Consider the following 144,179-nt stretch of genomic DNA (forward strand, 5'->3'; position numbering starts at 1 on the left):
GCTGAACCTTTTAGAGCATCATATGCCCTCGGTGGTGGCCATATGCTCTTGCTTTCATACTTTGTGTGAGAGTAAGAGTAAAGCATGTGGATGGAAAAATGAGACACAGTGCCTGGATGCACAGTTTGAACAGTCAGACATCTGTGCTGTCAGAGGAGCCCGTAAGGTGGCCATCAATACCAGGGAGGTTCCGAGGAACCACCTTAACAAGGAGGAGCACTAATATTTCGGGGGGGAGGGGGGTTTGCTTCCCTGCCTCATCCACTGCTCATCCTGAGCAAGGCATTCCCATAAAACCCAAAGGGTATTTCAGGCTTCCACAGGGATCAGAGCAATTAGTGTGTGTTGTGTCACAGAAAATAAACTCATCGAAATCTGCATGACATTGATGTATTTCAATCAGGATGCTCTATGGTAAGGGATTGTAACAGTTACTGGGAAACCCCACGTGGTGTTAATACTTAAAAAAACAACAAATTGTCCTGCAGCACTTTAGAGACTAACAAAAATGTAGATGGTATCATGAACATTCATGGGCACAACCCATTATGAAGAAGTGGGCTGTGCCCATGAAAGCTCATGATACCATCTACATTTTTGTTAGTCTCTAAGGTGCTGCAAAACTGTTTGTTGTTTTTTAAGTTTTTTTCAGTTACAGACTAACACAGCTACCCCTCTTAAACGTTTGAATGGTGTTAATGTTTAGCTGTCAAAGTCACAGCTGCTTTCATGGGGAATGGAGTTTTCTGGGGAAAAAATACTTGATTGTGAAAATCGGTGTATGGCTATAGAGGGAAGGTTGCTGGATAAATAATTTTGCATGTGTGGCCATGGAGGCTGATGTGTCAGTGTGAAAATAATTCTGCATGTATTGACAGTGAGGCCTTTGGTTTTATTCACTCTGCATCTTGATAAGACACTTCAGCATCTCATTTTGGTTTTCCATGAGCTTTAGCATGCACTCAGTGGTTTGTGTTCTCACTTGCATCTCCATAGCTCTTCTTTGCTCTCTTTTTCTCTGTTTGAAGTATTGAATAAAACAACACATCCTTCACCAGATCCTCCCTCACCCTCTGTGGAGGGTTTTCCTTCATTGACAGACTCTGTCTGATGATGAACATGCCTGACTTCTCAAGGTCTGGTCTAGAAAACACCAATTAACAACAGAGAATGACTGCACTTTTCATGATGAAGATTGTAATATTTCACTAACATGCACATCTCTGAACAAAATTTGCCACTTTTGTTGTTACCCTTGAGGCAAACACAGATTTTTCCAGTTTTTCTGATCATGGTGGCTATGTCTACACTGTGCCCATTTTGCACAAGAAATATGCAAATGAGGTGAAGCGTGGACTATCGCCGCACCTCATTTGCATAATTAACGAAGCTCCATTTTTATGCAAAACCTCCCTCTTGCTCAAGAGCCATTCTTCCTGAAAAAAATGCGGAAGAATTTTTCCGCATTTTTTTCAGGAAGAACAGCTCTTGCGCAAGAGGGGTTTTTTTGCGCAAAAAGATGACGTGTAGACACAAAAGCCTCTTGTGCAAAAACAGAGCCTCATTAATTATGCAAATGAGACATGGCAATATTCCATGCTTTGCCACATTTGCATATTTTTTGCACAAAACGGGCACATTGTAGACATAGCCGGTAAGTTTTAAAGTTGGGGCAAAGGGGAGGGTTGGCCATGGGTCCCCTAGAAAGTACAGTCCACACTTCTGCAGCAGGTGCACATAGAAACAATTTGTAATAATCCTACACTTGTCCACAGACTACCACTCCTAATGCAGCCCCAACTCCTTATGCAGCCAAACTCTGGGCCACCTTGGTTCTGTCAGCACAGTATGAGGACTGGTTAGGGAGAGTGTCATACCATGGCAGTGGGGAAATGGCAGCCCTGCTATGGAATCTCCATGAGAAAACTGATAAGTACATCAGGCAAAGCTTCATCACCTTCTCCCAACAAGATTCTATTGATATTTGTATGTTGTTGCTCTGTTTGGAGTAACAGACCCAGGAAGGACTTAGTCAGCTCACACAAATGCAACCTCCAGTCACCCCACGGCACTGCCCTCAGTCCCCCAGCTGCAAGAGCCACTTCCCAAGTCACTACCCATCCCTCCTATACCCCACTGCAAAACACAGAAATACACAGCAACCTACTGCCTTGCCTGGTTTCCATCCTCTTCCCCCAGCTGCATGGGCATTGGGTATGTAAGGCGAGGGAAGGCTCAGCCTTCCCAAACCACCAGGCATAGTTTTGCTCACACTCCACTCCACTCCCGAGCGCCTACTGTAGGCGTGATTGCACTGATTACAGGCAGTCCCCGGGTTACGTACAAGATAGGGACTGTAGGTTTGTACTTAAGTCGAATTTGTACTTAAGTCGGAACTGGCGTCCAGATTCAGCCGCTGCTGAAACTGACCAGCGGCTGACTACAGTTTCTCTGCCCTGGGCTTCCTGGAATCAGCCGCTGATCAGTTTCAACAGCAGCTGAATCTGGACGCCTGGGACAGAGCAGCTGGGGCGCTGCCGGGTAGGTCTCCACAGCGCCGCACCTCAGCGCTGTGGGGACCAACCCGGCAGCACCCCAGGTGCTCTACCCCAAGGAGACCAGGGAGACGTGGAGCAAAGCCGCAGAGGACCCGGGCGGCGGGATCACGGTGCGTCTGGGCACTCCCACCGCCCGCGTCCTCTGCAGCTTTGCTCTGAGTCTCCCTGGTCTGCTGGGGTGCCCAGCAGACCAGGGAGACGTTGAGCAGCTTTTCTCGCCCCAGAGGACGCGGGCGGTGGGACCTCGGCACGTCTGGGCGGTCCCGCTGCCTGCGTCCTCCGGGACGAGAAAAGCCCCGTTCGTAAGTATGGATCCGACGTAAGTCAGATCCGCGTAACTCGGGGACTGCCTGTATTCACCTAGGGCACTGATAAGATCCAAAAGCCCTGCGATGCTCCAAACACTCCAGCTTCCCTGAGAAGACACCATGAGGATCACTATACAATGAGCCAGATACCAGGAAATGGATTTTAAAGTTTCTGGGTTTGCAGGTGGGAAGGGCGCATCTGTTTATATAGCTGCAGAGCAGTAGAGTTCAAAGCACTGCCTAGAGTGGTTAACTGGGCATTATGGGAAGGAAAAATGCTGGAGGTCAATAAACTCAACCAAAAATCTTACTGTAGTACACACTACATGATTGTCGACAATAAAGGCAGGGAGAGAAACAAAAATCTCGTGCGGAATTGAAAGCTTTATGTTATCAAAACTGGTTGTTTGTTGTGACTTCTCTTGTCACAATGTGGATACTCTCCAGATAAGGCCTAATTGTAGTAGCTGGATAACAGTTTTCCATGCAGATGTTACCCATTTTTTTGCTTGTGTATTGAATGAACAAAGAGATTATATCGATGCAGGTTCTTTCACAGCTCTCATTTTTCCGCTATACTTGTTTTGTCAGATGCTTGACAATGTAAATGGAATTATTAAGACTTCTCTATATTTCTATTTAGTGGAAACTTTCCCTAAAAATTTGTTCTCTTATACTTTATTGAGATGGGCAAATACAAATACAATATATTCTGTATTAAAGCATGATTCTGTATAATAGTATGTTAATTATAAGCACCTAAAACACCTTTTCATGAAAATAATTTATTTTTGATGTTGTGTGTCTAGCTTAAATTGTTAATTTTAAAATCAGCCCTGTACCTGACTATACTGTTGTTATTCAATGCTTGCTGATTAAGTGACTCAGAACATAAACAGTCATTCTAGACTCCATTTTCATTCCAGCGTCAAGACAAATAATAGACAGATCTCATTACATTTAGGAAGTGAACATCATAGAAGATGTTTGCCATTCTTAATGTATAATCCTTGAATTCATTGTTGCAACTAGCAAATCAGTTACCAAATTGCCATTAAATGACCTTTTTAAATGGCTTTTTTTCCCCTATGGAATTGCATTTTGTACTACCTAATAATTGTTAATGTTTACACAGAGACAAGGTAGGTGAGGTAATATCTTTTTCAAGAAGCAGAAACAACACCATGTGATCACACCACAAACTGTGAATGCAGAATAGCTGTAGTTAGCAATTCATCCACTATTCAGTAACTGAAAAGTCTTATCCAAACTGTTTAGTAAATAACAAATACAGTTCTGAGAAATTCTGAATGGTTCACACACATCCCATGAAAAGCCTACATTCAGCTGACATTGGTTCAGAAAACATTATTCAAACAGCTTTCCTTTAAAAACCCCACACCATCTTCTGAATTTCGAGGGGACAGGTTTTCTCCTATTTTAGATAACTTCATGTGATCTCTAGGCAGGAGGGCCTATCTGAAATGTACAGAGTAGAGGATAGATGTGTGACAACTCAAAAAGGGAAGATGAAATCCTAATCCCATTGAAATCAATGACAAGACTCCAATAGAGCCAGCTAGAAACTCCAGGGCTACATCTACACTGGCATGAATTTCTGAAAATGCTTTTAATGGAAAAGTTTTCGGAAAAGTGCGTCTAGAAAAGCACTTTTTTGCGGAAAAGCGTCTGTGGCCAATCTAGACGTGGTTTTCCGCAAAAAAGCCCTGATCGCCTTTTTCACGATTGGGGCTTTTTTGCGGAAAACAGTACTATGCTGTCTACACTGGCCCTTTTGCACAAAAGTCTTTCGGAAAAAGACTTTTGCCCAAACAGGAGCAGCATAGTTTTTCCGGAAGAGCACTGATGATTTTACATCAGATCGTCAGTGCTTTTCCGGAAATTCAAGCGGCCAGTGTAGACAGCTGGCAAATTTTTCCGGAAAAGCAGATGATTTTCCGGAAAAACTTGCCAGTCTAGACACAGCCCAGTAGCTTAACTAAAACAAACCTTTTTAAAAAAATGTAAACCATTTATATGGACTAACTTTTTGGGGAAAAATAAAAGCTCCCTCCCCTCTGAATTTTTACTTATTTTTAGAACCACAACAATTTGACCTAGATTCACCTGTGTCCTCTAGTTGCTTTGTGCTGCTCCAATGAGGCTAAGCAACTGCCAACCCAACTTAACCCGAACCAGTGTCAGTGACTGATCCTGTCCTTTTGCAGAGGTTCTAAAATGTTTAGAGTTTTTTTTTTTCATTTGTAATTTGTTCTCGTAGTGTGTCTTGCTTAATGGAGTCAAAGCACCAGAGACCAATTCTCAATCATGCCCCTGTGTGCTCCTGGCACTGACCTGCTGTATGACTCTGGACAAATCACTTCAGTTCTGTGTTTCTGATTTTGTTACCCCTCTGTCTGTTTAATTTGTAAGCTCTCTGGGGGAGGGACTTCCTCTTGCCTTGTGCTTGTAAAGTGTATGCCACAATGGAGGTCTCTAGGTCCTATTGGAATATAAATCCTAAATATTACCAAAACGATATCTTCAAGATTTTCAGGACAACTGTGAAGACTCAGGAGGCTTGGATAAACCTTCTGATGTTTATGTGAACTGAACCCAAACTCTGAAATGGTGCTTACTTGGGGGACAATGGAGTGGTACATTCAAACCCTTGCAGTGCACATTTACCAAAAAAAGCCCCTCCTCCCAGAAATTCCAGTGTACGGCCCTGAACACTATCCTGCTGCCCCACTGGATCTATAATTCAGGTACTTCATGTCCACACTCCTCTGTTGGCTGGGATCCCTGACTTGATTGTATGTCCCATGATCTCCCTCTCTTGTTGGACTCATCAGAAGGATTCTTGGTCATGGTGCATTGTGGGAAATATAGTTCAATTCAGTTGGTGGGTATTTAGCTTTTCAATGAGATGCTGACATTTTCTGCAGAAAGAAGATTTTTGTGAAAAGTCTTAGTCAAAATATGAATTTTCCATCCAAAAACTGTTTTGATGGAATATTTTTGACCAGCATCATAGTTGGCAGGTGAAGCTTCCCCTTGGGGAGGCCAGTCCCCTGCCTGACTCTTCTGAATAAGGCTGCCTCTTCAACCTAAGGCCTCACCCCCAATCATTGCTCTCAGCCCCTCCATGGCCCTGACTAGGGTGCAGGGGGTGAGAGCTTGCCACTCCCCCATACTCCGTGGCCCCAGGTGGGTCAGGGTGAGAGCTTGGTTGAGGCCACTGGGAGGGAGGAGCTGAAAGCTCGGACCCAGCAGCTGTTGAGCCCTCAGCCTCAGTTGGGACTGTGGTGGAGTTCTCTGCCATGACTGGAGCTCCAAGCCTGAAGCCCCTCCCCCATTCAGCCCGTTCCTTCATGGCACCACCCCTGTTCCATCCATAGACCTGACCTCATTTCACCCCTGTTCTGCTTCTTCCACCACTTCCTTCTTTGCCTACCCCCATCCCGAAAAACTCTGTGCCCCTCCCCAGGTCCAGGGCACAGTGGGGATCTAAAGCTCCTTCAGCCCTTCAGTGTGTGTGTGTGTGTGTGTGTGTGTGTGTAGGGAGGGCAAGACTTTTCAGGAGGCCTCAAATCTGCTACTGTCCTCCACCTGTTGTGCAAGAGTTGGGGAGGCTTAGCCTTCCTTGGCCTCCATTATTCACCACCTATAAACAGCATTATAATCATATTGTTCCAATATTCAGGAGGCCAAGAAGGATTTGGACTCCTGAAGGGGTTACAACAGACATTGACCTATAATAATCATTACTAATCTATTTGTGTTGTTACATACATAGGCTCTGAACAGGGAGGAACATGCAACAGAAGCTCTCTCTTCGTTGACTTGGCACCATTCTCAGCACTCCAGCAAAAACAAATGTGGTGTCTTCTGTTGCCCAACTGTACATTCTGGGCCAGGTCCTCAGCTGGTGTAAGTTGCCGTCAGTCCACTGACTGAGGGTATGTCTACACTACCCCGCTAGTTCGAACTAGCGGGGTAATGTATGCATACCGCACTTGCTAATGAAGCCCGGGATTTGAATTTCCCGGGCTTCATTAGCATAAGCGGGGAGCCGCCATTTTTAAATCCCCGCTGCTTCGAACCCCGTGCAGCGCGGCTACACGGGGCTCGAACTAGGTAGTTCGGACTAGGGTGCCTATTCCGAACTACCGGTACACCTCGTTTCACGAGGAGTAACGGTAGTTCGAACTAGGAAGCCTAGTTCGAACAACCTAGTTCGAGCCCCGTGTAGCCGCGCTGCACGGGGTTCGAAGCAGCGGGGATTTAAAAATGGCGGCTCCCCGCTTATGCTAATGAAGCCCGGGAAATTCAAATCCCGGGCTTCATTAGCAAGTGCGGTATGCATACATTACCCCGCTAGTTCGAACTAGCGGGGTAGTGTAGACATACCCTGAGAGACTTCAACACAGCTGCATTATTTTCGTGGTCTGAGAATCTGGCAATCTTCTCTGTCCAAATGGTCCAGGACACTAATTCCAGTCCTATTGCTCACATTCAGAGCTGCGTGGAAGGCAGCCCAAATTGGTGTCCTTGGTGCCTTCGGGCCTGCGATGCGTGGGGAAAGCACTCATTTACTTACACACAGCCACTTACAGACCTCTACTTAAAACTCCTTATGTGCCACTTGTGAATCTGGCCTGGTGTGGCTTGCGGCCTCGCAGATATTTGAAATACCAAAATGACTTTGTTAGAGCATATTCCTCAGCTGTGTTGTGCCATTCAGGCCAAGCCTTGTGTGGGAGTGAGCAGTGTCAGTGCCAGCTGCGTGGGGGCCCAGCAGGAATAGCTCCCATACTAAACCAGGCATTTTCTTACAATGAAAAGCAAATAGGATTCCCCTTGAGCTGCTCAGGGCCCTAGGCAATTGCTTAATCTGTGTGGGTATGTCTACACTACCCCGCTAGTTCGAACTAGAGGGGTAATGTATGCATACCGAACTTGCTAATGAAGCCCGGGATTTGAATTTCCCGGGCTTCATTAGCATAAAGCCGGCACCGCCATTTTTAAAAGCCGGCTAGTGCGAACCCCGTGCCGCGCCGCTACACGCAGCACGGGCTAGATAGTTCGAACTAGCTAGCTATTCCGTACAGATAGTTCGGAATAGCTAGCTAGTTCGAACTATCTAGCCCATGCCGCGTGTAGCCGCGCGGCACGGGGTTCGCACTAGCCGGCTTTTAAAAATGGCGGCGCCGGCTTTATGCTAATGAAGCCCGGGAAATTCAAATCCCGGGCTTCATTAGCAAGTTCGATATGCATACATTACCCCGCTAGTTCGAACTAGTGGGGTAATGTAGACATACCCTGTATGGCTAGCATCAGCACTGGAAGCAGGTAAGTACACTCATCACCCCTCCCCCCCCCCCGCCCACCCCTCCCAGCCAGAAAAGTCTAGGGGGAATTTGTTTCAGGGAGGCAGAAATCCTCCTGGTGCTTCATGGCAGGGAAGGGGTTGTGCCCAATGCTGCATCCCTTTGTAGGATGGGGAGGCATGTTTCCACCTGGTCTATTGGCTGATGCACGAGAGAGATCACTTTTCTTCATCCCTTTGGGGTATTTTGTTCCCCAGGAGCTGCACAAAGAGAGTAATCCCTGTTGTCCTTGCAAAGCATTGCTGATGAGTGAGAGAATGAGGAGAGGGGAGACCACCAGGGAAAAGTGTATTGCAAACCAACAGGGAACAAAAAAAGGACAAAACAAAAAAGGAGGAAGAAAGTAAAGAAAAGAATTGCAGGGAGAGAGAGCTAGAATATGGACAGAAAAAAAAGTCAAGAAATTGGCAATTGTGCTGAAATATGACAGCTATGAACTAGTGATAATGGCATAATTTTTGGCCATTCTCAGGATATTTCACCCACATCCTGAGCAACATTTAGGTTCCTTCTGGTTTGGGATCAGATCAGGAATTAAAACCATATGGCTGGATATGGATCCAGAGCTTCACATTTGAAAACCCTTGAAAGACCAGACCAGACTGTGTAGGGTTGGGGGGAGAGGAGAGAAGGTAGCCGAGAGGTGGGAAGGGGGAGGGAAGGGGAAAGGGCTGTAAAGGGGGCAACTGCCTTGGGGCCCAGTGATTCTAAAGCGCCTAGGGCTCCCAGCTTCCAGTGCAGCTATAGTGGCACCAGCAGCGGCCAGAGCCCCGAACCCTTTAAATAGCCACCAGATCCTTAGTGTGCAGTGAGGGTTGCCTGGGGTGACTAGCCTCTGCCCCACCCCATCTGCCCAAGGCCCCACCCCTCCCAGAGATACTGAGCCCAGGGGCCAGATAAGTCTGTCAGCCCCAATGATCCAGACCCATTTTTGGCTCATTGCTAGTAGCACCAGCACAACTGCATTCAGTGGCCTCTCACAACACATAGAAAATGTCAGATTGTTAGAGGCAGATCTCTTAAGTTGGTACTGTAATGGGGTAGACTAACTTATCTGCACTTGTGACCTAAAGACATTATATAAAAAGGTTCCATACTAAATTCTGTTCCTGACTTTCAGGTACTAGACAGGCCAAAACACTATAATATGCATAATCAATATTTTAATTAGCATTGAAAAATTATTTTAGGGAGCTTTTTTATTTTAGAAAACATATTTCTAAAGTATTTGAAAAAAGTAACATTATTTTTATTTTTAGGAATGCATATTATATATATGGTAAACTCATTTGTTCCTAAGCTTAGACTTTGTATTCCAATGTCAGCTGAAAAGGAATTTTTACACTCAGGTTATAATTCCAGAAATTAAGGGTTCATAATATGGAAATGCAGAGAAACCCTTATTTATAGCAGTGCTACCAGATGCTGCAATAATGAACACTAGCCTTTAAGCTGTCCTCATTTTGGTATTCAAATCATTCATACCGATTTTAATTATGAGCCATGTAATGCAGTGTAATGTGCAGCTTCTCTGTCACACAAACGTAATATGCATTTTTCATATACATATGTCTTTTCTTGTGACTAGGGCTCTGTAATTGAAAACACTTTATCAGCTTGAGAGTTAATGACATTAGTGGGGGGGATTTAGGTGCACAACTCTCAGTGATAATGGGAGTTTCACTGTGCTGAAAATGTATTACTAAATGTTTACTGAAGATAAGAACAAAATATATTTGTGGCATGAACTTCAGATAATATTTTACCTGTTCTTTGAGAAGGTAAGCAAAACAAACACTTCGCTCTGACATTTGCTATAGCCAAGTCAGCAGTAATTTACAAAGGCAGGAGGGGGGGGGGGAGAACAACCTTGACTTACTTTGCTTACACTGATAGAGCTAAAGGGTATTAGAGACACAAGGTGGATGAGGTAATAATTTTTATTGGACCACCTTGTTTTTGTAATATCCTGAGATTGACATATCTGCAAGAACCCTGCATAGAGGCTACATTGTGTTATCTAGACACATCCCAGAGCAGAGGATGAGACATGGAAATATCTTCCAGGAGAACAATTATATGCAAGGGGGTTTAAGATAGTACAGTTTCCTCTTTCATACTTCTCAGTCTGCTGTCAGCTAATGTGGAGGAAGTGATATAATGATCTTTGCTCCTCCCTGTCCTTAACGGTAATGTATATAGAGGTACATAGAGGGAGCAGTGTCTGCAACTCTGAAAAACATTTTCCACCATTCCCCTGCCTCTGTGCACTCAGACAAGAACTCATCTTAATCTGCCCTTTAAGTGTTTTCCCTGGTCCATATTTCTTGTAATGGGCATATTCCATCTAGGTGGCCTCCTAGATCATAGTATCAGAGCAACCTTGTTTGAAGTCTACTAACACAGAAAATGGCACAGAGTAACTAGCACAGGACCATGAAACATATCTATTAATATAAGCCCTCCTCTGAAATAAGGTTCTCTCAAACCCACAGAAAGTACCTGATATGTTTTCTCAGGGATTATAAAATTGTCAAAAGGATCCCAATAATTTAAGGATGGTTAGGTTTAAGGTGATGTTTGTTTCTAAGTCCTTCTATAGAGCTGTGAGACAATGGACCGCTGTTGTAGATACAATGTACATGCTTAATAGGTAGACAAAAGAGAAAATGGATCTGTGGAGCATTCCAATATTGCACAAATGCATCTGTGGAGCATTCTAAAAAGGAACGTGGTTCTAAATTAACCCTCATACAAACCCTTAATCAAGTTAAATTCCATTGGTGGCTATGCTGCCTGGGTTCCTGTTAGCCTTACATCTGAGTACACTGAACAAGAGAGGTGATAAGATTTATTACTGATCTTTGACTGATGGAGACATTAGGCCTGATTTATCATTCCCTGAGGCTCCTTTATGCCACCTAAACTAGTGCAAAGGGTCAACATGGTAGGCACGAGCCCATCCCAAGGAATACCGCTGCTAAAGGGACTCCTATTCTCAGTCCCAGAACTGTCTCTAGGAACTCAATGCCACCCCCAAAAAACTGGCTGCAGAGGTATGGTGGATAGACCACATGCAAGACAAGTCAAGGATGGAGGAGGCATGGTCAGTACACAGCTGCACCCTAACAATTCTCTGCCCTGCTATGCTTCATAGGAGCTAATGAAGCAGGAATGAGAATTTGGGAAGTGAAGCAGTGAGGCTGATCTGGCCTGGAGTGGGAAATAAAATGCCTCTGCAGTTCCTGAACAAGTAATATAAACTGTCTTCCATCTCACCCTGTACTGGCATTTGCCAATGTCTCTGCTAGCTAGGTCTCCTACTGTCACTTCCCCTGTAAAGGGCCCTCACCGGCATCCAATTTAGTCAACCTCCAGGGCATGGTGTAAATGAAACATGGCTACTCAGACACCTACCTGAGTACTCACATGGTGAGGATAAGAGGTGAATTTGTGAGCAGACAGGTATGGATCATCAGGTTATGTGCTTCAATGTTAAATGGTCAGATGATGCAGCAATGGATGCACCACCACTTCAATCCTAAACACCCCGCCTTCTGTTGGTGGGTTTGCCTAGAAGCCTTCAGGAAAATTTCCCTGAGAAGGCCATACTGATCCTGCAAGGACACAGTAAACTCTGGTGTGCTGGTGGACAGAGTAGATTTGGCAAAATCCAAGGTGAGCTGTTAAATGGGAGGTACTGGAGTTAGGTAATTAGGGAGCTATTTCAAAAATACCTGAGGACTGGTAGCCAGTAACCCAACCTCTTCATATGCAGTCAAGCTATTTGGCTCTGAGACTCTTGTTTATACAGATGGGATTGCCCTTCAGGTATTACATGCCCAGGCAGCAGGGGGTGCCTGTCAGTAACCTGAGAATTGTGACAGAAGCTAAGCCCAGTTGTGGCTTTTCAGGTTTACAGGGCCATCAGAACATTAACATACGTTTAAATCTCACCTGTGTATAATCCCCAACTGAAAGCTAGAAGTTTAATACTTTATTTGTCCACCTGCTCTTCTTGCTTTGCATGGAGACTTGGGTTTCATATTGCAGGGTTGTCATGAATATAATGATCTACTGGCTTTTTATATATATAAAAGATCTTAAAAGCTTTTAAAAAACAACAAACAAGCCTTTGTATGGAGTTTGCAGTGACATGGAAAAAGAGCAGTAAGTCAATTTTGGGGCCTATCTTCATATTTACTTTCTCTATAGCTAGTGATAGGTCAGCTGTTAAAGTGGGGATGAAAACGAGACCCTATCACATTATGTAAATACCTTGGAAGAAAGGACATCAATAGGGGAAGTTATTTACTGATACATAATGGTTTTACTATTTGACTTTAAAGGGCAAATAATGATATTTTTTCTACCAATCCAAAAAAAAATTGTTTTAATATACATAATATACTGAGCCTCCATGGAACAAAGACCATTTCAGAGAGATGAAAAGACTTGTTCACTAACCATCCATCCAACTAGGACGAATCAAAAATATGAGCATGAGAGATCTTTGAGAGAGACATTTAAACAGTCCTGTCTGGATTACTTAAATATGAAGGTGGTTATCCCCCTCCCTCAGTGATGTGTTCTGTTACATTTGGCTAAATAGACAGAAGGCTTTGTTGAGACAGAGTTTTCTATGAAAAAAAGTTTTTCTTGGTTTTCCTTTGTGGATGATTTTCCATCAAGCTCTTAAACAGACACTTAAGAAATCTACTCAAAAACTCTCTGTAGAGAGACAGAGAAAGAAAGAGAGAATCAATAAATGATCCCATTTGGTTTTATTTCTTCAGGAAAATTATTGTCCTTTTCTTACTTCTGAAGCCCCATCAGTGTGAATGGACTGATCAGAGCTGCAGTAAGCAGTTCACCACTGATTCAAGCTGTTGTGAGCCAGCCCCTGTACGCTCCCCATTGGGAAAGGTCACCAACTCAGTGCTATTTGATCACTTAGTCAGGGGAGGAAAACCTAGCCTGAGAGCCGCCAGCATTGATATATATGTTTGACACAGTTGTTTGAACTGAGTGAGACCAGTGGCCAAGGAAAGAAAAAGGCTGTGGGCTCAGAACATAATTAGTGTATTTGAGAGTTTAATCTTCTCTTTATGACAATTTTGCCATCAGTGTTTTTTTGTAATGCTTTTTAAGCTGGCGGCCTTGCAAGGTTCCTTTTTTTAAATATAATCTCTCACACAAGAAAACAAAATAAATTCTGGCCAGGTGGATTTTTTTTAAAGCTCTTTCAGTTCTACTGATTACCTGAATTTAAATGATTGACGCTATCCTTTTAATGTAAAAAAAGCTATTGCATACATTAAGCAAAAGCAATTAGCATACTTCTGTAACCACTTGCCTTTTCATTGCTCAGTCCTTGCATATGCATGTTTGTGAGCCTTGAGGCAACAGAAGGTTTGTCAAGAAGAGTAATGATGAGGAAAGGAAATTGAAAGCAAATGACAAAACTGAGGGCAAAGGGAAGGACTGAGCAGAGGGATAAAAATCAGAAAAGGGTTACAGCGAGGATATGCAGAGGGAATGTCATTAGAACAACAGCATGTAAGCTATTTTGGTTTGTTGTGGTTTCTCTCAGCCTCTTGCCCGAGGTAGATTTAATGGAGTAACATCAACACCCTTTATTTCAAACAAACCAGTCCCTGAAGTGCAGTTCAAATTCTTCTAACTTCCCTACTCTGATGTTTAGTAGAAAATAGACTAAGTTTAGTCTGGACATTCTTGTTGCGAACACCAGAATCAACACAAGTCTTTTATAAGGGGTGTTGTAAGTGCATGGGGCCCTAAACAAGGTTGAGGTATTTCCATCGTAAAGTTTAGTCAAGTTCATGACACTAAACAGTACCACAACTAAGAAGAAACCCTTATCAGAATGTCTCTGCACAAACACAAAAGCATTTGCTCTCAAGGGTCACTCATGATTTTCAGTCAATTGTGTGTATGAGGCATGTGTTATCGTTTTCTCTGTTTAGCAAATATAATAGCTGAAGTAGACTGGTTTGTTTATCATGTGCAGGGATTAAACTTTTCTTCCTCTTGGGACCTAATTTAAAGGTCTGTTTTTCATTCAGTTCTCCATTTACTCATGTTTTGAATAGTAAATTGAAGAAATTCATGAATTCTCTGATTGTGAATTAAAATCCTCCCGTTGTCACTGCACTGCTCTTGCAATGACTAATAGGAAACGAAGTTTGGGGACAAATTCAGGGGTTTTGCTCTGCTATTGTGGAGGTGGAAAACATCACAGGGATAATTCACTCAGTCCCACCTTGCTAATGTAGCACTCTTGCAGCTGATCACTCTCAGAGGAGGCTATTTACTTGCTCTTGTGTGGGAGAAAGGAGACAAAAGCAAGACAAAATGCAAATCACAGTTACTACTCCTTCAGCTCTCCCCTTCTCTTTCCACCTCCCCCAAAATAAAGGTTCTTCAGTGACTCCTTTTTAGTTTCATTGATGGATTTTATGTCAATGTAACACAGTGAGAATGGAGTACCGCATAGGCCAGGTATTGGCTTTCTGCAGTGGGCCCTCAATCCTTATTCTCTCAGCAAGGGGGTAAGTTAGTGCCATTTGGGGGGATGGTTTTTGTGAAGTGGTGTCACAACCCAGAAACTGTGTCCTCAGTTCAGGTTTCTTAAATCTGCAAAGTTAAGGAAAGAGGCTAAAATGATTGGCAGGACAATTTGTTCTTATGAATGGGCACTGAAATGATTACTAAAATTACAGCCTCTGGAGAAGAGAGGCTGACTTAGATTTATTTACAAATTCAGTGCTGGTTCATGTCTGCATTCTCAGAGCAAAATAAAACTTTGGCAAGCTACATGCTGAGTGTGTGATGATAGAAATCTCTATTATGACGTGTGAAAATTCAGTATGGGGTGTAGAATGCCTTACTTGAGGTGCCCTTCAATAAATTCTTAGGAAAAATCAGGGGGTCAATACCATTGCCTACACTAATTGTTGTTAATTATAATTGAATTCTGATTTCTTTAAAAATGTTTCTTCAAGAAGAGTTGTTCCATTGTGTCTGATTTTACTGTACCTTAGTCCTCTGACATTGTGATTGTTGTATAAGCACTTGAGACAAAATGGGAATAAAAGGGAGATGCTTTGATGTATAGGTTAGACCTCCCTGGTCTGTACCCTCGGGACCTGTGTGGTCCAGGATGCGGGATTTTTCTTGACCAGGGGAGGTCATTTCTTGCACCCCTGCTGCCAATCCCCCCGCAGGGCTTCCTGGCTCCCACCCACAGCTCAGCTGAGCCAAGCACCCCCAACCCGCAGCCCAATTGAGCTGCATGCCAGCTTCCCAGCTCCCCAGCTCCACCAACCAGCTGGGCTGCATGCCATCCCCTGCATCACACCGGGCTCCCAGCCCTTCCACCCGTCCCCTGTAGCATGCTGAGACTCTGATCCTGGAACACCCGTGGTCCTTCTGGACCATGGATGTTTCTGGAGCAGAGAGTACTGGTTTATGAAGGTGCAAAAAAAAAGGGGGGGGGGGTGGAGAGATAAGGCTGGCAAATACCTACCAAATATTAAACCTTTGTACTATGATTGCACCTTTCAACTGATGACTTCAAGATATCTTGTAAACATGAATGAAGTGCTGAAATATTCCTTGTGAGGCAAGTTATATGGACAGCACTTCACCCCGAACTGCAATGCCACCATCCCTGGGATGGGAACTTGCTTCTGTACAAGAGTACACAGAGTGCAGCATGGTATTTTAATGAGGGAAGAAGAACAGTATGAAATTGAAACATCAGAGGAATTTAGGTAAATGGAATATAAATTACATAAATGTGGCATTAACATTCTCTTATTAGATGCCAGGAAGTCTGCAATGACAAGTGGCAAGCCCCAGGGAATTGCGTAGGACCTTTCTGTTATGTTTCATTACAATAAAGTATAAAAACAGAAATAAAAGTCTAGATTAAAAAACTCTATTTAATAAAGTGTGATAATACGTGAAACTCAGTGCCACTGTCTCAGTGCTTGTCTATTTGGGGAAATTTACTGGAAGCAGGCCCAAATTTACTGGAAGCAGGGGGGTGGGTGGAGGGACAAAGGAGGCAACTACCTTAAGACGAAAGAGCTCGGGGCTTCAAGACCCTGCTGCTCCCACTCCTGGGTCCTTTAAATTGCCTCAGACCTACTCCTTCTACCCAAAGCTCTGCCTCTTCCAAGAGTGTGGAGCCAGCCTGTGCTCCCACCTTGCCCAGAGGCCCAACCAGTGTGTTGATCCCCCTGACTGGAAGATTTCCCCACATGGACACTATCTTAGAATGAAAGTCACGTTATTCCAGAATAACATGTTCATGTGGGGAGCTATTCTGCAATGTTCGGAGCATCCCAATGGTGGGTGAGAGGATGGTGTTGAGAGGAGGGATTTAGGGGTATGTCTACACTACAGCGCTAATTCGAATTAACTTAGTTCGAATTAGTTAATTCGAACTAAGCTAATTCGAACTAACGCATCTAGACTAAAAAACTAGTTCGAATTAGCGTTTTGCTAATTCGAACTAGCATGCCCACACAGAGTGGACCCTGAACCGGGGTTAAGGATGGCCGGAAGCAGTGCCGGCAGGGCATCAGATGAGGACTTAGAGCGTGGAGCTGCTGTCTCAGGCTAGCCAATGGCCATGCTTAAAGGGACCTGACCCCCACACCGGACAGACAGTTCTCAAGGGTGCCCCACTTGCAAAGCAGTCTTGGCTTGGATTGCCCGGAGTACCCACACTGGGCACATCACAGCATTCGGCCATCAGACCGGCTGCACTTGCCGCAGGCTGCCATCTGGGCAGAGAGGGCAATTGGGGGGGCTGCAGGAGAGGTTCCACCCCCAGAAGCCCGCAGAGCCAGCCCAGTCCTCTCCATTGGGGGCTCGTACCCCATTCCTCCCTCACCTCCTTCCACTTACCCTTCCCTAGCCCCCCTTCCTGATGTACAAAATAAAGGACAATTGTGTTCAAAAATAGAATTTCTCTTTATTGAACAAAACTGGGGGAGACTGGGAAAAGGAGGTGGGAGAGGGGAAGAGAGAGGGTGGGAGAGGGGAGGGCAACTACAATGAGGAGGGGTTTGGAACAGGTCCCATATGAAGAGAGGCTAAAGAGACTGGGACTTTTCAGCTTAGAAAAGAGGAGATGGAGGGGGGATATGATAGAGGTCTATAAAAGCACGAGTGGGGTGGAGAGGGTGCATACAGAAAAGTTCTTCATTAGTTCCCATAATAGAAGGACTAGAGGACACCAAAGGAAAGGAATGGGTAGCAGGCTTCAAACTAACAACAGAAAGTTGTTCTTCACAAAGCAAATAGTCAACCTGTGGAACTCCTTGCTGCAGGAGGCTGTGAAGGCTACAACTAGAACAGAGTTTAAAGAGAAGTGAGATCGATTCATGGAGGTTGGGTCTATGGAGTGGCATTAGCCAGGGGGTAGGAGTGGTGTCCCTGCCCGAAGTTTGTGGAAGGCTGGAGAGGGATGGCACGAGACAAATGGCTTGGTCACTGTCTTTGGTCCATCCCCTCCAGGGTCCCTAGGGTTGGCCGCTGTTGGCAGACAGGCTACTGGGCTAGATGGACCTTTGGTCTGACCCAGTACGGCCATTCTAAACTCAGGGCTCAGGGTCGGGGGTCTCAGTGGACCACCTTGATTTTCATGCAGACCTGCTCCTGGGTGGCCAGGCTGGCAGCTCTCCTGCCCTAGACGGCCGCTTTCCTGTGCCTAGTGCGGAGGTCGTGGACGAGGTCCACGATGTTTGCACTGGACCAGGCAGGTGCCCGCCTCTTGCTGTCCTGGGCAAGCTCCCGGGAGCCGCCAGCCTGGTCTCGGGAAGAGGGGGAGGTCTGGGGGGCATCGGGTGGCTGGCTCGATCCGTGCCAGGTGCAGGGTCTGCTGGCTGGGTGCTGGCAGGCTTGCACCTGGCACGGGCATCGTAGCCAGCCCGTGCCCCTCTAAGGAGTCTGGGGCTGGGAGGGGGGCAATAGAGTTTCCCTGGTGTTGGCCAGAGTGGCCACCAGGGAAGGCTGGGGAGGGCTAGCCTCCCACTAGTTTGAATTAAGGGGCTACACACCCCTTAATTCGAACTAGTAAGTTCGAACTAGGGTTAGTCCTCGTGGAATGATGTTTACCTAGTTCGAACTAAGTGCTCCGCTAGTTCGAATTAGGTTCAAACTAGTGGAGCGCTAGTGTAGCGCCTATCAAAGTTAATTCGAACTAACATCCGTTAGTTCGAATTAACTTTGTAGTGTAGACATACCCTAGGTTTATTAGGATCTGGGGAACCTTCTGGAAAAGGAGGAGCCTGAACTGACACATTGGGCTCCTGCTTGGTGATATGTAAATTTAAAAAGTTCCATATAGGTGTTTTTAAACTAATGTGCAAGCCAACAGCAGCACATGGTTTGTACAGAGACATCCCTTAGCAGAGGATGTCTTAAAAGGGATCCTCTATTCTAGTAAAGAGGAGATGATAGAAGCCATCAAATGAAAAAAGAGTCCTATACTGTAAGGCCCTCCAAATTACATCACACAAAGGCAAGCATCTAAATATTGACAACTTTTAATAAGTACTGTTATACAAATTCAATGAATCTAAATAGCAATATGGGTGAAGTTGGGTACCTGGTATTAAATGAGATTATGGATATAACATTAGTCATAGACACTTGATGGAATGATGATAATCAATGGGACACAGTAAATCAAGGGTACAAAATATACCCTGGAGAAGGTGTGGCACTGTATGTGAAAGTAAGTGTGGAGTTACATGAAGTAAAAATCTCAGACAAATCAAACTGTAACATAGAATCTCTAGGGATAGAAATCCATTCTGGGAAAATAAGAAAGTGTCAGAGATGAGCCCCCTGGTAAAATCAGGGCTCCAGTGCTAAAACTATGGCCCCATACTCCTCTTCACTGGACTCTGCCTCCTGGCCAGGCAGGAAGTCAAGAGTTAGGCCATGGTAAAAGCCCCCCAGGGAGCCCAAGCATCTATAGACAGTGTTGGACCATCCATCTGCTTTGTCAGGCTGGGGAGCCCAAGAAAAGCTCCTGGTTTGAGTTCTCATTCCCCAGAGTGCGCTATTCAGAGCAAGTTGAGGGTCCAGGTCTCCCCACAGAGTCCCAGGCTTCTTGGGTGGCTTCTGGCTTGGCCAGGGGACTAGGCATCAGAGATGAAAGGATGAGCTGGGAGCATGGCCTTGTGGTGGGGAGGCTCCAAAATTTCTTTGTGACCAAGGACCCAATCAATTTTAATTCACTTCTGCATTTGGGGAGGGACCCTCTTTTACTATGTTTTGCACAGGACCTAACACAACAGGGCTTCTGTGGGAGCTTGTCATACAAATTTTAAAAGATAACATTTGAACCTAATACAGTTTCAAAGGCAATAGATAATTAGTTTACCCATTACTAAAATGTACCTGTGCCTGTGATGTAATGTGGCAACCATTTAACATTTTCAGCCAGCAATGTCTTTTTCTCAAAGGTTAGTGTTTATAATAAGGAAACATATGACAAATGTCAGAAATAGGAAAATAGGAAAGACTCACGTATTTTGGCTTCAGTATCAACTGACAAGCCCTAGTCTGAGAGCTCCCCTTCCTGAAAGCATCCTTGCCAAGTAGCTGCTGTTATAGGCCTTCACTATAGCATAACTTCTGTATCAGGAAACATAATGGAGCAAATAATTAAGGAATCAATTTGCAAACATCTAGAAGATAATAAGGTGATAAGTAACAGTCAGAATTAATTTGTAAAGAACAAATCATGTCAAACCAATGTGACAGCTGTATTGGACAGGGTAAGAAGCCTTGTGGATAAGTGGAAAGTGGCAAATGTGATATGCCTAAATTGTAGTAAAGTATTTGATACAGTCATGTGTGACCTTCTCATTAATAAATTAGGGAAATTCAGCCTAAATGGGGCTACTATACGGTAGATACATAACTGGATAGATAACTATTCTCAGAGAATAGTTATTGATAGCTCACAGTCATGCAGGAGGGCATAACAAGGGGGGTCTGCAAGAATCAGTGTTGGGTATGGTTCTGTTCAATATCTTCATCAATGATTTAGACAATGGCACAGAGAATACACTAGAGGCTACGTCTACACAGCCATTATTGTTCAAAAACTTGTGGAGTGTCTACACTGCATGTGCATTCTTGTGCAAGTAAATTTGCTGTAAGGCGATGGAACAGAGGGCTTCTTGTGCAAGAGTTATTCCTCTCCCCATGAGGAATAAGTCCTCTTGTGCAAAAGCTGTACACAAGAAGGCAGTATGGACGGGCAACGGGGATTTCTTTGCACAAGAATGCTTGTGCAAAACAGTTCTTGCACAAAAAGCCTGCAGTGTAGATGTAGCCGTAAAGTTTGTGGATGACACCAAGCTGGAGGGAAGTTTCAAGTGCTTTGAAGAATAGGATTATATTTCAAAATGGACAAACTGGAAAAATGGTCTGAGATAAATAGGATGAAATTCAATAAGAACAAATGCAGAGTACTCCACTTAGAAAGAAACAATCAGTTTCACACATACAAAATGGGAAATGACTGGATTGGGGAATGAGTACTGCAGAAAGTGATCTGGGGGTCATTGTAGACCACAAGCTAAAGGAGTCAACACTCAACAGTGGGAAAAAAAAAGCAAACAGGAGTGTTGTAAGCAAGACATGAAAGCTATGTCTACACTGCAGGCTTCTTGCGCAAGAACTGTTTTGTGCAAGAGTTTCTGCACAAAAATTTGTGTGCAAGAGCACGTCCACACTAACATGTGCTTTTCTGCAAGAGATGTGCTTTTGCGCAAGAGTGTCCATGGCAGTGTGGATGCTCTCTTGCTCAAGAAAGCTCTGATGGCCATTTTAGCCATAGGGGTTTTGTGCGCAAGAAACCCCTGTTGCCCGTCCACACTGCCTTCTTACACAGAGCTCTTGCGCAAGAGAGCTTATTCCTCATGGGGAGAGGAATAACTCCACAATAAGCCCTCTGTTCCAATGCTTTACTGTAAATTTACTTGCACAATAACATGCGTGCAGTGCAGTCACTCCACAAGTTTTTGTGCAAGAACGTCTATTCTTGCGCAAAAAGCCTGCAGTGTAGATGTAGCTGAGAAGTAATTCTTCCACTCTGTGCTGATTAGGCCTGTGTCCAGTTCTGGGTGCCACATTTCAGGACAGATGTGGACAAATTGGAGACAGTTTAGAGAAGAACAATGAAATGATAAAGGTCTATGTGACAGGGCATTTGCCCTGCACTGGCCTTTTAAGGGCAAAACTCCAGCCCTGAGTAAGGACTGAGAGCAAAGCCCCACCTGAGGCAGTTCTGGCTAATGAGGGTCGAGCTGGGGGCTATATAAAGAAGGACTCCTGGCAGGAGAGGAAGAACTGACTGCTGCTCTGGAGAGACAGCAGCAGGGACCTGACTGTCAGGGAAGCAGGAGGCTTCCTGGAGAAAGAGCAGTGCTGAGGAAGGAAGGACTGGGAAAGCTCTGTAGGGTCTGAAGCAAGGTCCGAGGCTACTAGGGCTGTAGAGAGGCAGCCATGGTAGGCAGAGGCAGTAGTCCCACACCCCTTTCCAATGATGAATGGCCATACAAACTGCAGTTTGCCCCTGAAACGGGCTAGATGAAGACAGCAAGGTGGGTATAGGGGATCTGGGTGTTCCCTGGGAGGAACACAGGGTGCCCTGGGGAAGGGAGGATCCTGGAACGAAAGCAGGAGACACACTAACCCCCAAAAGGGGAGCTCAGACACTGGAGTGGGCACTGCCGGAGGGCAGTGTCCTGAAGAGGATGCCGTGATCAAAGAGCAACATGGGGGCTGCGTCTAGACTGGCATGATTTTGCACAAAATCTTGCCACCTGTCTACACTGTCTGTGAGTATTTGCGCAAGAACACTGACTTTGTAATGTACAAAATCAGTGGTTCTTACGCAAATACTCCAATGCTCCCGCTCAGGGATAAGCCCTCTTGTGCAAGTATTCTTGCTCAAGAGGGCCAGTGTAGACAGCCATGTTAATTTCTTGTGCAAGAAAGCCCGATGGCTAAAATGGCCATTGGAGCTTTCTTGTACAAGAGAGAGTCTACACTGGCACAGATGCTTTTGCGCAAAAGCAAGTCTTTTGTGCAAAGGCACATGCCAGTATAGATGCTCTCTTGTGCAAATACTTTTAACGCAAAAAATTTTCCATTAAAAGTACTTGCTCAAAATCATGCCAGTCTAGACGCAGCCAGGGAGACACCAGCTAGAGGGAGGCATCCAGCGAGGCAAACAAGCTAATATCCAGGACTGCCGGCTGGAGGTGCTATGGTGGTGTGTCTGCTCCATGATAGTCTAGAAAACATGACCTTATGAGGGAAGATTAAAAGATCTGGATTTATTTAGCCTGGAAAAGAGAAAACAGAGGAGGCATGATAACAGCTTTCAAACACCTAGGGCTTGTCTACATTGGCCCCTTTTCCGGAAGGGGCATGGTAATTTTTGAGATCGTAATAGGGAAATCCGCGGGGGATTTAAATATCCCCCGCAGCATTTAAATAAAAATGTCTGCCGCTTTTTTCCGGCTTTTAGAAAAGCCGGAAAAGAGTGTCTACACTGGCCCCGATCCTCCGGAAAAAGCACCCTTTTCCGGAGGATCTTATTCCTACTTTGAAGTGGGAGTGGGAGCATGAAAGTATTTGCGCAAGAAGCACTGATTTTGTACATTACAAAGTCAGTGCTCTTGTTCAAATTCAAGCGGCTAGTGTAGACAGCTGGCAAGTTTTTGCGCAAAAGCAATTGCTTTTGTGCAAAATCTTGCCAGTCTAGATGCACCCCTAGAGTTTATTACAAAGAGGAGGAAGAAAAAATATTCTCCTTAATCTTTGATAGTACAATTTAAGCCCATTGCTTTTTATCCTAAGGGAGGTTTAGGTTGCACATTAGGAAAATCTTCCTAACTGTCATGGTAATTAAGCACTGGAATAAATTGTCTAGGGAGGTTGTGGAAAATCTATCATGGGAGGTTTTTAAGAGCAGGTAGGACAAATACCTGTCAGGGATAGTCTAATGGTGCTTGATTGCCATGAGTGCGGGGGACTAGACTTAATAATCTCTCGAGGTTCTTTCCAGTTTCTATGATCTGTCTAAGGCAAGGAGAAAGCTGAATGTAAATTAATGCTTTGTTTGAGGACCTGAAAAGGCTTCATGCATCCTGGCATACGATGTATATTAAGTGAATTTTCACTTGAAACTACAGAGGAATTTGAGTGAAATAGAGACTTTGAGCCTGTAAATTTTCACAGAGATCATCAGAGAATAGAAGTGAGAGCTATGTGTACATGCAAGTAAGGATTTTCACTAGGAGCCATATTTTTAAAAGCAATTCAAGCCCTTGAAGATGAGAACAGGTACTAAAGGGATTTTCAAGAACATATAGGAGCTTAACATGTTAGGCCCTTTCCCTCACCCTGTGTCAGCTAGGGTACGTCTACACTACAGCGCTAGTTCGAACTAACTTAGTTCGAATTAGTTAATTCGAACTAAGCTAGTTCGAACTAACGCATCTAGAACTAAAAACTAGTTCGAACTAGCGTTTTGCTAGTTCGAACTAGTAAGTCCACATTGAGTGGACTCTGAACAGGGCTTAAGGATGGCTGGAAGCAGTGCCGGCAGGGCATAAAAGGAGGACTTAGAGCATGGAGATGCTGTCTCAGGCTAGCCGAGGGCTGCGCTTAAAGGGTCCTGACCCCTACCCCGGACACACAGTTCTAAGGGGTGCCCCGCTTGCAAAGAAGTTCTGGCTTGGAGTGCCCTGAGTGCCCACACTGGGCACATCACAGCACTCGGCCATCAGCCCGGCTGCACTTGCCGCAGGCTGCCATCTGGGGAGAGAGAGTAATTGGGGGGCTGCAGGAGAGCTTCCACCCCCAGAAGCCCGCAGAGCCAGCCCAGTCCTCCCCATCGGGGGCTCGTACCCCATTCCTCCCTCACCTCCTTCCACTTACCCTTCCCTAGCCCCCCTTCTTATTGATGTACAAAATAAAGATAACGTTTCTTCCAACATTGACTCTGTCTTTATTGAAAAAAACTGGGGGAGACTGGGAAAAGGAGGTGGGAGAGGGGAAGAGAAAGGCTGGGAGAGGGGAGGGCAACTAACATGATCAGGGGTTGGGAACAGGTCCCAGATGAAGAAAGGCTACAGAGACTGGGACTGTTCAGCTTAGAAAAGAGGAGATGGAGAGGGGACAGGATAGAGGTCTCTAAAAGCAGGGGTTGGGTGGAGAGGGTGCATTCAGAAAAGTTCTTCCTGAGTTCCCATAAAGAAGGACTAGAGGACACCAAAGGAAAGGAATGGGTAGCAGGCTTGAAACTAGTAAGAGAAAGTTGTTCTTCTTGACAAAGCAAATAGTTAACCTGTGGAACTCCTTGCTGCAGGAGGCTGTGAAGGCTAGAACTAGAACAGAGTTTAAAGGGAAGTGAGATAAAGTCATGGAGGTTGGGTCCATGGAGTCCTATTAGCCAGAGGGTAGGAGTGGTGTCCCTGCCCAAAGTTTGTGGAAGGCTGGAGAGGGATGGCACGAGACAAAAGGCTTGGTCACTGTCTTCGGTCCATCCCCTCCAGGGTCCCTAGGGTTGGCTGCTGTTGGCAGACAGGCTACTGGGCTAGATGGACCTTTGGTCTGACCCAGGACGGCCATTGTAAGCTCAGGGCTCAGTGTCGGGGGTCTCAGTGGACCACCTTGATTTTCATGCACACCTGGTCCTGGGTGGCCAGGCTGGCAGCTCTCCTGCCCTAGACGGCCACTTTCCTGTGCCTAGTGCAGAGATCGTGGACGAGGTCCACGATGTCCGCACTAGCCCAGGAAGGTGCCCGCCTCTTGCGGTCCAGGGCAAGCTCCCGGGAGCCGCCAGCCTGGTCCCGGGAAGAGGGGGTGGGCTGGGGGGCATCGGGTGGGTGGCTCTGTGCCGTGCCAGGTGCAGGGTCTGCTAGCTGGGTGCTGGCAGGCTTGCACCTGGCACGGGCACCGTAGCCAGCCCGTGCCCCTTTAAGGGGTCCGGGGCCGGGAGGGGGGCAGACGAGTTTCCCTGGTGTTGGCCAGAGTGGCCACCAGGGAAACCTGGGGAGGGCTAGCCTCCCACTAGTTCGAACTAAAGGGCTACACAGCCCTTAGTTCGAACTAGCTAGTTCGAACTAGGCGTTAGTCCTCGTAAAATGAGGTTTTCCTAGTTCGAACTAAGCGCTCCGCTAGTTCGATTCAAATTCGAACTAGCGGAGCGCTAGTGTAGCACCTATTAAAGTTAGTTCGAACTAACGTCCGTTAGTTCGAACTAACTTTGTAGTGTAGACATACCCCTAGAGTGCATCTACACTGCACCCTTAGCTTGAAATAAGCTACACAATTTGAGTAACACAAATTGCACAGCTTATTTTGAATTAATTTTGAAATAGCTTATTGCATAATTTGGCACTGTCTACACAGCACCAAATTTTGAAGTAAACTGCTATTCTGAAACGTCCCTTAATCCTCATGAAATGAGGTTTACAGGGATGTTGGAACAGCATGCCTGTTATTTCGAAAGATATTTCGAAATAATGGGTGCACTGTCAAGATGTGGAATAGCTGTTTTGGGATACCGGAAGTATGCCAAAAATAGCACCACAGTGTAAACATATTCCTAGATTACAAGCTCTTTGGGGTAGCTCTGTGTCTGTATAATGCTTACACAATGGGACCCCATTCTTGGTTGGCCTGTAAGCACTATCCATAGGAAATGTGATTAATAATAACTCTGAAATAAATGGAAATTGGGCACCTAAGTGCTTCTGAAATCCCTTTAGATACCTCACAGTATATTTAGGCACTTCCCTTTTATGAATGTGTCCCTAGCTCAATGGGACAGAATGGCACCTGAGTCAAGTCAAGGCCATTCTTTGCTCCAGCTGCTCCCATTGAAAGTACAAGGTAAAGAGGAATAAGTGCAGACCTGGGAGGTGCTCAACCTCCTGCTGGGCCTGGGGTGGCTGCCCCAAATCATCCAATAGATGGGACAGCTCTGTCTGCTCCTCCATCTTCCTCCCAGAGCCTCTTGCATGCTGGGAAATAGCTAATTGTGTGGGGAGGAGGGGCAAGCAGGGTGCTAGTGGATGATAAGCACTCATTTTTACCTGAGCACCCACAGAGTTGGTGCCTATGGAAAAAGGAATGTGTATGAAGACATCATGCTGCATATATGTCTGAGTGGAGATGGACTCAAGTAAATCTTCAGCATTCAGATGAGGCACTGAGCTACATGTTTCAGCTTCGGCCTTATTCCTGCTTCTGGGAGATATAACTAGGCAGCCATGCTTATTAATGCAGCATCATGTTCCCTTGCATTGCCTGTCTTGCTGATCACTTTACACACTTCACACCTATGCTCCGCAGGACCTGCCTAGTATGTAATTACCTTAGTTGGAAACTAGAGCTAGCTCCTTCACTATATGGAAGATTGCCATGGGATCTTTAAAACACACACACACACCAGAAGCCAGGATCTCCATTTTATGACTCATCCAAAACTAAATAAAGCAGTAGTGCCAGCAGCAGATTGCCTCTTATTATCATTCAGGCAGATTAACTCAAAAGGTCTGATTCTCGTTTACCTAAAGTGAGCCGCTCCGAGTCCCTTTTTTTCCACCTCAGAGCAGTGTCAAGGGGTTCTCATGTATATAAACATCAGGGCCAAACAAAAGAACATCCAAATTACAACGGCTGCCTCCTCTCAATGTAGTAGTTCTCCTGGTTCACAAATATTTGGAGGATTTAAACACCAAGGAGAGAGGAATTGGTTTGGGTAGGCCAAGGGAATATTGCTAGCAGTAAAGACAGATGGCACAGCCAGGCCAAATTTCAGTAAGTGGCACTGCAACCTGGAGCACAGGGTTACAACAGCACTCCTATGTGGTCCAGTTTAGGAATGCGAATAGGTAACCAGTTAACTGGTTACCCAGTAGGCATCATCCTTAGTGGGTGATGCTTATTGGTAACAGGCGCCCAGCTTGAACTGGAGCAACTTCCCACCCATGACACAGTGCAGTGGGCCCAGCTCAGCATAGCTGGAGCAGCCTCTGCCCATGGCATGCTGTGGTGGGCCCAGTCTGGCCTGGCTGGAGCAGCCCTCCACCTGCAGCATACTTTAACCTGGCCAGGCCATGGCACTGTGGGCTGTCTCTATATGGAGGAGTCAGATGAAAATCAATTCCTGGTGGCACCAGCTCATCCACACTGTGAGTAAGAGAGAGGGGAGATTTTCTGGCTGAGAAGATCCAGGGTCCTTGTGTGTAGTAGGGGAAGAGTATTGAGAGGAGAGGAGAGGAGAGGAAAGAGAAGAGAAGAGAAGAGCTCAGACAAGAAGAGAGTCCCTTCTGGGAAAGGGCAGTGTCCAGAATCCCTGTTACCCCCAAGAAATATCTGAATTGGTGTCACTGAACCCCGGGGAGGGAGGAGTATTTTGCACTGCAGAATCAGCATGTTCAAACTGTATACTGAGGAGTTTCAGGAGTTCTTCATAGGGCTGTCTAATGGCTCCATCCTGAAAGGTTAAACAGCACAATTGATTCCTGGTGTGCGCTGCTTGCTCCCAAAAATGCAAATGTAATATGCACAAAAGAGGTACTTTTAAATGATAATGACTTCTTTTCTGCATATACCATTATCTGTGTGTCAATTGTAAACACTGGATGTTTGCTTCATTTATCAGGCATCTAAATTGAGACCAATAGATCATTTCCATTCTGTTTCCAGCTGATTAGAAAACAGGAGAGCAATTTTGTGAAAAAAACACAACTGGAAATTTATTTTTCAGCTGTTTTTCTGATTTTTCTTGACAAATACATTTGAAACATTTCAAATTTCATTCCTCCCTTTCTCTCCCACACCTTCCTTTGTCACTGAGCAAAATAATCACTGCATTTGAATAAATTATGTCTGGCATTTGGGAGCGGGAGAGAATGGGCTTTTATTTGTTTTTCCTTTTGCTACTTAGAAAGTTTTCAAAACTTCCCTCAACTTTGGAAAACTTTTTCGTGACAAAACCAAACAAAACCAAACAATGAACTGTAACTTCTCAAAACTCTTAAGATTTGAAAAGGCAGTAAAGTTCAGTTCTTTAACTCAGCACCTTTTTTTCCTGTTGCCATTATATAATTTTTCCAAAGTGAAGAATATGTTGAAAAGCTATAGAATGGCAAAGGGAAATAAGAAAAACAAACAAGTGGAGAAAGCATCTAACTACCACTCTATGGGTACATCTAGAATGCAAGTTTATCTCTTGAAAAAACTTCTTCCAAAAGAGAGCATCCACACTGCTAAAGCACATCGAAAAAGTGATCTGCTTTTTAGAAAGACTGCATCCATTCGATATGGATGCAATCTCGCATTTAAGCTGTGATTACTATGGACGGAGCGGCCACCAGGGCACCTGTGCTTTTTCATCTTTCCTCTTCTTTTGAAAAACTCCCTCTTCTGCGTTCACACACACCTTTTTCTGAAGGAGGTCTTTTGGAAAAGGCGTTCTTCCTTGTAGAATGAGGTTTACCAATGTCGGAAAAAACCCTGCATTCTTTTGAAAGAACACAGTAGCAGTAAGGATGTAAGTGAAGTTTTTAGGAAAAACAGCCATTTTTCCAGAAAAAAACCCTACAGTCTAGATACAACCTAACAATGGGGAAGAGAAAGAAAAAGTGAAAAACCATTAACAGTCCCAAAATTGAAATTCTAAAATCCTAACATTTTTCAGTTCCTACGGGGACTGGAGAGAATCCAGCACATAAAAATAAGCCACAATACTTTTTTCTGTGAAAATCCTCATTTTCAAAGAAGGTGATTTTTGCATTTTTAAAGAATTAATTTGGAACAACTTTTACTTTTATTAATTCTTAAAGAGTAACAGGACAGAGGCTATGTCTAGACCAGTGATTCCCAATCTTTTTCCCATGGAGGAACCCCTAAAATTTTTCATATCCCAAGGAACCTATGAAAATATTTGCTGAGCCAGAAAAAGTTGACAGTGATGAGTGCAATTCAATTACTGCTAAATTACAGTCAAGAAAATTTATTTGTAAAGAGCTGTTATATATGTCAGCTTACTTTGTAAGAAAAAAAAATATTTATTCAATCCACAATTTCTCGCAGAACCTCTGATGATAGTCTGCGGAATCCCAGGGTTCTGCATAATCCCAGGGTTCTGCGGAATCCCAGGGTTCCGCGGAACCAGGGTTGGGAAACATTGGTCTAGACTGCTGCTTTTTTCAGAAAGAGGTACGCAAATTACCTTTTTCTATTTTTTTTTGGAAGAGGCTTTTCAAAAATTTCAGAAAAACCTCCTCTTTTGTAATAAAATGAGGAATACAAGGCTTCCAAAAGAGCACATCTGCTCTTCCACAAAAATTGTCAGAAGAGCAGATGCATTCCCTGGATGCGGCAGAGTTTGGTATCCCAGAAAAACTCCGTGGTTTAGACATAGCCATAGAAAACAGATATATGGCTAGATCTATATGTGGCTTTAAAAAGACTGATTTGTAAAAAAATTTCCCATATAAAACAGTCAGACTGTGGCTTTGAGCCACTGGCTATATTGGAGAGGGCTGAAAAGGTGTCATGAAACCGTAGGAGTTTCTGAAAAAGTTCTGGGATTCTACTGTGTATGGAAGTAGTTGCTCTAGCATTGTTTTATAGTGTTGCACATTTATCTGCCTTGAGAGGCTGGTTTTGCTGATTGGTACAGAAGAGGGAAAAGGATGTGACTCCAGCCCAATTACTGAGTTGACTGCCTAAGTCAGTGCTAAACTCAAAATAGTGGCCAAGCCTTCACGGAAGCTATTGGGAGTTAGAAATCTCTTTGTATCATTTCATCACCACTATACATGTTATACAAGCCCAGCTACCACTACCTCTATAGATGGTTGGACCTCCCTTGTCTGGTCCCAAATGAGTGGTTTTGCTGGACCATGGAAGGTCTCTCCCAACATGGTCTGTACTGCCCTGCTGCCCCTGGCTAGGGCTCCAGCCTGGCCTTGCTGCTGACTGCCCAGCTGTGGCTCCCCAAGCCAGAGCTCTCTGGCTGCTTCTGTTGGTCCCCAAACTCCACAGCCAGGGCTGGAGTCGCATCAGCCGCTGCTGACTCCCCACTACTGCCCAGCAGCAGGGGCCAGAACTCCTTGCTGCACAGCCTGCTCTCCTGTGCCTCCCCTCCCCCACCAACATAGGGTTCCTGGCTGAATCATCGTCTCTCCCATCTACCCCACTCCTTCCCTGTCACCTGACCTCCCTATACCTGGGCTCTGATCCAGGAACATCCATGGTCTTGCCGGACCACAGATGTTGCTGGACCAGAGAGTCCCATTTAAGGGAGATACAACCAGTAGTACAGTTAGGGTGACCCGATGTTCCATTTTTAAAGGGACACTCTCTTATTTAAGACCACCTTCAGGTCTCCTGACTTTACTCTGCCCCTTCTCCCTACATCCAGGACTGGTGGATCCTGCTGCTGTCCAGATTCTCACTTGGCAGTGCAGATTGGGAGGGTCTAGTGATGCTGATGGGTGTGCAAGGTGATGGAGCAAAGATGCAGCATGCAGGGCTGGCTGCTCCCTCTAATGGTCTGTCAGCACATTCCCTGCTGCATGCCTGTTGTTGATTTTAGTGTTTGCCGGTCACATTAAGGGATTATACACCTTTATAAAATTATCTGCAATCAATGTAATAAATTGAGTTTAAAGATTGGCTTTAGTAATTCCCTGCTAAATTTATCTATTTTCAGACACAAAGTTTGGTTACTATGAAAAGAAACTATAATCAGTGTCACTTGCACTGATATGGAGAGAAATGGTATTAAAATACATTTTTTCTTAAAGTGATACTTCAAAATATAAATTTCTGGGTTGCCTTGAGGCTACTAAGCTCAGTTCAAAAGTTCACCTCAGAGTCCAAGCATTTCCTTATTCCCTCCTTCCAGTATCCAGCAAATCCTAGCATTCACACATCCTCCTGCTGTGATTGCCAACTTCAAACTAAGGGCCACAGTTTGCATTGTGACCCTAGTAACTGCAATAGCAAAAGTCAAGGCAGAGTTCTGCCTTATGGGAACAGTTAGTAACCAGATATAGATCCTTAGGCCAGAAGGAACCAGTGTGATCTTCTATTATAGCACAGGCCATAGAACTCTTCCCCATCTCTCCCCGCCCCAGAATCTTATAGCATATTTTTTGTTAAAAAAAAAATCATAGAATCTTGATTTTAAAATTTGCCAGTCATGAAGAATCCTCTATGACCCTTGATAAATTGTTGCAATGGTTAATTGCCTACACTGATAAAGATTTACAGTTTATTTCCATTTTGTCTAGCTTCAGCTTCCAGCCATTGGATCATGTTATGCCTTTCACTACTAGACTGCAGAGCACATTATCAAATATTTGCTCCCAATGTATGTACTCAGGTCACACCTTATCTTTCTCTTTGTTAAGATAAGGAAATTGAGCTCTTTCAATTTAGCACTACAAAACATGTTTTCTAATATTTCATTATTCTCATGGCTCTTCTCTGAACCAGCTCCAGTTTTATCAACATCTTTCTTGTATTGTAGACACCAGAACTGGAACCACCTTTCTGCTCCTAGAGATGGTCTTGTTTATGCATTCAAGGATTGCATTAGCTCTTGTTTGGCTAATGTTCCTCCCCCAAATCTTTTCTGGAGTCACTGCTTCCCAGGATAGAATCCTTTCACCTGTAAGTATGGCCTACATTCTCTGTTGCTTACATTTAGCACTACTAAAATGCATTATTTGCTTGCACTCAACTTGCCAAACCACCCAGGTTGCTCTTCATCAGTGACTTGTCATCTTTATTAGTAACCAGTTCTCTGAATTTGGGGTCTGGTGAAAACCTGAAAACTGTCAGTGAAGCTGTTTTGTTTTCTTTAAAATCATTACATGGGACGGATGACACAGCTATAAGAAAGTCCTCTAGGATTGTGAGGAGATCCATTGCAGATCCTTGTTATGGTAGTAGTCAAGTAGCCAACATTCATAAATGAATTTAGCCCTATGTTATTCCTGTAAAGTAGAAAAATACTAGTGTCCCCAGTTCACAAACAAGGAACAGAAGCCTGGATTCATGAAAGGTTTATGTGCCTAACTGCCATTTTTATGCACCAAAAATCCCAGAATCAGGCCTCACTGGATTTCAGAAAGCACCTGCTCCTCCAGTAGGCACCTAAAATTCACCTGGTGCGTACATTTTTGGAATAGAAGTTCTCTAACTCTGCCTCTGAGCATATGTATGCAGCTGCATACAGTCATTCATATGTCTCAGCCCAGCGTGATGCATGAAACCAAGGGAAAATAAGTATTTCTCCACCTAACTCACCTGTGGGGCCCATCTGGTAGGCATATTCAGACTTCACCTATTAGATCAGGCCCTAATAGTTGAATTTATACAAAATGATGGAAGGTGGGGAAGGAAAGGAATAGGGCAGATGTGGATGAAGATGACATCCTCATAACTAGTCTTGACAGAATTGTGTTTTCATTTTTTCATAATCTGGACATATCTCACATTATTTTTAAGCCTTTTAAATGTTTCTTGCTTTAAATTTTTCCAGTTGCAATTTTAAATTCTTTTCTATTTAAATTTTCTCAACTGTGGGGAATTATGAAGGAGATCACACATTATTTAATAACACAGAAGTCACAGGTCCCAAAAGTTCAAAGACTTAAAACAAAATTTGCCAGAATAATAGTCAAAATATACACAGTAAATAACCTTAAATCAAACTCTCTATGTTCTCAAATGGCCTTCTTCTTTTATCTATCTGTAATTTCTAGTATTGATAGAATTTTTTTTTCATATGTTTGAGTGTGTGTGGTGAAATCAATGTTTACAGACAAATCTAATTCCTCTAGGAGGGGGGCAATTACCTCCATTGTCTTAGATATGTCACTCCTGTTAGCAAACCTGTAGTGAAACACTCATCTCTTTAGTACCTCTGAGAGGCTGGATGTAGTATCATGGTCTTTCCTTACTCCTTGTGCTCCTTGCAGACTACTGACCAACTCTGTAGGGTATTCAGGAATAGACCCCTTCTTCACTCCTCTGAGTTCAGCTAGGCACTGACCTGCTAAGGCCATCCACCTCCTTTTACCTGCACCAGCAGGGACCCGATTGACTGTTACTAGTCCTGCTAGTCCTTGGAGAACTAACTCTGTGACTTCCAGATTGGCCACTCTGGAGAGCCTTTCTAGTCAAGCCTGGAAGATTCATACTTGCTGATCTTTTACTCTCAACTCACTGGTTCATGGGGCTCAGTGTCATAGGGTGTAATAGAACTGCAGGGACAGCAGAGAGCCACAAAGAACAAATAAACCCTGTCACAATATCCCCCAGAATGATATTTGCCTTTTTTTTTGCAACTGCATTGCATTGTTAACTCATGTTCAATTTATGATCCTCTAACTCCTAGATCCTTTTTCAGCACCACCTAGTTATTCCCAATTTTGTAGCTGGGCATTTGATTTGTTTTCCCCCTTCACAAATGAAGTACTTTGTATTTGTCACTACTGAATTTTGTGTTGTTGAATGTGGACTAATTCTCTAACTTGTCAGAGTTGTTTTGAATTCTAATCCTGTCCCCCAGAGTGCTTGCAACATCTCCCATCTTGGTGTTCTCTGTAGATTTTATAAGCATACACTCCATTCCATACTCCAAGTAATTTAGTGAACATATTAAAAAGCACCAGACCCAAGACCATGGGTGGGTAATAAGACAGAGAGGGTTCACCAAGGTTAGCCCCTGTTGGGCCACCATCACTCTATTTCCCTGCACCTCCACAGATGTGGGCGATTGTAGCTCCTGTTGGCCATGGATCACTTTCCAGCCAATGGGAACTGCGGGAAGTAGTGCAGAATGGGACACTGCTTCCACAGCTCCCATGTGCTGGAAATAGTGATCTGCAGCCAACAGGAGCTGAAATGTCCTATACCTGTAAAGGCACAGATAAATATAGCAGTGGTGGTCTGTCAGGGGTTAACCCCTGGTGAACCAGATCTAGCCAGAGGGTCAATTATTGCCCACCCCTGCCCAAGACTGACCCCTGTGGGACCTTCACTAGATATGTCCCCCGAGTTTGATAGCAAACCACTGATAATTATTCTTTGAGTATGGTCTTTCAAGCAGTTGTGTACATATCGTATAGTAATTTCATCATAGGGTGGAGAAAAAGGAGACAGCATGAAAATGACTGACTCTGTTGCTTGGTGGTTAGAATACTCCCCTAGGAGTTGAGAGAAGCAATATCAGTCCATCTGCTCCAATGGCTTTTCTTTTTAATCTCAAGCTTTGTGAATCCCAGTGACTTTCTTGATGCCTAAAAGTTAAGGGTGGTGATGATAACCACAACTAAGTTTCTTTGTGAATCTAGCCCAGAGACACACCAAGGATTCAATATTTTTAAAGGTATTAAGGTGCTCAAAAATGCAGATAGGTGGCACCTATCTGTGTGTTCAAATGCCTGAACACCTTTAAAAATCTAGTCCACAGTGACTTGCCCAAGGTTACATGGCAAGCCTTATTTTTAAGGCCAACAGCAGGTTTGTTTCAGGATTGGGCTTTGAGTGAACTTTCTGTTATAACATGCAATATATCTGAAAATGAAATATGATTTGAAAGGGGGATTTTTTTTTTTTACCTCTATATATTCAGCATTTGCCTGCACTTGAAGTATATGGAGATACTGCTGGAAAAGGACCATAAACTCATCTCCCATTAAAAGCTGTAGAAAGTCAACCAAGTATCAAAGAGAAATTTTCAATTTTGTTTTCCTTTTTATGCTTAGGTTGGACTGTCTCCATATAAAGTTGATAGGACTATAACCTGTGCAGAAGTCTCATAATCCTTTAATTAAGGATTTCTTTATATATAAAGGTGTTGCATTGTGGTTTTTCCCACAAATTATAAAGCACTTCTCTGTGAAAATGAGGATATGATTAGCTGAAGTGAAAGAGATAAAAGTGAGATGAGAAACACACTAGCGGGTCCCCAAACACTGGGATGAATGCATAAAATAATGATGACCAGGCTCAAATAACATTTGTCTATTGCTTTCATTTTCACACACTAATTTTTAAGATGGAATAACTTGTTTGTGTGTTCAGTATTTTGCCTTTTTACTCTATTAATCCCTCCTCCCCCATTTTTAGCTACATCTGCCTAAATCAGGGGTGAGGAAGTTTTTTTTTTGGATCGGGGGCCATTGATCAACTGAAAATTCAGTCGGGGCTGCACACAAGTGAGAAGCAACCCCCCCAAACCCTCACTGACATGACCCCTGGCTGAGAAGGACATACCCCATCTTCCCTTCACACATCAGAGATGAGGAGGGGCAGGCTAGTAGAATTTGTGTACTCCAGCACCATGAGGGGATAATGGAGGGCCAGCTCGGGCTCCCCAATGCTGGGGGGAGTGGGGAGCCTGGAGCCTTAGGGGCCAGATCCAGGCAAGCCAGGAACCACATCCAGCTGCTGGTCTCCACCCGTAGCCTAAATCATCCATAGTATTTTATTTAGACAACATACTCTTTATCATCGTTCCTAACCTGTTGTGTTGTGTTATAAGGTGTTGAAAAAGCTAGCATCATATTCCATCCTAAAGATGGTTGCATTTCAGATGTGGGGTAAATTGTGTATGTGAAATCTTTTGCAACGAAAGGCACCGTGTCTATTTTAGGGTTTTGCACTGGCAGCAGTGTTCCCTGTAACCTGTGTTTGTGTGGCCACTCAGGAGAGATTCAGATACCATCCAGCTGATTAGCAGTGTTTTTTGTTTTGCTGGTGGTGCACAAGCACACATGCCTCGGTGCACATAAAAGTTATTCTGTACAAGAATGAAAAAAATCAGCACGTGGATGGAAAAGATTAGAGGGCAGAGCACATTGACTGTCCACTATAACTATAGTATCTGAGCATCTCAGATCATTATAAGGTTCCTGGGAGATCACTGGAATCTTTCAATGCTGTTATTTATTAGTAAAGCAGACACCGATTAATATTAACTGGGCATGGAATTCTTTCAAATTGTTATATATAAACTCTTTCATGTAGGATCTGACCCAAAGCCCACTGAAGTCAGTATGGGTATGTCTGCACTACCCTCCTAGTTCGAATTAGGAGGGTAATGTAGGCATACCGCAATTGCAAATGAAGCCCGGGATTTGAATTTCCCGGGCTTCATTTGCATAAGCAGGGCGCCACCATTTTTAAATCCCCGCTCGTTCGAACCCCGTGCAGCGCGGCTACACGGGGCACGAACTAGGTAGTTCGAACTAGGCTTCCTAGTTGAGGAGTAACGGTAGTTCGAACTAGGGGTTTGAACGAGCGGGGATTTAAAAATGGTGGCGCCCTGCTTATGCAAATGAAGCCCGGGAAATTCAAATCCCGGGCTTCATTTGCAATTGCGGTATGCCTACATTACCCTCCTAATTCGAACTAGGAGGGTAGTGTAGACATACCCTATGAGTCTTTCAATTGACTTCTGTGGGTTTTGGGTCAGGCTCTTAATTCTTTTTCTTTCTAGTTATTAGGGTATTTGTCATCTAAATCAAAAGTCCCTAGCCTTAGTGGCTTGATGCAAAACCCAGCTTAGTTGTTTTAAGCTTTAGCTTTCCAGGAAAATGGTTGTAAGCTCTCTGCTAAAGCCAAGAATATGTTTCATACCTCCCACCCTCTCTACTAAGTCAGAGATTTTCCTTGTTGTATCACACCTATCAAATAAACCTCCAGAATTGTTCAGCCTCCAATGATTTTTATTTTTCACAGGAAGAATGAATAAATCAAGCCACTTGTAAGGTTCGGCTTCAGCTATCTGGGTCATCTTAGCCAAAGTAAAATTCCTAGTGTTCTATTCTGTGGAACTCCACACTTTAGGAAGAAATCAGTGGAAACACAGACAGCTTGAGCAGTTGCAAGTGTCCATTTTATTTCATAACATAGAACTAACTAGAACCAGCTCAAACCGGCTGGACTGACCCCTAGTGAACTAACTCAGTTACTATTACAACAAGATCTATATCTACAACCCAATACACAACACCTAGGCTACATCTACACTGTAGCCTTTTTATGGAAAAGCTTATTATGCAAATGAAGCTTGTTGTGAAATATCACACATGCTTGATTTGCATACTTAATGAGCAGCCGCTTTTGCGCAAAAAAGAGCAGTGTATAAGGCTCCTTTTTGCGCAAAACCCCCCTTTTGTGCAAGAGCCATTCTTCCTCATTTTTTGAAGAACGGCTCTTGTGCAAGGGGAGGTTTTTGTGCAAAAAGGAGCAATCTACACTGTTCTTTCTTGTGCAAAAGCCTCTTGTGCAAAAGCAGCTGCTTATTAATTATGCAAATGAAGCATGGTGATATTCCACGCCAAGCTTCATTTGCATAATATGCTTTTCCACAAGCAGGCTATAATGTAGACGTAGCCCTAGGTAGCAGGTTGTCCTCTAATTTTGAGATCCCTTAGCTGATCTCCCCAAAACCCTTAGTCAGATCAGGTAGACTTTGAATGTAGCTAAGAGAGAGCAGTTTTGATATACAGGCAGTCCCCGAGTTACGTGGATCCGACTTATGTTGGATCCGCAGTTACGAACGGGGCTTTTCTCGCCCCGGAGGACTGGAGCGGCGGGATGCCCAGATACGCTGCAGTCCCACTGCCCCCGTCCTCCGGGGCGAGAAAAGCTGCTCCACGTCTCCCTGGTCTGCTGGGGGGGGGGAGCTCCCCCCAGCAGACCAGGGAGACGCGGAGTAAAGCCGCAGAGCACACCCGCAGCGGGACAGCCCGGGCGCGCCTGGGCTGTCCTGCTGCGGGCGTGCTCCAAGGCTTTGCTCCCCGTCTCCCTGGTCAGCAGACCAGGGAGACAGAACAAAGCTGTAGAGGACGCGGGCGGTCCCGCCACCCACGTCTCCCTGGTCTGCTGGGGGGGGTGCAGCTAGTGCCCCCGCTTCCCCCCCCCCAGCAGACCAGGCTTTTCTTGCCTACGCCTGGGGTAGAGCAGCTGGGGCGCTGCCGGGTTGGTCCCGCAGCGCCGCTCCTCAGCTCTACTGTACCAACCTGGCAGCACCCCAGCTGCTCTGCCCCAGGCGTCCTGATTCAGCCGCTGCCGGTCAGTTTCAGCAGTGGCTGAATCAGGATGCCTGGGGCAGAGCAGCTGGGGTGCTGCTGGGTTGCTCCAGTAGCGCTGAGGAGCGGCGCTACTGGAGCAACCCAGCAGCACCCCAGCTGCTCTGCCCCAGGCGTCCCCAAGTCAGCCGCTGCTGAAACTGACCAGGGGCTGACTACAGGAAGCCCGAGGCAGAGTTGCTGGAATCAGCCGCTGATCAGTTTCAGCAGCAGCTGACTTGGGGACACCTGGGTTTCTTAAGTTGAATCTGCATGTAAGTCAGAACTGGCGTCCAGATTCAGCCGCTGTTGAAACTGATCAGTTTCAGCAGCGGCTGATGCCAGTTCCGACTTACATACAGATTCAACTTAAGAACAAACCTACAGTCCCTATCTTGTACATAAGCCGGGGACTGCCTGTATTTAACATGAGTCTGGGCTTCACTAGAAAATTAGGTTTGTTTAACTGTGTGCATCAGAAAAAATTCTCGTTCCTGAGCAGTGAAGTTAAGCCAGACAATGTCACCATGCAGACAGAACTATATTGGAATAATTATTCAGTTGATATAGATATTCCACTTTCCCAAGAGGCAGTATAATATGACATTCTGGGGTGTGATACAGACCCGTGAGGGAAAGTGTCACTCCTGAAAACCTAGGTGCCACACAATGCTTTGCTGCTGTAGCTCTCACCTGGGCACCCACAAACAGCCTTCCAGCATGCTGATAAAACTGTGTCTGCGTGTAGCTGTTTGTTCCTGCTCCCTTTCCTGGTCAAAAGAATACCCACATGATAGATGATTACCCATCACCTTTGGCACTTGACTAGAGATGCCATCTTGTCCTGTTATGTCTCTGAGACCTAATTTCAGCTTATGTTTATAACTTTACATGTAATGTTACTACATACATTTCACGATGGTACTATTGACCAGCAAGTTACTAGTTTTCAGATGATGCCTTATAAGGCATAGTTTGTTCGAAGATTATTACAATGGTATGCAGGATGTACAGGATCCCTAGTTTGATGGGAGAATCCCTTCTGTTGAAAGAAGCAGTGTATATAGATAAGAGCTACAGCACAGCTGTAGCATTTTAAATGTAGACAAGCCCTTCAACTTCTGCAAAAATATTCCCAGTAGCCAGGCTACTGCCTCTGCAAAGAGAGTTGGGGCCCATATTGGTCTCTCCCCTAAGCTTTTATGCTAAAAAATAAGTTGTTTGCACTAATCCATCTGCATTTCCTAGTTTCTTCATGTTTCCATTCAAACCAATATACCACTTGTCAGCTCTGATATGAGCATACCAGCTACATTGGCTTGTACATCTCATATTAGTTGTGAAGGCCACCTTTTCTTTTACAGATTATCGGGAAGGGGAAAGGTAGAATGGTGATGGTTGATGCATCGTAGTGGCTGTCAAGATCCTGGCTGCAGAACAAGTCTGGAAGTCCACGTCTACACTTGTCATGCCCAAGGGTCAGGTTGTAGTTGAGCTGTGCTAAGTCAGAAGCCCAGTGGGCCTGCCAGTGTTGGGATAGCAGAGCAGGTGTAAAGCAAGAGGCCAGTATGTAGCAGAATCTAGGTCCTGGAACCTGGAGTGAGGTGAGGCCTCAGGAAATGCAGCAGGGTCTTTTTGCCACAATGAATCAGAAGCTTCTAACTGTACAGATGGCCTCCAAGTGTTTATGCCAGACCTTAAGTGGCGTGCCTGAGCCAATCAGGGCACTAAGTAGGCACTGCCTATCAGGGAAGCCATATGTTGGGCAGCTGGTGAAGCCTGAGCCCACTGGTGTCCTATGCTGCTCTTCCATGCTCTGTCAGAGTTGTCAAATAGTGTGAACACAGCAGCTGCTAGAGAGCTAGCAGAGGTGAATCCTAGACCAGAAGATCCTCATACTGATGGATTCTTATGATCACATCTCCAGAGAGTCATGAGTCAACTTGTGAGAATCCAGTTATAGAGTAGGGCCTCTTTGTGAACTGTGGTTATATTTTATATAACTTAAATTAAAATAAAGCACCCTCACACTGAGACCAGAGCTAATTTCTAAATAAATACTGTACACTACTGTAATGTACCTTTGTTGTTTAGAATGAAGATAGATTTATTTAAAACAAAATCTTCCCTGCAGCAGTTAATTGCTAACCTTTCTTTTAAAAGTTAAAGTCAGTTTCTTAAAGTGATTTTTGTAGGGTTGGTGAGTTCAGACATATTCTACCAAATCCAAGCTCTTTCCTTTAAAAAAACATCCGTAATGTTCAGAAATGCTGGTGTTTAGTATCTTTTAAAATCAGATTGCAGTGAGCTCCAGTAGGATGACTGCCATCTTGGCCAACAAACTGGAGATTGACTAGTAAAGTTCTCTAATTATGGCTATAATCCCCTTGTATACTTTGGCAATCAGGCACAGAGAAGGATTTTTCCACACTACAGTGGTGTGGTACAAGTGTGTGTAGCCCCATTTAAGTCAGGGGTTTCCCAGAGTGAAACTATTTGTACTATCAGGTCTTTATTGAGACGTGAATCCCATTGGAACTGTGAGTTCTAGAAGCTTCCCTGGCTTCCAATTCATTTGTTGGTTCAGTGCCACATGTTGGTTTTTATCTGTAAACTGCTTCAGGGTTTGTGGCTTGTACAGTGTGTCATTCTCTCATTCCTTGAGTTTTATACTGAAAGTTGATATCAGCTGGGAATGTTCAAGAACCTGGGATGTTTATCGGGGTCTGGAAAAAGAGTATTCCTAGTGCAGAGCCCAAAATTCTAGGCCTTTCTCCTATTTTAATTCTGTCAGATCCCAAGTTTGCTGGCCTTTAGAGCTTGTTGCACAGTCATCTTTGTGGTGGTGTTTTTTTCTGAGACAGTGAATGAAGGGAAAGGACTCAGACATGATGGAAATTTAAATGCATGTAAATATATATCATCACATTAATAAAAGCTGCTTGATAATTTTTTATTCATATATTTTGAATAAGTCAAGTGGTTGAAGTGATTTATGCAAATTGTCTCCAGAGCAGTTTTGGTAAGGTGACTGGGGAAATTGTTATTAGTGTGAGTCATTCTGAAACTGATAGGAGAATATAGCTCATAGAACATAAGCTGCATGATTTTCAGAGTTCAAATAAAACAATTGACGTAGATGTCCAATTTGTGGGGAGGGGAGGAATTGAAGATCAACAGACTTGTTTGTTCTTTTGTGTTTCATGACCCTGACAATCAAATCTGTTCAAAATGTGAATTTCTGAGTTATAAAGCGTTACTTTTAAAAAAAATCAACATTTCACATCTTACATTCAAAAACCACCACATAATTCAGTAAAACCCAAACAGTGAACTGTGATTTAATCAGTACAGGATGGCATATGAAAACATATGTTTATAATAGATGAACTACTATGAAACAAAATACTTGAAACCTTTTTATGACTGTGATGAGGATGTTCACCTTACACTCAAGATTGGAAGGGTTAAGATAGGCAGACTGGCCAATTAACTCCCCAGTCTGTCTCTGAAAGGGAGCCAGGGCACAGTGAACTAATTGTTTGCATGCAGCTCACCTGTGCAAGAACATATGGGCCCTATAAAGTTTGGAAGCTGCCCACAGATGGTGTGTGTAGGCTATAGCTATTCTGAGTGAAGAGACTTGGAAGCATGGAAAACCCAAAGAGCAGGGCAGCCTGGTAAGTAGAAAGAAACCGAGGGAACCAGTAGCATGGGATAGTACTGCAGATTATGGCTGCTTGTTCTAGGGTCTCTGTACTGGAACTAGGAAGGCTGACAGCTGCTGTTGACCCCCTGAGCTGTGTGGGGGTGGGGAGGAAGCGCCACACCTATGGAAGGGATGGGGCCTGTGGCAGAGTGGATCTGGTATAGCCAGCACTGGTATAGCCAGCCCTATAGCGTTGCCTGGAGTGAGGCATTGCTTTAATGACCCACAAGTTCTCAGAGCTACATGCAGTATGGCATTTTGGTGGCAAATTAAAGGATCCTGGGATTCTGGCTGCCCTCACTGCTGCAGAAGTGGTGGTGATGGCTGGGAGCCATGGGTGCCTTGGAATTGCTGGCCCCCAGGGCAACTATCCCTGCTCCCTATTGGCAAGCCTGGCTGGAACCTAACGCAGAGGGTAGGCCTGGGTTCCCCTACCAGCCATTGGGAAATGGCAAGGGCATTGGCGAAGGCAGCCAGACAAAAGGCCTGGAAGGATTTTGAATTACGTGGAAGGGCAGGACCTAGGTGATCTGGTCAGGGGGTCAATCCATGAAGAAAAAACTGCAGTCTCTGAGTCAAAGGGGCTCCAGGGTGAGACAACATAGGGAGTGACACTGATGGAGGGGGAACAAACATTTGGAAGAGCTAATTCTCAAGATGGCCAGCAGGAGGTGCTGCTAGTGATGAGTGAACACCATGATTCATGAATTGTGTGTAGATTTTAAAAAAATGGGATTTTAATGGTGGTGGTGGTGGTAGTAACATGGTAACTAGGAACTGGGAAAGCATACTAGGCACCCAAGACAACCTGGAAAAATGCATGAAGAGGGAAATAGGCAGGACACTGTTACAAAAGCAGCACCAAGGCTATATCACAAAATGAATAGCACAAGGGAGAAATGTGGGGGTCACTCATGAAATTAATAGGTAGCAGGCTTAAAACAAAGGGAAATGTTACTTTACACAAACTCACACTAAGCTTGTGGAACACCTTGCCAGATGTTGTGAAGACCAGGACTCTAACAGGGTTCAAAAAATAACTAGATAAATTCATGGAGTTAAGTCCATCAATGGCTAGTAGCCAGAATGGGTGGGAATGATGCCCCTAGCTTCTGTTTGTCAGAAGCTAGGAATGGGTAATAGGAGAGTGATCACTTGATTGCCTATTTGGTTTATTCCCCCTGGGGTACCTGGCATTGACCACTATCAGAAGATTGGATCCAGTATGGCTGTTATGTTCTTATGTAGTAGATACGAAATCTAAACTTGAGAAGTAGGGCAATGAAGAGCCAGAGAGAGGGTTCCTTCATTGATCTGAATGACAAACAAGAAAGGTCATTAAGGTATAAGATGACTTTCAGTTTTTTTGGTCTTGAGTCCAGCAATTACATAATGGTAAGTGAGCAAGCTTTCCTGAGTGAGGCTAACATGTCAATTGCTGATTCTAGTATTTCCAGTATATTTTTAATAAAATTGCTCCCATTAGGGTCAGAACCAAAATAGACAACTAAAGGTAACTTGGAAGATAATTTTGACTTGACGATTTTTCTACTGCAAAACAGTGTTACAAATTATGAATTTTGTCAGATCACCCTAAATAAATACTTTAAAAATACAGCTATTCTCTAAAGGTCAGCCCATCACAGATATATAGCACGTCTTTAAAATTGTGTCCATATTAAAAGGCTTATTGCTTAAATATATGGTACTTAAATTGTGACATCCACATCACAATTAGATGTCTCAGTTTCTGGGAATATATTAATTGGAGCATCTTAAAATAAAACAGTTGAATACCACCAACTTGACATACTTCCTCTACCCACAATAATTTGATGTGGTTTAAAAAAAAAAAAAAAGCAATTCATGTGGTAAAAATTTTATATGCCTTATTCCCCCATTCCAAAAAAATGGATATGTATTGACACGGAGTTACTGTAGCTTGCTGGGGGGAAAAAATCCTTGTTCATTCTCATGTCTCTTTTCCTATTACATAATGCAGAGAAACATAAATAAATTATACAGTTGTTTTAAATACAAAACTCAAAGATTTAATATCATTTGGATGGAGTAAAAAGCATGAGACGCTCACCATGTCTAAAAGTGATGGAAAGGTCTAATTATTTTGAACCTAGCTTGCAACCAGGGGATTTGGAGCATGAGCTAAAAGACAGAAAATATTGAAAATAGAAGACCTCATTGTAAAACATGTAAACATGTGATCACTCATGGAATTGACAGCTACAAAAAAAGCAGTGACTTCATACTGTTTTCCTATTCTTAGCTAGGAACAGTTCTGGATCATGTAAGGATTTCACTAGAGGGAAACAGGAAAAGAAAGGGAGTAAATTAATATACCAAATGTTTTGGGATGAAGTGGAACACTTTGCTGAAATGCTGAGCAGAAGCATCTGAGTAAATGAGATGGGACTAGCTATGATAGTCTAACTGGCTTAGTGTAGTTTTATTCTGGGAAAAACCCTGTTTCATAATATGGCTACTTTAATGGATATTATGTTTTCTTGAACTGGAATGTTCTCAATGAATGATCCTGGTCCAGCCCTTACTCAGGCAAAGTCCTATTGACCTGAAGTGCTCAAAACTGAAAGCTGCACTCAGGCCTGTTAATGGGGGGTAGAGGGAGAGTGGGGGGATGTGGCATGGGATAGTTTGCAAAGAGGGAAGTGATGGCTGGAGCCCTGGGCCCTTTGAATCACTGCTGGAGCACTGTGCAACATTCTCTGAGAGTGTATGTGTGGCTCACACTAGGCAGGGCTGAGGGCTCGCTGCCCCTGTCCTACCCCTTCCAGGAGCACAGAGTCATTGCCCAGAGGCCAGCAAGGCTGTCAGCTCCCTGGATATGGTATGGCTGGTCCTAGTTCCAATATCCACATTGGGCACACCCCCCAGGCTGCAACTAGGCTTTATTGCAGTCCTTGCAGGTTCTTGCATATAAGGCCAGCTCCTGAAATGTGTGCCCATACACGTGCATTGCCCTTCTCCCCATGTGCACCCAGGTGCTCCAGGAAATGCACCCTGAACTCTTGCTGGCTTGGTGCACCTTGACACTGTCATAGCAGTATGTAATACCTAAAAGGGGCAATTGATCTCCAGGTAATGGACCTTAAGTTCAGGACCTATATTTTAAGGGCTTGTTTAAATTATATGTATAGATCAGAAATAAGTGTTATTCAGAACGGAAATAAAAACGTTTAAAAGAAAATACACAAAAGGAGTGGTGGATCTATGCCTTAATCTTGCTTTGTGGCACAGTGGCTTCAAGCTCTCTTGACCTGTATGTTTTGCTATTAGCTTTTAATACAACAGAGAAAATATATCTTTGTGGGCATCAATCCCCACTACAAATGGTAGCTCCATGTTTGGTTTCCATCTAGCCAATATCAGCAGCTTTTCATAGGATCACTTCTTGGCCTTGTCTTTACATTTTAAAACTGTTTCAACTGATTTATCTTTATTTGGTCACCTTCAAATGCATTTGTAGAGCAATGTGCCTCATTTGAACCTGCATCAAAGATCCAATCTTCAATTCTTCTTTTAGGGCCTAAAAATCAATGAAAATATCAGAATATCAAGTTTTCAATACACTTGCCCTATTGATGAATTAAGTGGCCATGAGCAGTTTGACTCCAGTGCCTCCAATACCAATATAAGTCCCCTTCTTCCACTTCTTGATTAAATTAGGAGGGAAAGTTGTGATTTCTTCAAAGACACTCTATACAATGTTGACTAACTTTTGAACATAAAACAAATTTCACCAACTTAAATATATGATGGAAGAGTGATAGTTTTCCTTGCTTTCTCAAACTTTCTTTTTTCATTTATTCTTTCCCCTATCCCCTCCTTTTTAATCTATACCACTTTCTTCCCTCTTATGTATTGTCCTCTTTCACTTAACTTTTTGTTCTTTTATAGGCCAGTACAATGTTCCCTTTGTATGTTGTGTTATGCTCCTACCACTATTCTCATGTTTCTGTATTCTGGCCAATTTCCTTTATGGGTTTCCCTTTTTTCCCTCTTTCTTTCCATTCCTCCATCGGTGTGTTCTCCTTATATCTGGAGATCATAAACATCTGAGTTAGAGACCCTTATTTACAGTTTAACTTGCCCCACTGCTGTTCTTGCAGACACTAGTGTTGACATGGGCTGAATACTGTGAACATTGAACTCAAAACTATTGTTTAAATTTACTGGGGATTTTAAGTGTACATGGATTCCTGTATTAGGTCCAAACTTATGAACTGCTTCCTTAGAAAATATTTTTTGGGGGGAGCGTGGGAGCGGGGGCAGACAATGACAAGTAGGTAGCGTATTGTAACGGGCAGTACAGAACTTCAAAATTCCTCTGGAGCTGTACGTGAGGGAGGGTAATCTTTATAGTAATCTGATAGTCCTTTAAAGGGCATATCATATACCTTTTACAAGGAGCCCAGCTTTTTGGCCAAGTTGTTTACTAGAGAGCATCTATAGCAGTCCCATATTCTTCCAGTGCAGGAGCTGCAATTATAGTTTATATATGCTGCAATTCTTGCTGTCAATAATTTGACCGTAAAGATTACATTCAGAACAAAGCAACACATCTATGTTAACATTCGTATACAGAACTTTTAAAATCAGCAGTACTTTTATGGACAAACTTAATTATTGACACAGTTGTCAACTGATCATGAGGAGTCCAAAATTCTATAATAGAGTGGCTGAATGTGGTGTGGCAGGCTAATTTGAAGTAAGAGTGATGTGATTTAGTTGGAGTTGGTCTTGCTTTGAGTAGAGGGCTGGACTAGGTGACCTCCTGAGGTCTCTTCAACCCTAATCTTTCATGATTCCTGTGTATATTGCCAGAGTTTGCAAAGCTCATTCAGATCTGCCTAGATGAAAGACATTGCTGTATATAACTTATCCTGATACTAACAGTAGCGTGTTTTTAGTTGTCCATCATTCTTGTTCCCTTCATTGGTTGGTTATCAGTCTAAGCTTTTTTTTAACTGATTTGACCAGTGTAGGAATAATTCCAATTAGGCTGTGTCCACTTTTGTTTGCATTTTCAGATGTATAATAAAATAAAACTTTCATTTAATTATAATACTGAAGACAGTTGGAATAATGCTAATTCCACAGTTATAACTTGTCTTTAAATCTCTAATAAAAGGTCATTAAAGGATACCATAATCATGTGCCCCCTTATAGTCTCTAAACATATCCCAGATTATGATGGCCTGTGTTACTGGCCCTTAGGATTTTTATAAGCAAGGGGTGCTATGAAGCATAATATTGCTGCTCAGCTGAGTAGACAACTAAACGTTCAAGTAGAGCAGACTCCTTATTCTCTGTAAGTGGCCTTGGTGCCAGTAGATAGGACAGTACCCCCCCCCCCCTCCACCCAGAAGGCGTCGGTTACACTGGTACCCCTAAGTGCTGACTTGACTTGAAGGCCCTGAATAATTGGAAGCTGTTTATCTGAATGTCCACCTCTTCCATTTCCTCATTGAAGCAGTTATCATCTCGCTTGGTCTTGGTGGTGATTCCTAGTGAGGTGGTGATTCCTAGTGAAGAGTTCTGGCAATGGTCTGATTCTGACCATTGAGGAGAGAACTGCAAACTTTTGAAGTAGCTCCTCGTGATGGGCCACAAACAGTGGTGCTGGAACTAAGGATACTATTGCACTTCCTGGCTTGATGTAGTAATAACAAACACCACATGGCTTCTGTTAATAGCTTCCTTACTACTATAATTGTTCCAGCTCCCTGGCCATAAGAACCTACATTTGGTAAGCTTTGGGGCTGTGATATTTCATGCCCTATCTACTGTGCTAATGGATGCTTTGTGGGCCAGATCTGTTAGTGTGTGCAACCCAGGTTTATTCTTCCCTTGACAGCCCACAGATCTCTGGCTGATGCTGTGCTGTCCAAGCTCCTGTATAGGTTAGTCACTGGGCTATTCTGAATGATGCTTGCTGCCAAAAGCCTACAGAGGCCATTATAACAGATAGCAATCACTGGGGCATTAGGAAAACCTCAACTATTGTGTTAACTGTTCTGGAGAATAGATTTATTACAAGGGACAATCTGATTCAGTTCCTATTAATGTCAGGTTTGGGAATTAAAGGGGTACTGACAGAAAATATGTACCTATGGAATTTCCCCATCTTCTGATACATCTGCAGATAGCGGAGAGCTGCATTACTTACACAAGATCAGTTTGTCCATATAGGTAATTCAGACCCCTTATTATAGAGGGAGTGAACTTGTGGAGGGCAAATCTGAGGGAAGAGTGATGTGATTCCTATGTATACTGAACAGTTTGTAAATGTTTGGGTTTGTTGTCGCTCATGCATCTGGCTGAGGGAGGGGTATGTGTGTCAGGTGGGGCTGGTTTGTGCAGCATTCTCCATACATGGAGCAGTGGAAGAACTGTCTAATACTTACCTAAAAAAGTACTGAGAGCATCAACTAAACCTAAGACCAGAACAGAACAGAATCCAGCTGCAATGAAAGAAAGAACTTGTTTGCATTTGGTGTGCAAATAGAACAGTTTCCCTCAATGTGGCACTGTAGAAGAGTCTACCATGCACACGTGTATCATAACTATCTTACTGGCTTGAAATTTAAGGACTCTCTTCCTTACAAGTATAATGACATAGACATTGGGAAGCTATCCAACCCTGAGACTCTTAAAGTTCGAATGGATCTGCATGTGCTGTAAGATTGTCACCTCCTTAATTTCAAAAAAAAAAAACAACAAATGGTTTTTTAGTTTATCCTGTACAGACTAACTCAGCTACCCCCGAAGCTCAATTTCTAGTTGGTCAGAGAACTCCCTCTACATTCATTGCAACAATTTAATCTGCACATGCTCCATGTAAAACCACTAGCAATTGCATGAAAACATAATGGATTTCATTTCCCCTCTACAGCTTGTTTGTTTGCTTTAGGTGGTAGTCTAAAATAACTGGGGTCTGAGTTTACAGAAAATTGGTTACAAATTTTTGAGAACTTCCCAAATGCTCCTCTCAAAAGAACTTTGACTGGAGTCCAGTACTGCTTTTATTGTAGCTTGCAATAAATGGGACAAATCCTGTTTTCAGTGAGGTCAATAGCAAGATTCTCATTAACTTCAGAACCAACAAGATTTGGTGCTGAGTTAATCAGCAATTTAGTTCTGTACTACTCAATATGTCATGTTATTTATCTCAAGTAGCAAATACCAGTAGTGTAACAGACTCAACCACTGGATAAGTAAGAATTAGATCAAACCGTTATAGTAGGGACTTGAGAATCAAAATTCACTTTTCAGCTCTTTTGTGCTACATATCTATAAACACCAGCAAAACTGGTTTAAACCGGGTTTGTGATTGCTTTGCATCACTGGATGAATACAGTCCATTACTTTTTTCCACCACTGGCATACTCAATGGTCTTGTTTGAAAAGAGCAAAATATATGCATTTATGCTCATTCTTTTTGTTTCCAGCTGATAAGCCTGAGGTGGCAGTGCTGCTATTATGAATTAAATAAGATTCAGGGCATACACTGCCTTCATGAAGAATTTGAATGAAATAGAAAATCTCCTCCTCCTCCTTAGTTATAATTCAGAGCTTTACCATGCATAACATGGACAGTCAAACAGGAAACATTAAGTATTTTTCAGTATGATCTTTATTCTGCCTCTCCCTCTGAGGATTTCAAAGGATAGTTGCAATGTATAGGAAGGATTACTTATCTGAAGAGTGCACTGTGATGGAGCTGCCTTTTGTACAGCTGATCTTTTTGTGAGGCATGATGTGGTTTCCCAAACACAGTGCACAAGCTTCAGTTGGTGTAAATCAGCATTTCATATGATAGTTATGCCAGTTTACACCAGCTGAAGATCTGGCCTATAGATTTTAAAAGTTGGTTTAGTGGCACCAATAATCCATGATAACCTCATAAAGAAAGCTCTTTTTTTTTCCAGCTGGCAAGTACCCCAAAACTAAGACTTGACTGTACTGGACAAAAGTTTTAGAAGGGGTAACCACTTTTTTTTCTATTAGACTAACACGAATAGTCCTGCAGCACCTTATTGACCTGTTTTGTTAGTCTCTGGTATCATGAGCTTTTGTGGGCACAAGCCACTTCTTCAGATGAATGGTGTTAAGGGGTCCAGGGTGCAAATAAATAGCAGAGAGGGGATAAGGAGGGAAAAGTGGTGGGGGGAATGGAGAGGAAAAAAATAGTGCTCATGCTTAATGAGGCTAGTAGAGTGCACTTTAAGTATTCTCAGTACCTGATGCTTAGCTTGTTATGTCATTAGAATGTGGAAAGTAGAGGCCCATCCAGGTCAGGTCTTTTTAAAAAAAAAAAAAAAAAAACCTGTAAATGAAACCAAGTTGTGCAGTTTCTCTCTCCAGGTAACTTTTGAAATAATATAGAGGCTTTTATATATGGAGATATACATATCTCATAGAGCTGGAAGGGATCTTTGAGAGGTCATCAAGTCCAGTCCCTTCCTTCATGGCAGGACTAAGTACCATCCTTGACAGATTTGCCCAGATCCCTAAATGGACTTTTCAAGGATTGAACTCGCAACACTGTGTTTAGCAAGCCAATGCTCAAACCACTGAGTTATCTCTCCCCCGTTTTAGAGCTATTAGTGAGTGCCCAGGCAAGTTGAAATGTTCCCTAACAGGTTTCTGTGTTAGATTTCACATATATGACTTTTGTCCATTAATCTTTTGTTGTAGAGACTGTCCAGCTTGGCCAATATACATGGCAAAAGGGCATTGCTGGCACTTGGTGGCACATATCATATTGATGGATGTGCAATTATGAGCCTCTTATGTGGTGGTTTATGCGTTTAAGTTTTGTAAAGTTGCTTGTATAGATGTGTGGACTAAATTGGCACTGGAGTTGATTGCAGGGGTGGGTTCCTGGATGAGTAAGATGGTGTGCTGTGTGGCTGCTGGAAAGAATTTGTTTGAGGTTAGGGGGTTGTCTGTGGGCGAGGATTGACCTGTCCTCCAAGGCCTGAGGGAGAGAGGGGTCATTTTCCAGGATAGATTGTAGGGATCTAAGTTGAATGCTGTAGGTGATGACCAGTGGGGTTCTGTTTTCTTTGTTGGGCCTATCTTGAAGAAGATGCCTGGGTACTCCATCTGGCTCTAATCTGATTTTTTTCATTCTGAAGGTGGGTATTTAAGTTTTAAGAATGTTGATATGGATCCTGTAAGTGTTTGTGTCTGTCTGTGGAATTGGAGCAAATCCAGTTGTATCTTAGGGCCTGGCTCTAAACAATTGATTGGAAAATGTGTCTTGGATGAAAACTAGAAGTATGTAGGTAAATGTAACGGTCTGTAGGTTACTGGTATAAGGTGGTAGAAATGTTGCTGTTCTGTAATTGTACTGTAGTGTCAAGGAAGTAGATCTTTTGTGTGGCTTTGTCCAGGCTGAGGTTGATGGTGGGGTGGAAGTTGAAGAATTCCACAGGGATTTCAGCAAGGGTCTCCCTCCCATGGGTCCATATAATGAACATGTTGCCAATGCAGAGTGAGTAGAGTAAGTATGCTAGGGGGGATGAGAGCTGAGGAAACATTGTTCAAGGTCAGCCATAAAGATGTTGGCTTATTGTGGGGCCATGCAGGTGCCTATAGCTGTACTTCTGACTTGAAGATATAAATTGTCCCCAAAGTGGAAATAATTGTGGGTGAGGACAAAGTCGCAGACCTCTGTAATCAGGTATGCATTATAATAAGATAATATTCTTGATGGCCAGTAATCCATCATGTGGAATGCTGGTGTAAAGAGCTTCTACATCCATGGTTGCCAGGATGGTGTTTTTAGGAAGATTACTGATGTTCTGTCATTTCCTCAGGAAGTCAGCGGTGTCTCAGAGATAGTTGAGTGCTGGTAGCACAGGGTCTGAGGAGAGAGTCAATATAACCAGATAATCCTGCTGTAAGTGTGCCACTGCCTGAAATGATGGGTCATCTGGGATTTCCAGGTTTGTGGATCATTGGTAGCACAGAACTCCTGGTCAGTGATTTGGGGGGGAGGGGGTTGTTGTATCAGGAAGCTTCATGAGCAGTCATTCTGGTGGGCAAAAGGGAGAATTACATTGATATATAGTTAAATAATTTTTCATAACTTATCCTAGCCACTGGAGAATTTGTTCTTATCATAAAGTATTTCAGTAATTTAAAAATGACTCGGTGGATTTATTTTTCATGATTTAGCTAAGTATACACATTCATACTTGGAAATCAAATATATGCATGGTGATCTCGGGCTGTAGGAGAGCTGATCAGATGGCAACAGCTGGAACATGTATAGTCCTTAGGAAAATAACAGCAGCCCTTTAATGACAAGATTTCATTTATATCACCTAAAATAACAATGTGCATATTTGCTTATCAACTTATTCATGATATTATACAACAGAACCCCTTTATACAGACCGAGGGAAAAGGGGTCGCAGCTAACATTTCTTAGTTATCCTCTACTCATTTCAAAATTTACCATGAGATCTTTAATTCCTAGCTGGATGATAACTCAAGGAAGGCTGAGGAGAAGTTGGGCTGGGGGATAGAACTTGTCCCCTCGTTCTTATGCCCAGCACTGAGTACTAATAAAAAGTACCAGGTTCAAGTTCCATCAGCAGTGAAAAGCAATCCCTGAAATTACAACTGTCTGGGAAACTGAATTTCAATTCCACAAAAAATGTTGTGTTCAGATTTTTTTTTCATTCTGATGGAAGTGGGGGGAGCCAAAATGCTAAATATGTTCACAGAACTCAAAATTTCCAATGTTTCATTCCAAAAAGAAATATGCTTCCTGGGACACCCCCAGCTCGTAGGGTACAGTAGAACTCAGATCCTGGAAGACAGGCGGGTGGGCTGCAGAGAAGCTGGGCAGGAATGCGGGCAGGTTTTGAAACTCACGTAGCAGGCTGGGTTGCGAAAAAAAGTTTGTTTGAAATTCTACTAATTCAACAACTTGGTGGTGGTTGTGTGTTTTTTGTTGCAAATTCTGGTAGTGGAGGGAGGAATGGGTGACTGGAAATTTTGCAACCAGCTCTACTCAAGATAAGTTTATTAGCTACAGCTCTCCCTGGCTTCCTCCACTCCAGTGTTTTGCAAGAGGATATGTAGCCCTATCAGCAAGCTCCTGTCTGCTATTGTCTTAGTTGTGTTCTGGGGTTCTCCTCTAGGTAATACAGGAAGGTTTTGAGGGAAGATTCCAAACATTCTTTTCCAACTCTGGAACTCCTTGGGAAGGTGGGAGTGGAGGTGGGGGGAAGGGGAGAAAGGGAGATAGACTATGCATGGGGTCTGTGCACTAAGAATGTGTGGTATGTAGGCTTGGGTGCCCCAATCAGGATATTTCAAAGGAGCCAACAGTGGGTCAATAAATCCTGGCACAAAGGATGTAGCAAGGAAAGAAGAATTTGGCTGGTAGTTATCACAATCCAGGCACTACCTAACAAAGGAACTGATCAAAATTAAATATCATGAGTTCTTGATGGCATTTTTGACACAGTAGTTCTTTTTAATGTGCAGTTCATCAGGGAAGGAAACCAGAAATCAAACCAATGAGCTGGAAAATGGAAAGATCTAGCAGATGTCAGGTTGCCAAACAGCTTTTTCTTTGGAAAGGTCAGAATCCAGCTTGACCAAGTGCTCGTCTGCATCCCACTCAGGAATACAATTTTCAATCATATAATTGGATTTGCTGGCCAGTATCTCAGTTTAAGATTGAGCTGTGTCAGTAAGGACTAAGGGACAGGAAAAGGCCATGTATCCAATCTTGCCTGTTGTCTCTTAGGGCACACCGCAGATTTATTTCGAAATAACATGAGTTATTTTGAAATAACTAGGTGAGCGTCTACATAGCAAGCCTGTTTCGAAATAATTTTGAAATAATGGGCTTCTTTTGAAATCTGTAAACATCATTTCACAAGCAATGACACCTATTTTGAAACAGTTATTTTGAAATAGGGTGTGTAGACAAGTCAGCTGAGGTTATTTCATAACAGCTGGTCTCCAGAGGGTGTCTCAGGTTCCCCAGTGACCGCTCTGTCCACTCTAATCAGAACTGTATATTTCCCCTTCAGACCTTAAAGCTGCAGCCACGATTGAAACAGTGTGTGGCACAATGATAGCACCTGGCCACACAAGTTCCTAGCTTTACCTTCCCTGTTGCCATTGGAAACCCCAACATGTCTCCTGAGCACCCACAGCTGCCAGCACTTCTTAATCTAGACCTAGCCTGAGACACATTCATTGGATACATGGCCTTTTCCTGTCCCTTAGTCCTTATTGACACAGCTCAATTTTAAACTGAGATACTGGCCAGCAAATCCAATTATATGATTGAAAATTGTATTCCTTGGATCTCACTGAGGTTTGGGAAGAAGAGGCAAACCTGCAAGAATACCGATTTCTAGGGACAGATGGTTGATAGCCTGGGTCAGAGGGGGAAAACTTAAGCAGGCCTACACCAAGGTCAGGGAGCACAGCTACTGTTCAGGGGCAGCACCCTAGACCTGCTCCTACTTTGACCAGCTCCACTACATCCTGGGGGGAGGGATGTCAGACCTTGACTCCCTCACTGTTGTGGACTTTGGGCTGGATATGACCACTGTCACCCTCCTAGAGGGCAGGCCTGTGGCTGAGGAAGAGCAGGACCAGGCCACTGAATCCATGATGCCCACCAGACAGGAGCTCAGCCTGACCCTAGGGCTCACTCCCCTCTCCCATGATGTTGCTCAGGGATCAGACAAAGCTGGGGAAGGCCCATCAGGTGAGCTCCATAACTGACACTAGACATACACGGGGGGAGGCAGTGGGTGGTGAGGGGCTACACACTCCTTGCTTGGCCTTCTTGGCCTCAGGGTCACACAGTAGCCTGTGCATGTGGAGTGCCAATCTAGAGCACACAGCCCCAGGAGGCTGCTATAGAGGATGCTTGTGCTCCTGCTCACAAGGTTTCTGGAGAGGCCTGCCTCCCTGCCACCACTAAGGAGGATGGGGTGTGCGTGTGCACGTGCGTGCACGCACACACACACACACACACAGTAGTGCCACGCATGGTCACGCCTGCATTCTCGGGGCAGCATCCTCTCCTGGGCAAGCAAGGCAGAGTACACTGAGCCCTTCCAAGGGGAGCCTGCTATGAGGGGAAGGAAATGGAGGGGACTCCAGTAGCATGTCGCAACTGCTGTTCTCACACACCTTCCCCCATTTTCCTCTAGGGGGCAGGGATACAAGTTCTCTCCCTGCAGAATGCTGCCACTTCCAGACCTGGCATGTGCACAGCATGGAGGGAAGCTGAGCTGCCCTGTAGTCCCCTCCTCCCTGCAGGCTCCTGGCCTGGCTAGCACCTTCCCATGCCTGCTTAACCCAAGGACATGGGAGTAGCAAGGCTCTCCCCAGGGACGTCTGTGACCCTGCAGGAAAGGGCCCACTGTGTAGGCCACACATGGCCTTGCTCCAAGCACATCGTCCATGTCACCGAGGAGGATGACCCTGTGCAGCAGGATGGCCCTCACCACCTGGAGAAAAAGACGGAGAGTAACAGGGTTGCCAGAGCCCTTGGGAGGTCTCCAACTCCCATTCCCTCACACACCAAGACTAACCCCATCTCCTGCAGGGCTTTGTGAGCCAGGACTGGAAAACCTTCCACTACCCTTCCCTAGGGAACCCCATTCCTGCAGTTCACCCCCTCCCAATAACATAGTAAGAGTCATACCTGCCCAAGCCCGGCTCCAGTAGTCAGTCTCTGAATACCAAACTGGCTTCCAATGGAGCAAGGCAAGCTTCTAAATGGCGATGGTGACCTGCTTTTGGAGGGAGATGGTGGGTTGTATGTGGGTGTTCTGACACCTGAGGGCAGGGGAGAGCCACTCGCACCACTCCAGGAAGGTGGCCTTCTGCATGTGGAAGTTCTGGAGCCACTGCTGGTCGTCCAACCGCTCCATGATGATCCGGTCCCACCAGTTGGAACTGGTGTCCCGGATGCAGCGGCAGTGCACCGTGCACATGGGAAGCCAGGAGGGGCTCTTCTGCATGTGGAGAGAAGTGAGGAGGTGCCATGCAGGGAGTGGTGGGTCCTGGTACTTCAGTGCCATGAGAGCAGCCTGCAAAAACTGCACCAGGAGGTGCATCATGATGCCCAGGATCTGCAGACTGCTTTTAGCAGGTACAGCTCCATGGCTGGAGCGTTGTGATGTCTGCAAGGGCAAGCAGGCAGTGGAATGGGTTTGCTGTCTCCCAAGGAGATAGGCAAAGAAGAGGAGCCTAAGGCTACGTCTAGACTATGGATTTTTATCGAAGAAAGGGATGCAAACTGCACTCCGCAATTTGCGTACCTTTTTCTGTCTTTTTTTCAGAAGAGGCTTTTCCGAAATTTGGCCCATCTACACTGGGCCAAATTTTGAAAACCTCCTTTTTTGGAAGAGCCCGTCCTCCCTGTGAAATGAGAAATACAGGGCCTTCCAACATTTTTTTTGAGGAAGAGCAAATGTATTCTTTTGGGAGATGAGATGGGTTCCCTGGATACAGCGGAGTTTTCCCGGGAAAAACTTCTTAATCTAGACATAGCCTGAGATGCAACTATGCGGGGGGAGGGAGAGGGTCCCTTGAAGCACGAGTTTCAGGCAGCAGCTCTAGGAAGTGACTGCTGTTTTGATGCCTTGCTTAAAGTGCTTGGGGAGTACGGGTGGGGGGGGGGGGGGGGGAGAGGGCTTAAATGTGATTGAGGCTCCAATGAGTGTGGCTGCTTTATTTCGAAATACATCAGCACTATTTCAATGGGCATTTGCAGTGTAGTCCCACTACTTTGAAATAAGGTATTTTGGAATAAAAACTTCAAAATATCTTAAAATAATGCTGCTGTGTAGATGTATCCTTAGCATGGCTTAATTTTTAAAAGGAAGTAAAATTATGCTCCCAAATCCTTTCCTTCTCCAGAGAAGAGGAAGAGAAAATCCCATAATAAAAAAGACAGGTGTCTCCTACTCCTTTACATGCTTCATTCTAATCATCTTTCCTAGTAACTTATTCCATATGTATGTTACTCTTTTTATGGAATAGTTCTGACTTGCTACTTTTTTTTTTTAGTTCATTTCCAGTCTTTTTATGATTCAGAATACTTCTATTCATTCACATAGTAAAGTCTCTTACTTTCCCCTCTATAACCTTTCATTATAAGTATTAGATTTATTGTTAAGTTAGATTATTGAAACATGGTATATGCTAGAGTCTCCTGTTTAGGGAGTTATTGTAGAAACATCATGTGTACTGTTATCACAGTGCACAACAGCAATATAAAAGCAAAGGACATTGCATAAACAATATTTTTTTTAATTTCCTAAGGAGAACTTGTGAGGTAAGGATGCTACTAGGTATGGATATTACAAGGTATGGATTCCCCCTCAAGGACTGTCGGATTTCAGCAAAAAGCTCCAACGATATAATGAACGGTGCTGGATTTACATTAGAAGCTCTAATATAGAAGAGGTTGAAAACATTTTCTGAAATAAATTTCATGTTAGCCAATGCTCACAGATTTGAGGGTTTTTATTGGTAGGTCTTTTGCTTTTCTGACTACATGGAAATATTTTCATTCCTCCAAATAGTCTTTCCCTTTTCCTCCAAGGAAAAGTGGGATGGGGGAGAGAGGAAGTTTTGGGGACAGGGGAAAACTTAGAGTAGAGCAGGTAAAAAAATGTTTTCCAAGACCATTTTGGGTTAAAGCCTTTATTTGACAAATTTTGATGTAACTGCTCTGCTCTACTCTACTCTACATTGTCTTACTAGCCTACTTCCTGTTAGTAGCTTCAAGTTTCACAGGCTTGTTCCATGTCACTCATTCCCTGACAACTCTTGAGGTAGGACACCTATGTGCCACCTCAAACAGGACTTCTACAAAGCCATTGACTAGCCCTATCCTTGCTTGGATTTTGGTTTGTTTTTTGTTTTAAAATAATTGTGGTTGGCAAGACCACAGTTACTTTGCCACCACAGCCAATGGAGGAGGTAGTAACCATGTACCCACTTTCCTTCAGAGCAACAATTCTCAATTAGGGTTCTGCAGATCTGTGGTCTGAAAGGGCTCTCCAGGCAATCATGAACTATAGCCAGGGCCGCCAGCCCTGCTGCTCAACTGCACGCCTTTGACTCTATGCTCAGCCCCAGGATCTGCACCTATGCCCTCAACAGATGTTCTATTGCAGGCAGTTGATCATCTGGTGGTAGAGGCAGCCTGGGTGATAACTTGCAGATTGTGTGGAGATGTGAAAATCAGACGAAAGCAGTCCCTACCAATCTGACAGCCTATCAGTGTGAGTTCTGCATTCAGGCCTACTAGCTTTGGAGGGCTGATCCTGCTCCTCCAAGAGTTGCAGAGTATGAATCCATGTGCCATGGGCAGCCAACACTGGAGACTGGGCACACTGGAGCAGGGAGGGTTCTCCTGGGTGCTCAAAATTAAAAGCTGACACGTGTGCCTTGAGGCTCATGTTCATAACCTTGTGGTATGGCATTATGGATTGCTGGTTAAAATGTGAAAACGATGTTGACTCAAGTGAAGATGCATAATAATATTAGTGGTAACTTAACAGAGCTTTTCAAGGACATTGGTAGGCTTGGGAGTCTGCAAAGAATTTTAAATAAAAATGGGGGTCCTGGGGTTGCTAAGGTTTGAGAGCTTTAGAGCAAAGGAGACTTCCCAAGGCACTGGCAGGGCAGTTATAATCTGTGTTCCCTCTAAGATTTTTCCATCCATGAGTAGCATGAGTTTTGACCTGTGCACCAATATTGAGGTCACGTGTGCTTGTTCGGATGTGACACTGTTGCACCCACCAATTACTAACAAATCACACACACACATGTAAAGACAAAGAGCAGACTAAAAAATAATAGCCTTGATTTCCAGTATCTTGTTCTACCCACTAACTGGACACTCTCCATTTCTCCTTGAAACAATGTCCCTTGGGGATTGCACTTTTGAATGGTATAATGAAAGGCCATTCTTTCTATATAATATAAAGATCGCTTTTAGCTGTCTTGAGTAATGAACAGGCTTGATACTATGCTGATTTGTTTTTAATAACTATCATTTTTACAATCATCAGCAAAGCAGATCTATGATCTAAATCTGGACATGGGGTTTAAGGGAAGCTCCCTGTGAGCCCCTGGCACAGCAGGACCGTGCCTGCATCTCCCAGCCTGGGGGGTGCCCTGCACCCCACCCCCACTCCTGAGCTGAGCACTGCAGACTGGTGCCTTCCCAGCCCTGGAAATGCAGCCTGCCCCGCTACAGCTGTCAGAGCTCCTTCCCCAGACTTGGAGCTGGCCAGGGCTGCCGCTGCTGCCTAATATGCTCCAGCTTTGGCCCTGCTGGGTCCTCCACCACCGGACACATGGCTCGCCTCGCCTCTCCTCCCAGCAGTCCCAGCCCCCAGATCAGCCTCGCTCCATCATGCAGCCCTGCTGACTAGACCATGTGGCTGCCACAGAGCAGGAACCAGGGCCAGGGTAAGGCTGCCCCAACAGGGATCACCTCGCCACTGCCTGGTTCCAGCTACTGCACGCTGGACTACATGGCATTCTGCCAAGCCAGAACCCACCACTCACCTTGAAGCAGGAAAGTGAGTGACGAGTGCTGCTTCTCAGCTCTGCAAATGAGGTGGATGGACCCAGAATTTTTTGTGCATGGCCACGCATGCATCTTAGAGAGAGCTGTAGTTGTAACTGACATGAAGAGGTGGGAACATCATTATTTATTTGTATTGTGGCTAGAGATCTGAGCTATAACAATGTATGGTTTCAGACTCAGATCAGAATCAACAACTCAATGCAATTGACAATATTTGTGTAGTGGTTACTGCACATCTGCTACCTGATGCAAGTGTCTAAATATGGCTTTAGATAGGGAAGAGCTAATATTTTGGTCCAGATTTGTATTTGTAATTACATTCTGTGAATGTAGTTAGTACTCTGGATGGGTGTGTGCTTATAAAAATTTAAATAAAGAACAACTTGCCTGTACCAGAACTATGTAGTATGACCATATTTATTTAGAACATTAGCCCTTTATCCAGTGCAAAGCCAGCAAATGCTGATACCTTCTTCAGCACTGAGTGTTTCCAGCTGGTGACACTGAATACTCTCCTCATGTGTAACACTCACCAGTTGTTTTCACCCCTCCTCCTCTGCATTTCGTTTCTGCTGCTGGAAGGATGTGGGTGGTGATTTATAGTGCATGTCCAATTGGCTCTGTTTGTCCGTGCTGGCCTGCTTTGTGCGGGCTGAGGTCAGTGGTGTATTTGTAGGTATCCATCCAAGGAAAACACCTCACAGTGAGCAAAAATGCTAACTAAGCAAAACAAACTCAGGAATGTGATCATCTGTTTAGCTAAGTTTTCAGCAGGCTTTTCCCTCACAGTAAAGTTGCAGTCTGGCTCTAGAAATAGAGGAGTGAACTCAGCACTCAAATACCTGAGACTGCTTCAAGTATGTTGTGGAATTAGTTTCTTTGAGCTTGTTGGGTTGGGGAGGAGAAGATTATCTTAAAAATGTCAGGAATCAGCTTTAAGTAAATCAAATCCAATAAAATTTTTGTACCATACAAATTCTATTCTTTATACTTTAGAAGCCAATGCTTTTGAGTACAAGCTGAGAGGGAAAATCTCCCTCCCTCTGCACTGACTCCCAATCTGTTAACTGTTCAGTGGACCCATATTGCATATTTCATGGCTGATCCTCAGGCAGCTTACACTGCCATTACGGGGGGTCTGCTTAGTCTGTGGTCCAAATTCCATAGCCTTCTGTATTGTGGATTAGAGACATGAATTTTGTCTCCAGTATCCTGAAGTCACACACAATATGGCTGAAACTGCCAGTTGCTCTTGAGTAGCTACCCAGGAAGACAGGTGTGCAAATCCCTTTTGCTATTTTTGTGCTCTGTTTAGAGCAAAGAACAGTTCCAGTCCTTGTTCCTGACGGTGTCCAGGGAATTACTACTTCTAGGATTCCTGGGGCACTGATCTTCAAGTGTCAGTGGGACAATGGGAAGGAAGAAAGGCCCTGGCACATAGAGTTGTCTGGCCACATGTAGGGTTAGATTAATCTTTTGTGAATCCCCAAAGCTTGCATGGAGAAGAGTGCAGGTGGAGCAAGCAGCAGGCAGTGCCTTGGGGTGAATATAGGAAGAGGCTGAGCATGGTGGGTGGCCATGGACTAGGTGACATGGTGCCTTCTGGGTGTGGGTCCAGCACCACTGGTGCCATTACATATAAACCTGGTACTGGTTAAATGGGTGCAGCAACTAGGATTCTGGGGATGCGGCTTGAGGTAGGTTCTACTGTATACAGAGTTTATAGCTTAGTTCAAAGGCCCCATGATATAAATTGTTCCAGTGACCTTGGCAGACTATGTGGCTTTCATGAATTATTTCTGGGAAGGAAAGGGGGGAAGCACATGAAAAGGTAATTTCATGTAAAGTTTTTATATGCAAATTTCACTGAGCATTGTATTGTTAAATCCCCTGCAAGCAGGTTCACACTTGCAATGTGTAGTGGAAGTGCCCAGAAACCGCAATATGATGGGGGCTAATTTAGCTACAACTAATCAGGAAAGATCTTGGAGTTATCACGGATAGTTCTCTGAAAACGTCCACACAGTGTGCAGCAGCAGTCAAAAAAGCAAATAGGATACTAGGACCTTTTGTCTGATCCAGTACAGCCATTCTTATGTTCTCTTAAAGTGACATGAGAAGTGCAGATACATGTTCTCTGAGATTTCCACCCCTCCCCCCCCCCCCCCCCCCATGTATTTGCTGTAACTGCCATAGGACAGGTTGAACCTTCCTAATCCATACTTCCCTGGTCTGGCATGAGTACTACAGTGCAATCTAACCCTTTTTACTAACTATCACATTCAAGCTACTAAAACATGAGTTGCTTAATTCTTTCATTCATGGGCACTTACTATACAAGTCCCTGCTGACCCCAAATGTCCATCCCTAGATCAGAAATTTCCTACTCTTTTTTTTTTGTTTTTTTTTTTGTTTTGTTTGTGCTACTTACTTTGAGCTGGATGGCTGGCATTTGCCAATGAACACCTGGAGTTATAAAAAAAAAAAAAAGCATATGTAATCAAGGAGGGTGGTTTTAACTGTTTTTGGGTTATAGAATGGAACATGCTGTGGTGCTATAGTAGTCAAGTCTCTTACCACTAGATAAGAAAGAAATGGATTAAACTTGAATGTTTACATGTGCAAATGAGATGTCCTAGGTGGGCTTTTCTGCTTGTCCTTGGTTTTTAAAGACACACTTTCTTGAAATATTTGTCAGGTGAATAAAAAGGATATTTCCAACTATAAATAGTGGAATTAACATAATGCATTGATTTATTATTCAATGATACACTGGGTTCTACCTTGTTTACAAAAACAGATAAAAGCATCTACATTCTAATGGGCTTTCTCTGAAGATGTGTTGCAGATGTTATTACTCTTCTACTTTGGTGGACTTCCTCCCTTCCCTGGAGCAGTGAGTATATGGTACTACCAGTTTAATTCTCTTCGTTCCTCTTTCACATACACCCACCCATGCGTGTGAACCTGCCTTTTGCCTCCGTGGTGCTTGCCATTATAGTGAGTGTAAGAAAATAAGAAAAACTGATATTTATGGAGTCAGACAGCCTGTGAATGAATGGGCATGCCTGAATGTAGCCAGTCTCAAATAGAATTAGTCTGTTAGTGAAAATAGTACATTGCAAGGACAGTACATTCTTTGGACACTATTTAATTTTTCTGACTATCCTTTTATATTTACTATCTGCTATCCTTAGCATATTGCATAATTTATTTTGGAAGTTAATATGTATATAATGAAAGATACATTCATTAGGCCAGATCTATACTAGCAGAAAAAAATCAATGTAAAATATGCAATTCTAGCTAGGACAACTGCATAGCTGGAGTTGACACAACCTTATATAAAGTTATCTGGGGCAGTCCAACAGTGGGAGGTCAATGGAAGGAATGCTCTCATCAACTTCCTTTACTCTTTACGAGAAGTACTGTGGTTGACGGGTGCTGTCAGAGTTCGATTTTTAGCAGGTCTTTGCTAGACCCACTAAATAGAACACCAGAAGATTGACCCCCACAGCATGTATCTCTGCAACACTGATGACTAAGAGCTTGTCTTAATAGAAGTAAACCTTGTTTCAAGGGAAGGTACCAGGGTTTGTATTAGTGTGGTATGTCCTGTGGTTGTTGGTAAGAATTATCTTGAGGTTAGGTGGTTGTCTATAGGAGACTATGGGTCTGTCTCCCAGAGCCTCTAGGAGTTTAGTATCCTGTTCCAGTATAGGCTGTAGTTTATTGATAATGTGTTGGACAGGTTTAAATTGGGGGCTGTAAGTGATGACAAGTGGTGTTCTATTGTTGGTTTTCTTGAAAGTTGTTGGTTTCTAGTTATTCGTCTGGCTCTTTCAATTTGCTTTTTTATTTCTCCGGGTGGGTAGTTGAGGTTTATAAATAACATAAGATCATGTTAAGATACTTGTTACTATGTAACAAAGTAAAGTCAACCATTCCCAGTATCATAACTTCAGGCATCATATTGAACTGATTAAACATGCTTTTAGAGGTAAATGAATCCCTGCTGCAACTTCAGTGTAAGTAGAATTGCAAGGTGGCTGTGAAGTTTAGAATATGGTTCTTTTCCCACATGGCTTGATCATTGTGAACACACATTCCTACTTTGAAAAATGAAGATTTGTCATTTGTAACCTGATACTTCATTTTGTGGTAATTGTAACTACAAATTAAGAAAATACTCAGCTTTCAAATCTGTCTTAGATTTTATTAATATGACAGATAATGAATGCTGCCAGATAAACATTGGGTCTCTGTTTGGAGTCTTGTGCTTTAACATCCAGTGATTTGCATAAAATTTTAAAAAAAATTATCTTCAGCTATGACAACTGAAACAATCATCATCTATATAGCAAGTCTGTGTCATCAAAGATAGGATATCTTGTTCTTTATTTGAATTAATTGTTCTTACAGGAACATAGGAATTGCACACAGTTTGCATTACAAAAAGTAAGTTGTACTCTGGTGATGTTCTAGGGAATTATTTATTTATGCAGGGTCCTTGTTATGGAGTCCCTCTCAGTATTTGTCAGAATAGCTCACAAACATTGGAGCTGAGACACAGAAACTAAAGGTGCATCTACATAGCACCCTAGTCTCCAAGTAAGATACACAATTTGCATACCTTAATTCAAATCTATTTGGAAATTTGGTGCATCTACACGGTGCCAAATTTTGAAATAATGCACTGTTTCAAGCCATCTCTTGTGCAATGAGGTTTACTGGGATGGCTAACTAGCATGTATCCATTACTTGAAAAAATATTTCAAAATAACAGATGGCTTGTGTAGATGTGGGGTAGCTATTTGGGGACATCTCAGGTATCCTGAAATAGCTGTGCAGTGTAGACATACCCTAAGGGACTTTCTCAAGATTACAAAATGAGTCTGTGGCAGGGCTAGGAACTGCACACAGTTCATAGAATCATAGAACTGGAAGAGACCTCAGAAGGTCATCAAGTCCAGCCCCCTGCTCTAGGCAGGACCAATTCCAACTAAATCAACCCGGCCAGGGCTTTGTCAAGCTGAGACTTAGAGGTGTTTAGGGATGGAGATTCCACTAGTTCCCTAGGTAACCCATTCCAGTGCTTCACCACTCTCCTAGTGAAATAGTTTTTCCTAATATCCAACCTGGACCTCTTCCACCACAACTTGACATCATTGCTCCTTGTTCTGCCATCTGTCACTACTGAGAACAGCCTCTCTCCATCCTCTTTGGAACCTCCCTTCAGGAAGTTGAAGGCTGCTATCATATCCCCCCTCATTCTTCGCTTCTCCTGACTTAACAGACCCAAGTCCCTCAGCCTCTCCTCATAGGTCATATTCTCCAGCCCCATAATCATTTTGGTTTCCCTCTGCTGGACCCTCTCCAATGCGTCCACATCCTTTTTGTAGTGGGGGTCCCAGAACTGGACACAATACTCCAGATGCGGCCTCACCAAAGCCGAATAAAGGGGAATGATGACATCTCTGGATCTGCTGGCAATGCTCCTCTTAATGCAACCTAATATGCCATTAGCCTTCTTGGCTACAAGGGCACACTGTTGACTCGTATCCAGCTTCTCATCCACTGTAACCCCCAGGTCCTTTTCTGCAGAACTACTACTTAACCAGTTGGTCCCCAGCTTGTAACTATGCTTGGGATTCTTCCGTCCCAAGTGCAGGACTCTACACTTGTCCTTGTTGAACCTTATCAGATTTCTTGTGGCCCGATCCTCCAATTTGTCTAAGTCATTTTGTACCCTATCTCTGGCCTTAAGCGTATCTACCTCTCCCCCCAGCTTAGTGTCATCCGCAAACTTGCTGAGGGTGCAATCTATCCTCTCATCCAGATCATTAATAAAGATATTGAACAAAAACGGTCCTAGAACCGAACCTTGGGGCACTCCACTAGAAACCGACCGCCATCCTGACATCAAGCCATTGATCACTACCCGCTGGGCCTGGCCTTCTAGCCAGCTTTCTATCCATCTTACCGTCCATTTATCCAATCCACAATCCTTTAACTTGCTGGCAAGAATATTCATAGAATAATAGGACTGGAAGGGACCTCGAGAGGTCATCGAGTCCAGCCCCCCGCCCTCAAGGCAGGACCAAGCTTCGTCTACACCATCCCTGACAGATGTCTATCTAACCTGTTCTTAAATATCTCCAGAGAGGGAGATTCCACCACCTCCCTTGGCAATTTATTCCAATATTTGACCACCCTGACAGGAATTTTTTTCCTAATGTCCAATCTAAACCTCCCCTGCTGCACTTTAAGCCCATTACTCCTTGTCCTGTCCTCAGAAACCAAGAGGAACAAATTTTCTCCTTCCTCCTTGTGACACCCTTTTAGATATTTGAAAACCGCTATCATGTCCCCCCTTAATCTTCTTTTTTCCAAACTAAACAAGCCCAGTTCATGAAGCCTGGATTCATAGGTCATGTTCTCTAAACCTTTAATCATTCTTGTCGCTCTTTTCTGTACCCTTTCCAATTTCTCCACATCTTTCTTGAAATGTGGCACCCAGAACTGGACACAGTACTCCAGCTGAGGCCTAACTAGTGCAGAGTAGAGTATTGTGGGAGACCATATCAAAAGTCTTGCTAAAGTCAACGTATATAACATCCACTGACTTTCCCATGTCCACCAAGCCAGTTACCTCATCATAGAAGCTAATTAGATTGGTCAGGCATGACTTGCCCTTTGTGAATCCATGCTGACTATTCCTAATCACTTTCCTCTCATCCAAGTGCCTCAATATGGATTCCTTAAAGATCCCTTCCATGATTTTTCCAGGAACCGAGGTAAGACTGACCGGCCTATAGTTCCCTGGATCATCCTTTTTCCCTTTTTTGAAGATGGGCACTACATTTGCCTTTTTCCAGTCATCCGGGATTTCCCCCGATCTCCACGACTTTTCAAAGATAATAGCCAAAGGCTCCACAATGACATTTGCCAACTCCCTCAGTACCCTCGGATGCACTAAGTTCTCTTGTGCCTAATCCTTTCAGGACACACCTGATATGCAAGTCTCACCATTATAAATCTTTAATTCACTGTTGTGGTCTTTGTTTAACACTGAAGCGTCTCAGGGATCATAGTAGCTCGTTATGCTGAGTACAGGAAACCACTGTTCCCTCTGGTACTGTAGTAGGGTGATACTAATGTCAGCGGCTGCCATTTCTGAAAAGTTGGGTGGGATGCAAACTTGCATATCATTCCTGTTTCAGCCTCCCTGCTGTCTGGGAATGGAGTGGTGGAAATATCCTGGAGGGTGGAATGGGATAGGGAGTGTTTCAGCCCGGTCTGGGCAGGGATCAGTACCTACCTTGCTGTGCACATAGACCCAGACCAGGTCTTTGCTGCTTCTTGTCCAGCCAATAGGGAGAGAGGGTGTGGCACTGACAGTGTGGTATTAGGAGCCCTGGGCTGTCTGGCCAGCCTCATGGTGGTCTCTGTAAGCCTGGGGGAGACACTGTAGCACTGGCTAGCAAAGCTGTGAAAGTTGGGGAGGAGGGCATAAGAAACAAGGCCACATTCCCGAAAGTGTATGTGTGGAGCTTGCCCGAGTTCTTGGATGTAGTAAGAACTGCACTGGCAGTGGAGAAGTGAGTGGTGATCACTGAAAGCTGGCAATGCCAGATAACTATTGATCAGTCAGGAGTCAATTTGGAGTTGGGAAATCCACTGTGGTGGTTGCAGTGATGCAAGTGTGCAGGGCCACTAACTACATCTTGCTCTGAAAGGCTGGCTCTGGGAAATGTGCAGTACATAGTGGATGGTTTTGCAGCAATGGGATTCCTTTATTGCAGGGGGTGATAGATGGCACACACACCTTTATTTTGGCATCAGAGTACCTTACCACAGAGTGCATCAATGGAAAAGGCTATTTTTCTACAGTATTGTGAGCACTGGTGGATACCAGGGACATCTATGTGGATGGTCAGGAAAGGTGCATGATTCATGCATCTTCAAGAATGCAGGCCTCTTCAGAAAGCTGGAAGCAGGGACTCTTTCCAGACCAAAGGATTCCCACTAGTGATGGTGAAATGCCAATAGTGATTCTTGGATACTCAGCTTTCCCTTCTCTTCATGACCTCAGCAAGGAGCACTTCAACAGCAGGGGCGGTATGACAGTGGAATATGCTTTTGGTCATTTGAAAGACCACTGGCAATGTCTAATCATGAGATTAGCCTTCAGTGAGGAAAATATCCCAATGGTTATATCTGTCTGCTGTGTGCGTCAAAACATCTGTGAAACAAATGGAGTGAGTTTCTGCCACTGTGGAGAGTGAAGGTGGAATAACTGTCTACTGATTTTTGAGCAGCTAGATACCAGGGTTAAAAGACCTCAACAGGGAGTTATATGTCTCCAAGAGGCTTCAAAAGACAAATTTAATCGTGATCCACAGTAGTGTGCTCTGCTGGGCATTGATTTTAGCACCCTGGTATGAATCTTGTAAATGAGTGCTGAGTGTGTAGGAATATAACATTGCAAATGCACCTATTGATATTCTCTGTAAATGATGTCTGCTCCAGCCAGCACATGTTGTGAATTAATCAAGATAAATTGAGTTTCCACAAATACATGCAAACAGATATTTATAACTGAATGAAACATTATAAATACAGGAAAGAACCATTGGGCGGGTGGGGGAGGAGTCCCTTCTGTTTCACGAACACATACTGACCTGTGCGACATGGTTGGTGTATATATGGCTGCAGTTTCTTATACTGTCTTCTGTCTTGGAGTGGCAAGGTAGGAAAGTGGACCAAGATACCACATGAAGTGTGTGTGTGGGGGGGAGAGGTACCAGAATGCAGCTATCTGTGGACTTCAGAGAGAGGCAAGAATGGGTATGTTGTCGACCTTTAGGTTCAAGATAAGAATATAAGAATAGGTCAGACCAAAGGTCCATCTAGTCCAGCATCCTGTCTGCTGACAGTGGCCAATATCAGATGCCCCAAAGGGAGGGAACACAACAGGTAATCCTCTTGTGACTCCTCTCCTGTCAACCGTTTCCGGACAGAGGCTAGGGACACCATTCCTACCCATCCTAGCTAATAGATTCATGGAGGTTAGATCCATCAATAGCTATCTAGCTCTGTTTTGAACCCTGGTAAAGTTCTAGCCTTCCCAACATCTTCTGGCAAGGAGTTCCACAGGCTGACTATACACTGAGTGAAGAAAAACTTCCTTTTATTTGTGTTACACCTGCTGCCTATTAATTTAATTTGGTGACCCCTAGTTCTTATATTGTGAGAATAAGTAAATAACTTTTCCTTATTCACTTTTTCCACACCAATCATGATTTCATAGAGCTTTATCATTTCTTCTCTCCCCTCCCTCCCCCTCTAGTCTCTTCTTTACTAAGTTTAAAAGTCCAAGTCTTTTTAATCTCTCTTCATATGGGACTCATTCCAAACCCCTAATTATTTTTGTTGCCCTTTTCTGAACCTTTTCCAATGCCAATAGATCTTTTTTGAGATGAGACAACGTCTGTATGCAGTATTCATGATGTGGGCATACCATGGTTTTCTATAGAGGCAATAAAAAAGGGATACAGAATAAGAGAATATCTTAATGATTCCTAACATTCTCTTTGCTTTTTTGACTTCCACTGTACATTGAGTGGATGTTTTCAGAGAACTATCCCCAATGACTCCAAGATCTCTCTTGAGTAACTGTAGCCAAATTAGTTCCCATCATATTGTGTATAAATAGTTGGGATTATTTTTTCCAATGTGCATTACTTTACATTTATCAAGATTAAATTTCATTTGCCATTTTTTTTGTCCAATCACTTAGTTTGGTGAGTTCTTTTGAAGCTTTTCCATCTGCTCTGGTCTTAACTATCTTGAGCAATTTAGTATCATCTGCAAATTTTGCAACCTCACTGTTTACCCCTTTCTTCAGATCATTTATCAATAAGGTGAATAAGATTGGTCCCATGACAGACCCTTGGTTACCAGTCTATACTTGCCAGGATCACCTCAAGACCCCTTTTTAAATATTGGTGTCATGTTAGCTATCTTCCAGTCATTAGATACAAAATCTGATTTAAAGGATAGGTTACAAACCACACTGAACGGTTCCACAATTTCACATTTCATATTAACAAGGTGACTTGTTAATGTTTATCAATTTGTTCCAAAACCTCTTCTAATGACACCTCAATCTGGGACAATTCCTCAGATTTGTGACCTAAAAAGAATGGCTCAGATTTGGGAATCTCCCCAATAGTCTCAGCTGTGAATACTTAAGCGAAGAATTCATTTTAGCTGCTCTGCAATGGCTTCATCATCTTTGAGTACTTCTTTATGATCTCGATAGTCCAAGGGCCCCACTGGTTGTTCAGCTGGGTTACTGCTTCTGATGTACTTAGCTGTTTAGACACACTCAAAATATTTATTTCGAAATAACTTTACCAACGTCTACACAGCCAAACTATTTCAAAATTAAATTGAAATTGGCATTATTCCTCATGGAATGGGGTTTACCAATTTTGAAATAAGCCCTCTGCTATTTTGAAATAAGCGCTGTGTAGACGCTTATCATATATATATATATATATATATATATATATATATATATATATATATATATATAAATTAGTAGCCCAACGTCTGAGAGTCTATAATGCTGTAGCATTACAGTCTTGCCTGTGGGGGGCACTCTTGCCTCCTGACGAGGTGCTTGGCTGAGTTCTGTGCCGCTCAGCCAGGCTGCAGCGGGGGAGCAAGTGGCCGTCTGGTGTCCATAGTCCCCATGCAGCACCCCTGTGCTGCATGGGGAGTGCAGACCTCAAACGGCCGCTTGCTGCCACTTGCTTCCCCCACCGTGGCCCGGCTGAACAGTGCAGAACTCAGCCGAGCGCCACGGTGGGAGGGGAAGGGGCAACATGCCCAGGAGAAGCACCAGGGTGCCCGGGGCAGCTCCGGCTCCTTGCTGCAGATGTCCTGAGTGCTGTGGTGTCCTGATTGAGGGCAACCAGAGCACACAGAGGAAAATAATGCTTTGCTATCCCTCAGCGAGGTAAGCAAGCAGGGAAACCTTAACTGACTGTCCAGTGTGTGTGTGTGTGGGGGGGGGGGGGGGGGGAGAGTCCCTTTCAGTACAGGTCTCAGATACCTTGTGTGGCTGCTGCCTGAGGCTAACTCCTGTCCTGATGCCCTGCCAGAACTGGTTCTGTCTGGCCTTAAATGGGACACAGCATCCTATCAGTGTGGACATGCTATTTCGAAATAACAAAACGCTATTTCGAAATGCATTTTGTGTCTAGACACGTTATTTCAAAATAGCCGTCATTTAAGTTCTCAAGACATTTTATCTCTGCATCCCATCCTGAGGTGATGTGTACCTAGTCAATATGAGATTATTTGAAATCCCCTGCTATTATTGAGTTTATTTTGATAGCCTCTCTAATCTTCCTTAGCATTTCATAGTCACTATCACTGGCCTGATTGGGTGGTCAATAATATATCCCTATTGCTATAGCCTTATTATTGGACCATGGAATTACTATCCATAGAACAGTTTGTCTTATTTAAATTGTTTACTTCAATTGTTAGATTTTACATTTTCTTTCACAGTGCCACTTCTCCAACCACATGATCTGATCTGTCCTTCCCATATCTTTTTATACCCTCGTATGACTGTCCCATTGATTTTTTTTCCTCATTCCACCAAGTTTCTACTATATCAATATCCTCTTTTAAAATGAGGCACTCTAGTTCACCCGTCTTATTATTTAAACTTCTAGTATTTGTGTATAAGCACTTTAATAATTTGTCACTATTTGTCTGCCATTTCCTGATATTAGACATTTTCATTTGATTGTCTCATCTGATCTCCCCGACTAGAACAAAGCGTATCTCTATTAATAGATCCTCCCCTAAGAGATGTCTCTGTCTGATCCGTGTGTTCCTCCTGTAGACTTTTCCCCAGCCCTTAGTTTAAAAACTGCTCTACAACCTTTTTAACGTTAAGTGCCAGCATGTTCCATGTTGGTTTAGGTGGAGCTCATCCTTCCTGTATAGGCTCCCCCTAACCCCAAAGTTTCTCCAGTTCCTAATTAAACTAAATCCCTCCTCTCTACACATTGTCTCATCCACACCTTGAGCCTCTGAAGTTCTGCCTACCTGGCTGTGCACATGGAACTGGAAGCATTTCAGAGAACGCTACGCTAGAGATCCTGGATTTCAATCTCTTTCCTAACCACTTAAATTTAGCCTCTAGAACCTCTCTCCTACCCTTCCCTATGTCATTGGAACCTACCTGTACCACAACCACCGGCTCCACCCCAGCACTACACATACGTCTATCTAGATGTCTTGAGGGATCCACAGCCTTCACATCAGGCGGGCAAGTCACCATATGGTTCTCCTGCTCATCACAAACCCAGCTATCTATGTTTCTAATAATCAAATCCCCCATTACTAACACCTGCCTTTTCCTAATGACTGGAGTTCCCTCCCCTGGAGATGTATACTCAGTGCAAGAAAATACCATAACATTCTCTGGAAGGAGGGTGCCAATTGTGGGATCATTTCCCTTTTCTCCAGTTGATTTTTTTCCTTTCCTAAGCCTTTCGTCCTCCTTAACAGCACAGGGGCTGTCTGACTGGAGCTAGGACAGTTCTTCAGTGTCCTGGAAAGCCTCATCTATGTACCTCTCTGCCTCCCTTAGCTCCTCCAATTCAGCCACCCTGTACTCCAAAATCTGTATGCAGTCTCTGAGGGCCAGGAGCTCCTTGCATCAAATGCACACATACTCCTCCTGCTCCTGGAGTAGCTGCCCTTGGAATAGCTGCCCTGTTTTCAAAGCTCTCTAGCATGTCTGTTGTTTTCTTGAAAAGGTCTAACATCCTCTGGATGTCTCTTGTTGTTCTCTTCTCTACTCTGTCCTTGTCCATGCTGTCAGTAGGGGTGATTCTCCAAGCTCCCTGATTGGTATACAAAGTGACTTGCAGGATCATTTGGAACATACCATCCTGTGTCCTCTTCCTTTTCCTCCTAATCTGACTAAGTTGCTCCACTATTGTGGCTGGAGAGATTCTTCGGATCACATTTCCAGCAGCAAAAGATACGAGTACTCCTATGCATGGAGTGTATTCACAAGATAAAATGGAAAGTTAGCATACTGAACTCCTTTTAATGCACATACATCACAAGCACTACATCTCACTTCTCCTTGGGATTCATGGGGCACAGCAGCAGTTCCAATCATGAGTACAGTCTCAAGGGCCAAGTTAGGACAGTAAGGGGAGTTGGCAGGGTAGCTCATGGGCATGACTACAGCCATAGGGCACTATTTTCTACAGTCAGTGGTAAATTTAGCTGATATTTCACTTCTAAGGGCTTAAGTATTGTCTTTGTGGGTGCTCTGGGTGTAGAGAACCCACAGGGAATAATTAGTAGGTGCAGCACACCCACCAGCAGCTAAGCTCCCTCCTCTGCTTATCTTATGACTGCTGCCTGGTGGCCCCCTTGACCTACCTCCTCCCCCCCTCCGTCCTTTCTAGTACCTTCCATCTTCTGCAGAACAGCTGTTCTGTGGTGTTCAGAGGCTCTGGTAGGGAGCGGGAGGAGTGGGGACATGACACTCAGGGGATGGTATGGAAAGGAGTATGTCTGGGGTTGGGAGTTGGGGGAAGGGGTGGAGTAGGGGCAGGGCCTGAGTCAGAACAGGGGTGCTGAGCTTCCCCCAACTAGAGCAGAAAGTGGTACCAATGCATGAGAGTAATGGATGCTGACAGGGAAGTCTCCTGAATGCATCTGTCACACTGTTACCTGTGTGCTGCAATGAGGACTGCTGAAATAATTGCTGACTAGCATGGGAAGTATCCTACCATCAGAAGAAATAAGTCAGCTCTCCACAGAAACCTGTGGCTGGGGATTGAAGCCTACCCTCAGGATGGCTTTCTCAAGATCAGTAGAGAAGATTTTCCCGGTGTGCATAAATTGTTCTGCAGGGCTCCCTTTGCTGAACTGTACAGGGGAATAAGAAGTAGACAGTGGTTATTTCACTACCTCTTCTAGCATGAATAAAACTATGTAACAGTTGGATTCTTGTAGTATCACAGCGAACTGCACATTCCTTCCCCTTCATCAGGCTCGCTCATGTTGGATTGTAGGGACTTCCTTGACTGTTCGGGAGTCAAAAACAGGTCTCACGCCAGTCCCCATACTATTCCTCTCTCATCCAACAACACCTTACTGTTCTCTTTGAGAGCCTGTGACTTATGCTCCACTGAAGTATCCATGGATCTCTTGGGCATGGTGGTAGTAGTGTCTCTGCTGAGGATGTCATGCAGCTCATTGTAAAAGCAGCAGGTCTGTAGCTCCACAACTTTTAGCCCCTCTTGGCTACGGGTACACCTACCACAGCTCCTTCACGTTCACATGGCGCTGCTGTGGGTCCTTCTTGTAGCTCTCCAGTCCCATGCCCTTAGAGATCTGCTTGTAGATATCAGTGTTTCTATGGCTGGCTTGGAGCTATGCTTGCACAGCCTCTTCTCCCCACATACCCAGTAGATATACCACTCCAGGCATGTGTTTGCAGTGTGGAGCTGGCATGGACAGCTGGGCAGCTGCTAGATGAGCTCTCCACACTGAGCAAACAAAATGAGGAATTTCAAAAATGTGTGAGGCTATTAAAAGAGGAGGGACATGTACTTGAGCATTGGTGTTCTAAACTGTGACCAGAGCAGTCATAATGGGGCATTGTGGGACATTGCCTGGAGGTCACTAAAGTTGCTGTAAAAGTGTCTACATTGATACTGCATCAGCCTAAGCACTAGGTGCCCCAAAGTAGCTAAATTGACATAGCATGAGGGTTATATCAGCAGGATTTTAGGGTGGATGCTTAGAGTTAGACTGATGAAAACTGCCTTTTGTCTGTAGGAAAGGCCAGGCCTAAGCTTCTGTATTTTGCAACATTTCCTGTCAGCCCCAGTAAAATACATTTTTTCCCCTTAGTCATATATATAGTAGCCCAATGTCTGTGAGTCTGTAACTCTTGAAATGCTGGCTGTTCCCTCTAGGCAGCCCGTGCTGCATGGAGAGTGCGGGGCCCAAATTTCAAAAATGTGTGAGGCTATTAAAAGAGGAGGGACATGTACTTGAGCATTGGTGTTCTAAACTGTGACCAGAGCAGTCATAATGGGGCATTGTGGGACATTGCCTGGAGCTTGCTCCCTCGTGGCAGCAGAAGCCAGCCGAGTACCATGGTGGGAGGGGAAGGGGGGCATGGCGGTGATGTATATGGCCAGGGGCGGGGCCTGGAGCTGCTGTCACACTGCACGTCACCACCCTGCCCCCCTTCACCTCTCACCATGGCACTCAGCTGACTTCTGCGCCGCTCAGTTGGGCCACCATGTGGGAGCAAGTGGCACAAGCAACCGTTTGGCCTCCGGCCTCTCCATGCAGCACAAGGAGCATGGAGCCCAAATAGCCATTTGGGCTCCATGGTCCCCCGAGTGAGAGGCAGGAGAGGGAGGAGAGCTAGGAAAAAACTTGAACAATAAATGGTACTGCAGCACTTTAAGACTAACGGAAAATGTAGATGGTATCATGAGCGATCATTGGCACAACCCACTTCAAGCACCGATGGTCTTTGCCTCTAGTACATGGAATGTTACTGCCAACCTAGGGGCCTGGAGTATAGAGTAGCCTCAATATGGCTTTCTCTACACTCTATTTTTTTGCAGAAGAATAGAGGCATAAGGATCTTGCGCAAAAAGGGGGTTTGTCCACACTGCTTGCTTTTTCTCAAAAACCTCTTGTGCAAAACGGATTGGAAGAGATTATGCAAATGAAGTATGAGAAAATGCTAACGAGTGCTTCATTTGCATTGCCTCTACGAACTTTTTGCAGAAGTGTAGACATAGCCTATGGGTTAGACATAAGTTACTGAGCAAGGAACAGTTTTTTTGATTTTTCCCTTGGATCAGGCTGGGATGCAGATTGAACCAATTCACAATATGGGCCTAAAGAAAGTTTTCTTTGGAAGACATCAGTGGCTCTCCATTGGGTTCTCAGCTATCATGAAAATCTGCCCCCCGCCCCCCCCCCCCCCGTAATAATACATACATAGCTGTAATGTGCTTCCTCTATCCATGAATAAATACCCAATATAAAAACCCATGTCTTTAGAAAAACAATTGGGCTGCGTCTAGACTGGCATGATTTTGCAGAAATACTTTTAACGGAAAGTTTTTCTGTTAAAAGTATTTCCGCAAAAGTGCGTATAGATTGGCACGGATGCTTTTGCGCAAAAAGTGCTTTTGTGCAAAAGCATCCGTGACCAGTCTAGATGCGATTTTGCACAAGAGAGCCCCGATCACCATTTTCCTGAGGGGGAGCATAAAAACATTACAAAGTCAGTGCTCTTGCGCAAATTCAAGTGGCCAGTGTAGACAGCTGTCAAGTTTTTGTGCTTTTGCGCAAAATCTTGCCAGTCTAGACGCACCCTTGTTGTCCACACCTGTAAATTCAACTACTGTATTTTTTTTAAAAGACTTTGCTTTTCATGGTTGCTGTGAAGCTGGAAAAAGCCAACCCTAGAAGCTCAAAATAAAAAGCAATTTAAAATATATTATGACTTTTTGGGGCACAAGTCATGATTTTTTTTCAATGTTGAGATTAGAAATATTCATACAAAACACACTAATATTCACACATTCAGCTCTTACAATCTGATATCTTTATCATGCATGGTTTAATACGGCATAAAGATTACAGAGCAATCTGTGTGGATCTGATTTGCTTCTTTGGAAATCAGTGGGAGCCTTGTCAGTCATTTTCAAAGGCAACAGAACTGAACGAAAGCCAGCTTCTTACTCTGCTCTTTGTTATATCCATTCAGCCTCATTGATTTATGTGGATGTGCAAATTGTTACTGCAGCTTAGTGTCTATTCATCTGTAACTAAGAACTACAGAAGAAAATATATTTATAAAAGATGTATTTTATGCTGTTTGAGAGAAACAAAACATGTTTTAAAAATATCAAACTTTCCCATTCAACTCTACTGGTCAAAAAAACTATTTTTGAGAAGCTCTTTCACTACCTGGAAAAACACCAGCCTTTCCTTTTGAGCTCAGGATTTACCAAAGTCTGCTTTTAAAAAAGGTACTCTAGGCTATTTTTTTAAAAAAAATTTACGACTGCAAATAGCTTCACAAATCATTCATGGACCTGATTTCAGAGGTGGAGAAGGCTTGCAGCTCTCACCAGCTATATTTGAGTTGGGGGTGACCAAAACATCTGAAAAATCAGGCCCTCTACACTCATTTCTTGTCCATGCATCTGATGAAGTGGATCTTAGCTCACGAAAACGCGTGCCCAAATACATCTGTTAATCTTTAAGGTGCCAGGGACTCCTTGTTTATTTTACATACTTTTGTCGTCCCTTTGTATTGAGGGAAAATAGTTTTTTTTTCTGGACTGTTTCAAACTAAACTTAAGAACACTGAAAGGAACTAAAATAAAGGAACCCAAAGGGTTAGTTTCACCTTGTCTGCTTAGCTATTGCCTTCATAAATCAAAACTAGACCTCAGATAAAGAGGCTGCACTTCTGGTAGTTGTTTGCAAAGCAGTTATGGGGCCATGGCAAACCAAACAACATGTTCATTGTTTCAGCCAGACCCAGTGCCTTTTAGGCTGATCCTCTGCTGCCTCTTCCAGCTCTCTGGACAGAGAAGCAAAAATGAGGCAAAATATATAGTTTGATTGCTGTTTTCTCTTGCTCACTAATCCCTGAGTAACTCAATTTTGAGGATTGGAGTGCTACTTTGTTAGGACTGTTTTTAGGAAAAGTTACATATGGCAGGAGGGGGTCTTGTAAATAGAGGGGTTCTTTTAAAAAAGGGTCAGACGCAGCAGGCACTGTTTTGAGCTTACAGGGACCCTTAGGGGTTTTGTTTCGTGTTTGCATTTTCAGTGCAATGGGTCAAATGGACTGTTACACCTGTATAGACTTGCTATAACATAATTGCTGCATGATGCTTTAGGCAGGAGCGATATTTAAGGTTTTCGGTGGTGGGGGGCTGATCAGTGCATGCTGTGAGGCCCAGGAGGAGAAGAGTGAGAGCATGTGTGGGTGGACTGAGGACAGAAGCTTCAGCAGTGTTACCGAGCATGTTCAATATAAGCCAAGCACCAGCTGAGGTGGGGAACAATCCCATCCACCCTCCTCCTAGCCTGCACACATCATCTCTGTCCAGGGTCTAATAGGCACTAGAAAACTCTACTTTTTGACAGACAACTTAGCCATTAGATGATAGGAGCACTGTATCTAATTCCTATATAAAAGAAAAATTGTTGGGCCCATTCGGCTCTAACACTAACACATTCTGACATCTTGTGGTAAGTCACTTAAAGGACACTGAGAATAGTGATAGAAATGTAGCCGTGTTAGTCTGGTGTAGCTGAAACAAAATACAGGACTATGTAGCACTTTAGTCCTTAAAGTGCTACATAGTCCTGTATTTTGTTAAAGGACACTGGTTAGCCTTAAAATGTTAATGTATAATCTGACTTTGTTGCTACCTCTTTGGAGAAAGAGCCCAGGAGTGCTGACGGCATCTGTCTATCTCCACTCTGGAACGGGAGTGGAGGTCTAGTGTATTACAGAAAGGGGGCAGATACATTTTATCTCTATATAAGAACATCAGAATGACCACACTGGGTCAGACCAATGATCTTCCTAACCCTGTAGCCTGTCTTCTAATAGTGGCCAATGCCAGGTGCTTCAGAAGGAATAAATAGAATAGGCAATCATCACGATATCATCAGCCCTTTCCCAGTTTCTGCGAAACAGAGGCAAGGGACCTCATCCCTACCCATTCTGGCTAGTAACATTGATGGACCTATGCTCCTTGAACTTATATTGTTCTGATTGGAACCCTGTTATAGTTTGGGCCTTTGCACCGTTACATGGCAAAGAGTTCCACAAGCTGACTGTAAAAAAAAAAAAAAAAAGGTTTTAAATCTGCTGCTGATAAATTTAATTTGGTCAACTTTTTGTGTGTTAGTGAAGAAATGAATAACATTTCCTTATTCTGTTTTTCCATGCCATTCATGATTTTCTAGACCTCTAACATATCGCCCCACCCCTTTAGTAATTTCTTTTCCAAGTTGAAAAGTCCAAGTCTTGTTGCTCTCTCCTCATATGGAAACTGTTTCTTACCCCCTAATCATTTCTGTTGCCCTTTTTGTACCTTTTCCAGCTTCAATATATCTTTTTTTTAAGACGAGGTGACCAGATCCGCATACAGTATTCAAAATATGGGCATACAATGACTTCATATAGAGGCAATATGGTATTTTGTTATCTTAGCTATTCCTTTCCTAATTCCCAACATTCTGTTAGCTTTTTAGTTTTTAGACTGCCACTGCACATTGAACAGATATTTTCAGTGAACTATCCACAATGATTCCAAGGTGGGATTTTTTTTTAGTGGTAACAGCTATTTTAGACTCCATGATTTTTGTATCTATAGTTAGGGTTATATTGTACATGTGCATTGTGTTGCCGAGTCGCACAGTTTTGTGAGATCCCTTTGTAACTCTTTGCAGTAAGCTTCGGCTTAGTCACTGTTCATCTTTTTTTTTTTTTTTTTCAAGAACATTTATATGATTTAACAGCAGTCATCCAAATGCAAATCCCAACAGCACAACACTCATTCCTACTCTTCCCCCCGCCCCCATCTTTTAAGTGGAGTGCCTGGCAATGTTTTCATGATGATCGAACAATCCTGAAGTTACTGGAATGCCCACCCTTTTGTTTTTAATCACCTGCCTTCCTCTTTTTGTAAGACTCCCTGTCCTAAAGGCAAAGCTGCAAGCAGCTCAAACTCTGTTGCATTTAAGCACTGCCTCTGGAATCAAGTCATGGGCTTTAAGCAGACCTCGAGTATGAAATACAAGAGTTCCAACTTCAGGGGGGCTACTGCCCTCCTAATTCCCTATACATGGTGGTTTGTCTTTAGGTATTTAAAATGAGAGCTGTTTAACCAGAGCAGAGACAGTTATGACACTAACATTTTCCTCTTTGTAAACTCAGGCTCCATGCAACATTTTTTAAAACAGTCTTTATTTACTTTGATAAAGAAGAAAAATCATGACTTTGCCATGAAGAATTAAAGCTCTTATTATGACTCCAATCCTATGCCCACCTGCTGGGATTTTTGTGCTGTCTGATAGAGGCTAGTTGGGCTCCTCGGGAGCTTATTGCAGGAAACCTCATTTCATAGTAGGCACATATGAACTGATGGGCTTAAGAATACCTATATGGGGTTAGACCAAAGATCCATCTCGTCTAGTATCCTTTCCTCATAAGGAACCTGTTTCCTATCCCTAATCACTTTTGTTGCTCTTTTCTTCTAATTCCAGTTTATCCTGAGGCAACTGGTCGGTGTGAACCCAGATGGCTTCTGGCCAGGTGACCCCCCCCCCCCCCCACATACCTGGGAAAGGGTTGGGGCAACCCTCCTTCATCCCAGGACCTGCCTCTCTCCACTCCTGCTTTGCTCCTTCCCACCTTGCTCTGCCGCCTTCTTCCTCTTTCTTATTCTTGTGCCACCCCTGCCCCACCTCTGGCCCCAACTGAGATGGCCCTGGGACTAGTGGGGCCAGCGCCAGCAGCAGGAGTCTGTCACTGCCCACCGCCTGCACTCGTTGGCAGTGGCAGAGTAAGCCAAGCAAGACAGTCCCAGTTGTTTTGCTCTCCGAGTGGAGTTGCTCCACTTTCCACTGGGGAGTGCAGAGGTGGTCCTGCCCCCTCCCCAGAGCAGCATGGCCAGGAAAGCAAAGCAGCTTGGGCCATCTTGCTCCGCTTCCTCTGCTGCTGCTGGTGAGCGGGAGAGCGGGCAGATGCTAGCCCCTCCCATTCACAGCATTTGGGAAACATGTAACCCCTTGTGCCCCCCAAATGTTGCCCCTGTCTTTATCTTCTCCTTTGTGTTGACAGTGTTATGGGTGGGCCCTTGCTGTGAGTTTACTTTGAATCTAGTAAGACTCTCTATGATGTTTGTTCAACAGTCAATCATAATGGCCCCCAATTCTCTCTCCAGTTCTGAAATTTCAAACTGAATATTAAGTTTAGAAAATTATTGGTTCTGTGGCCCTTCTTGCTCCTCTCTTACTCTGGCATCCCTCATAAAAAATTAATTATAATCAGCCTTAATGATACTCTCCTCTGCCTGGGTTGCTTTTTCCTTGTTTAGTGCAGTTCCCTTTTTGAAGGCTCTCTATCCAAAGCAAATAAACTTGTATCAAAATCAAACATGGCTGTAACAATCTGCCAGGTTCAATTCAGCCTCCTTTAAGCTATTCAGTAAGGAGGGGAAGGGGGAAGAATGTGATGACTTCATAATAATGAAGCAGTGGGTGACATACTGAGGGAAGAGGAAGTGGTTGCTTTTGTGCTCTTATTTAAAGTAGAAATGTAGAATAAAATCCTAGGAGCAAATTCTGTTTTGTTTACCCTGAGTTAAATACAGAGATAATGCCATAGTCTAGAATTGCATTTCTGAGAATTTTCAACTGGAGTAAGCTGCAATAGATCTGGGCCTTTAACAATAAAGGTTGTTTATACCTTCAGGCATTTATTCCATACCTGGACCAGTACATTGGACCATATAGTGTCTTCCGCTTACTAATGTATGTAAACAGTACAGAACAACATTTTCTCTTGTCCAGAAAAATCGAATTTTGACAAAACAAACTCTAAAGATGTTTCCCAACCCTGAACAGATGCAATGAAGTGAGAATGCACTGTCTTTGTATTAGAAACTGTATTGTGCCTGTTAAAATGTGAAGTGTTTTTGCTGATGAATCAGGTTTGATGGGCACAGTCATACATACATACATTTCAAAACTTTCTCCACTGACTTGCATACTTAGAATCATAGAACACTAGAACTGGAAGGGACGAGAGGTCATCGAGTCTAGTCCCCTGCCCTCATGGCAGGACCAGTACCATCTAGACCATCTCTGATAGATGTCTATCTAACCTGCTCTAATACTTCTCCTGGGTGGTTTTTATTCCCCCCCTTCCACTCCTCCAAAACATACTAAATTTATTTTTTAGGAAGACCATGAGGATCACATCCCCAGGAGTGTGAATTATTCAACAAAACAGACCAGAGCTCATGCAGTGGGAGGTAGAATCTTCCCTGCCCTCATGAGCTAGGGTGGTATCCCTATTCATTCAGGGTTGTGAGCTAGTGTGCTTTAAATGTAGTGGACAGTCTCACATCAACTTCACTGGGAGCTAGATCAACATCCCAGCACTTGGCTGCTCTACTAAGATGTAGCTGTGGGGTCTGTGGTGTGAGCTCAAACTATTCAACTTATTTCACTTAGGTCACCAATCTCTTTCAGCTGCTAAGGCACAAAGCGGCTGATTCACCCCAGGCTGAGCTGTACTTGGGGGACTGCCACATTGCTTATAGCAACAGCCCACTGATATCACACTGCTCAGCTTCAGGGTAAGTGGTAACAGATAAGGAGTGGTTTGACTTAGAAGCAGAGACTTTGCATAGTTAAAGTTCAGTGCTAGCACGCCATCATTAAGTCCTGGACCTATTTCCTTCCCTCCTCCATATTCCCCGATGGAAATTGGAGCTAGGGTAGGCTGGCAGACATGGACTCCTCTACTTCATGTGCAAGGGCAACTCTCCACTGGTCCCTTCAGGAATCAACACCGACACTTTTTGGCCCTGGAGGATGAGTGGCACCAAGTGCATGTAGCAGCCTGGAGAATCACTAGCTACCCATGGTAGGTTACTGCTACCCATGGTAGGGTACTGCATGGGTTTTGTGCTGAGGGGCCCCAGCTAATGTGGGACCCTTGAAAGATTGTTGCACCTCTGGCCCCACTGGCCTGCCCCTCCTCTTCCCCCTGAAGCCAGAGCCCGACTGGTGGTAAAGCATATTCTTCCCCTCTGACATGGAGCTGGGCAAGATGTTTGGCAGAGTCCTCCTCCTCCCCTGCTATGTGGAGGTGGCTCAAGCCCCCATCTATACTGATGTGGGGCTGGCCCAACCCCTGCCACTTCTCCTCACCAGCTCCTTTTTGGCAAAACTGGGCATTTATCCCATTTGCTTTTGCCAACTGATCACCAATTGGCAAGAGCAAATGGAATACATGCTGGCTGTGTCTAGACTACATCCCTTTTTCATAAAAGGGATGCAAATTAGACATATCGCAATTACTAATGAAGCAGAGATTTCAATCTCCCCTGCTTCATTAGCATAAAAACGGCTGCCACTTTTTTCCGTCTCGGAGCTTTGCTGGAAAAAAGCGCCAGTCTAGACGCGGATCTTTCGGAAAATAAAGCCTTTTCCAAAAGATCCCTTATCCCCCTTAAATGAGGGATAAGGGATCTTTTGGAAAAGGCTTTATTTTCCGAAAGATCTGCGTCTAGACTGGCGCTTTTTTCTGGCAAAGCTCCGAGACAGAAAAAAGCGGCAGCTGTTTTTATGCTAATGAAGTGGGGGAGATTTAAATCCCCGCTTCATTTGCAATTGCGATATGTCTAATTTGCATCCCTTTTACGAAAAAGGGATGCAGTCTAGACACAGCTGCTCAGTTTGGCTACCAAAAAAACCCCAAGGTATCCAGGGTGCAGAGATTGGAGGGGGGAACAGGAAGTGGGGACTGGTGGCACGGAGTGGGGTGAGAGACCCAAATGTTCGTTGTGCCCAGGGACACATCATGGCCCTGTGCTAGCTACTTACCTGTAACTTTGGAGGTGAAATGCTCTAAACTCAGTTCCCAAATCTGCTTTTAATTAAAATTTAAATTAGGAAAAAGTTTACAAACTGTGCTTATCTTTATTATGTATGTAGTAAACAGTAAACCTTTAATTGAAGTTTGTGTTTAAAATGCTCAAAGAGTGCTAAGAAAATGCCTGAGTAAGAACACTGAGCCTAATTGTCACCTCCCAAAAAACCTCTAGGCAAGGAAACAAATGGCTGGAAACTCAGCAAAGCAAAAATCATGGAGTTTCCTTTCCATTCTCCCTTCCAAGGCGAGGGATTTAAAATTCACCCTTTGTGGAAGAGGCGTAGCACTGAAACCAGCGTAGCCCCAGGCTCTGTGGGGGAAAATGAGGATTGATGTAGAAACCCACATTCATGTATTCTATTCAGTAGCTGCTCCTCGTCTCCACCCCTAATGGCCCAGATGGTCTCATCCCCAAAGTAGGCCTCAGGCTGGGCTTTTTTGGGCTTCAAGGGAGGATGAAGCATATTGTGGAGCCCTCCCTCTTTTGCACTGTCCGACCCTGTTTTCTTCTAATAGACAAGCTATAAGCAGGGGGGAGCATCAATGGATCTTTATTGCCTTCCTTTGAAATATCCATTTGTTGCTAGCTTGTGATAACAGTTGATGTAGCAAATAGGAAGAGAGTACCACTTTTTTTGTTCTTAAAGCTAAATCCTTGGGCACCACAAGCACATGGAAAACAGTGCCTGTCATTCTCAAATGCTGGTGCTTAGAAGCCTGGAAGTCTGAGAGTGTGTCTACACTATGCAGTTTTTAGCAACAAGGCTGTCAACACAGCCCTGTATCTATAAGTCGGGGTAAGCAGGTCTTTACTAATCAAATGTTGAGTGTGCCTCCATTGGCGCTGGTACTCCTAGTCTTTATGGGGAGTAAGGGAAGTCAATGGGAACATTTGATCTTTCACTGTGAGTCTGGTACCAAAGCTTGGCTTAAGGTATGTTAACACCAGCTACATTTTTACATAGCTGGAAATGCGTACCTTAAGCGGAATCCCCTGTGGTGTGGACCTGGCCTTATGAAAACATAAGAATGGCTATACTGGGTCAGACCAAAGGTCCATGTAGCCCAGCATCCTGTCTGATGGCAATGGCCAATACCAGATACCCCACAGGGAGGAAATACAACAGGTAATCCTCTTGTGACCCCTCTCCTGTCACCCATTCCTAGACAAAACAGAGGCTAGGGACACCATTTCTACCCATACTGGCTAATAGCTATTTTGATGGACCTAACTTCCATGAATCTATCTAGCTCTTTATTGAACCTTGTTAAAGTCCTAGCCTTCACCACATCCTCTGGCAGGGAGTTCCACAGGCTGACTGTGTGCTGGGTGAAGAAAAACATCCTTTTGTTTGTTTTAAACCTTCTGCCTATTAACTTCATTTGGTGACCCCTAGTTCTTATATTGTGGGAATAAGTAAATAATTTTTCCTTATTCACTTTTTCCACATCATATAGACCTCTATCATATCCCCCCTTAATGTCCTCTTTTCTAAGCTGAAAAGCCCACGTCTTTTAATATTCTCTTCATATAGAATCTATTCTAAACCCCTTATCATTTTTGTTGCCCTTTTCAGAACCTTTTCCAATGCAAATATATCTTTTTTGAGGTGAGGCCACCACCTCTGTACGCAGTATTCAAGATGTGGGTATACCATGGTTTTATATAGAGACTATATGTTATTCTCTGTCTTATTCTCCATCCCCTTTTTATTTATTCCTAACATTTTATTTGCTTTTTTTGAGTGTCACTGCACACTGAGAGGATGTTTTCAGAGAACTATCTACAATGACTCCAAGATCTTTCTCGAGTAGTTTGTAGCTAAATTAGTTCCCATCATATTGTGTGTATATATAGTTGGGATTATTTTTTCCACTGTGCATTTCTTTACATTTATCAACATTACATTTCTTTTGCCATTTTGTTGCCCAATCACTGAGTTTAGTGAGATCTTTTTGAAGCTCTTCACATCCTGCTTTGGTCTTGACTGTCTTGAGCACTTTAGTGTCATAGGCAAATTTTGCCTCCTCACTGTTTACCCCTTTCTCTAGATTATTTATAAATAAGTTGATAATAGGAGGGGTCCCAAGCAGACCCTTGGGGGAACCCCGCTAGTAACCTTTCTCCACTCCCAAAACTTACCATTTATTCCAACCTTTGTTTCCTGTTTTTTAACCAGTTATCAATCCATTAAAAGATCTTCCCTCTTATCCCATGACAACTTACTTTACTTAAGAGCCTTTGGTGAGGGACCTTGTCATAGGCTTTCTGGAAATCTAAGTATACTATATCCTTTGGATCCCCCTTGTCCACGTTTGCTATAATGTAGCTTAGGGAATGGCTACACCTCCGTTTTTTGTGGAAGATATGCAAATTGCATTTGCATTTGCATATCTTGTTCCGATTCTTTTTGGGGAAGAGGTTTTGCCGCTATTTGGCCCCATGTAGATGGGGCCAAATGTTGGAAAAATAACCTCTTTTGCAAGATCCCTTATTCCTCATAAATTGAGGTTTACAGGATCTTGCAAAAGAGGGTTTTTTCCCCCCAACATTTAGCCCTGTCTATCCGGGCCTAATAGCAACAAAACTTCTTCCTCAAAAAGAACCGGAGGAAGATATGCAAATGCAAGTGCAATTTGTATATCTTCTTCCACAAAAAATGGCAATGTAGCCGTAGCCTTTCTTAGGTGAGGTAAATTTCTCCCTTCTTTAAGAACAATTCTGCATGTTAATGTGAGTAAAGTGCATGGAGGTGCCAAATTCAACCTCGAGGTAAGTTTTAGTATTGCTGCAGGCCATCTTTTACTCCAATTACATTGTCATTTTGATTGTGTACCGCAGTAATGGGCAACCTAGCCTAGTGAGTGGGCTGTATAAGTGGCTCCCTTTTCATTTCAGTGAGCCACATGATTGTTGTAACCAAACTTTCCCAGGATAGGGTAGTTTTGCTAACCACTTTTACATACTTAGAATTTGTGGGGTGTGCCTATTGAACTGTAGCAGTGCTTTGATTGGACACAGAGCACACTGCTCTCACAATCAATGTTGTATGCAATCAGCATGCACCTCACCTTAGGAGTCCTTGCTCTGTGTGTGCCACTTTAGTAATACTGGTAAGAGAAAACTATATAGGTGAAAACCAGTGGAATCTGGTAACGCTGTGGTTGGGCAATGGTAAACTAAATGTCTCGTGGCCTACACATAAAACCCTGAATGGGCCGCAGGGTGCTCACCAATGATGCAGAGTTTGGACTAGTATACCTAGACCTTCTTTGCCACATATAGGGGATATTAGGGACCCTGAGCTGTCACTTGCTGCTCCTTCACTGACTCTCCTAGGCTACATCTACACTGCAGCACTATTTTGGGATACTGGAGGTATCCCAAAATAGCTATTCTGCATCTCTTGAGCTTGCCTGTTATTTTGAAATATAATGGGCTCACTAGTCCGATGTCCCTGTAAACCTCATTCCATAAGGAGTAAGGGACCTTTTGGAATAGCGATGTATTTCAGAATAAGTGCTGTGTAGACCCTGCCAAATTTTGAAATAAGCTACACAATTTGAGTAGCTCAAATTACGTAGCTTATTTTGAGCTAGGGGCGTAATGTAGACACACCCCTAATGTTGTCACTCTCTCAGTACAGAGGTCCCTCTGCTATTGACTTCCTCTCGTTCAGCTCGTTGTGGGCCTCACTAGTCCGATGTCCCTGTAAACCTCATTCCATAAGGAGTAAGGGACCTTTTGGAATAGCGATGTATTTCAGAATAAGTGCTGTGTAGACCCTGCCAAATTTTGAAATAAGCTACACAATTTGAGTAGCTCAAATTACGTAGCTTATTTTGAGCTAGGGGCGTAATGTAGACACACCCCTAATGTTGTCACTCTCTCAGTACAGAGGTCCCTCTGCTATTGACTTCCTCTCGTTCAGCTCCATTGTGGGCCACGGTGGGTAGAACACTAGCCCTTTGCACCAGGATAAGCTACACTCTTAATAAATGCATTTGTGCCACTAATTAGAGATGCTGTTGGGCTTGCGCTGAATCTTCTTTCTAAAATCCCATGTAACCTCAGCCTTATTGCCCGACACACAACAGAAGGGAAGAGTGCTTTAAAACCAAAAATCATTCCAATATGTTACAGCAGCTTTAAAGGCAGGGTACCTGCAAACCCAAAACTGACCGTATGCTTGAAGTATCATGTATTTCTTATCCCTGTGGGAATGATTTTTCTTTTACACATGAAGTGGACTGTATTACAAACAGCTTGTTAAATGTGTGACAGATCAGCTAGAAACTATGGTTCCTGTACTCTACAGACCTGCACATTTGCTAATAAACTGACTACATATACAAACAGTCTGTCCTAGGGTTTAAGTTCCTATTACACGGGTTCATGTTTCAACATGCAGCCACTCTGTAGTTTGTGCTTTCAGCAGAACAAGTAAGTGAATGCATATGCATTACAATTCCAGACATCATTTCATACCAGATGTGGTGCCTTTATTTTTAGTACTGCAGGAGTGTCTGCTGACCCTTTCTCACCCCATGTCTAATGAAAGATTGACTGCTCTGGGTTTTCTTATGGTAAATTATATATTAGAGGACAGAGAATTTAAAAATTAATTCAAGATTAATTTAAGGATGACTGCACATAGAATTATTTGGCCAACAGATGAAAAATTAAAATTTCACTACAAAGAGGAAAAAATTGTAGAAGTGTCAAATTTTAATCCAATTTACTATAAAGATTGATCATGTCCTGAGACCCTTCTCAGAACCACAATTAATCAGAGTGCTACCCCTTTTCACTTTCTCTGCAAGCTCCCCCAAGCCAAAGGACCACTCCTGCTCTTGAGTAAAATAAATTAGCACTGTACCAAACTGCTCCAAATGCTTGAAAACCTAATGACTGAAACATGCATTTAGGTGAGGGAGAAAAAATAGCCATTGCATGGACGAAGAAAGGGAGGGAGGAGAGAGGAAGTAGCAACCGCTTCTAACCAGATTTACAGGCTTTTTGAAGGGTTGTAACTTTTTTTTTTAGGCAAATGAGAAATGAATCCGAAGCTAGAAAATCAATCTTTCATTTGGGACTCACCCTGTTAAGTTTTAGTGGCAGCATTAGATGTAATACAGGCACTTCTGCTTTACTAAATCAAAAGGAAAATACAAAGTCTACTAGGTTTTATCCTATACTTTTACCCAGTGTGGTAGTATTTTAATTAATTAGAATAGAAGGAAAATAATGAAAACTAAAAAAAAAAAAAAAATGACTGTAGCAGGTCATTTAACGTTACAGATAACGATGTAAATAGTGAATAAAGAGTTCACTTAAACTAGATATAACATGCCCTATAAAGGCTGTAAACTAAAAAAATGCCAGTTATGAGATCTTGGACTATTACTACAGGTTGAACCTCTCTAATCCAGCATTCTCTGGTCTGGCAACATCCATGGTTTGGCATGATTTTAGTTAGCTGGATGTCCACTTATCATGTGTGTGGCCAAGTTTCTTGTGGTCCCCTAAAGCAGGGGTGGGGAATCAAAGGCCTGGGGGCCAGGTGTGACCCCCCCCCAGCTTGCTTGGATCCAGCCCCCGAAGCTCAGGGCTCCTGCCCAAGCATTGGGGAGCCTGGAACCCCCTAGGTTCTGGTGTGCAATGGGACTGTGGGTCAGTGACCCTTGATCCAAAAAAAAGTTCCCTGCCCTAAAGCTTGTTTTCAGCTACCAATGCTGAATCTCAGTGTTCTGTGCTATTGTTTAGCTCTATTTTACCCTTAAATGTCTAAGTTCCCAGTAAATGGTGGAAGTGTTGGTAATGTTGGTAGACAATATTGACCTCTCATGGTCCAGTAAACTGTCTGGTTCAGCATTAATAATGTCCTGTGGGTGCCAGACTAGAGAGGTTCAACCTGTAGTTTTATTTCATCTCAGTTGATATCTTTTACTGATAAAAATATATTATGTGAATGAGTCTCCTTTACTGGCAGCATATATGGAGTGTGCAAAGGTTATTCTGCACACTCCTTATATGCTGCCAGTAACAATGCACCATATTGTTTAACCAGCAGAATAACCTTCAAAAAGGTGTTTTCATCCCTAATTTGTCACATCCACAGTTTGTCTTATTTATTCCTCATATTAAACAATGACTGTTTTTTTTAAAGCAGTGAATATGCAATATAGAAAACCTCATGCAAATGAAACTCAAATGTGCTTTCCATTGTAGATCATAGGAAAATTTAAAGGACTATCTGAACATATACAATTTGTTAAAGACAAATTATTTGGGCAACCATGGATGGAGGATAAAAACTGTGTGAAATCAAGAGTTGCTGGCTGCAGGAGCAGAGAGGCTAATCTGCATAAAATCTCCTTACCCTCTTGTCTCTTTTTGTATCTCTCTCTGGCTTGTTACCTTATTAAAGAAGAAACATTTGAAAAGGGACTTTTGCAGGCTGGTTTAATTCTTGCTGAATCAGCCAGTTTGCTATTGAATCAATTTTCTCAGCTTTCACCTCATGAAAGCTAGAAATGCTTTTATTTGATCATTCTCTTAATTTACAGGATTTGCTAGAGCACAGGTATAGGAAGGGAAGATAAAAGACTGACAAAGGAAATATGCACTATATGCCATGCATAATATACCTATGTAAACTTATGTACTAGAAGAGCCTGACCATTTAAGATATTTATTTGCAGTATTTACCAGAGAATAAATAATGCATATATCATATGCATCAGTGTAATAACAATTGTATAATCCAAGTGGAATTTTAGAATTTGGGATTTGTTGAAATATAGTCCCATACTCTGTATCATGCTGAAAATGCATGCTTAACAGGACCAGGCTGGAAGAAATTATTTTCCATGATTGGACCCTAATGAATCCTGAAATTGCTCTGGTGATAAAGTTACTAGCTCTCCAACCTGGTGAAAATCTGAAATAAATGTCTTCATTTTACTGGCAAGACAGAAGTGATTTTGGTAACTTAATTTTAATTGAATTTTTCATATTCCGTGCAGAACCCTAAGTGCCATTAAATTAAATTACAGAAAAAGTCTTGTTTGAATCTTATAAATAAAGATTGTGACCCTAAATCTTTCCTGATGCTGTAAATGGTACAGGACAGCTGTTGTCACTAGCCTTCAGCAGGCCCATATGCAAGGGGGATGCAAAGTGTGTGTGAACGCGCACCTTACATGGTCCCCCAAGTAAGCATGAAGGGACTTTGTTAGGGGATGGGAGAGTGCTGTATTGTGGGGGAGGAGCGGTATGGGTGAGCAGGGTTGGTGGCAGTGTGGCAGGGCTGGGGCAACGACACCCCTCATCCACAAGGAGTGGCTCAGGCCTGGCCCCGCTGGCTGGAAGCCCTACCTGCACTCACCTGGTGCTGGCCTCTCCAAGCAGGTAGAGCAGTGGCAGGCATAGGTGACTGAGGGAGCAGGGGCCATGGCATCTGTGCTGCCCGCCATGATCCCAGAAGATAATTTCTCTAAATGTATGTTATAACAAATTCATTTTACCAATCACTGTTTCCACTCACATTTTTCATTAACCTCTCTTATGTACACTCATTGCATGACTATTTTGAACTTTTTTATACTAAAAACAATTGCAGTACACATTTACCAAAAAAAGCGCGCACAACCAAATTCCTGTGTACGGGCCTGTTTGAGTACCTGTATTAGTAACAAGAGCATTTGTCAAACATCAGGAAAAGTAATTTTCTTCATGGAAAAAATTAATTCTAGCAAGGATTTAAAGGGCATGGCAAAACAAAACCTACACTGTAATACATGAATCTTACAGTTTAAATTTGTTTGTAATAAATCCAGTGTTTGTGGTACATTATTGAGTCTCTGTGCTTGGGTGAAATCACAGATATTCATTTTGGAATATGCTTACTTTAGCAAACAACTCCAGAAAGAAAAATTAATTAGTACATACCCAGTCTTCTCAGATTTACCACATTTGAAATGATCACCTAATGAAGTGAACTCAGGGCTTGGAGCCAGGAACCCCTGACTCACTCTAGGTATGTCAAGTATCATAGGGGTAGTCTTGTTAATCTGAATCTGCAAAAACAACGAGAAGTCCTGTGGCACCTCGTAGACTAGCAGATTTATTGGAGCATAAGCTTTCGTGGGCAAAGACCTGCTAGCCGGAAGCCCCGTCTGCACTCGCCTGGTGCTGGCCTCTCCATCTGATGAAGTGGGTCTTTGCCCATGAAAGCTTATGCTCTAGGTATGTCTACACTACAGAAAGGAGAGGAAGACATTTCCCAGGTCAGGAAGATAGATGCATGCCAACTCAGCTTGAGTGAGCAAGTGTAGGTAGGTGGCTCTTGCTAGCCACTTGAGCATGCACCCATCAGGTCCAGATGGGTTTGTAATTTAGGTGTTTGTCCTAAGCCACTGCCCTTGCTCCCCCAGCTACAGAGCAAAGCTAAGGAGCATGTTCATAGCTATAGTGTTGATGTACCCTGTGCAGCCTTCAGAATTTTGTACTATGGGGATAATGCTTGAGTATTTTGGCAAGACCCAACAGCCGAATATCTGGCAAAGGATTCTCTGTGGGAACTCAGGGCTCTCCCCATCTAGTGTCCCATCACCGGCTCTTAGAAATATTTCTGACTAGTGGTAAAAGATCAGCTACATGCCATTGCAGCCCCTCCAGAAATGTACCAGCCCCTCCAGAAACTTATCAAGCTCAGTCTTGATGCCAGTTACTTTTTTGCCTCCACAGCTCTCCTTGGAAGGCTGTTCCAGAACTTCACTGCTCTGATGGTTAGAAACTTCTGACTACAAGCCTAAACTTGTTGATGGCCATTTGTTCTTGTGTCAACACAGGCACTTAAATAACCTCTCCATCACTGAAATTTATCTCTCTGGTATATTTATAGAGAGCATAGGCATTGTCTTCTAAACTTTCTGTGGCTGAAGGGGCAGTGCTCAGCCCCCACACAGGCCCTGCCTCAACTGTACCTCTTCCCCTAAACTCTTCCATCCATCCCACTTCTTCCTGCCCTTGCTCCAGCCCCACCCCAAGACTGATGCCATGAGGAACTCTGCTCGTAACCTTGCTCAGGTGCTATTTCAGAATGTAATCTGTGGGCAGCAGGGACAGTGTCTTTTTTTGTTTTATGAGCAAGGGTTTTGGAAGGGATATGAACTCTCACATTTCAGATTTGAAGCCAACTGCTGACTATTTGCATTTAGGAGAAAGCTTTACTTAGGGGCAGGTTGTTCCATATCTGACTGCTGCAATGTTTTTTTTTCCTCTGAAGCAGCTGGTACTGACCACTTTTGGAGGCAGGATACTAGACTAGATGGATCACTTGTATGATCCAGTGTGGCAACTCCTAGGTTCCTGTACACTGCCAAGCACATTGCTGGCAGCCCGTAACAATAACAACATTACTGAGAGGAATGTAATGAGGTCAGTTAAAGAATCAAAATTCGGGGAGCTGCTCTATATGCCCAACATATGCCAAATTAAAGGATTTATAGAAATACTTTACCAGCTTTTCAGCTTTATATATGACTCACTCTCTATATGCTTCATTTATGACTTCAACTTTATATATGACTCATCTTTTGGTGAAGGGGAAACATAAAGTAAAGCTCAGTAAGAAAGGTGACGTATAATTAATGGAAGCGAGGAAGGAAAAGAGAGCTTATGACTAAAGGCATGCAGGGTGAAAAGTGATGGCTGACAGAAGGAGCCATGAACAAGGAAGTAGGAGAAAGAGGGAAACTTGATGCACTAATCCAAGAAGAATACAATGGATCTGACATTCTTACAAGTAACAGTGTGTCCTGGAATAAGACACACCACATCAATACATGAGCCAAATTCTGAATTATGCACACACAGCTCCCACTGGCGTGAATGGGAGAGCAGAGGGTCTGAACAGCCAAATGATTTAGCCCTAGACTCTCCACAACAGTGCTTGCTCAGATTCAGTTTCCTTAATAGTCTGCTGGTGGTGGAGGAGAAGGGAAACATTGGTTCTGCTGGAGCTGCTTTAGTCCATAAATTAGAATATTGTCATCCCAGATGGTTGAAGCAACACCAGCTGGTAGCACTTGGACTGAGAGCTCAATCTGAGGAAACAGCCAAACAGCTGGTATCAGATACTGGAGAATTATAAGTTTCAGTGTATTTGTTAGGGTTGGAGCTCTGACAGTCTTTCAAGGAAACAAAGGCAAACGTTAATGCTTTAAAGAATTGTGGAGGATCCCATTTATACATAGAAGAAGTCGTCAGTGGAATGATGCTGATTTACCCCAGCTTCTGAGAGCCAATGTACACTACACAACTGAATCAAGGGATCATATTACAACTTGCAGTACAGATGAGAGTGTATTTGGCTTTGTTCCAAATTCAAGCTTTTATCTTGGATGTGCCAGGCCCTTAACTTCTTTACAGAACACTGTTCTTGACCCAACCACATTGCAAACTATTCTTGAAGGTCCTCTGAGTTGTTAGTGATTATAGCATAGATGGGACCTACAGTAGCCAGCAACAAAACTTTATGGGGGTTTATTAATTTATGCCAGATCTTTGAATTGCACCTAGAAATGGTCTTTCTAGTCTCAAGTGGCTTCCGAGTTCATATACTCTCTGTGAGTAAATCTACTAAGTAAGCAGATGACTGCATTCTGCAGTGGCTGAATTCCGAGTGATCTTCAGGTGCAGTGCCAAGTACCATCTATTTCAGTGAAAAAGTATGGTAACAAATATGTCTGTAATGGAGACAATGACTAACCCGTAACCACATAGTCTTATTTTTACTACAGGCAGTCCCCGAGTTACGCGGATCCGACTTATGTCGGATCCGCAGTTACGAACCGGACCCTCCCTCTCCCTAGTCTCCAGCAGACCAGGGAGAGGAAGCAAAGCGGCGGAACACGCGGGCAGCGGACAGCCCACGTGCTCCACGGCTTTGCTCTGCTTTGCTCCCCGTCCCCCTGGTCTGGGCTGTCCGCTGCCCGCGTGTTCCGCCCTTTGCTCCCCATCCCTCTGGTCTGCAGACCAGGGGGACGGGGAGCAAAGCAGAGCAAAGCCGTGGAGCCTGGGGTTCTTAAGTTGAATCTGTATGTAAGTCAGAACTGGCGTCCAGATTCAGTCACTGTTGAAACTGATCAGTTTCAGCAGCGGCTGAATCTGGACGCCAGTTCCGACTTACATACAGATTCAACTTAAGAACAAACCTACTGTCCCTATCTTGTACGTAACCCGGGGACTGCCTGTACTTGAGTCTTTCCCATTTCCCTCATAGTTTGTCACACTCACCTGGTGAGCGTATCTTAGACTAAGATCTTCAGGGCAGGACATGTGTCAACCCAGTGGACTCTTTACTGGGCCCTTTGGAAGCTACCTCAATAAAAATATCTCATGACTCAGCATCATTCTTGTGATTGTTTCAGCATGAATAGAATCAGGACACTGTTTTGCTTCTCTCCCCAGTCATCCTAATCATTAAGATTAAAATGAGAATAGCTGTGTTATAGGCAAATAGTTCATTTATGGAAACTGAATATGTATGTAGTTTAACATGCAAAGTATGTATAATTCTCCAACGCAGAAAGCCTTCTGTACATAGAAGTGCCCCTGCATTAGATACACTTAAAATAGCTGTCATTTTTCTTGGAAATTGGTATCAAGTTGCTCCTTGGAAAGGTGACAGTAAAATGCATCATTGACTAGCACTTGTAATAGGTGCACATTTCCCAAAATCTGAAATGAATGAAGTGACAAAGGAAAGCAAAGGGCTGAGCAGAAATAGCAGAAACCAGCATCCATGCTCTGTATTGCTAATAGTCCCAGTAACATAACATGCAAAGGACCCAGGAATACTCACATTAACCTCACATTTGGACGGCATTCATGGCACATTGGAAATGCATTATCAGAGAAAACAACAGACTGCAAGCAACAGCAGGAAATTCAACTTGGGTAGATTTATGAGCAGTGGTATCCAGAAACCTAGGGAGAAACCTCTTAAAAGTGCACAGTTGTGTTAGAAGAAGCTTACCACTCCTTCTTTCACAGCATAGGCACTCAGGGCAGGTGCGAGGGCGTTCTAATGTTCTCTCCCTGACTTATGTCTTTGATAGAAAATAATTAACAGGATAACTCTCAAGAGTCCTTGGAATTCCATTAACTCTAAAAATTGGGTGTATTGATAAGTCAGTGATTATTTTGAAATGAAATGAAAACTTGTAGAATGGGCTTGTTTAATGTGCAGAAATGTTAAAGTCTAGGTAATATTTCAAATGTATCAAAATACCGTATAAAGACCAGAGGTTAATTATACTGGCATAGTAGTAGGAAACACATTATTATAATGCTCTTGGAAAGCATTGTGCAGCATATGGAGTGAATGAAAGGCCTATGTATGTGTATAATAGGTTTTGTATGGGGACAAAGTGAAGGAGCAAGAGATCTCCTCTTTGTGTAAGAGGCACTAAATAAGGGGAAGAAAATGATTTAACTGCTTGATGGAACCAACTTGTATATAGTAACAAATTTAAGGTGTCTCCTACATTAAGCAATAACATACACTAAATTGACTATTTGTCAAGATTTAGCCTCATTTCGTGCCAAAGATTACTGTAGTAAATGCTACTGCAAGTATTCATAAAACATATTCTTGAGGCGAGTTTACCATTCATAGATCAGTAAGAGTGTCACAAAGAACTGGATATATTGTGTAACGCAGACCCACTCAACACGTCTAAGGGTTTCACTTCTGATCTGGGAGGGTTGGACCTCCTATCTCTCTCATAAGGGAAAACAGTGCCCCAGCACAGAAAATATAAGTAGATAAAACCACTTATATTGAGACTTGACTAACTTCCACACAGCGTAACCAGTGTCAAACAGAGTGAAGTGCATACTTTAAAAAGGTGAACGCTATTCATAAATGTGAATTAATGTAGAGTTAACGTGAAAGTGGCATAGTTCTGTGGGTAGGGCACTGGCCTAGCACACCAGGAGACCTGAGTGCTATTCACTCCTCTAGACACTCAATGAGGAAGAGATCTTGTGGGGGGAAATAGCATTAAACTGTTTCATACTTCATATGCACAAGGGGCATTAAGGTTTCATGGGCAAGTGTATAAGGACAAAATGTTAATCAAGCTTCTTAGCTCAGCTTGGCCAATCCTGAGATTGGGAGACCAATATGGCAGTACACAGGCAACCCAGGAAGTTTTTGGAGAATGTTGGGGATAACTTCTTGGTACAAGCGCTGAAGGATCCAACTAGGGGCCGTGCGCAGCTTGACCTGCTCACAAACAGGGAGGAACTAATAGGGGAAGTAGAGGAGGGTGACAACCTCGGAAGCAGTGATCATAAGATGGTAGATTTTAGGATCCTGACCAAAGGAAGAAAAGAGAGTAGTAAAATACACACTTTGGACTTCAGAAAAGCAGATTTTGACTCCCTCAGAGACCTGATGGGCAAACTCCCCTGAGATGCTAACATGAAGGGGAAAGGAGTCCAGGATAGCTGGCAGTATTTTAAAGAAGGCTCATTAAAGGCACAGAAAGAAACCATCCCAATGCATAGCGAGAGAGGTAAACAAGGCAGGAGACCAGATTGGCTTCCAGGGGAAATCCTTGGTGAACTTAAGCAAAAAAAGGGAAGCTTACAAAAAGTGGAAACTTGGACAAATGACCAGGGAGGGGTTTAAATGTATAGCTCAAGAATGCCGGGGGGTTATCAGGAAGGCAAAAGCACAAGTGGACTGGCAAAGGATGTGAAGGATAACAAGAAAGGTTTCTACAGGCATATGAACAAGAAGAAGGTGATCAGAGAGGGTGTGGGTCCCCTACTGGATGAAGGAGGTAACTTAGTGACAGATGATGTGGGGAAAGCTGAAGTACTCAATGCTTTCTTTGCCTCTGAAGTCACGGACAAGGTGTGCTTTTGGACTAAAGCACTAAGTGACGCAAGATGGGATGAAGATGAACAGCCCTTGGTGGGTAAAGAACAGGTTAGGAACTATTTAGAAAAGCTAAACGTACACAGATCCATGGGTCTGGACTTAATGCATCTGAGGGTACTAGGGAGTAGGCAAATGTCATTGAGGAGCCTTTGGCCATTATCTTTGAAAAATTGTGGAGATTAGGAGAGATTCCAGATGATTGGAAAAAGGCAAATGTAGTGCCCATCTTCTTCAAAAAAGGGAAGAAGGATGATCCAGGGAACTATAGGCAGGTTAGTCTTACCTCTGTTCCTGGAAAAATCATGGAAGGGATCCTTAAGGAATTCATTTTGAGGCACTTGGAAGAAAGGAAAATGATCAGGAATAGTCAGCATGGATTCACAAAGGGAAAGTCATGCCTGACCAATCTGATTAGCTTCTATGATGAGGTAACTGGCTCTGTGGACATGGAAAAGTCAGTGGATGTGATATACCTTGACTTTAGCAAGGCTTTTGATATGGTCTCCCACAATATTCTTGCCAGCATGTTAAGGGAATGTGGATTGGATAAATGGACAGTAAGATGGATAGAAAGCTGGCTAGAAGGCCGGGCCCAGCGGGTAGTGATCAATGGCTTGATGTCAGGATGGCGGTCAGTTTCTAACGGAGTGCTCCAAGATTCGGTTCTAGGACCTATATTGTTCAATATCTTTATTACTGACCTGGATGAGGGGATGGATTACACCCTCAGCAAGTTTGCAGATGACACTAAGCTAGAGGGAGAGGTAGATACGCTAGAGGGTAGAGATAAGGTCCAGAGTGACTTAGACAAATTGGAGGATTGGGCCACAAGAAATCTGATGAGGCTGAACAAGGACAAGTGCAGAGTCCTGCATTTGGGACAGAAGAATACCAAGCATTGTTACAGGCTGGGGACCAACCAGCTAAGTAGTAGTTCTGCAGAAAAGGACCTGGGGTTACAGTAGATGAGAAGCTGGATATGAGTCAACAGTGTGCCCTTGTAGCAAGAAGGCTAATGGCATATTAGGTTGCATTACGAGGAGCATTGCCAGCAGATCCAGAGATGTCATTATTCCCCTTTATTCGGCTCTGGTGAGGTCACATCTGAGGTATTATTTCCAGTTCTGGGCCCCCCACTACAAAAAGGATGTGGACACATTGGAGAGGCTGAGGGAGTTGGGTCTGTTTAGTCTGCAGAAGCGAAGAATGAGGGGGGATTTGATAGCAGCCTTCAACTTCCTGAAGGGAGGTTCCAAAGAGGACGGAGAGAGGCTGTTCTCAGTAGTGACAGATGGCAGAACAAGGAGCAATGATCTCAAGTTGTGGTGGAAGAGGTCCAGGTTGGATATTAGGAAAAACTATTTCACTAGGAGAGTGGTGAAGCACTGGAATGGGTTACCTAGGGAAGCAGAGGAGTCTCCATCCTTAGTGGTGTTTAAAAGTTGCAGCTTGACAAAGCCCTGGCTGAGTTGATTTAGTTGGGTTTGGTCCTGCCTAGAGCAGGAAGCTGGACTTTATGACTTTCTGAGGTCTCTTCCAGTTCTATGAACTATTAGACCCAACTGCTAGTATTTATCACACTTTATTTTTGCATTTCTTTATACATCTAATGAATGGTGAGTGCTGATTTTAGGACTTTTACTGATCATCACTAGATCTGTGGCCTTTTCATTGCTAATCAAGTAAGAACTTGACCCTGTACTTTAGAGGTCAAAAGCTAGTACACTACTAACTCATTGCACTTCTTATTTTAACCTCAAGGGAGCTTTCAGAGATGTTTACCTGCAGTTACCTTTATCCCCCTAAAACAAAGAAGAAGAAATGAAAGTGGCTTGCAAGGGTATACAAAGTAGAAAAGCTACTTTCAACCATTTATGTGAGCTGCTTTAAGGCTGCAAGCCACTTGCTTTCCAGCATACATAAAAAGGTCATTTTCTGTTCCAAAACCAAGGATGCACTTTGTGGCTAGTAATTCTTGTCTTCATATTTCTAGTTATAAAATCAATCTGCTTCCTTCATATGAGCAATATGTTTGCTTTTAAAAATGTGTTTTAAAATAATTTAAAATAATGGGACCGATAATAGGCCCTGCCCTGGCTCCAATATGTTGATATGTCTATAAAAGGGCTGCTACAGCCTGGGGGAAGAATTCCAATAGCACAGAACCTGTGCAGGAGCAGCACACACAACCCTATTCCAGTTCTTGTATGTCCCCTTATGTGGCAAGGTGGAACCAGGGGAGGGAGCAGCTGTGGAACTGAATTCTATAGCCATTCTGTGCTGCAGAGCACAGGCTGCAGAAGTCACTCTACATTCAGAGTAATCCAGGGGTGTTCTTACTCACCCCATTTGTTCCCTTTGCCATTGAGCCCAGCCTCACAGCTACTACTTTCCTTCTCCCTTTTTCATCTTTGTGACTTCTGTGCTGTCCCCCACGTTTGGAAAAGCTTCCTAATGCCAATGCACTTGCCCCTCCATCCTTCTAATTCATTTCTGTGAGATTTACACACACTCACCCATAGATCAACTGTCTTTTAAACCCATTATTATGTAAGATAAGACTTCAAAAAGAATAACTTTTAAAAGAGCATAAACAATTGAAGTAAATTAAATATCTCCAATCTGTAGCTCTTTCAGTGCAGCTTGGCTTTCTTCTAGATTGTCACTTCTAGCAAGCAAGGACCATCTTTTCATTAATATCTGGGATGCTGCCAGACACACCATGGGTGCTTAGTAAATATGTAGTAAAGCAAATAGATAATGTGCCACTGGCTATAGCCACTTAGAATGAAAACCTGAATATGTTTTGGGGAATGACAAGAAAATCCTGCATTTCTACTGTAAATTAAGTATAAGATTGCAAACATGTTTTCCAGTTCAGTGGCCTCTGTTGGTGAACATTCATTGCTTCCAGTTTCTGATTTTTTTTATAGGACATCATTTAGCAAATTGTTATATAATCGTCAAACCATTGACAATTAATTGGTCCAGAAGTTCAGTTGAGTGTTGCTCTATTGATGTCAAAGTCGTTGAAGTCTCAGCCATCGTTGCAATGCTAGATTTAAAAAATACGTAGTTTATAGCGTCCTTTTTCAATCATGTGTATTACTGAAGATCATAAAAGAATATAATATTTATAATATAAAAATGTTAGTATTTGTTCACTTAGGAAATATTTATTTTTTTTAGCATGAGTAGATTTAGGGTGCTGTTTTTCTGCTTTCATCATAGAGTTTGTCAACATGAAGGCTTAGGGTTTGGCAAACCATGGTGTAAAGGTGCAGTTCTATTGCCTGCCACATTGCAGTATGTCAAAACATGCCATGGCACTTTTAGGGTGTGTCTAGACTACATGCCTCCGTCGACAGAGGCATGTAGATTAGACAGATCGGCAGAGGGAAATGAAGCCGCAATTAAAATAATCGCGGCTTCATTTAAATTTAAATGGCTGCCCCGCTCTACCGATCAGCTGTTTGTTGGCAGATCGGAGCAGTCTGGACGCGCCGCGTCGACAAAGAAGCCTTTCTTGATTGGCACAGGTATGCCTCGTGAAACCAGGTTTACCTGTGCCGATCAAGAAAGGCTTCTTTGTCGACGCGGCGCGTCCAGACTGCCCCGATCTGCCGACAAACAGCTGATCGGTAGAGCGGGGCAGCCATTTAAATTTAAATGAAGCCGCGATTATTTTAATCGCGGCTTCATTTCCCTCTGCCGATCTGTCTAATCTACATGCCTCCGTCGACGGAGGCATGTAGTCTAGACACACCCTTTGTGTACAGTCCACAAACAGTCTCTGTGCAAGAAGCCAGAGCACTGGAAGTCAATGCTCCACTTGCCACACACTAACTGAACTGATTGTGTAGATAAAACCATAGTGATCTATATTTGAATACCCATGGTATGCTCAAGTAATTCATTTTTATAGAACCACAACAGCATAGAAATATAAATAGGCACGGCTGTCTGAGGAGCCTCTGAATCCTTCAGAAGATAGACTTCTGTGGATTGTCTGCTATAGTTGCAGAACTGCTAGTCCCACCAGTTGGTGCCCTCTGGGACTGGATTGAGCTTCCTAGGTCAAAAACTGCTGCAGGGGATGGGTGCTGGCCTCCATTTTGTTGGCAGGGAGCTGGGACATAAAGCTGATGCTCCCCTGTCATGACAATGAGGGTTAGCCAGCAGCCTGGAGACTAAGGGGTTAACTATGTCCCTTACCTAAGCCAGGTAGAGTCAGCCAATAGGAATGTAGGTAGGAATTTCAAACTGGGACAAAAGAATTCTGGGGTTTTTCTCTCCTTTGTCCATGTGCAGTTTCTCTCCAGCTACTGAGGGAGACAAAACATCTCCCTCCAAGAAAAGACTCTTTACTATCTGTAAGTAGGGTAAAGTTTAGTTAAATCTGTTAGATTTTATTGTTTTAAGGTTTGGGAAATGGAATCTGATGTCTGTGCATTTAAAAAAATGGGTTTTGCTCTCCTTTGTAATTAAGTTTTGGCCCATGGTGGGGTTTCCCCCATAAGTATATTAATTTGTGACTTTTCCATCTAGTCATTATGCTTGCAATAGGAATATTGTGGTGATAATAAAAGTCCTTTCTCTTTTCTTTTATTAACCTGGTATTGGTTAATGTTTGTGTCCTGGTTTTTACTTTAACGGTGAGGTTTCCCAAGTGGTCTCTCCCCTGATTTTTCTTATCATTACATGGGTGATGGCAGTGGATTTTATCACCAAAATCTAGGTGTTTTAATTTTGGGGGGAAAGTTTTATACCAGAGCCTAGAAAGATAAGGTTTTGGGGTACTTTTGCGGGCCCCCACTTCTGCATTTATCATGCCAGAGTGAGGAAGAAGCCTTCACATCACCTTAGGGGTAGAGCTGGCAAGAAGCTGTGAACAAGTTTTCTGGCTGTGTTGATAGGTTTGAAGACACATGACCAGTGTTAAAACTGCATTGTAACTGACAACTTGTTAGTGCTGAGCCCTAGCTCATGGGCTCGTCTTCACTGCTAAGCATTGAGAACAGCAGCTGGAGATTGTTTGAATCCCAAATTCAATCAAGGAAATAATATGTTACCCATGGCCTATGTCTAATATCACAACTGTTACTGCCAGCTAGCACTGTGCAACCTAAACTGGTCACATTACAAAATAGCCTCACTGTTTCTTTTATATTTATTGCCTTTATCATTGGACTTCCAGAGTCCAATGGCCTAAACAACTGCTCACCTAGTGCACCAATGCAAGAGAGGGTCCTTAGTTCTGAGCTTAAGGGAGAGTGCACCTCAAGGATAGGGTGGATCTCTGTATAATGCCAAAAACATCCGTTAGGATTTTTGTTGCAACTTGCTGCTAAAAGCTGTGGCCATTAGTTTAGCTACTGCAGCTCTATCTTCTCATCTGATAGAGATACAACTTAATCTACATTAATTTGTAGCATTTTCTATTGTATATTGTTAAGTTTACCTAAAAGTTACCCTATGTTGGTTTTATTTTGGGTGCATAAGAGCCACAATATCACTACTATATAGTTTAGACTTAGAGTATTTGTCTGTTTGATCAAGAACTCCTAAACAGGCATGTCTACACAGCAGGGCTTAACTTGAAATAAGCTACATAAATTGAGCTACATCAATTGCATAGCTTATTTTGGAATAGCTTATTTCTAAATTGGGAGCATCTACACAGCACTTATTTCTAAATAGAGCACTCTTTCTCTGTCTTCCCTTACTTCTCATACAATGAGGGATACAGGAGTTGGAAGTCCTCCAGCTTGAAAGTATTTCAACATTATTTTGAAATAATGTTAGCTGTGTAGACATAGCCTAAGATTTGGTATACTGCTTCCTCTTATCATAACTTAAAGCAACCTAAGGGTTTGGTTGTGTCAGGAAAATGGGATGTGCCTAGAATGGGATTGCTTCTTATAAAACCAAATAAAATCAGAGACAGAATCACCAGAACAACTGAGTGAATATTGAAAAAGTCTGAACCAAGATGATTCAGAAAAATATGATGAACCTGGAATACGATTGCTTCTCAATAAACCTTACAGAAAAGAGATAACACAGAGACATTTGGAATAGTGTTCTAGCTTGGCACAGCCAGCTCAATGCTTAAGGTCTGAAAACTCAAAGACAATGTTATTGAAAACCAAATTGACTATATCCCATCTTTATTACAACAGTGAATAATAAGAGTTGATAGGCATGAAGAAAAAACATTTCTTGATTAAATTTCCATCTTCAAAAATTTACTAACAAATTAAAAGGAAAATTTTTAACAATACCTTTTTAAGAAACCCGAAATAAAAAATAACAATAAAAACAACACTATTTTTGAAAAATACAATCATTTAAACGTGCATTTTCCTTTTATTTTTCAAAAAACCCATACCTTTCATTGAGATAAGGAACTGAGTAATATCAGGTAAATCTCCTAAATACATATTTTTGTTCCTGGTGGCAACTGAGGTAGCCCCACTGGTATGAACAGTGCTCGTCCAGGCAAAGATACTGCCAACTATAAATATTCCTAGAAGTAACAGGACTGCTGCAAGGCAGTGACAAGAGAAAACCTACGTACTCCCCATCTCAGCTGGGACTCCCAGAATCTCCATTATCTCTAATGGTGTAAAGTGCCTAGAGAAGGGGTGGGGGGAGTTGCCTACTCCTGAGTAACCTGGAAGGGAGAGGAGTTTCCCTTAGGATATATCTAAACTGCAGGCTTCTTTTGGAAGAAGCTTTTCCAGAAAAGATGTTCCGACAAAGCGTCTTCTGAAAGAGAGCATCTGCACAGCAAAAGTGATTGAAAAAGTGATCCGCTTTTTCTAAAGATAGCATCCACACTGAATGGACGCTATCTCACATTTAAGCTGTGATTACTATGGACGGAGTGGCCACCAGGGCACCTGTGCTTTATCCTCTTTCCTCTTCTTTCGAAAGAACTTGCTCTTCCCCGCCCATACATGCCTTTTTCCAAAAGAGCGCTTTTGGAAAAAGGCTTCTTGGTTGTAGAAAGAGGTTTAGCAATGTCGGAAAAACCCCTCTGTTCTTTCAATTTTTTTTCCAAAAGTATGCAATTGCAATGTGAACGTATCTGGAACGTTTTTGGAACAATGGCCATTTTTTAAAAAAAAAACCTCTGCAGTGTAGACATAACCTCAGTTAAACATGCAAATTAGACTCCGGCATATCATACAGAAAAATTTCTATACATAATGTGTTCCAGTATTAGAACAATTAAAAGAGCTATCATTTTCCTCACCCCTTGCCAAGTGTTGGCAACAAGCCACTGCCCGGAAAGATGGTAATAATATGCATCATTGACTAGCACTTGTAGCTGGTATATATTTTCCTAAGTCTAAAATGAATGAGGTAAAACTGAGAGTGAAATGCTAATTGGAAGTGGTATGTATTTGTATTACAGTAGCACCATGAGGCCACAACTGAGATCAGAGCCCCATTTTGCTGGGCAGTATACAAACGTATGAGTCTATCCCAATCCTAAAGAATTAACAATTTTAACAGAAGATAAACAAAGGAGGGTAGGAGAAGTGAAACAGTTTGCCCAAGGTTGCATGGATGGTCAGGGATCAAGGAGGACATAGCACACTGGCCGCCTCCTGACACCCAATCCAGTAGACTATGCTGTCTGACCAATAATCCATCTGACCTATACAATTTAATCACATTTTTAGCTACAGTGTATAGAAAATAGCTGGAGAGTACATATTCAAAATTTACATTGGCCAGTTTCAGAATCTGAGCCAAACATCCATTACAAGCAACAGTAGCGATTTGTGACTAATGACATGTTGATGTCATAAATACTGTCAATGTTTTTTAGTCATAATAGAACTTTGTCCTTCCCCAGCTTTATTATTATGACAATTCCCTTTCCAGTATTCTTAATTTAAATGTCAGATGCTATACTCTAAAAGCTTACATCCTAAACAAGTATATCTGTTCAGTGGATGGGAGTGTGTACAAAGGCTTCGGATGTTTCAGTGTGCACTTCCTGTCTTGGTTATGTAAAAAAATTAAAAAGAGGCAACAATAAAGAAACCAGTTCAGGAGACCGAGGGTTTTCAATTATCCTGACTGAGCTGTATATCCCTACTCAGTTCTAATGTACAAGAACACCTGTCTACTCTCTCAGCCAAGGTTAGCTCTGGCAGTTGCTCTGAACATACTGTAATGAGCTGCAACTCTCTGAGAGACTGAGATTGTCGTCTTTGTGGCTTTGCTGAACCAGAGTTAATACTGGAATCAGAAATCCTGCCAGCCCTCTGGAACTCGGAATTCTTCCTCTCCTCCCATCTTCAACATGGTGAGGCACTTGTCCAATGGACTCTGAAGCCTTTGGTACTTTAAAGGTAAAATTTCTCATTTCCTTGTGGAGTTAAAATATGAGTGGTAGCTGGCTGGTAACTTGTGAGCATTTTTGGACTACACTGTCTTATAAGGGAAACTATTAAATTGCTACTGCAATTCGTTAATACAGCTTCTGATTGCTCTAGCATCCTTTATCTGAGCATCTCAAAACATACCCATATTCATGAATAGGTAAGTATCATTATCACCATTTCGCAGGGGGCTAAAAGAGGCACAGACACTACTAGATGTGGAAATAAAAACAAGGTGTTCTGATTTGTTATCCCCTGCTACTACTGCTTGTTCCTACTCAATGTAAACTGGGATAAATCTCACAGGGCCAAATTCTGCATCCACACTGGGAACTGCAAGTGATTATACAATACAGTGTAGCAGACTTAATGCCTTAAATTAATGGGTATCCAATCCTGTTGTCACTCTGTGGAATAACTCAAGCTATACCTAAGCAATGAGCAATGAACATTTGAGATGTTTAAGCATTTAATTTCCTGGACAGCATTTCTTATGGTGAATGACAGGGAATGTTCTTTTCTCTTAATCAGGCCTTGCGTTAGCTCACTGTTGCATCTCTGTCATACTTTATGCACTGGCATGTCTACTTTGGGAAATTATGACTGTACCGTGGGTGGAGGGAAAGAGATCTGCCAGTATGTGCGAATTTCAAATTGTTATAGCAGCTACACCCCTATTTGCTGACCTTCCAAGATACCAGAAAAAATCTCTAAGGAATGCTTGGAGTTTGGATCCCTAAATAAAGATACTCATCCACCCCCCACACATTTTTCTTTGACTGTTTTTTTTAAAGCCTTCAGTTGGCAGATTCAAATTGACTTTTTATTACAAATGTGTTTTTTCACAAAGGACTCCATTATGGTAGACTTATTCAAACTGGTGATCTCAGTAAAATAGTTCTGTTGATCTCCACACCTGGGTCCAGATTACTATCACAAAACAATGTTCCAAAGTCACATAGAACTGAGAGCCCAGAACCATTTGCATTAGAGTAAGAATGTCCCACTGTTTAAACCCAAAACCCCTAAATTGTAAGAACCATTCCTAAATTTGGCCTGGAGTTTACCATAATAGCTGCCAGAATAAAACAGTGTGTGAGGTTTAAAGTAAATGTTAGAGAGAAAAAAGCTGAGGTTAACAACCAAACAAAATGAGTCACTAGCTCATTACAAAGCAAGTCAATGAATATATAAGAAAAATAATGCTTTAATATTTACCATCTTCTTCCCCACAAAATGATAGTCTGCTCTCAGAAGAGAAGAGTGCCTGTCTCAAGTGGGCCAGGAACTGAGTAATCAATTCAATTTGACCCACCACCTCATTGTCCTTATTAAAAAGAATTGTAGAAGTTCAGATGGAGAAAACTGATAGAGAGAGGAAGATTAGGAATCCAGAGAGAGTGGGAGAATATTTATGTTGAGGTTAGGTGGCTCTAGAATTCATCTGCTAACAGAAATGTTTTATTTATAAGAAAAAATTGATTACAGCATGGCTTAAAACTTTTATCCTCTCAATATTGTGTGTGACAGGCATGCGGGTGTCTTTTTCACTGGTGTGCTGCAGCCTGGGTTATTTTTGTTTTATGTCTGCATTAAGTGTTCTGAGCACCACTGAGCCAAGTCTAAGCTGGTGTAAAATCAGCTCCATTGAACATACTACCTGAGAATCTGACCCCGTGTGTATGTGTGCATCTTAACACATATATCCACAATAAAAACATTGTTAACATTACTAGGCAGCATATCTCGCTAATATAACTTGTACAATGAAAGGATATACACAGGTAAGTTCACCAATTATCAGTTTTCTTTCTTAATTTCTTTCTTAATCCCGTCCATCAGTCATAGCTCACCCTCCTCCCTCACACGGACCAATCAACAAGCATGTATGATCTATGGCCATATGCATTTGTTATTAATTATGGTACCTGATTTAATACATTATACTATATACAATGTTATGTATGGTGTTGAATCAGTGTATGGAAGTAAGACTGCAAATAATGCCTTGTTTTTCTACAAATTAAAAAAAAAGGGTATGTCTACACTACAGCGCTAATTCGAACTAACTTAGTTCGAATTAGTTAATTCGAACTAACGCATCGAGAACCAAAAACTAGTTCGAATTAGCGTTTTGCTAATTCGAACTAGCGCGTCCACATTAAGTGGACCCTGAAGCGGGGTTAAGGATGGCCGGAATTAGTGCTGGCAGGGCATCAGAGGAAGACTTAGAGCGTGGAGATGCTGTCTCAGGCTAGCTGAGGGCTGTGCTTAAAAGGTCCCGACCCCCACCCCGGACAGACAGTTCTCAGGGGTGCCCCGCTTGCAAAGCAGTTCTGGCTTGGAGTGTCCTGAGTGCCCACACTGGGCACATCACAGCTCTTGGTCATCAGCCTGGCTGCACTTGCCGCAGGCTGCCATCTGGGGAGAGGCGGCAATTGGGGGGGCTGCAGGAGAGCTTCCACCCCCAGAAGCCCGCAGAGCCAGCCCAGTCCTCCCCATCGGGGGCTCGTGCCCCATTTCTCCCTCACCTCCTTCCACTTACCCTTCCCTAGCCCCTCTTCTTGATGTACAAAATAAAGGACACGTGTGTTCAAAAATGGAATCTGTCTTTATTGAACAAAACTGGGGGAGACTGGGAAAAGGAGGTGGGAGAGGGGAAGAGAGAGGCTGGGAGAGGGGAGGGCAACTACAATTATCAGGGCTTGGGAACAGGTCCCATATGAAGAGAGGCTAAAGAGACTGGGACTTTTCAGTTTAGAAAAGAGGAGACGGAGGGGGGACAGGATAGAGGTCTCTAAAAGCAGGAGTTGGGTGGAGACGGTGCATACAGAAGAGTTCTTCATTAGTTCCCATAAAGAAGGACTAGAGGACACCAAAGGAAAGGAATGAGTAGCAGGCTTCAAACTAGTAACAGAAAGTTGTTCTTCACAAAGCAAAGAGTCAACCTGTGGAACTCCTTGCTGCAGGAGGCTGTGAAGGCTAGAACTGGAACAGAGTTTAAAGGGAAGTGAGATCAAGTCATGGAGGTTGGGTTCATGGAGTGGTATTAGCCAGGGGATAGGAGTGGTGTCCCTGCCCAAGGTTTGTGGAAGGCTGGAGAGGGATGGCACGAGACAAATGGCTTGGTCACTGTCTTCGGTCCATCCCCTCCAGGGTCCCTAGGGTTGGCTGCTGTCGGCAGACAGGCTACTGGGCTAGATGGACCTTTGGTCTGACCCAGGACGGCCATTGTAAGCTCAGGGCTCAGGGTCGGGGGTGTCAGTGGACCCCCTTGATTCTCTTGCACACCTGCTCCTGGGTGGCCAGGCTGGCAGCTATCCTGCCCAAGCCGGCCACTTTCCTGTGCCTAGTGCGGAGATCGTGGATGAGGTCCACGATGTCCACACTAGCCCAGGCGGGTGCCCGCCTCTTGCGGTCCCGGGCAAGCTTCCGGGAGCCGCCAGCCTGGTCCCGGGAAGAGGGGGAGGGCTGTGGGGCATCGGGTGGGTGGCTCGATCCGTGCCAGGTGCAGGGTCTGCTGGCTGGGTGCTGGCAGGCTTGCACCTGGCACGGGTACCATAGCCAGCCCGTTCCCCTTTAAGGAGTCCGGGGCCGGGAGGGGGGCAGATGAGTTTCCCTGGTGTTGGCCCGAGTGTCCACCAGGGAAACCTGGGGAGGGCTAGCCTTCCACTAGTTCGAATTAAGGGGATACACACCCCTTAATTCGAACTAGCTAGTTCGAACTAGGCTTAATCCTCGTGGAATGAGGTTTACCTAGTTCGAACTAAGCGCTCCGTTAGTTCGAATTAAATTCGAACTAACGGAGCGCTAGTGTAGCGCCTATGAAAGTTAGTTCGAACTAACATCCGTTAGTTCGAACTAACTTTGTAGTGTAGACATACCCAAAAGGATTGATGTCAGTGATTGTATTAAATATGGTATTAATTTTTTATGTAGAAATTACAGCACTGATTGATATAGCTTTGTGTTCAGGGACAGAGTGAAGACTGGACATTTTCTGTTCTGGACCAGAATGCATACATCCATTCTGTCCCAAAGGGTGCTCAGGAGCTCTAATGTCGTAGTTGGTAGAAGTCACTCAGCACAGTGTTTGGATAGTAGTATAGAATCTTAAGGCCTGGACTACACTATTGTCAGCAGGAGGGATTGAACCTGCAACCTTAGGGGCTAATACCATGTGTCCCTGGGTTACATACTTACCTCTGTGCTTGTCCTTGTTGAAAATCATGAGACTTTTTTTGGTTCAGTCCTTCAATTTGTCTAGTTCACATTGGATCTTAACCTTCCTCTCCAGTGTATCTACCTCTCCGCTCAGCTTAGTATCAACTGCAAACTTGCTATGGGTGCACCTCAATGCCTCATCTAGATCGGGGTGGGGAAACTTTTTTGGGTCAGGAGCTGCTTACCCACAGAAAAATCAGTCATGAGGTGGCGGGGAGTGCTGGAGTGAAAGCTTGCGCTCCCAATGCTGGGGAGGCTCCAAGCCTTAAGGGCCAGATCCAGGCAACCCAGGGGCCACATCTGTCCCCCAGGCCTTAGGTTCCCCACCCATGATCTAGATCATTATTGAGGATGTTGAACAAAAATGGCATGAGGGTTGAGCCCTATGGCACTCCACTAGATACTTACTGCCATTGATCACTACTTATTGAACCTAAAAATCTAGCCAGCTTTCTATCCAATTAAGTTGATAAGACATGACTTGCCCTTTGTGAATCCATGTTGACTGTTCCCAATCACCTGCCTTTCCTTTAAGTGCTTCACAATGGATTCCTTGTAGACCTGCTCCACGATTTTTCTGAGTGCTGAGGAGAGGCTCACCATTATGTAGTTCCCTAGATTCTCCTTCAGTTTTCTAAAAGATGGGCAGGATATCTGCTTTTTTCCAGTCATCCAGGACCATCCCCAATTCCCATGATTTTTCAAAGATAATAGCTAATGACTTTTCAAGCACAACAGCCAACTCCCTCAGCACCCTCAAATTCACAGCATCCAGCCCCATGGCCTTGTGGTGGATATCCAACATTTCTAAATAGTCCTTAACTTGTTCTTATTCTCGGCTGCTTACCTCCTCTCTATGCTTTGCTTACTAGTGCAGAAGTCTAGGGTCTGAGCTTTTGTCTTTGAAAATGGAGTTAAAAAAACTATTGAGTACTTCAGCTTTTTCCACAGCATTTGTCAATAGGTGGCCTCCCCCCATTCAGAAAAGGCCCCACACTTTCCCTGACTTTCTTCTTGTTGCTAACATACCTGTAGAAATCCTTCTTGCTACTCTTCATATCCCTTGCAAGCTGCAACTCTAATCTTTGGCATGCCTGATTACACCCTGACATGCTCAAGCAATATTTTTATTATCTTCCCTAGTCTTCTGTCCAAGTTTCCACTTGTTCGTTTCCCCTGTTTAAGCACACTGAAGATTTCTCTGTTATGCCAGGCTGGTCACTTGCCATATTTGCTCTTCTTTTTGCACATCAGGATAGTATGTTCCTCTGCCTTCAATATGGCGTCTTTAAAATACAGCCCACTCTCCTGGACTCCTTTTCCCCATCATATTAGCCTCCAAGGGGATCCTGCCCATCAGTTCCCTGGGGAGTCGAAGTCTGTTTTTCTGATGTCCAGGATCCGTACTCTGTTGCTCTCTCTTATTCCTTTTTGTCGGGATCCTGAATTCAATAATTACATGATCACTGCTGCCCAGGTTGCCACATACTTGTATTTCCTCTACCACTTTTTCCCCGTTTGTGAGCAGCAGGTAAAGATGAGCATGATCTGGGATTGGTTCCTCCAGTACTTTCACCAGGAAGTAATCTCCAACACTACAGAAACTTTTTGGATCATCTGTCCACTGCTGTATTGTTTTCCCAGCAGATGTCAAGGTGATTGAAGTCCCTCATGAGAAACAAGGCCTGTGATCTGGAAACTTCTGTTAGTTGTCCATAGAAAGCCATGTAGTTGAAAGGGAACTGTTCAAGGCAGAGTCCCCTGCCTTCAAGGAAGGACCACGCACCATCTAGATCATCCCTGACAGATGTCTATTCAAACTGCTCTTAAATAGCTCCAGTGATGGAAATTCCACAACCTCCCTAGGCAATTTATTCCAGTGTTTAACCATCCTGATGGATAGGGTTTTTTTCCTAATGTCCAACATAAATCCTATTAGAAATATTGCATAAAGCCTTTGTATGTGTATTTCTTCCACAAAAAGCATGTAAAGGTCATTGTACTAAAAAAAATATTTCAGAACTGATAGGGTTAAAATGAATTTGCTGTTACATAGTGTTTGCCACCCCCAACAGTAGAGCAAGAGGGATTACACTTTTATGAGTAGTAAAGTACCACCTTAGTTTTAGGTCTTTAAGCTTTATAACGTAGCCCTGGATCTTAAATCAACAGTAAAAGTAGTTGCTTATCAGAGCTGTCTCCCACAGCCTGAGAACAGAGGTGAATCAGGAAGGGGCCCTATGTCAAAGCACTTTTGAACTCTCACAGCTCATTTTCAGAGGTTGGGGAATAGTCAGGATGACTCAGATTTTCCTTATTGAGCAAGGAATAAAAATCCTGCTTCAATGTGCAGATGAAAAACAAACGTGTATCTCCGTGGGCCTCTCACTCACTTCTTTTCACTCACTCCTTTAACTCCACCAGTCTGCTTTGAACTTGTGTTTAGCACAGCTGACTTTTAAAGTTTAAATGAAATGGCATCTTAAGAGAAAGAAATGGGATATTTTCTGCCGTAGGGCAGAACTTTTCACTCAGATCATATGGTACATTTCTGCCTTTATCAGTGGACACCACATAATTAAGTATAACTTAAGCTTTCCTTACTAAGAAAACTTAAGGGACAAGGAATAACTATGGAGAATTTCAGAATTTTAATGTTTGGCTGATGAGAGCGTGCTAAGGAGACGCTAATTCTTCCATCTCATCTGGAAGCACAAGCTGCAGAGAAACCACAGAAAAAGAAAAACCCCCATGTATTTACAAATATAATTTCCTAGATAAGTATGAAAATTAAAAATGTGTATATATATATATATTTAATGTTGTGTGTTATATTCATCTACTAGACACACATCCAAATCCAAAACTGATGCAGACAGGTGTGGCATTGCTCCAGCTACACAAGCTAAGACTCTAGCCCAGGTGGCTCATGATCGAAGCTGCCCCATATGCCCCTACAATAGACCCCCGGTCTCCTGTGCTCACTGGGTTCAGGGGAGCTGTCTGGCCGACGGGAGCCTGATGTGGCCAAAAAGCCTGCCTGCCTGCGGTTTTTAAAGGGTTTTTCTTTTTTCCCTCAACAACTCTGGCTGGTGGAGAGCTCTTACTTTTTTTTCTCAACAATTTTGTTGCAGCTCTCTGCATTTTTTCTGCCGCTGTTTTGGCTCTCTTTTTTAAAGGGTTGACCACCCCTGCTCTAGTCCATAATCTATCCTACCAAACTGATCTTTACTTTGGTAAATACAAATATTATTCTTTATTCCTTGCGCTCCATTAAGCCTTATTAATGAAAGAGTTGAAAAGTAAAATGTTACTGAGATGTCATTTAGGGCCTTGTCTACAGGAAGATGTTGGACTGATAGAATAGACTGTTCTGCAATAGCCGTTCTGGAATAGCTCCCTGTATAGATACTATTGTGAAATAAAAGTCATTTTTATTTCCAGAAGAATCAATTTGCATTGTGAGCCAAGTAATGGTTCCAGAAAAAAAGTCACTGTGCTAATCAATTTCTACGTGCACAGAAGGCCTAAATGGGATTCTTTCCTTTGGGTTTGGAGATTTTACCATCCATGAATTGAAAAAGCCTTTCTCAGTGTGGAAGAGACATATAAGAAATTAGCACTAGAGCTTTATGAAACATTTGCAATGAACCCAGACAGTACAATATTGACCTGTTTAGGGGTTTTCATTACAAAAACTCAGAGCAGGGTTGCAGAAAGACTTACTAGTGTTTTCTGTCCTTTCAAACAAACCTGTACAGTTTGTGATTTTTACAAATAAAACCATGCAGTGTTTGCAATTTCTTATGGCTTTTCTCCAAAACCAAGTGTAACTTGGCTGGTTTGAATGACTTTTGCTTTGAGCTGAAATGAATCCAACAACTCAGAGTTAAAACAGGGAAATCAGTCCAAGTGGCTTTAAACTGAAGGATAAAAGTTGGCATGAATCCCTGAGAAGCAAAACCAGAAGTCTTCTCGCTGACAAGTAGCCTTGGAATGTAGGAAGATGGGAATTAAAGACCTGGGAAAGTGCTAATAAGCCAATATTAAAAGGAGACAAGTGAAATGATTGAAATAGGCCTGTTAGCCTATCATTCCTAAGCAAAACAAAGGAAAAGCTGATACGGGAATCAGTTGCTAATGAATTAAAGGATAGGAATATAAATATGCCAGCCAAATTTTTTGGAAAATAGTTCTTGTGAAGCCTAATTTTATTCTGTAATAAGACAACAAGTTTAGTTGATAAAGGTAATAGTATAATGGTAAAATATGATAATAGCGAACACTTGTTGCCAGGTATGATCATCTTCCATGGGAGCTGTGGACCCTCAGATGGCTGATGAGGCCAATCCTTGAACCACAAGTTCTGTTACAGTAAGGGCAGATGTTTCCAGGAACAGCAGGAGGCCATTGACCATGACTGAAAGCCAGTCTCCTTTTCCTCCAGTGACTCTTGTCATCCTCAGCTTGTCATCAGGCAAATTCAAAAAGCAAGGAGCCATTGCATAGGACTTCTCTCCATTTTGAGCAATCCTGGTCGAGTGTCTCCCAAGCGTCATCATCAATGTTGCACTTCTTTAAGCTATCCTTTAGCAAGTCCTTATAACACTTTTGTTGTCCTATCATGTTACTGTACCCTTTCAGAAATGGTCTGGCATCTGAAAAACATGACCAGTATGGTGAAGTTGCTGACAGATGATCATTGTCTCAATACTGATATCAATGTGCCTGTTTTCTCATTTCCTCTGCAAGGTCTTGCAGAAGCAGTGTTGGTGATACCTCTCGAGGATTTTCAAGTGATGTCTGTAGGTTGCCCAGGTTTCAGACCCATACAATGTTGTTGGGAGAATGACGGCTTAATAACTAAGAAGTTTGGTGTCTGTTCAAATGTCATGATCTTCAGAAACCCTGTGCCATAAGCGAGCAAAGGATGCACTGGCACAGCTCAAACAGTGTTGGATTTCTACATCAATATCTGCCTTGGATGAAAGATCTCTTCCAAGGTTGAGAAAATGATCAATATTCTCCAGTGCCTGTCTGTTGATTTTAATAGGTGGACATATGGTACCTCATCTGGAGAGTGCTGATGGAGCACTGTGGTCTTCTTGATGCTGAGGGTGAGACCAAGACATGCCTAAGCATCAGTAAACACATTCAAGATAGTTTGAAGATCTTTCTCAGAGTGGGCAAAAACTGCATTGTCATCAGCATACTGAAGTTCCACAATAGATGTGGAAATCTTACTCTTAGATTTTAGTTGTAAAATATAGACTTTTGTAAGTGAAGCTGCTCCCAAGGAATTCAAAACATCAAGCCAGAGGAAACAGTAGATTCATGATGGCTTCTTTTTTGTCAAGACCTGCTTGTATGCTCTGCTGAGACCCTCCTGAGTTTTGCAGTTCTGTCATGACTCACTTTAGCAGCCAATCTGGAATTCCTTAAAACCTTCCATTTGTCTGCCTGCTCCTTCAGGTGGCTTCAGATGTGTACAACAATCCACTCGTATGGATTCCTGTGACACATGTGCCCACACCAAGGATCTGCACTTAAAACCCCTTGGCACCCTAAGACCTTCTGAGATCCCATTTAGACCCTGAATGGCCATTACTATGAAAGCATTCTTGAAACTACAATACCAACCTGAGGAAGTGAGGAAACCGATCAACAGAGCCAGACATATACTCAGAAGCCTCCTGCTACAAGACAGGCCTAACAAAAAAATAACAGAACACCACTGGCCATCACCTACAGTACCCAGCTAAAACCTCTCCAATGCATCATCAGCAATCTATAACCCATCCTGGACAATGATCCCTCACTCTCACAGACCTTGGGAGGTAGGCCAGTTCTTGCCCACAGATAACCCACCAAACCTGAAGCAAATTCTCACCAGCAACTATACACCACATCACAGTAACTCCCACTCTGGAACCTGAAATAAACCTGGCCACATATCTACACCAACGACACCATCATAGGACCTAACCACATCAGCCACACCAATACGGGCTCATTCACCTGCACTTCTACCAATGTAATATATACAATCATGTGCCAGCAATGCCCCTCTGCCATATATATCGGCCAAACTGGACAGTCCCTACATAAAAGAATAAACGGACACAAATCAGATACAAGGAATGGCAATACACAAAAACCTGTAGCAGAACACTTCAACCTCCCTGGACACACAGTAGCAGATTTAAAAGTAGCCATCCTGCAACAAAAAAAACTTCAAGACCAGACTTCAAAGAGAAACTGTAGAGCTACAATTCATCTTCAAATTCGATACTATCATTTTAGGATTAAACAAAAACTGTGAATGGCTAGCTAACTACAAAAGCAGTTTCTCCTCTCTTGGTGTTCACACTTCCTCATCAGCTGCTAGAAGTGGGCCTCATCCTCTCTGACTGAATTGATATCGTTATCTCTAGCCTTACTCTTGAATGGAACTCTTTTCTTATGCCTGTATATTTATACCTACCTCTGGAATTTCCACTACATGCGTCTTACGAAGTGGGTCTTTGCCCACGAAAGCTTATGGTCCAATAAATCTGTTAGGGTATGTCTACACTACCCTCCTAGTTCGAACTAGGAGGGTAATGTAGGCATACCGCACTTGCAAATGAAGCCCGGGATTTGAATTTCCCAGGCTTCATTTGCATAAGCGGGGAGCCGCCATTTTTAAAACCCCGCTGGTTCGAACCCCGTGCAGCGCGGCTACATGGGGCTCGAACTAGGTAGTTCGGACTAGGATTCCTACGAGGTGTACCGGTAGTTCGGAATAGGAATCCTAGTCCGAACTACCTAGTTCGAGCCCCATGTAGCCGCGCTGCACGGGGTTCGAACCAGCGGGATTTTAAAAATGGCGGCTCCCCGCTTATGCAAATGAAGCCCGGGAAATTCAAATCCCGGGCTTCATTTGCAAGTGCGGTATGCCTACATTACCCCGCTAGTTCGAACTAGCGGGGTAGTGTAGACATACCCTTAGTCTATAAGGTGACACAGGACTTCTCATTGTTCTTGCAGCTTCAGACTAACATGGCTACCTCGCTCTGATACAACAGGCCTTCTTTGGCTCCATGGTCTCTTGGCCTGCTGTGGAGACAGACCATGGGAAGTCCCATCTCCAGGGGTTTACCAGACAGCAACCAAATGACTCCTGGATAGCAGTCTACCATTTATATAAACAGAAGTAGGGCTTTTCTGTAGCTGCCGTGGCCATTTCTGCTACTTGCTCCTCAACTTCCAACTTTGATCTTGAGTTTTGCTTTCTGAACTGGACCCTAAAACCTAGCTTTCATATTGATCTTGACCTAGAACCAAGGAACTTCTCCACTGCTCCCAGCCTCAGATTTGGCCCTGTTCTGACCCTTGGTCCAACTGCTGTTGTTGTGACCTTGACAAAATGTCTCCAAAAGTTTTTATCAGTCTATTCAGTCTCTAATGCATTCTGAATTGTTTGTAAGTGCTGTGCCACTTAGGGGTGAATAGGCCACCTAAGAAAAATCTGCAAGCAATCCTTTTGATTTTCCAAAAAAAAAAAAAAATTCAGCATGCTCTTCTCTTGGGGTTCACATTCCATCAGTGTTCATGCAGCTGTGCATAACTTGGAAGTACAATGCAAATTTATGAAGGCATAGATCCAAAGCTCATTGAAATCAGTGAGATTCTTTACATTGATTTCAGTGGGTTTTATATCAGAGTCCAGGTTAAGGAACAGAAATAGTACCATGTGACTTACCTGACAATTTACAGCTAACCAGGGCCTTGATCCTTATAGCCAGTATGCTTAACTTTGCACACTGACTATGACCATTAACTTCTGTGGGACTAAACCCAATGCATAAAATTGAGCATGGGTGTAAATCTTTGAAGGATTGAGGTCTAGTGGAACTTGACTAGAGAATGGTGACTATTGAATTTGAAAATGAATGCATAGAATAAAGAAACCCTTCAAACCACAGAATGTCATAATTTTGAGCAATAAAGTCAATCTAAGAAATCTGTGATTTGCTTGTGGATTTTGTGTGCAAAATAAGAGGATAAATGCCTTCACTGTGGTGTTTCTTGTAAATTATTCACTTAGCTCTAGGCCTACTTAAGACAAATATTTCTTCATTCTTACTAATATCAAATTAGAAAATTGCATTCTTCAATGAGGCATCAGAAATCTTTCAGGATGATAGATACAAGAAAAATCTCTATCATCCTTAATAAACTACGGGGTAAGATCATGTTTCTTGCCCCTTAATGCCATGTAAACGGCCACAGAAGCATAAGGAGGTCCCCTTCTTTTTCTTTGTCCTTAGCTCCTATGAGAGTATAGGCCATCAACAGTTTCTTTCTAAGCCTCTCTATCTTGTGCCACCTTTTCTAATTCTCTCCAGCTTTTGCCCATTTTGCTCACATTCACATCCAGGTCTTTTCTCCAACTATTCTTTGGCCTTCCTCTTCCCCTTTTTCCCTGTGGGTTCCAGGATAGGGATTGTCTGGTAATGCTAGTTGGTGGCTTCCTCAGTGTATGGCCAATCCATTGCCATCTTCTCAAAAACTCTTGCTCTACTGGACATTATTCTGCTCTTTCCCATAAGCTAATGTTTGTAACCTTATCAGACCACTTCAAGCCAATGATCTTACGCAAGCATTTATTAATAAAAGTCTGCAATCTTTTGATGTTTGATCATGTTGTTCGCCATGATTCTGAGCCATATAGATATTTAGTAAAATTGTCAAAGAAAGGTGACTTACAAGAATGTACGAATTATAGAGGAAACATGCTTTTGTCAGTGCCAGGCAAAGTATTAAACAGGGTAATTCTAGAAAGGCTCAAGAAAACTATAGATTCCAAGCTAAGAGATGAACAAGCAGGCTTTTGTCAAAATAGATCTTTTATAGATCAGATAGCCACATTGCACATAATTCTTGAACAATGTTTAGAATGGAATGTTTCTTTGTATATCAACTTTGTGGACTGAAAAAGTGTTCAATAGTTTGGATAGGGAAATGTTGTGGAAATTATTACGGCACTATGGGATCCCTCAGAAGCTCATAAATCTCATAAAAAAGACCGATGAAGATATGAGCTGTAGGGTCTTGCATAAGGGTCAACTTACAGAATCTTCAGAATAAAGTCCGGTGTTCGGCAAGGTTGTCTGCTGTCCCCCTTCCTCTTTCTTCTGGCTGTTGATTGGATCATGAGAGAAACAACAACAAATAAGAGGAATGGAATCCAGTGGACCTTGTTTAAAAAGCTAGAAGACCTTGATTTTGCAGATGACCTAACTCTTCTGTCACATAATTAACTTCAAACGCAAATAAAACAGTGAAGCTGGACAAGATTTCATAGTAGATGGGACTGAAGATCCACGAGGGGAAGACCAAGATCATGAAAGTGAACGCAGCAAATAACAGCAGCCAAATTGTCCTGAGAGGATGAAAGTGGAGGAAGTTGATACCTTCACTTATTTAGGTAGTATTGTAAATGAAGTGGGAGGTACTCACGGAGATATTAAGGCTGGAATACAGAAGGCAAGAGGTTCTCTTATTATTTTGAGGAACATATGGAATTCAAGAGAGATCAGACCAAAATAAGGCTCTTCAGCTCAAATGTAAAATCAGTACTTCTATAAGGGGGTCTTCAAAAGCCCAGACTGCCTCTCAAGAACTTCCTCACATGTTCAGATGTAGGAGGCATGCTGGAGGCAAGAGCTCAGCCCACATCACCGTTGGTGAGATTCCAGGCCATGGGTCCACTTGGGAGTTGCTGTCACAGAGATAGTACCTTCTTCCCCCTGAGGCTGTTACCCAACCAAGAGACTTTTCCAGCTCCAGGAGCATATCAGGGTCAGAAGGGCACAAAGGTGTTCCACCTCTTAGGAGCATAACATGGCGTCTTACCCAAAGTGAACCATTATCATCTTTTCTCCCACCTCCAAATTCCCTCAGCCACTTAAATGGACACATGTAGTTTCAAAAGTACCAGTGGGCATTGGCAAAACTTTAATAAACACATCCCTTTCTCCTCCATTCATATACTTATGTTTCCCACTATCATAAATGATGAAAATATCTTAAATATTTTGTTAAGCACATTGGTTTTAGAGCTGTTGAAAACTAGAAAAAGACTTTGGCATTGCACCTATGCAAGTTCAGTTAATTTTTCTTTATTAAATTTTCAACAAGAGATTATTTCCTTGTAGGAAACACAAGGACACTGTCCTCAAGACCTTGAAAGAATTGAATATTGGGTCTCATTAGTACTGGCAGGCAGCATGATAATGAGTTGAGAAGTGATTCATGAATAGGTTTTTTTTCAGTAAACCCCTTTGTTTCATATTTTTAAAGGTTATTCTGAACAAAGAGAATGTGCAACTCACACTTTCACTCTGACTCTTGTGGAAGGGAGCAATATTAGAACAGGAGGCTACTTTGCAATTTAAACTAAGAATAATTGGTTTGCCAGCCCAAGAAGCCATGGCTGAAACATAGTCTTAGCGCAGTTCTTAGTGAACTGCGACTGCATTGCTGAGGAGATCTGAAAGACAATATTTATTGTGAACAGATGACCTTCTGGACCCCATAGTCCCTTCAACTCAGCAGTATAATACTTTTGAACAGAATGAGAGTACTAGCACAGAAAGAGCTCCCTCTTCTCTGGGTGCAGCACTTGGCTTCTGAGTCCTATGGTAGCTTGAGGGATACCTGTGAAATCAACTCCTCGCTTATAACTTAGATAGAGAAAATGTAAGTTTTATATAGTAAAAATGTAAAATCACAATTGTTAATTTATCCAAAGTGTTGTATGACTTGCCTCATTGCTTCATTCATTTTATATTTTGGCCTTTAACAGAAGGGTATGTCCTGTTTGAGGTAACAATTTTCTGGGAGTGGGAGGCAGTGAACAAAATCCAAGGTCAAATGTTGAAGACTGAGGACTTACATTTTAAAAAATTACTAGTGATTTTGTTTGCTCAACTTGAAATCTGTGGAAGTAATCTGATATACAGAGATTGGTGATAGGCACCTTTTGAAAAGCAGGACCCTTTGCAGTGTCTCAAGTTGGACATCTCAAAATTGAGGCAGGCAGAGCCATTAAAGGTTGGACCTCTCTGGTCAGGCACCCTCGGGACCTGATTGGTCAGAGATGAGGGATTTTTCTGGACATGGGGATGTCCTTTCAGGCTCTCTGATACTGTCCCTCCCCTGTTGCCCGCACTACATGGGCTTCCTGGCTCCCCTTGCAGGCCTGCTGAGCTGCACACCAGCTTCTTGACCCTCCCCAGCGCAGCTCATACACCAGCTCACAACCCCCCCTCACAGCCTGACTGAGCCTCGCGCCAGCTCCCAGGCTCCCATCTCCTGTAGGGCACTGGGACTCTGATCCTGGAACATCTGTGGTCATGCCAGACCACAGATATTTCTGGACCAGAGAACCCCAGATTTTAGAGGTGCAACAAGTAGTAACTTTTGAAAATATAGGCCAAGATGTTTATATTGTATAAACTCTGTGGCTTAAATATTAGTCTATATGGGTATGTCTACACTACCCCGCTAGTTCGAACTAGCGGGGTAATGTAGGCATACCACAATTGCAAATGAAGCCCAGGATTTGAATTTCCCGGGCTTCATTTGCATAAGCGGGGCGCCGCCATTTTTAAATCTCCGCTCGTTCGAACCCCGTGCCGCGCAGCTACACGCGGCATGAAATAGGCTTCCTAGTTCGAACTAGCGGGGTAATGTAGGCATACCGCAATTGCAAATGAAGCCTCGTGGAATGAGGAGTAACGGTAGTTCAAACTAGGAAGCCTATTTCAAACTACCTAGGCGGCACGGGGTTCGAATGAGCGGGGATTTAAAAATGGCGGCGCCCCGCTTATGCAAATGAAGCCCAGGAAATTCAAATCCTGGGCTTCATTTGCAATTGTGGTATGCCTACATTACCCCGCTAGTTTGAACTAGCGGGGTAGTGTAGACATACCCTTAGTGACTATAATATTCTTTGGGCAGAGAGTAGTACTGCTTATTTTGTTCTGTGTCTAGCATAATGGGCTTCTGGTCCATGACTGGGATTCCTAAGCATTAAAGTAATAATCATAAATTAATTAATAAGAACAGCAAGTTGAGCTATTATATCTGACCATATGCTGTTCACTGATTAATGCATTTCATGAGTATCCACTTCATACACTGTATCCATTGATGAATATAGCTGGTCAAAAATTGGAAAAAAATACCCCTCCCCCAAATTTAGCAGCTCCAGTGATTATGAGAATCAAACATCAACAAGTAGCGATCAAACAATTGCAGTAGGAGGGGAAAATATTGCGTTGTCGAGTAACCAACTATATAGCATCCACATAACATTGTTTCAAAATAATGGCCCTCTTCACTGAAATAGCATTATAAATGTAACATGATAAAACTGAAACTATAAAAGTATGTTCAGTAGAAAGTAACAAAAATGCTTTGCTTTCTGCATGCTTAATCTCTGAGATATGGAACATCTGCAAAAATATTTCTGTAGATTGTTTTCCCCATTAACTGGCCTATGATGTGTATGGATGGGGGAATAAATTATCTTTCTAATATTTTTAAACTTTGGCTCTGACCCTACAAGTACTTACACAATCTTATGATGTGAGTGATCCTATTGACTTAAGTTAAACTAGTTGTGTGTAAAGTTAAGCATGAACACTGGCAGCACTGAGGCCTTTGGATGTGTCTGACATTTAGTCCAGGGACTCAGTGTCCTTAAATCCTCCACTGCATTGCGCTTAGACATATAATGGAGAACGTGACTGCAAGCAGCCATCTGCATCATCATCAGCTGCCCCTCCACCCCAGCAGAAGTTAGAACAGCAAAGGGATACTGGCCTAAATGCCATAATCCCTTTTTCCACCCATCCCTGGAAAAGCCTCTGATGTTCCCTCTCTCTCCCATTATACCAGAGATAGGAGGTAGAGACATGGCTGACAGAGGATGTGGCAGTTTTCCACTGTTGGAGATTTCTCCTTCAGAAGGGGAATTCTCCACCAGCCATTTCTGGTTATTTTTAGGGTCACTTTCAGATCAGAAAATCCAAACTTAAATCTCTCAGAGTTGGCATAACTGTGTTTTCATAGAAGTCAATGCAAGTTTTGCTATTGAGCTCAGTAGAATCAGAACTGGGCCAGCGTTCACTGCTCTTAAAAATATCACCTTCATTGTTTCTTGACTATGTTGCTTCAGTACTCATCAAAGCTGCTATTAAAAAATAACCAGGAAGAGCTCTGTGTTGCTAGTAAGCTTGTTTCTGTCACCAATAGAAGTTGATCTAATAAAAGATATTACCTCACCTGCCTTGTGTCTAATCTCCTAAACACAGACTTATTATTGTCAGCAAAATTTAGCTTCATGTATCTGAGAGTGAAAGACTAGTTCTGATATCACAAAAGGAAATTGTTACATGCTCTTTATGCTAAGCTCCCTAGCCACACTTCAAGTCCTAAGTTGCACTAATTTCCCCTGTCAGTGAGGGAGGTGATGCATCTGGGGAGTCCTATATCTGTAGTGCATCACAGGAGATAAGATGCAGTTGGAGGACCTGGCTCATGGAGGAGAATGGGGCCATAAGACAAGCAAACTGCAGTTCCCATGAATCACTGCAGTAGCATAGCTGAATCAGAATATTTTGGTTTTCATCTGAAAAACAAAAAACAAACAAAAAAATATTTTCACTTTTCTTTTTGATACAAGTAGTTTCATCAAAACCATCCCCCCACCCATTCACACCATTTAGTCAAAAATTCAGTTCTTCATTGAAAAGACAGCTGGGAAAGAAACATTTTAACCATTCCTAAAATAAACACTTTAGTTTATTAAAAGCAAGCCCAGTAGAAACCAGTCTTGTCCAAATATCAATCATTATATACACTTTGGGCCAAATACAGAGCTGCACCCTGTTTAATCAGATTTGAATTTGTTCCTTTGTGACAAAATCTTAAACAACAAAAACAACAAAAATCAACCTTACAGTATTGCTGTGACATTCTGTCCTCAAAAGCAAAGTTACTGTAAATGAAAGTGCTTGGTTTGAATAAAGGCTCTTTACCTGTTTGGTAAGATCCCATTATGTTCCAAAGATGTTGTTGGCCTGCTCATAGTCTCCTGATAATGAACTGCATAAAACAAGGATTAATTCATTGTTAACTGCTTTATCTCAAACTATGCAGATGCTGCACAGTCATTTGCATTTCAAAACAGGGATTTGCTCCAAATATTTAGATTGGCTGGAGAACACCTGCTTTTCAGATGCAGCATCTAGCCTATGCTGACTCTTCATGAAAGGCAGCCTTTTATCTTATCATTAAATGCTACAGTATATTGGAAATAAAGCAAATCAAAATCACTTTAAGGGCAAGGACTAACATGGGGTCTTGGACATCAGTGTTCAGGAGTATCAGAATTGGGGGGCAATTTCAAGGCACTTCTGCCCCTGGGGCCACCCTAGTGGAGGTGTTAGCTTCAACCAGAGTGAAAAAAGTGAGGCTCAGTTCCCTCTTGTACGTTTTCAGCATCTAACTACTGGAGCAACACTGATGTCAGCTGCAGAGGAAAATGAGAAATAGTTCAGCTGACAACTAAGTATCTCATCCATGATGACTGCACATTGCATATATAACTGGGGGAGAGGAGGGCAGTGTAAATATAATATTTTAAACAACATTGGCTGGAATGTAAAAAGCAGGTAAAAACACAAGGACTGATATTTAATATACTAATAGAGACAGGACAGGAGTGCCGTGATATTTGTAAGCAATTTGGTCTAGTGTTTAAAGCATGTGAATGATTGATAAAGAAAATCTGGGCCCAGGACTAGGATTCAGAAGATCTGGGCTTTACTGTACTGTAGAACGATGCTGAAAAAGTAGCTTTTTACTTTTCTTTGCCTCTTTCCCCTCCCAATCATTTAAGTAACTAGTTTGTTTGCTTTGATGGGAGGAATCATTGCAATCCAAAGTACTTTTATATTTTCTCACTGTTAAATCAAGAAATCAACATTGATCTAAAACACTTTCTAATATCAAGGTGATGCTATTAGTAATTTTTCCCAAAGTGAACAAGACAAGCTCCCCAGAGTACCGTTGGGTTGTGTGTAAGAACATTGCTTCTAGTAATCATACACTGAGTTGAAGATGACATGCTTTGTACAATCTGCCTTTCTCATGTTTGACTTGTTCCGGTCAAAAGTAGAAAATATGAATGTAGTCTCTATTTTTTTTTAAAATCTAAACTATACTGCACAAGGATCCTGAATGTGTCTGAATACATCAATAGTATGAGGAGCTTTTCACCTCCAGATTGTTTGTTTAAACCTAAACCAGAGTGTCAGTGACCAAAAGGTGTATTATATGATGTTTGATTGGGGGAGTAAGTACAATAAGATACTCAACCTGGTTCCCACTGGATGGTGTCTATCCACATATGAAAAATGTACCATCTCTGCCTGTGACACTCAATACTTTGCACAAATCTAACTTTTAAACAAACACTTCATTTATTAAAGGACTAGATTATTAACCTGCTGGAAACTAGTTGCATTGCACACTGATGGCACACTGGTGGTAGCTCCTCATGAGAAGTTAAGGCTTAATCATGTTCCACTGAAGCCAATGGGAGCTTTGCCACTGACTTCAGGAAAAACTGGGTTAAGCCTTAAGTGATACAGAATTAACAGTGATGTAGCTGTGTCAGCCCTAGGAGATTAGAGACAAGGTGGGTGAGGTAATATCATTTGGTAAGAAACTTCTTACCAAACTTCTGTTGGTAACATCTGTTGGTAAGAAAAATAAGCTTATAAGTAACCCATCTCTTTCAGGTCTAATAAAAGATATTACTTCACCCACTTTGTCTCAGAGAATCAGTAGTCAATGTGATATAGAAGAGAGAAGGACAGTCTGAATGCCCCTAACATTAAACATAATGACTAAGAGGTTGCTAATTCACTTCAGAAGTACAGTTTTAAAGCAGCATGCATATCTATGACTCTTTATGTACAATAACCCTACCATTCTAGAATTATAAAAGTTACAGCTGGAGAAGATCCATTAGATGGTCTGCTACATTTTCAGGCCAGTATAAGATTGTTCTCTATATGATGGTTACTAGTTTTGTGTTTCAGTTTAACTTGAAAAGTCCTATGAAATGGGCCAGGATCATTATCAAATTACGCCTATCTGTTTTGTATGTGTAAGTAAATTTTGTTCAGCCTTTATAGGAAGTTCTCTTATCAGTGTTCAGCGGGGTTAGTCATACTATATTGGAAACTAAAAAGTTAAAATATGATTCAAACTGGTATAGCCTGTTCCCTTTGAAGACTGGAATTCATCTTTGCTGTTGGCTAAGATTTCCATTGTATGAACTGCCTCATCATTTTTTATAAAAGCTCTATTGATGGAGCCATAACCACAAATCATCATAAAAATAAGCATTTAATTTTCTAGTGCATTTCCCCTTAAATACCTGTTTTTTCACAATGCAATTTTAACTCTGCCAACCGGCATTATTATTGTTGATCTTTGGAATGCTGACAGCATTGAAAAGGAGTTCTATTTTTTAAAGTATTTTATAGTTTTGGTTTCCTTTGATATATTGGCCAAGAACAAAAAACTTAATAGTCTTAAATAATAAGAAGCCATTCTTCCCTCAATTACAAATGCTCTTAAGGTCTAGATCCAAAGCCCAGTGAATCTTTCCATTGATTTCCATTGGCTTTGTACCAGGTCCTGAGAGTGAAACTGAGTCCACAGGCGAATAGTCCCTGCCACAGAAATATATGTTATAGCTTCTAGCCTGTAATCCGATCCACTTGAATGGACTTCTGTGCCCATGTGTAGCCACACTGACTTCATGGTGAATCCCCTCTGGCCTAGGAATCAGTTTGCAAAGATCAAATTGCAGGATCAGAGCACAACTTTGTGCCCAAATGCAAAAAGAAAAAGAAAAAACTTTGAAGAAGCTCAGCAGTGAAAAGCAATATGCATTGCTCTTTTCAGCTACTGACATGTCAAACTGTGCTCTCGGGTATGTATTTGCAATTCCCAATTTGGTTCATTCCAAAGGGAGGTGCAAGTAGAGGCAGATTCTGGCATTATGTAGTAGGAAATAGTCAGGAATGGGAGGCCCACTTGTAAAGAAATAAAGAAAGACAGCTGGTTGCTCTAATGACCAGACAATATTACTACGGTATATGATACATAAAAGTGTTCTGGTATCTGTCACTTGTCTTCAGTACACAGTAATCTCAAACCACACACACACTTTCAAATATCACGCTGCTTGTCTTTTTCCTGTGGTGTTTGCTTGAGATATGTGAGGTGGGATGAAAGCCAAGGAAGAAAGAAGCAACATCACTTTAAAAATCATTGAAAAAAGCCCCAAACCCTGCAGGATATTGGGTGATGTTATCCATGTGTGTTTGCTTCTGGTCGTTTGTTTGTTTGTTTTTTACTATCAAGTACTAAAGTTAATTAAGCTCTATTTAAGTAACAATGAAGATTTCAATGTCCTTCCTTCCCAATTAATGAGCAAATAAACTTCTGATGTCCGAACCTGATCCTATCATTATATGTCAGTGAGCACTTAGTAGCTTTTATTAATGAAAACCAAGGACTTTTTGAGGCAGGATTTTAAAAGCTGATGCTTACAAAGTCAGCTCTGAAGCTGGCATGCATGGAGGTAGGCCCATTGAAGTGAATGGAGCTGTGGCATTTTGTATCAGCTGAGAATCTGGCCCAAATATTAGATAAAATTAATGTTTCCAATGAATCCCCTTCAACACAGATCAAGCAGAAGGTGTAGCAGACAGGGATGTCAGCAAAGTAGCATTCAAAGGGAAAATCCAAGAAGTTTTTCTGTCTGAATAAAATCACCAGAACCAAACACTTAAATATTATGTCCCAGGAAAATGTTAGCAAGATAACTCTTTTCTTTGACATAGTTGTTGGAGTTAGTAGATTTGTCATTTCTTCAACCAAACACTAATATCTTTTGCATTAGCACCAGGAAGTCCAGGATTTCACCACCATGAGGTAAAGTTGTAGCTTTACAGTGAGATTTAAGATGAAAGTGGGGGGAGGGGGAAGTCTGCCAGTTTGTGAAGTTCCTCCTTTGCATGGGGATTAGTGGATGAGTTTGAGCATGCTGAATTCAATGTGTCAAAAGCATGCTGGAATGGCAGAGGTTTTATTTTAAACGCTTTGCTTTTGGATCTTATCAACTCAGTCTATAGTGGCAGTTCCCCCCACCCCTCTCAGTGAGCTTTTCAGGCTTAATTTGATGTTGTAATAGACACATGAGCCTTTAGACCTATGCAGATTTAAGATCAAAAGCTCTTTCAAACATAGCTGACCCCAAAAAGGAAACCCTCTGATTCAACTATCAGGTGAATAGTTCAGTGTAGTTGTGCAAAATATGCAGCATTGAAGTCTTTGATCTTTTACCACTCAGTTCTCATTAACTGTTAAGAGTTTATGCATGTAACTTCCCATGCAGTGTGCTGGAAGCATTTCCCTTAATATTAAGGATTTTTAGATTCTCCTCATTCAAATTTGCTTATTCATAACATTTTAGGTTTGGAATGGTTTTCTACCATCTAACTGCCACATGGAAAATAACATTTGGGGAAAAAGAGAGAGACAGAGAGAGAGAAAAGCACATACCTTTCACAATTAACAGGGTAGGTTAACGTGAGGATTTTCTGACCAACAGGAATATGTGAATTCATTACAAGATACAAGACAAACAGATTCTACCTGTCAAATGTGTTGGTAGAATTTAATGAATTCAAGTTCAGGGTTTGTAGTTTTCAAATTTAATTCTACCATCAGTGCTATAAATCTGTACACAAATCATCAGGAAACATGGTTTTAAAGGTATAGATTTTGCCAGACAATGAGAAATTATAAGGTAATTTATTACCCATTTTTTGGAAGTAGAGGGGAAGAAAACTGACTATTTCTCTCTCCCAAATTCTTTTGGTAAGGTTTGCTTTACTACTATGTAATATTGTTTTTCTTATTTATTTTATTGCCAGTTGTATTGATATACTTCACTCAAATGTTGTGACCTGTTTTTCAAACAGTTAAGAGTCTAGGCACAGACATTCAAAGGACTCTAAGGAAGAATACTATCTTGGTGGAACTTTATAATATTATCTACCTGCAATTATTCATACAGATGTTTCTAAATTTGCAGCCTTTGCCCTGAAGTGTATTGCTAGCGCTATACTATCTTGTGACTCATGAACCAAAACCACCATTTTTGGTGATGGAAATCGTAACCTGAATTTGATTGATCAAAAGTTTCTTCACCACCAGCATAGCTTTTGCAAAGATCTGATCAGCTGAACTCTTCCATGGCTGTGTCTATACTGAATTCTTCTTGAGCAAAAGTCTATGCAAAAGAAGCATGGATTAGCATATTGCCGCACTCCATTTGCATAATTAATTAGGGGCCGTTTTTGCGTGAAAAGGAGCTATGTAGATTACTCCTTTTTGCACAAAAACCCCCTCTTGAGCAAGAGCCATTCTTCCTGAAAAAATCCACATTTCATTTGCATAGGCATTTGTGCAAGAAGAGTGCAGGATAGATGTAGCCCATGTTGCAGTGATGAGCAAATTGTTTAATATATGTTGTTTATACATGGTGACACAGTTGAGGTTTTACTGCACTGTGAGACTTCTGAGCTACTGTGTGGAAAAGTTAGCTGAGCCTTGAATCTGACTCTGAGGTAGCAAGGCCATATGTGAAAGAAAGAAATGGAAAATATTGTCTGCCTAGTTTCAGACACTGACATTTCCAAAGGTTGTAGAAATATAATGGGCGTGAGTGACCTCTGTGTTAGATTCCAGTTCCTCCTGCTAGTGAATGCCTGTTGGGAAGGGCTGCAACTACTTCTGGAGCTGATGGTCAGAATCTCCCTTGAGCAGGAGATGATAGTAACTTCTTTGGAAGCACAATTTTTTGGAATAAAGAAACCACTTCTGTATGGAGATAACATCTCCAATTATTGCCAAGTCTCAATCATTTGTTTTTAAGGGAGGTTACTCAGAAAGTGATGACAAAGAAATGCCTGGAGCCCTCATCTCTTCTTGGCTCTACTTATTTTGATTTTAGGCCTGGAAACAGCATAAAGAAAATGCACTGGTGTATGGACAGATGACTCTTTCCTTGGAATAGATGAAGATGCATTTCTGTTCTGTTTCTTTTAGATCTTTTTCAGCTGCCTTTGAGGTCCCACAGCCACATGTTCTAGGGTCCCGGCAGCCCTTGGAGCACTAGAAGAGGAAGCCATAGGGGAAGCAGGAGGTGGCTGGTGGCCCTCTCCATTCATGAGGCCATGTGCTCCATCATTGAGATCACATAATCCCAGACAGCTACTGGTCAGCAGCCCACTCCCGGTACTCCCCGTGGAGTACCCCACCAGACAAGGGACTGCAGGCAGGTTATCTGTTCCTGCATCAGGTCCTTGAAGGTTCTCTTCCTCCGGTGGATCCCACAGCGTTGTAAAGATGGTGTTTGAGGTGGGAGACACACCAAGCTTGCAGCTTACCTAGAAGTGAAGAAAAGTTATAAGAGCAGTTATTCCAGGAGACACTGCGTATGAAGCCTACCCCTAATCTCTGAGCTAAAGCCAAAGGTCTCGGTTCAGTTGATGGTGATGTGCTTCAAGCAAGGCCATATGTTATCTAGATAGCGGGTACTTTCCTGCTGGGGCATAGACATCCCAGGGGAGCATTGCAACACCCACAGCATGGGTACAAGCAGGCATGGGAATGTGCCGGCCAGGCCAGGAGCCTGCAGGTGGGAAGGGTGGATGGGGTGGCTCAGCTTCCATCTGTGTCCTGCATACACAGGGTTGGGCAGTGGTAGCATTCCACAGAGAAGGAACATCTATCCCTGCCCACTGGAGGTGAGGAGGTGTCGGGGGAAGTGTGTATAAATGGGAGACACTGCTTGCCAGAGAAAGTGCTACCTCCTCCTGGCAGGTTCCCATTCATGGGATCAGTCTCCTCTGCATCACTGCACTCGACCAGGAGTGTATGGTGCTTGCGAGTGCATGTATGATGCTATGCTGTGTTAGGCATTGGTGTGTGGTTCCATGACCCCAGACTCTTTATTGGTGGCTTGTTGTGGGAAGGTGTCCCACCACAGAGGCTGCAATAAGGCAGGCCTGTGCAGGAACCTCTTGAGAAGGACCGAGGAGTTCTTGTGGGATAGCATCATGGAGCTATGTACTCCAGCCTGGCACTCTGTGTGCACCCAGGTGCACAGGTTGTTGTGTGAGCTCCAGGATGAGAAGGCCGAGCAGGGAACGTGAAGCCCCTCACTACCCACTACCTGCCTCCATGAGTGTATCTGCAGTGTTAGAACTCACCTGCAGTGCCTTTGCCAGGTTTGTCCAAGTCCTGGGAGACATCCTGGGAGAGGGAGACTGGTTCCTGACTAATGATGACCTCCTGGCTGGTGGGCATGGTGTCCAGTCTGGCCTGCTACTCCTCCTCCTTGTCATTTTCGCCATCCTCCTCCACAGCCCCACCCTCAGGGAGGCTGACAATGGGCATTTCCTGGCCAGTCAGATGATGGGGGGGGGCAGGTGATTGGACCCCTACCAGGATGGCATCCAGCTGTTCGTAGTAGCAGCACATGTGAGGTGCCACCCCAGACTGTCTACTTTGTGTAAGCCAGAGTTCCTTTATTTTCATTCACATCTGCTGCAGGGTCTGGTTGTGCCCCTTCTGGGCCAGGCTGGCAGCCATCCGGCTGTAGATCTCAACATTCCTCCTCTTGGTGCGGAGATCCTGGCGCTTGGTCTCCTCTCCACAGACCTTAGGACCTCTGCACCAGTCCAGGCTGGTGCCCTCTTTCACCCTTGCCCAGAGGCTTCAGAGGTGGCTACAGGCATGCTGGCAGCAGTGGGCGGGGGGGGGGGGGACTCAGGAGGAGTGCTGGGGTCTGCCATGGCTGTAGGGAAGGGTTCTGTGTGGCATGGAGCTTGTAGGGCTGTTGTGGTGTCACAAGCCCTTTACCTTCGGTCTGCAGTTTTAAAGTCTGCAGGAGAAGGGGAGGAGTGGAGTTGGTAGGTGTGTGGCCAAAGTTGCCACAAGGGCAACTGAGAGAGGCCTCTGGAGGCCAATTATTTTGAAATAGAAGCTGAGCATCCACACTATCACTACTTCGAAATAACAATTTCAAAATAAGTGTTATGCCTCTTCACAAGCAGGCGTTATTTCAAAACAACCAGCCCGTTACTTCAAAATAACAGGCTTGGTAGTGCAGATGCTCACCTTGTTATCTTGAAATAAGAAGAGTTATTTTGAAATAAGGGGAGTTATTGTCCATGACTTAGAGAGAGAGAGAGAGAGAGACACACACACACACACACACATACACATATAATGTAATCATGAGCCTTTGTGGGCAAAACCCACTTATATGAACTCGAGTCATGGAGTCATGCCAGAGGATGTGGTGAAGTCTAGAACTTTAACAGGGTTCAAAAAAGAAAGAGATAGATTCATGGAGGTTAGGTCCATCAATGGCTATTAGCCAGGATGAGTAGGAATGGTATCCCTAGCCTCTGTTTCTCTGGAGGTGGGTGACAGGGGAGGGATCACATGAGGATTACCTGTCGTGATCCCTCCCTCTGGGGCATTTGGCATTGATCACTGTCAGCAGACAGGATACTGGGCTAGATGGACCTTTGATCTGACCCAGTATGACTGTTCTTATCTACACACAAGTGAGTTTGGGAAAAGTCAAAATTGCTACACATGTGCAGATCTCTAGTACCACTCTTATACCAATTCTGTGGTGCTGAAGTGAAACATGGTTGCTAAGGAAGACTGAACACAAAGATTCATGTTTTCATAGAATACTAGAACTAGAAGGGACCCCAATAGGTCATCAAGTCCAATCCTCTGCACTGCTGGCAGGACCAAGCACCATTCTCATCTGAGCTCCTCAATATGAAGTGGCAGAACAAAATTAGAACTGATATTATTCAAAGCCAAACCCAGCAATTGCTTTTTGTTTTCTGATGCTTTTCAATAAAAAACTGAAAAATGTAATAAAAACCAGGCATTTCCCATGAAAATAATTCAGTCTTGATAAAAATTAGCATTGCACTCCAAGTCAGAATAAATTATCAGAAGTGTTATATGGGCAGCTTCACCTAATGCTAAATTACGCAATCTCTCTACAATTGCCCATTTAAATAAATGGTTTGGACTAGCTTGAGTTTTGTGTTGAACATACTCTGAATCTCTGACTTAAATGGACTAGTACTTTTCTCCGGAGCCAGATTCTCACAGGAACTTTGTCCCTAATATAATCATTAAACAAAGCAAGTAAACAAAAAAGTATGTTAGAGCAGAGGAACTTTTCCAGTGAAACACAGTGTTCCTGCTCTCTTGTGATAGTATGGATACAGCTTAAGGAGTGGGGGAATTGAGAACACTGTGGCTGTAGAAATGAATTTCAGAACCAACAGTACCATGTTTGGCTATCATAAAGGAGCTGCAGTTTGTTGTTGTCTAGTTGGCTGCCTAATATTACGTTTTTCAAAAACAACAAATAGTCTAGTAGCACCTTAAAGACTAACAAAACACATAGATGGTATCATGAGCCTTTGTGGGCATAACCCTGAAGAAGTGGGTTATGCCTACAAAAGTTCATGATACCATCTACATGTTTTGCTAGTCTTTAAGGTGTTACCAGACTATTTGTTGTTTTTTAAGTTTTTCCTGTTACGGACTAACTTGGCTACCTCTCTGAAGCTTTTATTACGTGTTTGCAGAGTTCTTGTAGCTATGTCAATATCAGCATGTCAGAGACAAGGTAAGGGAGGCAATAACCAAACTGAACAAGAACTTTATGGAACTTGTCTCTTTCACCAACAGAACTTGGTCCAAGTAAAGATATTTCCTCCTTCACCTTATCCCTCTAATCGTACTGGGTGAGGAATGTCTAAAATGGTTGAAGAGGCATTTTCTATTGCTAATTTATAGCTGCAGGGCACTTTTTGGTCATGATCAACTGTTATATTCTTGTAAAAATTATGCACTAGACACAACGAGCTGGAGTGTACTATTTTTTAAATTCACTTCAAGCAGGCAGAGGCCTATTCCTTGAAGACAGAATGTAGCTAATAAATGCCAAGTTTGAGGGGGGCGGGGAATCACTGTGGCTTTTAAATATGACTATGAATACTAAAACTCTTCAGCTAGACTACATAGAACCAGGAACAAAAGGAAACTTGAATTACACCAGCAGCATTTTAATAGCTGCAATTATCAGCTGGCCTTGCATTAGGAGTTCCACACCCATGAGGTAAAAGATGTCAGGGGGATAGAGTGAAAGCTCTGCCTGAAAATGCAAAATCACAATGCATTCACTTGCTAAAAGACTTGGGTGAGCTATCCACTTTGGTCTTTGTACTCTTTTAAATACAGCCATCTAGTTGTCTTGGAGACAGGCACGTGGAAAGTAATAAAAAAAAACCCCTCTCAATATATTCTCATCCCCAATCTTATAATCTCCTGATTATAGATCAGCTAAGTAATATTCTAAATGGAAAATATATAAATATTAACCTGACAAACTGCTCTGCTTAAGTCAATGACACATGAATAGAAGATGTGGGTAACAAGACGTTTATTAAAAAGTAGCAGGAATGAGGGGGGAGAACATCACTTGTAAAACAGAAAGGATAGAATATAGACACACTGAGGTCCATTTGAAACTATTCAATTCCACTGGAAATCACAGAGGAAAAGAGCAAACTAAATTGTTTAACTTGTAATGATATCTGATAACTGTAGTTAAAATGTATTTGCTCTTTGAATATCCTACTGCACATTGCATATGGATGTAAATTTGGACCCTGATCCTGCTGTTTTTAAGACAATAGTAAAACTCTTATCTGCTTCAGAGGGGAAATGGAACAGGCTCTTAGGGTAAGATTTTTAAAGGTACCCAAATATCTTTAAAAAGCTGGGACTTAGAGTTGTATGAAGGAAATAGACAATTTGCTTGTTGATATTTCCAGCACCTTAGTAATTTGAAAATCAGCAGCCCTCAAAAGTAACTTGGGAAGAAGACTGAAAAGTTGTATTGATTATAATCTCTTATTAATTGATTTCAAGATTGTCAAGCAAAACTGGAAAATTTAATTTATTTCTTCCTGAATATAGTAAGCTTGGACGTGTATGATTCAATTAAAAATATCAACTAATACTTGTATAGCGCTTTTTTTGGCACACACAGAAAGTAAGGCCAAGATTTTCAGAAGTGACTCATGATTTATAACTTAATGATTAGCACAAGATTTCAGATACCTTCAAAGAGATGGCCCCTCAAACAATATTGAGCATCCATCTTGTGAAAAAGGATGTTTTATAGCGTCTCAAGTTGGGCACTCAAAAAATGGAGGTAACCAAAATAATAATGAGGATGATGATTTCTATTAATTTATTACTGTACTGTCTAGGGACTTGTGTCACAGATCAGGACAGCAATGCAGTAGGCACTGTGCATAGACTACAAAATACTAGTCACTTCTGAAATCTTGGCTTAAGCAATTGTTACAAATTTGTACAAAATATGTGGCATTGTACATATGTAGATATTAATATGCATTTGTAGAGAGATTTCTATGACACTCATTAGTATAGTGTCTGAATACCTCATATGCTTTAATGGATTTACCATAATAACTTCCCTGAATGCAACATAAATATTTTCGTCTCCATTGAACATAGTGGAAAATTGAGGCATAAAGGGACCTTGCCAACTCTTCAGAAGAGTTAAGAATAGAACTGAGACCTCATTACTCTCAATCCAGGGCTTTAACTATCTCGGCCATTTTCTTTGCTCAGAGGCAAATTGTCTCTGTAAATATTCTAGCATGCCTGCATCCTGATCTGCAGTTTGTGCTGATTCTTTTATTTTTGTTAAACAACCTATTTTATAGAAATAATAAAAATCTTTGGCAATAAAGGCATGCATTAAATAAAGTGCATGATGTAGAAGACATGCTAAATTTGTGCAAAAATGAAAATAAAATGTGCACAAGCTAGACTTGTGCATTCCAAATGTAGTTTGTTCCTAATCTGCCACCTTCTATTATTTATAATTGGTGTACTACAGTGAACTGTTTTGAAATAATGACCCATGTTTATCTCTGGTGTAAGGATAAACTAAGTCAACATGGGTGTGTGGAGTCATTCTTTGCCACCAGTGAGTGACATGAGAAATCTTAAAATGCAGAAAAAGCATTAAATAGCCTGGCCTCAACCAGGCCTGAGAGATTTGAATTCAATGATAATGTGCTTATAATGACTGTGATAGTTATTCTGAGCCCAAAACCAGTCTGAATGTTAATGAAAGACACAGCTGAAGAGCTATTCAAACTTGTGGTTAGGCTGATGTCAGATGTGGATACAGAGGAAGGGGAAGTCAAAGAAATTTAAGACAAATAGGTACATGAATCCTTAGGATATTAGGTTACTAGCCTGGTGGGAGACATCTGGAAACTAGCTTTTAAAGCTGGGGGCAGTAGTGCAAAGATTGGGGAGGTGTTTGGCAGCAGAGAGATAGGGAAAAGTTCTACCCCTTCTTTGCTTCTTGCTTCATCAAGTCCTCACCATAAACCCTTCACAAGACTCAAACTCCCTGGCCCTAGACTCTGATAGGGTATGTCTACACTACCCTCCTAATTCGAACTAGGAGGGTAATGTAGGCATACCTCACTTGCAAATGAAGCCTGGGATTTGAATTTCCCGGGTTTCATTTGCATAAGCCGGGCGCCGACATTTTTAAATCCCGGCTAGTTCGAACCCTGTGCCGCGCGGCTACACGCGGCACGGAGTAGCTAGTTCGGATTAGGCTTCTAATCCGAACTAGCTGTACTCCTCGTGGAGTACACATGGCATGGGGTTCGAACTAGCCGGGATTTAAAAATGGCGGCACCCGTCTTATGCAAATGAAACCCGGGAAATTCAAATCCTGGGCTTCATTTGCAAGTGCGGTATGCCTACATTACCCCGCTAGTTCGAACTAGCGGGGTAGTGTAGACATACCCATAGTTAGCAAAGGAAAACAGGATCTCTTGGTATAGGGTTTGGAGAAATAACTAGCAAAGAGCCAAAGCAGACTGGATCAAGGAGACTGATGAGAAGAGTAAGAGAGCTAGAACAGACTATATGACGTTGGGATTTCACAAAGAGGGAAATGTTGTGCATGTGTGTATTAAGTTAGTTAAAACTTTCCTGTGCTCAATAGCTTTGCTGGCAGTGCCTATGCAAATGAAGCATGGATTAGCATACTGCTGTGCTTTATTTGCATCATCTATTCAAGCCATTTTTGCGCAAGGGGTTTTTCCACAAAAACAAGCAGTGTGGACTTTTTTTGCACAAAAACCCCATTTTGTGCAAGATCCTCATGCTCCAAAAAAGGAGATATACTGATCTTCTGGAAAAAGGGGCTTTTGAACAAAAAGAAAACATCCACACTGCTTGTTTTTGTGCAAAAACCCCAGCGCAGAAACAGATTGGCAAAAAGTATATAAATGAGATTTCAATTCATGCAAATGAGTTCCTCATTAGCATATTTTTTGCTGAAAAAACTTATAGTATAGATGTAGCCTCAGTGCTTGCCTACATAGTTAATGTGCAGCAAATGTAGTGTGTGTGAATCAATGTCTAACTAGCCTGCAATGTATTAAGTGCCTGAATGGACCCTGTAGCCATCTGCTATGAATGCCCTGTGCGCTTTGGTCAAATCCTATTTCCAAGTGGATAAGAGAACCTATAGTGAATGGTAGTAAGGACCACATGGACAGTTACAGTGCAGTAGGTGAATACATGACCGATTTACTCCCCAGCTTGCAGCCCACTAGCTGTTGAGATGATAGTACTTCCTTACCTAACAGGGATGTACTGAGAACAAATTCAGTAAAAATTATGATAGGTTCAACTATTATAGTAATAGTAATGGGGCTTATTTACAAAAGAGGTCAGAACCAATTTAACTAAAGGTGTAGTTTTAAAGTGCATTAAATCCCCGTGTGGAGGTGTCCTTCAAAAGTGAAGTTGAAACTTATTCCTCTTTAGCTTGATTTACTTTGGGTACATCTACAAAGCAGTGTTATTTCAAAATAACTATACGAGTGTCTACGCAGCTAGCCTGTTAGTTCAAATTTATTTCAAAATAAGGAGCAGCTTATTTCAGTATTTGTAAACCTCATTTCATGAGGAATAATGCCTCTTCCAAAATAGCTATTTCAAAATAGCGAGTGTGTAGACAGGATAGCTGGAGTTATTTCAAAATAATTGGCCTCCAGCCCTTCCCACTGTGCCCTGCTGACTGCACTGTCTATAGTCATCAAACCTCTGTAGTCCCCACTTCGCCTGGGCCCCTTAAAGTGCAGCCTCAGGGGAAAGGGCTGGTATCATACAGCAGACCCTGACAGCCCTGAGCCACCAACCAGTTGACACTGTGTTGAGGTAGTACAAAATGAGCAAGACTGCTGCTCCCACCCAGCCCTCCACTGCTCCCAGGTCCCTGCCCAGGGATGGCAAAGATGCCATTCTGGTCTGGTGTGGAGATCCTGGACCTTATTGAGGTTTGGGGTGATCAGACCAACCTCCAGGACCTCCACACCAGATGCCGAAATGCCAAAAACTATGGCCACCAAGGGGCACATCTGCACTCAGGAGTAGGTGTTGATGAAAGAGAAAGAGCTCTGTCAGGTGTATGACAAGTCCTGGAAGCACAGCTACCATTCTGGGATAGAAGCCCATACCTTACTCTACTATGAAGACCAGTGCTTAATACTATGTGGTGGGGCAGTCCCTTTCCCACCTCAGTAATGGAATCAGGGCTCGAAACTGCCATCCTTGCCTTCCCGGGGACAGAGAAGCAGAGGAGGAGCTGACCCTGGAGCCAGTACCTCACACTCTACATGTATCCCAGGCATCGTCCAAGGCCAGGGAAGCCACAAGTGCAATCAAGTTCCACACAGGGAGAAGGTAGTAAGCAGAGAAGGGCAGATGCACATTCCTTGCTCAACCTTTATGGCCTGGAGATCGCGCAGCAGTGTGTGCACATGGGAGTACATGGAGTAACAGTGCAGGGCACACAGCCCCAGGAGTCTGCAACAGAGGACCCTTTGCTATTGGCCACAGGGTGCCTGGAGAGGTCTGACAGAGGGATGGGACACCCTCCCACCACAAGCCACCACTAGAGTGAAGCTGGACACACACACACATACACACTGTCTCTCTCTCATGCTCACTTTCTCTCAGCAGTTCGGCACACGGGCATTCCCACACTCTTGGAACAGCATCCACTCCCAGAGCATCTGCTGCTCTCATGTGCCTCCCCCCAACACCCTGCCTCCCTCTCCCCCAGCAGGCAGGGATAAAATTTCTCTCCCTGAGGAACACTACCACTGCCAGATCTGGTGGGCATGTGGCATGGAGGAAAGCCCACCCTCCCTATGGCCCCCCTTCCATCTGCAGGATCCTGGTCTGGTCGTCACCTTCACATGCCTGCTCGGCCCTGGGATGTGGGGGTACTGAGGTTCCTCACTTGGACATCTGGGCCCCTGCAGGAAAGGGCCCACTGACTAGACCAAACAGGACCTTGCTCCAAGCACATAGCCTTTGCCTCAACCAACACCTTTCGCTCTCACCTCAGATGAGGGCTAGGCTTCAGGCACAGTGTCTCTAGGGATGACTGACCATCTCTCTGTTCCTCACAGCCAGACCAGCTGTGAAAGGGGGGTGTTCGACACCACTCATGGCAGCCTCCGACCCCGAGGTATCTGCCAGCGCAGGAGACTCATGGACAAGTGCCAGCGAGAGGACCTTGCAATACTCTGATCCCTGGAGTAGAACCTGGACTGGAGACAGCAGGAAAACATTCAACTGCAGCATGTGCACCATGAGCATGGCAGTTCAATCCCTGAGCACCAGCATAATTGCTGCCCCTGCTCCTGCCCCTCCTGCTTCTCCCCCAATTCCCCCAACATGGCCACTGAGGCCCCTGCAGCCATGGTGGTGGGATCACCAAAGCCAGGTGCCACTCCCAGCCTCAATCCTAAGCCTCTCCTTCCTCTCCTCCCCCTTTTTTCTCCCCTCTCTGGTTCTTTCCCAAGTCCCTTTTGACCCCAAATAAAAAAAGCAGAGTTTATTTTTTCAAGACAAAAAGTGTAGTTTATTGTCTCTGCATGGGAGAGGTAAGGAAGGGGGAAGGGAGGGGTGATGCATAGGCCCCTTGTAAAAAAACTCAGTGTGTCACTGGGGTTCTTGTGAGAAACTCTCCCTCAGGGCCTCCCGGATGCGCACGGCCCCTTAATACACCTGCCTAATGGCAGCCATGTGTGGCTGCTTGAAGGCCCTGCCAAGCCAGTCAGCCTCTGCCTCCACCCAGGAAGAAACACCTCCTCCTTTCTCTCACAAATATTGTGAAGGACACAGCATGTGGCCACCATGTGTGGGATGTTCTGCTACCCAACGTCTAGCTGGGTGAGGAGGCAATGGAACTGTGCCTTGAGATGCCTGAAGGTGCCCTCCATCATCATGTTGGTCCTGCTGAACCTGGCATTGAACCATTCCTTGGAGTGGTCAAGGTGGCCAGTGTAGGGCTTCATTAGCCAAGATAACACAGTAGTCCATGTCCCCCATGATTCACATCAGCATGTCCACATCCCCAAGCCTGATGGTGCATAAAGGGAAAAAAAGTGCCAGCATGCAGGTTCTGGAACACACTGGAGTTGCAGAAGACACAGGTGTCATGCGCTTCCCCAACCACCGAACGTAGATATTGTTTGAACTGGCCCTGGTGGTCCATGATGGCTTACAGGATCATTGAGAAGTATCTCTTTCAGTTGATGTACACAGTTGGCCGGTGGTTGGGGTCCCCACAGTTCAGGACACCCATGAGGCAAAGCCAGCAATGATGGTGTCCACTTTGCCAAGGTTGATGACCCTGCGCAGCAGGATGGTGTTGATGGTCCACACTATCTGTAGAAGGAGATGAACAAACAGATAATCACAGGATTGCCAGAGCCCTTGGGAGGTCCCTGAGCGCCCTTTCATCTCCCACAGCAAGAGCAACCCCCCCACTTACCCCATCTCCCGGTAGAGCTTTGTGAGGGCAGGACTGAAAAACCTCCTGAGAAGGGGGCTTCCACCATCACCACCAACAGTGGATTTTGTGGGCCCCCGTTGGCTCTGGGGTGGGGCCAAAAATGAGGGGTTCAGTGTGTGGGACAGTGCTGCCAGTGAGCGAGATGGGGTGGAGGTGAAGGAGGGGGTAAAGTTGCAAGGTCTGGCTGAGAGTAGGGTGTCTGACTAATAGGAGGGGACAGGAGCAAGGGAAGGTGCAGAGTTTGGCCAGGAGGGAGGGCGCAGGAGCAGGCTGTGGGTAGGGCATGCAGCTTGGAGGGAGCATTCAGGAGCAAGGGAAGGTACAGGAACAGGGAGGGAGCAAGAGAGGGGGCAGAAGCTTGCCAACCCTTCTCTCTGGCTGCTATGCGCATCCCTCCCCCTCCCGACCGGTATGCTCACCACTCCCTCCTAACCAGACATCCTATCCCCAGCCTAGTCCTGCACCCTCCCTTGCTTCTGAACCCTCCCCCCCACCAAGACACCAACCCAACCTGTTCCTGCATCCTCCCTCTTGGCCAGACTCTGCACCCTCACCCCCTTCTACATCCCACCTCCCACCCAGATCCTGAACTCCCATCCCTATCCCTGGCAGAGATGGGAAGAGGGGGGTGCACATGGGAAGGGGGAGGGAGGAGGCCGTGTGACTCCCATCTCCTGGAGCATGCAAACAGGCCTCTAACATCTGACATCACTAAGTGCCTCCCCATGTCCCTTAAGAGCCCAGAGCCCCCTCCCTGCCTCACAACACTTTGGAACCTCCCCACATCCCCTTTAAAATCCCAGAGCCTCCTTCTTGTCCCACAGCCCTTCAATGCTTCCCCTTCCTCGGTTCCTGTGTGCAAAGCCCCCTGAATACCCAGCACTCTCAACATCCTCTATTGTACTGTCAGTCCCTGCCCCAGCCTCTCCTGGGTCCCCACCCCTGGTTCAGGGACGTGCCTCTTTTCTCAAGCGGAGAGTCTGCACGCACCTGCCTGGGGCTCCCTGCCGCCTTCTCCACCCGTGCATGTGCACTCCCCTCGCTCAGCTCCCCAGTGCACCCCCACTATCCCCTTTATGGCCTCAGGGTCTGTGCCACAAGCCCAGGGCTCTGCATGTGGCCGCGTCAGCCAGTGGCTCTGGGAACAGCCCGTGCCCAGAGCAGGTAGGTTGGGGGCTCAGGGCAAGGGTAACTTTTCCAGTCCCCCATGCTCAGAGCAACAGACCCCATGGGCATGAAGCTACCTGGGAAAGGTGAGGGGCAGGGGACCGCCAGGGAATGGGGGAGTCAACACAGCACCTACCTCCACAGAGCACTGTGGGGGTAGGGGAGAATGCACAACTGAAGATGCAGGTGGAGTCGGGTGGTGGGATGCAGATGATGTGATGATGTTACTCGTCCTGCAGGAAAATGTTATATATAGAGAGTGAGAGAGAGAGATAAAAGATACTTTAGGTTTGGGATGCCTAGCTTAACAAGGCCTCATTTTTGGAAAGTGCTACCCTCTGAAAATCAGACCTCTTGAAGTTGTTACCCTAAAACAGAAACATCCTACATTTCTAGTGACTTTTGAAAATGAAGGCTACACGTTTCCTTCCCCCGCCCCCCCAACCCCCCCCCCCCCCCACTGGCTGGAGAAAGAGCAATGCCAAAACACTTCTCCAAGTCACATCTCTCATCTGACTGAGAATATTACATTTAATAGGCATTATAAAGCTTTCTGTTTTAGTTGTTAAACTCAAGTAATTCACCATTATTCTTTTTTTTCTTCCTTTTAGTAGAAACCAAATGGAGGCAGATATTATAAAATTTAATCTCTTCAATAAGTTCTTCACAAAATCCCTTAGTTATTATAACACTTGTTTCTATAAATGCTTGTTGTGTACACTGTCAGCTATTTCTGTCATTATCATCCAGGTCCTCTGTAAAATGATCTAGTTCTGAGAAAGCTCTCCAAGATGAGAGCAGTTTACCACTGTTTAATGAGTTTATAATTGGATTCAGGGTTCCAGCTGGAAAGAAAGAATAGGAAGTGGGAAGTGTGTTTGGGGTGGGTGGGAATTTATGTCTCTGGGTATTTCCTTTTTAGGGATTATTGAGTAACGAGCCCCAGAGGAAGAGCAGAAAGGTGGGAATTTGGTCTCCTTGAAAAGGTGGGAACCCTCAGCAATTTCAATATGCTCTGAAATTTGTATTCCAAACCCAGAACATCTGTGATCTTGGTGGAAAGACTGAACATTTTGACTCTCATATTCTGCTCATAAAAACAATTACTCTTTCCCGCCAGTGCTAAGTCATTTTATTTGCATTAACAGAAATATTATGAATAAAAGTCAAGCTGGACATTGCAGTAAATGGAAAATGGCAATTCCATTTACTTCACTGGCAAGGACCCAATCTCTTTTAATTCTCACAAAGAAAACAGCTGGGATCTTGTGGAATGTAGTAATACCAGAGCTTCTAGTGACAGGCTATTATATGGTAGGCAGTATGATGTCATGAACTTTGAAGGAGCAGGACAGAGGGTTTAGAAAAGAACTCAAGCTTTACCTTGCAGAGGGGAGAGAGTCAAAACGTGGAAAGTATAACCAGTTCCTTTAAAACTTATTTCTGCCTATGATTAATTTTCCAGTTGATCCTGATTTAAGGAAATCGGTAATTTTTTAGTATTCACGGTGAGACATGTTTTGTTACCTTACTTACGTTGAGTAATACTGTTCTTCATAAATAGCCCTATGAGTAAGAGCAGCAGAATCTAGCTCTTAGATTAACAACTCACTTTTCATTATGGTCCAGTTTT

The 144,179-nt window shown here is 43.3% G+C and overlaps 1 long non-coding RNA gene across 2 annotated transcripts; it reads left to right on the forward strand.

Moving 5' to 3' along the window:
• The first annotated feature begins 42,041 nt into the window (after positions 1–42,041).
• LOC142827578 (uncharacterized) lies at positions 42,042–90,042 on the forward strand. 2 transcript variants are annotated; one of them, XR_012902254.1, is made up of 3 exons: positions 42,042–42,124; positions 62,601–62,707; positions 89,824–90,042. It is a non-coding gene; the product is annotated as an uncharacterized LOC142827578 (long non-coding RNA). The 2 variants fall into 2 exon arrangements; XR_012902253.1 differs by having other exon boundaries at positions 62,601–62,696.
• The last annotated feature ends 54,137 nt before the right edge of the window (positions 90,043–144,179 follow it).

This window comes from Pelodiscus sinensis, chromosome 3 (genome assembly GCF_049634645.1).
Source record: "Pelodiscus sinensis isolate JC-2024 chromosome 3, ASM4963464v1, whole genome shotgun sequence".
NCBI classification, from domain to species: domain Eukaryota; kingdom Metazoa; phylum Chordata; order Testudines; family Trionychidae; genus Pelodiscus; species Pelodiscus sinensis.